This window comes from Larus michahellis, chromosome 1 (genome assembly GCF_964199755.1).
Source record: "Larus michahellis chromosome 1, bLarMic1.1, whole genome shotgun sequence".
NCBI classification, from domain to species: Eukaryota; Metazoa; Chordata; class Aves; order Charadriiformes; family Laridae; genus Larus; species Larus michahellis.
In genome coordinates this window covers 106,074,973-106,182,165 of record NC_133896.1, presented here as the reverse complement: position 1 = coordinate 106,182,165, position 107,193 = coordinate 106,074,973, and the positions used below count along the sequence as shown (strand labels likewise).

Genomic DNA, 107,193 nt, shown 5'->3' with positions numbered 1-107,193 from the left:
AGAGGAAAAAACTTCTCAGTAAAAGCTGTGCATGTTGTTTCCCAAAGGGGTAAGACTTTCCCCAAGAAACCCCCTTTCCTATTAGGCACTGCCACCTCTGGAATAAACAAACACTAAGTATTAAACCTCTGCCTCCCCCAGCGCCAATTTAAATGTGAAGGTAGCCCAAACCTGCAGCTGGATTCTGGATCTTCCATGCTCACTTGAGTGGGTTCTGAGGGGAGTAGTGCTGGTATTTTAATACTTGAACACCGATGTTTAATATGCAAACTAATGTAACAGCACAGGCAGGTATTCAGTGTAGTTATCCCTTTTTTGTTGATTTGAAAGGAAATATTTTACAGGAATTCACTTGACATCTGCTAAAAACTATTGTTGTAGTTCGTTTGTTTAAAAAGAAACCACCAAGCAAGAAGCTCCTCCTAAAAAAAGTTTTATACAATTAAAATACACATGCTTAGCATTTTACATTCAAGATCTCTTAAGTACAAAAGCCTGCTTGACTTTCCTATGTAACACTGCCATACCAAATACGATTTCGTCACTCTCGGTTTAAAAGACTGGAGCTTTTTACACAGGCTTTAAAAATTCCATATGGAAAGCAAGTCACATGTAGAATGCCTGATCTGCTGACTTATGTAAGAAAACCTCAACAAGTGCTTTAGTTGGAAAAATATATACAAACGTTTGAAAATCTGTTACTTAAACAGCAGATTAATGATAAATTTAGAATGTAAAATAGCAAGTGCAAGTAGATAAGCTTGTTTTTTTTAAATAGTACTATATAGAACTCCATTTCATACAAAAATAGACATCCATATTTTTTATTTCTGTGGCAAACTTACTTACGGTTCTGTGTTTTCATTTGTTTGGGGATGAATCCTGGTTGTATGCGCAACTGGAATAATTACAGCTTTTGGAAACTAAAACATCTGTCTTTAGCTAAACTAAACTCTTTAAATAGTTATAGAAATACATACCCTGAATATACAAATAAGCAAAAAAAAATAATTACATTTTCAATGATGCAGATTAATTTAGTGAGGCTGAAAAAAATCAAACGAAGTTACCAGTGATCTAAAGGACTTCTCTTCCACATCAGGTGTTCGCAGCCCTATAACTGTCTGCAGTTCCTTCTCTGCGTGTCGGTGTTGAGCGAGGAACGTGCTTTTCAGGCCTGCAGCAACTTGGCTGGTATTTGGCCCTGTCTGTCTGAAGCGATGGCTGGTTGGCTGGTTTGCATAGTGCTGAATTTGAGGCAGCCACCGGCACGCCACGGTCTGGACCATTAGTCTAAGTCCTCATCCTTTGGGGCAAGATGTACACGTTGCTGATGAGCCACAGTTAAGAAGAGCGCAGTTACACTCTTCTTTTAACATTGAGCAAGCGTTGAAATGCAGGCCGCTAGCACCTTTGAAAATACATACTGTGGTGAATTATTTTCTGAAGGAAGACATGGTTTCAAAACCAAATTACATTGTATTAAATTAACCTATATACATCAAATAAAATACAGCTAGAGTTAAAATCATTACTGCTCTAAACGCAGATAGCCCTTGTAAAAGTCTAGCCTGACCCAGGACTCTGTTTTCTTTTGATACATGTACATATGGCTCCACCTTAAAGGCGACCTTCAGTCACAACTCACAATTTCATGGGTTGGAACCCATGGCCATGGGTCAGCAAAACCAGCTCCTGAATCTGGAAATTTGGTATTGTTAAAACAAGTGACAACAAAGGCCTACCAGGAACGTTAGTGGGGCGAGAGTCAGGTGTTCTCTACTGCCCCATTTCACATGCTGAGCTGGTAATTCCAGTTCAAAGTTGATTTTATGAACAAAATAAATTGCATTTTAGCAAGAGATAGGATCTGAGCTTCAGGATGACTTGGAGCATACCCAGTTTGACTTGGGACATGAAAGTCCAACTCAACCTCTTTCAAGCTTGTTAGTGCATTCATTCTTCAGTGAGCTTCCATCAGTTTGAAAGGATGGGAATAGACAATGTTTCTAAAGAGCCTTTCCCATATTAGCTCCTGCAGGTCATATCCCACAAAATTTATGTCTGGTCTTTTGCATTTACTTTTAATACTTCAGATGAAAAGTAACAGCAACTTTCATAGGAGTGGCCTCTAAAGAATCAGCTTCCCTGCAGAAAGACATGAGATCGACTTCCCAGATTTGTGCATTCCCTTGGTATGAAGGGAAGTAGAGAGGAGTTGCTGCTTAAGGTTCCAGTGGTGCATGACTTCAGTAGTTGGCTTTTTTTCCCCTCTGCAGGCGTTAATAACCCACACAAGGTCCATCTGCGTGCTGGGTTTTCCTCACAAGATTTCAATATCCCATTTTTGTGAATGCTTGTCATCTATCGGCTGACTCATAATGATGTGATTCTTGTCATAATAATTTCCTCCTTTAAAAACAAAACAAAATCACGAAGGAAAAATTTTAAAAAGAAATGCTCAGAAAAGTCTATACACAATCTTTAAAAAGTGTGATTAAGTAGGAAAATTAATGGAAAAATAGAAATCCCACCAGGTAGGGGGCTGGTGTCTGCCCCTCTGCCTCTGCATGTCTGTCTCCTTCAAAAGGTCATTTGCCAGATCAGGCCCTGAGGAGGTCCATTAGTCAGGAAGCAGGGTACACCACGAGCGGAGTCCCCAGCTGTACCGCTGTGCACAGAAACAGCACCTCTAAAGAGCTTTTGCCTTTGGCAGATCCTGGGCTCCCGCTGTCTGCCTGGATTTTTCAGGCGCATATTGCTATAGTAGAAATACGCAGATTCACAGACCCACGTGAGATTATTTGGTGTAGCGCATCCATTTCAACCACAATCTTAGGAAGTCCTTAAAATAAAATTTCTCTCCTTTGAATACACGTAGCATAGAATGACAGTGCATTTTTTATCACTATACTACAAATAAAAATCCACTACAAGAAAGACATGTTCTAAAGATCTCTCAAGTGGTATCGCCACCCCAGCCTTCCGCACTATCTTTTGCAGTAACCTAGCACGGCTTTCTGATGCTGTAAGAGTTGCCCTCAGTATCACCAGTTGCATTTCATGGCTTTGTGGTAACTATTTATCAATTAGTAATGGTGGTTAAACTCCTTAGTTCTGGAAGCCAGGAATGCTCTACTAGTTGAGCATCACGGGGCTGAGAATCATTATGAGCAAGTGTGAGCTGCAGAGGTCGGATGTGTAAGGGCCAGCAGGACATTGAAAAGGCTGATGACTTCACCTGTGGGATGCGCAGTTACCCTGGTCTGGCTATCAATTAATTTACTTAGCCCTTTCATTTGAGAAGACAGCACCACAGAGCCCCCAGCCTCATAGCCAGCCACTGCAGTCACTGCCCCACTGCATTCCCCTAGGGATAAAACCCTAGCGCCAGCAGCAGGGCTTGAACGAATTTTGAGTGAGAAGGGACATCTTCCAGTGAGGTAGTTCTACCGTGATGGGTAATTAGCAGGACTAGGACTTGAGCAATGACAATTTTCACCACTGTGAAAACACTAGGAGTGAGCACTTCTCTCTTTTTGAGCCACACTTATTCTGTGGTTGCTTTTCCTTTACCATTTTGTCTTCTGTAACTTCCATTTCTTGCCATCGGTACTACTGAACTCCCTCAAGTAGAATAGTTGATCTGATCCAAATAAAGCTTTGGGATCAAAAGAGTAAGGTTCTCCCCTGCCCTGTTGTTTCTCATCCTACTGTCAAGCAACATAAACCTACCGGAAAAGACAGGATTCAGTATTTAACCTTAAATACGGAAAGAGCTAGAATACAGCAATTAGCCTCAATCAAAAAATGCACTTAGAACATGTGAGGGTTAGTTGTTTCTGCTTTGTTTTGTGTTGTGGTTTTTTTTTTTTTAAATACCTTTAATATCAAGCACCAGTTGGTCACTGAGGTATGAACTGATGGTTCCATCCTCATTGAGTCTCCACTTTTGCCTGTCCTTCCCATGTTCTGCCCAGAGCGCAACTTTGGCCCCAGGCACATCTCTGCCACCAATGACATCCAGGCAGGCGTTGTTAGCCTAAGGAACAAGAGGAAAAGTGAGATCCAGGCCACAGAGCCTCCGTTCTGTGTCCGCCTTGTTTCCATCCCAAGCACCAAGCATATTACAGTCATGGCGCTAGAGCCGGTAAGGCCTGGCAAGCAGGCTGGGAACAGATTATTCAGCAATTGACCAGCTGCTTGCTCAAAGGTGGTGGTCTTTGTTACTTCAGGTGTTTCTGATATTAAATACAAAAAGCTGTTTATATTTAATAACAGCCTGTCAACGGCAGCATTAATACAAAATCACTTACAGCCTTTCTTCACGTGTTACTTTTCAGAGAAATTCTTAACTCTTTAGAGGTAATAAACTTGTGACTTTAGACAAAACCAGGCTCCTACTTCGGGGAACATCAGTCCCATTAGGCAGATGTGAAAAGCAGCCCAACCTGCCAAAGCAGACAGATCAAATCTGTCCTTACGTAGTCGGAGGAGGTAGGTTATGAGTTTTGGTTTAAGACGCATGGGAGAGGCCAAAAGCCATCCTGGCGTTAATGCTAGCCAACAGGAAAAGCAAGAAGTGAAGGTCAAAGGCCAGCAGGTGACACAACCCACCCACTTCCAGCATCTGGAAACTCACCTTGGATTTGAAGAGTCCACGACAGTAGTGCCAGATCTGGGTATTCTTGCCATTGTAGGGGGACGCGCACACCGATGTTGCTCTTATATCTGCCAGGCTTCCAGCCACTGTCAAATATTTACCCTGGGCTCGGTTCTTGACTCGGAGGTACACTGCTGGCTGAAATAGTGTGAAGGAAGATGGGTGTAACACAAAGATTGAGGAAGTTGACATGAGAATGCCTCCCCTCCATCTTTCATCAGTTTTCTAAAGTACACGTTCCATTTCCAGTGTCAGATGGGGCTGTTCAATAGTATTTTTCTTGGAAACAAATACGCGTGTAAAGCAGCAGTAAGTGTTTTTCACGTGCAGACAGACAGCTGTAAACAGCAACGGCAGATAGTTTTTTAAAAAACCCCTGTATTTATGTCTATAGAACTAATTCCTGTGATATGCAAATATCTGTAGTTCAGCACATTTCACTCGCTCCATGGCCAGTAAATGGGCTGTACTCCACAGGCTTTTTATTCTCAGGACGCAAAACTTACCGAGTCACGTATCCAGCAACTTCAGCCCCCATTAACTGGAATATACGGCAGAGAGTTACACCATTGCTTTTGAACTTATGCGGAAAACAAGGTACTGGTTTGGCATCTCTGTTTACTCAGAAAATAAGGAGATTTTGTAGGGCTACTACAGGGGTCAAGCTTTTGCTCTGTTATTCACCGATTTTGGTGCAAATAAAGAGCAGTGAGTTATAAAGGGCAGCTCTGCTGGAACGCCAACTCAAGCAGTGGTTTTCTTCTGGGAGCTTTGAATCTCCTTTTTTCATATTAAAGCAAACCCTAAGGTACAGGCAATAAAGCCTGTGTCCCACCAAGCATCCATAAACTAATGTGCATTAATATAGTGAACAGCTGGAAGGGTTCATACCATGGAAGTCATTAAGCAAAATTTTTGGGTCTCATTTTGCATGAGTTTCACATGTTTCACTTTTTCTTGCACTACCTTTTACGCTGGCAGCCTTCTCTGTTTTTGTAATTTTTAATGGAGCCAGAAGGAACAAATACGAAGTGCAGGTTTGTCGAATTACTCCAGTCTCAAAAAAAAGAAACAAAAAGACCCTATACCCACAGAAACGTCAAGCACAGGTAGGCGACTGCACAAACACAAGGAAGCCCTCAGTTTGCAGGATTTAAAACAAAACAAAACCAAAACCATCACACAAACCCCAAATGCCAAAATCCCAGCAAAGTAGCTGAAGTAGGCCGTATGACACTGCTCACTGTTGAGGTGTAAAAAAGGATGCTACCAAATACAAAAGCTCTTCAGATTGCTGGCTGAAGAGAGAATTCTGGTTTTAAGATCAGCCCAGGTAATTTTCATTATTATTTGCAGAAACAGAGCCAAAAAGGGATCCTTTGGTAGTTGCCACTTCCAAAGAAGTCCATGGAGCTGTCAACATCTTAGACTATCAAATCATTGTGAGGAAAGCAAAAAAATAAATGCTTTATTTTTTGGGGGTGGACACATGGGGCCGAGGACAGATGACACCAATAACGCATAACTAATGCTAAAGATGGTTATTTTTGTTCCCTGCAACAGTTCTGCAGTTGAATCTAGTATTTAAAAACAAATCAGCATTTGTCAGTAGGGGAAACAAGTAATTCTGTGAGAAGCAGAGCTAACAAAACCTCATTTCCAGTGGGGTTACTGCTCACATTCCCTGCCACTCTCCCCTCTCCCTTTTCCTGTCTGCCCAGACGCTGCCCTGCCGCAGCTGCAACACGTGCTTTGACTCCTTTGGAGCTTACCGTGTGCCACTGAGTACACCTGATGTGGCTTGGAAAGGCAGAGAAGCAGAATTGTACCTGCTTTTCCTCGACCGAGGGGCATTTATCTCAGTCTTGCTTCTCTATTTACTTTTCACGGAGCTCCTAAGAACTCTGTGGTTTTGAGAGGAATCTTGGGAGTGAGATTGAAATTGGCATTACTCGGGGTGAGGCAGAGAGGGAAAACCTGGTGGGACTCTATAAACTTGGCTTCTTTTGGAAATCCAGGCTACAGCACAATAAAATTTGTTCTTGTTTCCATTTATGTTAATTATGAAACAAGCCAATGTAGAATTGGTTTTCTCATTATTATCGTTAGATGGCAAAAATTTAAAAATAGAACATCTACAGAACATGCTAATGAGCCATTCAGAAAAACCAAACTTGGCTCTGAGAAACTAGGAATTACTTCCCTTTAGGAGCCTAATATAGATCTCAGTAACTGCCACTGGAGGAATTTTCTGCTTCACTAATCTTCCAGTAGGTCCTTCTGGCTGTCATCATTTGGCCTGATTTAAGGAGTACAATGCACGCCATTATACTTAGTGGTACAGCTGATACTTGTGCACTAATCCCTGTCCGAAATAAAAAAGAAAAATGTCCTCATACACTGTTACTCTACCTGCTTCACAGGACGAAGGGAGCCAATTACTTTCCAGCCAGTGTGTTCGTTCCAGTTTGAAATCTCACTGGGCTCCAGCAGAATCTGCTTTCCTAAAAAATTACATCCCTCGTATGCAATCCACCTGGATACAGAAAACAGAACATGAAAAGACTACACATTAACCACAGCAGAACAAAACTACAAGACTACAGGCTTGTGCTCAGGACTGTGCTCCTGAAAGCCCCCAAACCTCTGCACAGTAGTGCTAATATCAAGCCTCTATTGCCACGCCGCAAAATGCCAGCCATTTCAGTGGTTTAACTGTTTTCTGTCTAAACTAAGACGTGTTTTCTGTTTGTCTGTCTGAAACTTGTAAATTCCACAACCCCCACAACTCTCTTCTCCCCGCCCCCTCCCATTTTCTCCCACAAATAGGAGAGCCTCTGCATGAACCCAGATGGGAATAATGCAGGTTTCAGTGAGCATGCATTAGGAAACTACAAAGCCACGCACCAGACTGCACTACTTGCAGCTTCGCCTGGTTGTACGTATTAATTACGAGAGGATATTGTCCAATGTTTTCTTTTGTTACAGTGAATGCTTTTTATAGTTATTCCACTTCTCTGAAAACACATACACAACATTTAATCCAAAACCTATACATTGCTGTGACAGACTTTCCTGTAGTGAATCCATGTGAGCCATGGCCATGGGTGAATCCTTTAACACCGAGTTAAAACGCTGGCACATACAGATCCCTTGTTATCTAGGCAACTGTGTTGCTGCTTACAAAGGCAGCCTCAGGATCACAGATCAGTTTTGTTTATATCAATAGGACATTGTTGTGCAGACACTGAAGCCCAAACGCTTGACTCATTAACCCATCTGAACACAAAGCAAATACTGGTTGCCCCACATTACCTGTTTTACAGGTCAGCTGCCAAGAACATGAGGGATGGCTGCACTCTAAATCAGCGAGAAAACAGCCACAAAGAGTGCTCACAGCACCTGTAATTTCCCCATCGCACCTAATTTGGAGAAACTGACAGCCAGCCTTGCTCAGGACTCCATGGAGGCTAAAGAGTGCCAACTGTGAACTACCTTGTAATGAGGCTGTATCACTGTTTCTTCAAATTAAGTCCCATACCTCCTGACTAACAGGTATGCAGAGCAGCCTGGCCACTGCTGTGTGTTCCTTACACTTCTGACACACTCCTGACTTTTCACTGAGAATTAACCGTTAATGTTTTTCTCGGAGCATCAAACGCTCTCATTTGAAATGCAGTTTCAAAGCAGACATTTATAGGAAACAGAGAGGTGAAAGACTGTTACAGTAATAACCCCGTGAAGCCAGGTTGGGCTTCTGGCACCCAGCGACACTTTCAGCTCTCAGGCAGACCAGCAGCCTCCGCTGTACCAACGTTCCCACACCTTGGAGTGCCCCAGCCCCCTTTGCCAAGCCACAGTCTGGGCTGGTGCCATTTCTGACTGAGGTGGTCAGTTGGCTCAGGAAGGATCCTTGTACCTAAGCCTGGCAGCAAGATACCATTGGTATGTTTACATAAATCTTTGTCATTTGTCTAAAGCTGACAGCAGGTTTTGGGGCAAGGAGCCAAAAAACCTCTGAATTGACCTTCCTGAAACTTTTGATCACAGATGAGTCAAACAAATCCTGTAGGACAACCCACAGACTTATCATCACCTGCCACTCTCAGCGTTTAGCCTACCATCTGCAGTGTGGGATGGGGACAGGCTGTGGAAGTCCGTTTCATAGGGAGCATCACAAGGAGCTCAGAGAAAGACCAGCCGTTCTGCCCCAACCCTTCCCAGAGACGGGGAACCAGCTAACCTGGCTGGGGTACTCGGAAATGAACAGGAAGACGGGGAAGGGGCTGGACTGTTGCATTCGCTCTCCCGTGCTTTTCTACTGTATGCTCCCAAAAGCATCACCCTTCCTTTACAGCCAACTGTAAAGGCTTTTTCATGGGCAAAGTGATCTGATTTCCAGTTTCACGCCCTGATGAGAGGGCAGAAAGCTCATAAAGAGATGTTCCCCAACAGGACACACTTTAGACTGTAACACCTCCACAGAGGTAGGAAGATTTACACACTCCCACCATAAATAAGTCAGATGTTCCTCCCAGAAAAGGCCTTTCCTTCTCCGAACTAGCACAGATCACGGGCAATGAACATACGCTGTTCTCAGCCTCAAACGGCAGCTGCTTGCCACTCTCACCCGGGGCTCCTCAAGACAACAGGAGCAGATGATCGCTCGCTCTGTATCTTTTCAGCAAAAAGTGGCACAGACGCTGGGGACTAGAATTTATAGTGAATAGGCAAAGCTCCGTGAGGAAGCTTACATTCGCTATGGGCCCACAGCTAAAGTCAGTCGCCACTGACTGCTCTTAAAGAAAGGGAGGTTCAATCCTTAACCAGCCTCTCAAGAAAACGCTTGTGTAACATTCCTGAAAGAAAACAGTCCACAGTACTCTGGAGCATTAGCTACGTTAGGCTTTGCCTTTGTACCAACCTCAAGGAATCAGAGGAGTGCCCAGCAGCTTTATCACAGACATGCATAGAAGGGTTTTAACTTGTAGGTGGTAACAGATTAGATGCGTTTGAAAAATTAATTGTAAACACAACAGAGATATACCTAAGCCGTGAACAGTCTACACTAACTCCTCATCCAATTAGTTCAAATCTTGTGTGGATTTGCGCCATCCCATAAGATCTCTCAAGAAAATTACAGCCTTGTCTAAGTGAAAAAGGTATGGAAAAAGTTAAAAATAAACACAGGAAATTGTGTGTCGCATTAGAAGAACAGCAGTTTCCAGTCAGTCTCACTTGCAGGATGAGACTCTGCAAGTTATTTGTTGCTGCTGTGGACGTGGAGGCTGAAAACCTGGCCCAGACAGAATACTTGGGAGCTTCTCCAAAAGGTGAAAGGGGAAGACACAGAAGAGGTTAGAAGGTCACTTCTGCAGAGGTAAAACGGTTTTCACAGAAGACCTTGGGTGTGTATTCACATTCACGGAGGAGGGTTAAACTAATAACAGAAGCAAATTACTGTTCCAGCTGTCAGATCCGCCCTGAGCTTCCCTCAGAAGTTGCTGCCTCTTTGGCAGCCAATCAGCACATCAAGCTTCACTGAACCACTGCAGTGGTTTCTGTTAAATCACTGCACTTTATAGCTGGTATTTTACAGCCAGTTATTAAAGGCAGTCCGAGTTTACTCTACCTGTCTTTGTAAGTCAGCAGTCAAGACTTATTTACTTTTGGTTCCTGGCTTGAACAACAGGCTCTATTGTTCATTACTGTATAGGAATAAAAGGATGATTCTTACAGGGGAAATACAACCTCTGCCCAGAACTTTTGTTCATTTTGGGTCCTGATTCAAAAAGTAGGTCTACCATTCAACCACGTTTTTGTACTTTATATTGTCTCAAAATAAAAGTTAGAATGTAAAACTCATCCTATGAAAAAAGCAGTTATTGGGAGAAAATGTGCTCAGTATTAGCTCCTATAATGCAGAACTGAGAGGAATATTTCTTCCATACTTACAATCCACTTCTCACCCATACAGACTGAGTGTAAAAATGAAGGTCCTCATTCAAAACAGAATTGACGGGTTCAGTGAAGTGCAACTCTCTGCCCTTGCAGCATTCCAGAGCAAACAGACTGATGGAGGGCTCAGCAAAAACCTGGGTGGGGGGAGGGGAGGAAAAAAAAGCAAAGTTTTACTAGCAATAGTCTAGCTTCAGTTGTTAGACATGATGCACACATTTACCCACTTCAGTTTAATTTCCACATGCTTTTACGTTAGATCATGCTCCGTCAGCAAATGTAACAGCAAGGGAAAAAAAAATATGTACATCCACCAAAGCAGCACACAGAGCAGAAACATACTGGATTTATCAGTGGCTTTGTCATCAGAGTATAGTGCCCCACTGACACAGTGAGTCGTTTCGAGATGCAGAAGGGCCTGTGTTTGCATTTGAAAAATCTCTTTTTGATCTGATTTGTATCATCAGGGCCTTAATTCCTTTTCATAAATCCAGTTTATTAATGGAACAAGTTACAGCAGTAGTTTTCAGATCCACAGCTTGCATCTAAAGTAGTGAGTCAAACCACAAGTCTGTTGTCCATAGACTTCAGTTAGCAGTGGTTCGCTGGAAAAGTCCTAGGGATGTACAAGTTGGAAAAGCTTAAAACCATCAGAACTAAAAAGTTCTCAATGTTTTCAACAGACATTCCTATTTTTTTTTCTGACAATGTTGAAGAAATAGTGTAATTAGTAACACCCTCAATCTCATGTAGCATTGAAATATTTTTCACTTAATGTCCTTTTCTACAGTTGAGAGATTGCCTATGAAAGCAAATAAAAAGATCAGTTTACATGAAAATGTGGTACAGCTGTGAGATCAGCAGAAAAGCATAAAGGAAACAGATTTCAGTACAGAAAGTCTGTGCCTTTGTACAAGGAACACTTGTACAGCTTTTCAGTATTTTTAACCTAAAACCATGAGGGAAGTATCGTAACCAAAATCATAAGCACTTGTAATTTATATCTTGATGCAGCTGGTAAAGGAAGGGGGAATAGGTCTGAATAACTGCTTCAATTAGCAGCCTCTCCAGGGAAGTTAACTTGTTCTTAGGAGATGCTACCCTGAGATAGCTGGCCCAGGCAAAAGGTAGGATTTCTTTTGCAGCAAAGACATGGCCTCAGGTGGAATGAATGAAACAAAATTTTTAATTAAAGTTGACACAGGTACTGAGTAATTAAGAGAACTTAACTTTCATGTTTGAAGAGGCACATGTATTGTAGTGAAGTGTCTCTGAAGAGCTCAGTGGTGATTCAGAACTTACAAATGTACCGGCACTGACTCAGCGCACTCGGTATGTAGCTGGTTGTTCAAATCCTGCCTCAGAGAAATTGCTTTCCTCTGCTGACCAGTGCAGGGACAATGTAAGTCACGCAACATGGCATGGACAGGGAATTTGCTGGGACATTTTGCCTGGGATCATCCACATGGAGAGATTTTTAAAGCCCACTCACTTCTCAAAAACTATAATGTTAAAAACCAGAAAAAAATTACAACCCATACTGTTTTTATTTTGGATTGGCAGCTCTTCCCACCCACCTTCTGCTGGATAAGATGGGTCAAATTGACAGCCTGCATTTAAAGGCTTAGTTTGAAAACTAGATCAGCAGACCTAGTGCAGGCAGCTGCTTCTCGGGTTGCTTTGCTCAGCAACGCTGTATCATCACACTCCAGTTTGCAAGAGCCTACTCCCTTGGCACTGGCTTTCACCTGAGCGGAGACCAGAAGCCATATCCAGAACAGGTCCAACAGGGAAAATTTTCACAAGTGCATCAGTAAGCATGGGAAACACCATTTGGCATCCTTGTTGCTAGACATTGTTACCAAAGCCTAGAATTTATCCTCCTGTTGCAATATTCACTATGTTAAGAGACACAGATGCTGTACTAGATGGACAAGTCACCTGATCCAGCATATCCATTTATACACCAAGAATCAGAACAGCAAATTGGTGGAGTCAATTAAAATTACTCTAGCTCTCATGTGGTTGAGACTGTTTGACCTTAATGGGCCTGAGAAAGCCCCGGATGATTGCCCAGAGCCCCAGCCTGTCAGCACACAGCAGACGTTTCATCTACGACACACAAACACAATCAATCACAAGGACCGATATCACCTCTCCAGTGAGACCTCAGCAGGACCCCACTGATCTTGGCACAGATGTAAAGCACAGAAAAATAAAACATGCTGCTGCCTCAAGCACTGAAGCTCTCATATTTCCATAACCATATATAGAGCAATGAGCTGATTACTCACTTTACATATACCATTTTAAACCAACAGCTGGCAGCAGTGACTTGGCCTGGCTTTTTTCTCTGATTTTGTTTTAATAGCTCCATGGAAACTACCAAAAGTAAAAAACAAGGTTTTGAGGCTGTGCTGTTACACTTAGTACAGAGGCATCTTGCTCCCACCCTTCCTCGCACTTTCACTCATTTTCAGGCTGAAGAGTCATCACTGATAGAGAAGTGTGAGACTGACAGGGTCAGCTTTCTTCACCAAGGCCCAATCCTGACAGGCCAGGGAGGAACGGGGCTCTCTGAGAGCCAGAGGAAGTGCAACCCGGCAGAGATTACAAGAGGGGACAACCTCAAATCGTGGGGTTGCTTTAGGTGGACCCCAGCCCTGATTTGAAAAGGTAAGCTGAAGACATCTTCATTTACCCACGATTGGCAAGTCATTGCCATATCTAGGTCAGGATTACCTTAGCTTCCTTTCAGAGTTATTTCAAGGAAAATACCTGAAATGCCATCCTTAGGGGAAAGTTTGCCAATTGCAAGAATGACAAAGCACTAAAGAATTACTCGGCCTGATCTTTGTGCGCTAAGGAACTAATTGCCTTGCTTAAACCAGCACCGATAAAAGTTTCAAGAGGTTTTGCTTGTCCTGTTTTTTAATGCCAGTGTCCAGGGAGAAACGTGAAGAGACTGAATACATTCAAGAGCCTGGTGATTAAGGAAGGCTATATTTACATAACATTTCAAGATATAAGCAGCCTTGTGAACTGTTAAATATAGTGATACTCTTTACTTAACAGGTGTGGTAGTCTATGCCTAATGCAGCACCTGATGCCATGAAAATGACATCAGCCTTTTTCCCTCCCCTCGGTGTGATTTCAGAGGCTGAAAGGTAAACCATAGAAATCAACATACTAAAAACCTTTTGCACAGTTCAACTTGGCTCAGACGTTCCCCTCAAACACCTTCAACCTTTTTTTAAGGGCAAGAAGCTGTGCACAACAAATCTTTCACAATTCAGAACAGAATTTTATACTTCACCAATTCAGAAAAAAATGCAGTGCTAGCCTGATGTGTTTGATATTAAACAAAGACCAGTGCAAGATGTGCTTCCTTTCAAACGCCTTTTGTTTGCAGTGCAAGGCTTAGGTGCTTGACCCACTGAAAAGCAATAGCTTGCAGACACAAAGCAGCTAACCAAAAGGTGCTACAACTGAAAACCAAATATACAAGTGAACTTGCACACATGCTTGTAACAAAAACAAGTATAATTTTAGCTGTAACACACAGATAATTTTTCATTATGAATTTTGTTAAAATTGTACTAATAAAGCCCTTTTGAGAAGGGCTCACCCCAAAACACCCTTCCTCACACCTTTTTTTGCAAACTTAGATTTTGCAAACTTTGATGGGAAAGCTTAATAAAGCCAAAGAAAGAAATCCACCGGGCCAGATTAAAGTATGACTGTAACCCACTCATGGCAAGGGTTGGTACACTTCCCCACTTTGTGTCCCTGCTGACCTGTTGCTATGCAAACAGCATTTGCCAGAGCCTTAACTGGAGGAGCCTCCACAGCTGTATTACAACATCCTTGGAAAGATCTTTACTCTTCAGTCTTGGCTAACTCATCATTTACAACTTTCTGTCTTTACTATAGCTGCGCTTGCCTGGCTACTCCCTTCAGTGTGGGAAGGATGCCTAGCTGAGGGAGAGGAACACAGTGCTGGACAACATTAACACCCACGGTCCAGTCCCAGCTACACAAAATGACTCATTGCCCAGCTCTGGGAAACACCGATTCATTTTTGTGCCTGATTTCATTATTTGCCTCACAGGAATTCTGGGGAGATCGGGTAACACCTGTATTTAACATAGAAAAGATAACCAATATAGAAATACAGGAACTATCATGATTGATCAGAGGAAGAGTAAGGACTGCCTCAAAAGAAAAGAAAAAAAAAAAAGGTGAAAAAGTGTTGCCCAACCTACAACCCAGATCTCATTTTTGTTTTCAGAAATTATGAGACTGGTTTAACTTTAGCGCTGAAGTTAACATTTTAGAAGGAAAACCAACTGCTCACTGCAACAATCCTGAATACTCTTGTCCATGTAAGTCACACCAAATACTACAGGAGTTTGACAAAACAACGTGCCTAAGAAAAAGCAGCACTGGAGCTGAACTCCCCTTTGTAAGAACATCTTGTAAGGGTTTCTATCCCTGAAGATTAACCTCTTCAAGCAACAAACATTGGGCAAAAGTCCCAATAAGCAACCATGGCACTATAAATGGCCCAGCTGACTTCACCTGCTCTCTTGCCACCAGGCGAGCAGCCCATGCTTCCCTTTTCATGAATTCATGGCACTGCAAAAGGCAAGTCCTTGCTGATGCAGGCATGGAAACCTGCACCTCTGTAGCAAATGCAACAGCCCTTAACCTGTGCTATACTCTTACCTGCCTGCAGACTGGCTATTACCAACAATACCAACAAACTCCCATCAATGAGCATTTCTTAAAGAGGGGTTTGGGATTTTAAGATCAAAGGAGGCAATGAGAGGCAAGTTAACATTAGTTCCAGTGTTCCTACCGCTACTAAATAGCTGCATACCCTTCTAATGTTAAATGGGCTTCCAAAGTGTGTAACTGCCTGTTCGCTTAAAGAAATACATTCCTGTGAGCATATTTTCCCCACCTATAACATGAAAAAGTCTCATTGGTCTTTCAGAAGCATTCCCCATCTCGGAAGGGAAGAGGCCATGTAACACATGGCTATTCAATATGCAATCTAGATTAATACATGGGTATTGCAATACTATTTTTCTTCCCAGAATACCGAAAACAAAGGACGTCATCTCATTATCAAGGTGCTTTGTTCCTTCTTTGTATCCTTTCATGAAACCATAGCTTTTTCTAAACGCTTCCAGAAGGACAAAATAGTCCAGTCTGAATTTGAGCAAAAGGGAACAGCAGGGGAAAAAATACAGGTCTCCTAAAGATTTAGCTTGAGTATTATATGCCTCGGAGAATAAGCCAAGATGGGAAAGAGATTCCTGGAAAAAAGGCAGCACCTTCCCCACTCTCCTTATGAACATACCTAACTTTTGATTTGCGACTTTCCAAACAGTAGAGGAAACTGGTTACAAAGATCTGGTTAATTCCTCTATGACAGCAATGTATATTAAATGGGGAAATAACCAAAGTGGAACCATGTTAATTCGAATTTCTAGAGAAATGGGGGAGTGTGTGCAGAGGGGGTGGAAATAGCATGCCATACTTACATGATGACAAGTTCACTTTTCAGCAAAGAACCCATAAAACATGCTTCCAAGAGTTAAAGGTTAGAACAAAAGCTAGCCAATGTAAAATACTGTCATCACAGTGAAGAAATCAGACCACTGCTAGTCTAAGCCTGTTTTCTTATCCAAATTAATTTTTTGTTGCTCTGAAAGTTTTGAGGTTTTTTTCTATTTAAATTGGGCCAACGCAGTTGTTTAGAATGAGATTTTTTTATTTTGTTATGTAATTAAGCTCTTAAACAAGCAAACTGTATTTCTGGCAATTTTCAAACTAAAACCTCAAAAGTTTACTTTCCTAAAAAAAAATTCCTTATTTTTTTCTTTAAAAACATTTGCTACATTCGCTTGCATCAAAGCTGAATTTTCCAGAGAACAAACTATTCCCTCAAAGCCTTTCATTATCTTCAACTGGTTGATCTATTAAAAAACCAAAAAAAACCAAAATCACAAAAAACCCAAACAGTCGAGGCTTTGCAGAAGTTCTTAGCCATTTCATATAGATTAAAGCGTTACTACTGTTACCTCTCTCAGTCACAAAAATCCCACTGCCACCTTGCAGTGTTGTTCCACCAGGTCACAAAAGCACACCCATGCCGTGAAAGAGTACTACAAGTACCTAACTTCAGTCCTCAAATTCTCCTTCCAAAATGGAGAGCCAGAAATCTTGTGGCAGCTAATAACACCCAAAGAGCCCCTCAAAACTGTTACAGATTTTAAGTGAAAACTCAAAGTTACACTGAAGGTACTGCTCCATGCAATAGCAAAAACACTGCTAGATGCTTCTTTCAGTTACCAAACAGATAGGAGCAGAAAGGGCAACTTGATTCAGGGTCAGACGCAGAAATCCATGTGGATGCCCAGCCAAGCTGCACACCCTACAGGTCACCGGCCTGTGCTGACTGCTGTGTTTCACAGCTACTTTGGAGTTAGCCCCACACAAAGAAATCTATATTCTTACACACATCCTACAGATAAAGGCCCAGAGTTGGGACTTCACTCAGCTGTACAGTATCAAGGTAACATATAGTTAATAATCATTACAATCTTGCATACACCGAATCTTGAATACCCAGATCCCGTGTCCCCGTTTCCTCCAGCAGATTTGTTCTCCTACCTCAAAGGACTGGCTGAAACAATCTACTTCTAAAATACACAGCTGGACCACACCTACACAAGTCAATGAACTTGGACTGTTTTCAAAGGCTGATAATGAGCTAGTTCTTTGTACTACTAAAAGCATTTTTTTTTTCCCCTCTGCCAGTGCCACACACGGGCCTCTACTTCTAGTCAACATCTGTGATGCAGAAACCTCACACAGTGAAGCAATACATGGCTCCCCCGGCGTGAGAGTCCTTCCAACAGTTACACTTGCAGAAAATACATCTCACTTACAGGAGAACTGGAAACAATGCACGTTTGGGGCTTGGTGTCGGGGTTAAACATTCTCCCTCTTACATGTGAGCTATCAAGATACCTTAGGTCTGAAATTGGGCTGGTATTTAAAGCTGAACAATGGAAGGGGTTCCCAATGTCACAACTGAATTGAGTAAAGCTCTACAACAATTCCACTTGGGAATACGCTTGCTGGTCTCTTGAATGAGCTAACAGAAATATCTTGTAATAAAAAGGGCTCTGTTCCAACAACAGAGCATTGCGGACAATGCACAGAATTAACTACGGCTGTTTTCTGACCACTGACCAAACTTACTGCTGCGTGCTTAACATCACATCTGTACTACACAATGCCTCTGAGCACTGTCCTGTGCAACTAGCGTACACAATGTGTTAGGGGCTGATGAGGGCATTTCTATTTGTAAAACAGGTGTGGTTCAATAGCATTTTATGCTGTTTATTGCCTCGATTTTGTGAAATACAAGGGCTCCTATTTGCAAGGGAGGAACTGAACTAAGAGGTGCAAGCCACTTACAAAGTACAGGAAGACGTGCGTAAGCTTCCCACACACAGCCTGCTAAACACACTTCTCCCAGGGCTTGGCCCTCAGTAATCAAGGGCTGCCAGTATCTTCCTACTATGCCAAACTGCATAGTTACTTCCCTATGAGAGTACAGCTGGGGGGATTTGGATGAGACCTACCATTTCATGTCAAAACTCCACTCTGATTTAGCAGAGCAAAGTCCAAAAGCCTAACGCAAAAAGAGATCTTTAAACTGAAAACCAGGCGGGAAGCTACAGCTCCACTCAAGTCACTGCATCTATGTAACATGGTGAAGAGGCCAGCTCAAACGCAAGTTGTACATCCTTCCCAGCATGCCCATGGCTTTGGGCGTTTGGGTTTTTTTGTTGTTTGTTTTTAAATATCTGTTCAGAAATAGCAAAAATAGCAAAAAGGACTTTAATACTTGACAAGTGAATTGAGTAATCTTTAAAGTCTGGTTTCCCAAGAGTTACATTGAAGGGCACACACCACATAGACTGAGTTTGTGTTCTGTGATCAGGGAAGGAGGAAGAGTTTTGGAGAAGTTGGTCAGTGCTAGAGAGGAGTGGGCAGAGCAGCCACTTGCTTCTCTTTTACTGACAGCGTTACAGCCAGCTAATCTTTTATATTCTCACCCTGGAGCATACTGAGATTCAGAACAAAGGCCCAGACAGGACAGCGAGACTCTAGAGGCATATGTCCTCTGTGCAGGATTACAAGAGGATCCAAAAAGCTGTATCTACCTTGTATGGGATATTAGAACGCATTCCTGTCCAATCTCCTGACCATCGAGGACCTCGTTATCTCACCTTACTGCTACAATAGGCCACCTGACTGCCAGTTGTGTGCTTGGGTAGTACAACCAACATGACCTGAAAGTCACACGAAGACTATACGCATGTGCAATAAGTGCTTGTCCTGCATCTCAGAAGTCACCAAGAGAGAGGATGGCCACATGAGCTTTGGACTGGACTATCTCACGTGTCATACACACAGGCCACATGCATGGTATATTATACCACTTTATTGACCCATGATTTGAGATGCCATTAGGAGGTGAAAGTCGTTTTTATATTTCTGTAAAACAGTTCATAAATTAAACAGATAATGGCAGGTATATGCTACCTTGTAAGTTCAGTTTTCATGTCTTCTGTGTGTACTTTGCTTTAAGACTGAACCTTGGCTGTAAGCCTAATAAAAGAAGTCTTACGCTTGACAAAATCAATGTCTCACTGTGTACTACGCTTGCTGAGCTGTACTGTAAAGACCAGTCAGAAAAATGCCAATCAATGCAACTTGTACAGAAGAGAGCAACTTTGAGCCCAGAACACCCAAGAGCATGTGCCTACAAGTGACCACATGCATGCATGCAGCCAGGCTTGCTCCTAACCCAAAAAATCCCATAAGCCAAGAAAACAAACTTCACTGTTTTCCCCGAGTGGGAGTTTGTTTAGTGCAAGCACTTGCTTCAGACATCTGACTAGGAAAAGAGTTCCAAAACGTTATTTTTTTTAATAAACTCCTTACATATTGAATAGGCTTGAGGGATTTGATTGTAGCAGTCGGGCAGCCACAGGAACTGAGGTCAACGTAGAGGCCTTCTTCCAGCACACAGTGGTTGTCAGTGATTTCCCCTTGGTAATACAGGAGCCAACTGCAAGAATAACATAACAAAAAAGATTAGCTGCTCTAGCTGCTTATTAACAGTAAGGTTTTTCTCAAGATTTAATATTTGCTAAGGAAGTAAGGAATAAAAAAATCTGTTTGTTCTTGTTAAGCTTAAAAGTAAGGTGACTTGAAAGACTACACCACAAAGCAACCAAAGCAGCAAAAATCAAATCTTGTGGTACAGAAGTCTCAGTTCCAGAGTCAAATGACACAAGTGGAATGCAGACACTTCTACTGTACCAATTTCTCAAAATCTGGAATAAATTCTAACTGGAGTTAAAAAAAGAATCACAGTAACTGTGCAAATTTCCCACAGGGAAAGCAAAATGCACAGTACCCAAACCAATGACAGGACAAGTTACTGAGATGCATTGCAAAACAAAGGGTCTAAGATATGATGGAATATGATGGGCATGTGTTATGCAATTTCATCTGTGTGAAATTTAGTAGCGTTTAAAAAAATTTTCATATTACTTAAAATGGTGGCATGTAAAACAACAGACTTACCATCCCCGAAGAACCTTAAAAGAACATGGTATGAATGATGTAAAATCAGAAACTTCTGCTGTGAAATCTATACATGCTCCTTGGAAATGTGTATTACTGAAAGCTTTGAGCTACAAGAACAAAACAAAACACAACCAATGACTAGGAGGAAAATGAACGCATTATCATTAATGTAAACAGAGATAGCTGTGCTCTTAGAGAAGTACCCATTCAATTCACAAAGATACAATAAAAAGAATGAATTCTCATTTAAGGAATCTTTTACATTTCTACAACTGCTATATTTTTAGAAAGATCAAGTGTTTTATTGTCTCTGGGTCTCGTACAGGATGCTTCCCAGTGATGCTAAGACAGTGGTATCAAGCATAAGTTTAACTGCAGCAGCAGAGGGCACAGAGAAAAAGAGATGGCTAGGACTGAGGATGTTATCTTCCACCCAAAGTACTCTTGAACTGCAGCCAACTCTTGCTACAGCTCAGCAATCCAGCGTTCAAAACAGGACGGGGAAGCGTTGGTCAAAAAATACTGTTGACAAAGTGCCTGGGAATCCTCTGTGACCACAGTGATTGCAGGTAGTTTCTCATCTAAGAACTAGCAGGAAAATATCTGAGGAAACTGTGTACAGCCAGGTGGATGGCATCATGAACTTCTGAAGTTCAGCTAAGCTTTTTTTACATGTCGTGGTGAAGAACTTTGAGCCACCACATTGAACCACACCCTACCAGTAAGATGTGATCAATTCGCCCTGAAAAAACAATAAGGTTGAAAATGTTGTAGTAAAAGAAAAAAAATAAGAAAGTAAGGGAAAAAATAGTATGATATAGCCTATGATCTATAGCAAAGTCGCCCAGAATTCTGTACCCTTGGGCTGCCACTGTGTAACTGAGGTAAATTTCACTTTAAGGCCTGAAAGAAAGACTGGAAAAGAATGAAAAGTTTAACTGTATCAAGAGAACAGCTCATATTCTGTAATGGAAGAAAAACATGATGGCTGTTGCAAGAGCTACCTCCCCCTTCATGCCCCCAAATTGGCCTAGCTTCCTGCCAAAGAAAAGAAATCAAATGCTTTTGCCAGTACAGAACAAGAAGGCCAAACACAAGTATCAGCAAATGATTTTATGGAAAACTCAGACTATGTTTTTAAAAGAAATTAATATGTTTCCTGTTAGAAAGAACAAGGAAGGCTTAACCTAGCCTTGCACACTGTAACTGCAAATTGAAGAACACAAATCAGCTACAATGTAATAATAAAGTATAACTGATTTTTCTGTAAATATAATTGCACTGCTATTTCACAAAGCATCTATTTAAGTTACAATTACATAGTGTTTTCTACCCACTTATCTCAAAGTTCTTTACAAAGGAACATATATATACACTCTTTCCCTCATAGGCCAGCTGCTACTCAAGGCTTTCAGAAAAGATCTGTAACTCATTTTCATACAGAATTTATCTAATAATGAATTAAGGTTTTAATTTGACAAAAGCTGGGGTGAAATACTGAGTCCTCAGTGAAAACATTGCATATCTGCAATTAGTCTCACACTGCAGCTATCTCTACTTTGTCAGGGCTTGACGTTACTATATGAGGTTTCACTTCCTAATAAGTGAACAAACAGCATGTTAAAATACAAGTTATCACAGCAATCATCTCTGCTTCCTAAATCATCTGTACAAGTCAGCTGCTATTGAAAGAGACTTTGTTCTTGCTGGACAAAACCAAGTTTTATTTTTTTAATGAATAAAGTGAATGGCTTTTTAGAGTTGGTGATTTCAGGCATTCTTACATTATATGTACTTTGTTTATTAGGGAACCTGGCAGGAGGAAAAGGTCAGAGGAGTTACTGAGAGATTTAAGAAAATTTAGTTGCTTTTCAATTTCCGATGAGCAACTAAAAACAGAAATGAAAAAAAAACAATCTTGCAGACAGTGAAAATAGTTCCCTTAGCTCAGACATATGTTTATTAAAGGTGGGAGAATGTATAATAATTCAAAATAACTGGTGTATGGCTTATACAAGGGCCAAACATTAAGCTGCTTAAGGATTTTCCAGCTCATACGCACCATGCTTTGAAGTTCCAGACTAAGAGACTGTTCCAACTAAGAGATTGTTCCATACATGGAAACTTTTATTTTACTCTGAATGGGAAATTCTTCATAGCTACTCAAAAGACCGTCGTTTACTTATCCTAAGCGATTAAATGTTTTCCCATAAAAATTTACTCAAAATATTTCCCCCCCCTAAAAGAGCTGTAGCAATATGAACGAAGTTCTTCCTTCCGTAGCTTTACGGCAGAATCCTATGAAAACCAGGACTGTGATAAATCAGGACAGTATTTTTCAAAAACAGTGTTAAGGCTGCTATTGGAGAACAAAAAAAGGCAAAATGCAGTCTAGTAGATGTCCGTATTTATATACGTGTGTGCATATATACACAGACAGGTGGGTTTTTTTTCCATGTGTTACTGGAAATAAAAAGATTGTAAAGCACAATTTATTGAAATTTCAAAGGTTTGAATTGATCTTAAAGGTCTGCAAAACTGGATTAAAGCACTCAAAAAATATTTTTGGGGAGATCCTGAAAATACAGAAGAGTTGAAGATGGAAAGAAAATGATCTTAGCTGTTTGGATCCCACCAGTTTCCTCAGAGTTGATTATTTTATCCGGTATCATTTACCAAGGCCTTACTGTGAACGTACTCACAAGGCTTTGGATTTGGCCGCAAACTGCCATGTGAATAGGTCTGGCAGGAAATCAGTGTTTAAGACTAAAATAATACACCAATTATGTCTTCAGACAGGAAACATTTCCTGTAGTCCTGGGTTAATCATAAAATTGTAGAACTAAAATACTTGGAGAAAAAGAAGGGTGTGGTCAACCTGCTAAGTAACACAATGTGTTTATTTCCCACGCACTTATGGCTACTATACCTATCCAAGCAAGAAAGTGCACAATTGTGTCCAGATGACAAAATACTTAAGTTTTCTGAAACAGAACCATTGAGCTCTAAAGTCTCTTCTGTCTGAAAAAATGTCACGTTTCTTGAAATAAAGTTTTCCAAATTTGCTTAATTAAAAGCATGTCAGAGAGAGCGCAATCTAACCACTTACAGCATCACCCATGCTAGCAGCACACTCCAGGACAGAAAAAGAGAAATCAAACAACTAACGCAGGAATGGAGGAGAGCCCTGTTGGGACAGAATGTTGCAGCAGGAGACACAGACCGTGCTTGGTGAGGAGCACAAACACTTAGAGCAGGTTTTTGTTTTAGAAAGATATCACAAAGGTACAGTAATCGAACATAACCTTGTAAGGTAAGAACCAAAAGTGTAAAGAGCCCAAACTAACATGTTCTTGAGACCAGAAGTGAATTATAGGGACCGCTTTCTCTTTTAAAGTTGTCACCAAGTTAGACACAACTTTCAAGGAAATTGTCAGCATGTATCGTAGAAGAGATTTATCATAGATTTATTATAATCAGGATGTGTTCGGTTAAGCTCATGTGTTACTATGAGGAAAAGAGAAGCACAGAGCAAGTGGTGCCTACTCCTTAAGGAGTGGCTATACGTGCTTGGGAGACTATGAAAAGCAGACTGCAAAGACTAAAGCCTAGACTAAAAGCCCAACTTCCTCTGTTGATGCATGTGTAGGCTTGAAGAGTGTAGTTCAATCTTCTGCAGTCTACATTTTATTCTTCACCTCATACGTGAACAAGACAGTGACAAACCAGATAAAATGCAAAATAATGGAAAGAAAAATATGCCACAAAGAGAAGGCTGAATGCACATGACAGCGAGTTTCCAGAAACGGGAGAGAAGGAAGAGGAAAATAAACAGCTATAGATACTCAAAGTCACTCAAAACCTAATGAACTGATTGCATTTTTGAGGACAGAATACTCAAGGGTATGACCTGGAATAAAGCTAGGAGAAGCATTAGCAAACTTAACCTTTATACATCTACCCGTTTCCTCCATCAATGATCTGCTGTATGGAGATGATAATACTGAGGTATCATCTGAAGTAACAAAACATGACATTCAAGATTACCTGTATTTAATTATTAAATATAGTTTAGAACTAGAGACTATTATATAATGTCAACATACCAAATGTGGAGGCTCATTCGTTCCAAGCGGTTCCTGCAATAATAAATATATATACATGCATATAAAGAAATAAAATTAATTACAATTCATTTCCTAGAGGACAAGTTCCTGAAGTTTGTTAATTATGAACTCAAGAGCAGAGAAAAATACACTTCCCAGGCTCTTGGCCTCTACGCTCACAACTACCTGCCTGACTGTTCAGTGCCTTTCCACACAGAGAACTTGCACAAGCATTAATTAGTTCATGTAACATGGATTAGAGTCTATGTGTTATTTTTGACTCTATTTCTTGAAAAAAGAATTAAAAACAACACAAGGCTCTGATGCCTCTTTCAACACATGCTCTTCACGATAAGGTTAAATGTTCCTTTCCTATTTTCAGTGCAGTAGTATCATTTATTATATACTTATTACTGAGGACTGTCTTTGTTTTGCATTAGGGTTTTGACATTTCGGCACTAATCTGTTTGGCCAAGTTGCACTACCTTGGATTTAATAACAGATTAAAAATATTTCCTGTCTTCATTCAGTATACATATTATAAATATTTAGCATAAATGTAACAAAAGAAAATAATACCTCAATTATACAAAAACAATATAGGCCAGATAAATTCTCAAGTATTTTTATATCCATTATTAATTAGGCATTATAAATGTATAAGTTTTAATGGAAATTAATCTTTCCACGCAAGGTTATTCTTTCCATTAATGCAGTGTGCTAAAGGGAAGTTCTTCTTATGAGGTTTCCCTGACAATCTTCTGAACTGACTGAAAGATCCAGAGTATCTATTTCAGTCTCCATCCTGAACAGACTCATTATGTCATTCACAGGGGTCTTTAAATTGTTTCCAAGTAAATAGACACAGCCTGCATTATAACATTATTGTACGCTCTCAACTCCAAAGCTCACATTCCTTTTTAAGTTTTCTCCTTAACAAGTTCTGGTAACTCACCAACTTAATAGGTCGAATTGACATGATGATTTTACTAGATCCTCCCCAGTCAAAGAAACACTTATATTTTCCTTTCTCCAATACATATTGTTCTCCGCAGAAATATTTCTGCTGATATGCGACCCACCTGGAGAATGACACAAAAATTAAACTGAAAACATCACATTTTTCTGTGTAGTTTGATGAAAATATGAATGAGAACCATTTTCACTAGAGTTTTGATAAGTCCATCTGACAGATAGTGTAACATTGAACCTAATGAGAGGCACATGCATGATTTGTCACATACTTGATTTTCTGCTTTTACTTTGCAAACACTGCTTTGATAAACATACAACTTTGGGTCTCTGCCTTTCTGTCAAATATACATTCAGCATGAGATGATGCCTTGCTTTGAAGCTCAGAGAAAAGACACACAATTGGAAAGTTTTTGAATCTCTCTCAGTGGAATCTTGACCTGTTCAGCATACCCCCATCATACAGGTCTTTCTTCCAACTTTTCCAGTTGGATTTAAGAAAAAAGGTGTAAGAAGAAAGAGAAGTAAATAAGGAAGCCTTGATAAGATAAAGAAAAACTTGCAATGATTCGCCATTCAAGCTTCTCTCACCCTGCTTTCCCTGTTGCAATTTAAGAAGAAAGAAACCCCTAACTCCATGAGACCAAGGGTGCCTCTAGCCCTGTACATGCTATTTGGCAGTGGCAGAAGTAGATGGAAGCTAGTTAGAGAGACATCACTAACTTAGCCACTTCCGGTGGTGTGTTCCTTAGTCGCCCAGCATCCGGGACTGTTATATTAGGGATATTAGAAGGCGTCTCCTTTCCTAGCCCTTTTAGCACCCATTTATGAATCTGTTTGTCACTAATTTGTCTAAAGCTTTTTTAAACCTCCTAGTGCTATCTGCGACCACAGCCTCCTTCAGCCGAGAGTTCCAGAAATTCACTGCCTCCGGTGTAAGAAAGGCTTTTTGCTCCCCACCTCTAAACCTGTTTTAAAGCAATCTTCAGCTAGTTCTGTAAAGCATCCCCCAATTGTTGTCATGCAGGATTCTGAACACTGCTGCATTAAGCTTGTCAACCACATTCATGATTTTGCAGATCCCATTTGTGTCCCTCCTCGGCCACGTCTTCTGCAAATCGAGCCTCCCAGCCTTTCATCCTTGCATCTCATCCTCATGAGATGTTAATATCTAGTCTCTACGGGAGCAGTTTAAATCCCCCACTATGTCCTAAGTTTGAAGCTTTTTTAGTCTCACTTAACTGTTGCTGACCCATATCACCATTAGGGTAGGTATGACAATATTAATACTGCACTTTTAAAATTGCTATTAAAGGCTGGAATTTCCACCCACATGATCCCATAGCACTCTCTTCCCATAATGTATTTTATGTTTTAGCACTTGGTATCATTCTTCATGTACCACACCCTTGCCTATAATAGCCTACTGTATCATTCCTATAGAGCTGCTAGTTCGTCTGCTTATCCTTCCTGTGAATCTCTGCAGTTTCTGCTGTATCAGAGCTGTTATTTCACGCCAAGTGTTCTAGTTCCCTCATACTACTTTTTAGCCTTCTAGCACTTTTAAGTTTTGTCCTTGCTCCACCAGTTAATATTGCACATGTCCATCAACAGACATTGCAGGCAGTCTAATTTACCTTCCTTCTTCATTGCAATTGTGCCGTTTATTTTCCTCCTGGACTTCATAATAAGCACACTGAAAGTTAGCCAAGTCCACCCTGTAGGCTGTATCAGCTTGAACCGGGTACTCTTCCACACCTGTTGGGTTAACTCTCTACTTTTAGTTCTCTAAAACATATTTTAATTTTCAGTGCCAGCAGCCTGACTTTATTACAAATAAGGCACACCTCAGCCTTTCTGTACAGGCTTCACCTGTCTCAAAACATCTTAACATCCTTAAATCCCTCTTCTGTACTACTGCCAAAGCTCCCCTATCATGAAACTACAGTCTGTGTGACCTCTGGAGGAATTTCACAAGCTTTTCTCTAGTAACAAGAATGCCCAGCTCCAAATCAAGGTGTAGGCATGAGATTTAGAGAAAACTAAGATTTATTTTTTTTTTCTTTCATTTACCAAGGAAACGGAAAAAAACATTGTTCTCCCCCAATTGTTTACCACCTGTAGCATGTGAAATATATTGTGTCAAAAGATGTACCCAAACCCAACTGTGCACAAAAATACTTCCATCCATATATTTCAGTAGACTTACACTCCACTTCTCACAAGAATCGACCTTGTCTCTGGGCCAAATCCAGCCTGCTCCAAATCAGGGATTTCTTCATTGATGATGTCTAATGCTTTCCCATCTTCATCATCAGACTGAAAAAGTGCCACTGATGACTCTATGAAATCCTAAGAGGGAGCACAGGAGTTAGAAGACAGGCTGTCACAGCTCAGTGACACTAAACAACATAAAACATTTTGCAAAAGAGATGTAGCCTGAAAGACAGCGTTCTATAAAACAGTGAAGGGACTTGGGTCCCTTGTGTGGATCTTTACAGGATATTTTGGCATTGACTAGTGTGGCATTGACTAGTGTGGCATTGACCACTGCCTAGCTGGAAGCCTGGCAAACTGACATGGCCTTCAATGGTTTCCACTGAAGAGGGGAAGAACCTGCTGCCCCTGAGCACCATCCTTTCCCTCTACTGAATGAGAGGATGACTGAGAGTGCAAAGACGCTTGTGTGGGAAAGAGAAGGGTTGGGGATTTAGCACTGATCTTCCAACAGCTCCAAAAATGACTACACAAAGCATTACCATGACTATAGTTTTTAACTTCAAGTTCTCCTTCCTCATCCCTTCCCAGTGACAAGGCAATAATGGAGGGGAAAAGACTGGGCAAGATCACCTTTCCAGCAGAAGGGGTTTGTAGATTTTGGATATATCCATTGTATGATTAATCACTATAGCTATAAAATCAATCCCACACAACACTGTCATGTTTTCTCTTAAACAGCTGTTTGACATTGCTTTATGCTTTCAGCTAGCATAGTTGCTTGACCAGATTACTTGCACAGCTTCAGATCATTTGAATTTGGTTTCAAATCTCCAAGTTTTTAACCACTTATCAATTTCAAGCACACAGTTCAGCCACTGCTTGGGAAAACAAAAAACAACAATCTATTCACTTTATTCCTTTAACTTTTAATGAAAAGCATGAACTCAATTCAATTTCAGTGTTTCTGAAGCATTCAGCAATGTTATAGTAAGTTGAAAATAAGCAAATCTTGCAAAAAAGAGAAAAGGTTATCAGGCCTTTGGCAAAATCATCATTAACAACTGCAGCTTCAGACTACTTTTGAGGGGGGAAAAAAAAAAACTAGTACAGTTCTAGTGCAAATAAAAACCAGCTTAACAGTCCCAAATCGAGGACTTTCTCAGAGTTACCAAAAAGCCATTCAGATCACAGCTGCACATGGTTTCTTTGAATAAATTTAAAATACTGAAGTATATCCACAACTGTAATCACATTTAAAACCGGTTTCAAATTCAGCCATTATTTTTACCTCCCTAAATTTTCACTACAGCTTTTCTTACAATAAGCAACAGGAGAAATACTTAAAAACGGACTTCAGACCAAGGCAAATCATTTTAGACTTGAAAACATTCGCAGGAAAGCTCCAAAAGCAACACACTCTGCTCCACTGAAAAAGTCTCCGAAGCTTTGCTCCTTCCCTCATCACGAGAGCCATGGGCAAACCCCAGCTTCACAAATCCTCTCATTTGACAGTGCAGAAAAGAAGCAGACGCAACTGTCCCCCAAACCAGCACACAGTACAAACTGCTGTGTGTCCTCAGCAGCAAGCCCTGTATTTGACTCCAAATGTGTCTAGTATAAATGCCGGTAACAGAGCTGGCAGTATGCTGGAAAATAAAATTCTACAGGTCCTTTCTGTTGCTGCTTTCAGAATACTCCCTGAATCCCCACATTAGAGCTTGTGACTGTTCACAGCAGAAATATTTAAGACAGACAAAACCCAAAAGCTTTTGCATGTACATCTTCTGCGGTGGGTGGGGAGGGGTGACTTGCAACAATCCCTCTTTTGTGTGTGATGTCTAACCTTTCTGATTTGTCAGGAAATTAAATTCATGCCTCAGCTCAACTGCAGTCACTGGTATCCGTACAGAAACACAGGCTGGATTTTCCTAGCGTTAATAAGCCCTGGTGGAACCTGTCATGTTGAGCGTTGTGGCACAGGAACATCTAAATAGTTTTGCATAGTACTAAGCCACATCGGCAGAGCCAGTACTGACACAGGCTAATGAGGCACACTATACCCAGCCTGGCTCTCTACAGAGCCATTTACGTGCTTCTGCACCATGCTCCCTGCTTTGGGTGCACGGCACAAAGACATTTGATCCGACTCTGCCTGGAGCTGACTCAGGTACACAGGGATCGTTAGCTTCAGCTTCATGCCATGTGAGCTAGGCTAAATTGTTTTCAGGTCCAGGCTGGCCTTTAAGCCAACATGGTCAAGGTCACCTGGTGTTATGCCCGAGCCAAAAAAAAAAAAAAAGTCTAGCTGGATTGGCCCCTATTTGAGACCACACTGGTGAGTACGTATAAAGAGCAAGGTCAATGCCCAGCTCCACTCCCTACCTAAGGTGACCATGAATAATGCAACTTGGCTACATTTCACAAAGTCCTTAATCTTCTACAGAGACTCTTGAATTCATCTGACTAAAACAGAATTTCTAGGGAAGAGCAATAAAGACCTGATATCCAGGAACACCTCCGCAGAGTCCAAGACCATCACAAGCTTCACCACACTTCTGACAGAATTTCTGAGATTATGGAGAAGAGCTAGTACCCCCCTGTGCAGCGAGGGGCCTTAAGCACACAGAATTAGTTTTGGATTTTTGGTCAGGTCCCCTCGAAACAAGAGTTTGGCACTAAATCCTGACTTTAAGTATCATATGCAAAGTCATGAAGGGAGCATATGGCAAGCCTAAACACTGACCTATGCATTGCACATCAGAGAGAGGCAGGCAATCTGTTGGTCAAGCAGAACAACAAAATGCCAGTGGCGTTAGTCATTTTATTGGCAACTAGCTCACTGCCTTTAGTTATGCTACAATTTGAGGAAAGGTATTACTTACACTTTTATTATCAATGCATACATATTGATACGTATTTATATGCCAATTTGAATGCTATATGTTGATATATGAGTGCAAATTATATATACTTTTAAAATGGTAATGACTTGAGCATCCTGACTGTTCTAGGTGTGAGTCAAATACATGCATACACAGCGAAGGTCATCCCTGCTAGGCACGTGCTCAATTTTAAGCTTGTAATTATGTCCTTTGCCAGAGTTACTCAAGTATCCTATGTACAGCTTGAAAAGAATGAAAAACTAAAATTAGTCAGTAACTGAATAGGATTCTGGATATTGAAAATGAGGAGTTAAAAGAAAATTCCTGCCTGTTTTTCTCAGAAACCTGAAAATAAATTATTCAGTGAAGGACATTTTTCTTCAATTCAGTTTATTCTCCTATCTTTATTTTAAGTTATATGATAGATACTGATTATAAATATAGTTTTTCCTAGGTGCCTTTCATAAAACGAAAACCGCAAATTGTGAATTTAAGCATGGCCTTTTTGATTTTGCATTAATATTTTTATTTTTTAAAAAAAAAATGACTGTTGAGACAATGAGTTTGCTTGAAATGCCTATGTTTACACTTCACAACATTCCTGGCTATGGAATATCACATCTCCTCAGATGAGGAGATGAGTAATCTGAGTATACAAGACTGAGTAATCTCAGAGTGAACAATCTAATTGTCAAAGGGAGCCACTCTTTGCAGCTGTATTTAGAGCTAACAAAGTTCCTATTATAATAAAAATCCTCAAACCCCCTAACAAGCAAAAAAAAAAATCCAAACCAAAGAAAATTATAAAGAAGTTCAAATCCCACGTTTCCCCATCACTGAAAAGTCTAACTTTGCTTCCAATACTGGACTCTGATATAGTTTTTATTATTATTTCATCTTTGTCCCCACTAAACACATTTTAGTAGCAGGGATTTTTTCACCATGATTAATTTTACTGCCAAAATTTTCTGGCACAAAAATCACAGAGACAGAGGGTAATGCTGTTCTAAGGCTTGCAACAGCTGCTGTGTTGAAAAGCTATTTTTATTTTAATAAAGAACTACACTGTACACTTATGCATGTTAAGCTTTTAAGAAAATTCTGTTCTAGAGGTTCAAACAGCTTGAAGTGCTGAAGTGAGATACTTGGAAAATCTGGCAGGTAGACAAGGAATTCTGCATGATATGTTCTTTGTATGAACTTTACAAAGGCTATTTAGAACCTGCTTCTCCTTTACAATGTATACAGTGCAGTCTAAATTTCAGCAAGTAGGAAAAGAATGAGAATGAACTTGGGCAAAAATGGAATGACTAAACCCAAGACAGCTGTACCACATACGAAGAATAACCTTGTTCTTTAGGTATTGAACTGTGCATAATTTGTGTGAAATTCATAAGAGTACTTACAGCCTGAAGGAACCGGAAAGACAGGAGGACACTGTCAGTTCCCCCCCATGAGTGTCTGTCTTCATAATCTCCCTCCTCCAGCAAGTACTGACGGCCTTTGTAGCGTTCCTTATCATAGGCAACCCATCTACAGCAGCCACACAACAAAAGAAAGAGAAATAACTAAAAGCAGAACAACTGCACATGTGATTTTTCCATAACAAATAAAAGGGGAAGAGAACATCCTAAAAACACTAAGATGAGTATCACGGACTCAGCTAACAAACAAAGCAATGCTTGTTTGAAATCACGACAGACACCCATCAAGTGTTCTTTGTGGATCAAAATCCTACCATGTGATTCTTTCTCCAACAACAGTTGATTTGTGTAATGCTTCTCCATGTACCTCCTCTCAGTCAGCCATATTCCCAATACCAATATTTGGTACTATAGAAGGCAGTACACATCTAGTGGCCAAAACACTGTAAACCACCAATTGTCAATGAGAAAAACCAGTGTATTAGTGTATTAATCAGTGTATTAATAACAGATGAGATGCCACCCTCGCTGAAGCTGGTGACAAAATTAATGGGTTTCAGCAGAACAAAATTTCATCTGCTTATATTGTTTCCTGCTCTAATCTACAAACATAGATATGAATAGACATATGAGCTGAATATATACAATATCTTGTACGTGGAATATATTTTAGCATTAAGGGAAAAAAATTTGAAAGTATTTTGAACAAATAGATAAGACTCAATTAAAAGAAGGCATTTCCACATCAACTTTGAAAGTTCTGGTGTATTCTAATTTGAAAAAGTTCTTCCCCCTCCTTTCTTTCTTGTAAACATTTCTTTCATTAAAACTCCCTTGTAAGTATTAGAACTGCTGTACAAATTCTGTCAGCATTGAAATTTGGCAGGCAGGAAGAGCTTTACTTTTAATATCATTTGGTTTACATTAATTCAGCTGGGTAAGTTACCACAGTGTTAAAAATAAAAGCCACCACAAGAGAAGAAAGGATGATTTTTAGTAATTTGAGGCTTCCCATATAGCTTAATACATAATGTATTTATGAATAGATTATTTGAGTATTCAATTACTTTTATTTTGAATTTAGTGCTTGCAGGATTCTGACAACAGCCTGAAAGGAGGCATATTATTGAATTTTTATACTGAAGTATTAACAGTGAAATCCCCTAAGAAAAAAATTAACGTTTCTGAAAACTATTTTATTGCTAAGCATTTTGGCAGAAGCAACCATCCTGCATGCTTTCAAACAGTCCTACCCTGCTGGGCCTTGGGAGAGGCTGAAAGAACAATGCATGAGTTCGATAGCTCTCTACAATAGCTGGAGCTGAGCCTACGTTGTGAGCAGTCCACCCAAGGACTATGCCACACAGCCCCTTTTGTGCGTGTGTGTGTATGACAGAGGGATAGGGCAACAGAAAATCAATCTGAGGCCTCAAGAAAGGAAAATAAGGGTGGATTCTTAATTCTAGATAACATGCAACAGGTGGCAAAGGAAAACCATTAAGACAATAAAACAGTTTACAGATTTCAGAGGCATTTAAAATGTCAACTTGAAGACTGACCACACCTACCCTAAAGTCATTTCAGTGAATTAAGTAGAGACAATCAGAAGTATAAAGCAATATAAATTAAAGCTCTGTATGAATGCTGTCATTAAGGAACAAAGTGGCCTAGTTTATTGGCATCCAAAAGGCAAATACTGACTTCACATCTCCCTCACACTTAGTTTTACCCTCCTATATTCCCTTAGATAAATAAGCCATATGGAGAGGTTATTTTATCCAAGACATAATTGACAAGAGAAATACATATTCCTTTATTTTCAAAATATTTTACAGTGAGATATTCTAAACACCCCTTAGTCAGCACTTCTTAGCATTTAGTTATGATTTACTATTTTAAAGTAAATAAATTCAAAAGTGAAATATACTTACACTCCACCAATTACACGTATTGATCCAATTTCCTGAAACTCCTCTTCACTACTGAACAGAGCTGGCACAGAACCGATGTTTTCTGAAAACTCTCTGGACCACCCTCCAAAGTGAGTTTTCTCATATATTATTATCTAGAAAACATGTTGAACAATGCCTTGAGTATGCCCTGAATATGAGTATGCCAGACTTGAAAGTCTGGGGGTGTATATTGCTACAGTATGTGAAAGACACCTTCCTCTCCCTCCCACGCCCAAACAAGCCACCGCTATGAAGAAAATTCAGGGTTGCATTCCCCAGCCCTTCTGATTCTTGAGTACCCTAGAAGCTGAAGACACCCTATTTGGATTTAGATAGGCTTCTCAGGCTACTTGCAGACATTTCCACAGAAGGATACTTATTCACACAATTCTATATACATAAATGTACTCTGGAGCTATGTGACTGTGATTTATCCTGTAATCCTATGCATGGGCAGTGTATATTAGCCTGCAGTGAATCCTACCTGGTCACAGCTAGACACATTGAGCTTGACCCCTCAAAAAGTAGACAAGAGGTCTTTCTCTGTACTTTGCTTAAGTTATTTCAGTTACTGCAGTTAACACACCCCCTGGATTCCTCATCTACAAAACCACACAGATCTGCTATTAATAGTATTAATATTTATTGCAATATTTATTAGAAAAATTCCTGAGTCTTGCATGCATTTGTATAATTAAGTTACCTAAAGCATTAGCATTTTTATGGAGAAATAGAAAAAGGAGAGAAAAAGGAGCAATAACTGGATTAGCTTTCTGCTCTTAAGTCACAGAAGGGTCACGGTCTCACTCATGGCTCTTGTATTGGGACCAGGTATAGGAAGGAAGGGTTCTATTTCTGCCCCCTTCTTTCCCCTCCCCATTCACTCCTCCCCCCCCCCCCTTTTTTTTTTTTTACACTTTATACATTAAATGGAAAAATCTCTCCTGACCCCTTTCCATTACAGTGACTGATACGTCAGTCAGAAAAACTCACTTTATGTTGTAAAAGCTTTACAATTTTTCTATAGCAAACTCCCATTCTCCTAATACATAAAAATCAAACTACTACTACTTTTAATCTCATGGAACACTAGCAAGAAAGTGGACTTGACAGTATTAGTGCATTTTCCTTCAGCAGCAAACATTGAATACTTAATCAAACATCACGTGCCCAACAAAAAGAGAACAGTCTAAACAAAGGTTTTGTATTTCCAGTGTGCTCATATTTTATTGTCAGTGTCCTCAGTGCTTACCTTGACATTCATTGGCATTTGTACCTTTAGTCCACCCTAGGGGAAAGGAAAAAAAAAAAAAAAAAAAGGCAATTATGTAAAACTTAGTGATGTTTTGACTTGTATTTTACAGTACTATCAGATCACAAAGCCTTTGTAATTATATTCACCATCTTCAGTGTTGGCCAAATCAAAAACTAGTTTAAATACTCTGATAATTCATAAAAGCCAGGGACACCATAAACCTGACCTACAAATAAAATCAGTGCATTGAGAAGCCTGTAGGGGTGTAAGCAATTTTAAATTATTCCTTTGTTGTCTATTAGCACTCTAAAGCAAATATTTACTTTGTGGTTTTTTAATTCATTTACATTGACCAATTTTTAAAATATAACTTTTAAAGCTGTGTGGCATATATTTCAAGTTTCTTAAGCGCAAGTGATGAAACTCTACGGAACTATAGGAGAGAAAGAAAATATAGGCTGACATATTCACGTCTACGGTCAAAGAGCAAATACAATAAATGCATTTTCTCTGGAAATGTTAGTGAATGATGTTCTGTGGGGAATAAGACACCTACCTCCCATGAGCAACTAACAAGACAGCTGCTAGATCTTATTCCTTTGTGGCTCTTAAATTTTCTTTCTGTAGACTTGCTATGTATACAGAAGAATTATGTGTTATACCCTTCCACATCTCTTTCATATTTAGATCTACGTGCTGTCTATTGTAACAAAAATTAGCTGCACCTCCCAAGATTTTTCTGCAATGTGTGGTCACAGGAATGCTACTATTTTTCAGTAATGCACTCCTGACCTGGTCTTTCATCCCCAGCAGACTCTAGCTGTACCATTAAGAAAGAAAACCAACAACTTCTGAAAAGTCTTTTTAGTTAATGAATTGGTGTTGATTGCAAGACAATTACGAGTCTTCCAGTTATATCTTATTTGGTCTCCCCTCAACAACAGCAGTTCCCCAGGAAAGCGTCCTAGGGAATTAGGCGCTCCCTCTGACTACGTGTTCTTACTTCGGCAGATGCAGGAGCCCAGCAAGCCCTAGAACAAGCGAATGCTGTACCATTACAACACTGCAAACGCACTGTGGTGTGAGAGGAGTCTTACGTGTTTAAGGATTAACTCTGAAAGGATGTTGGAACCTAAGTTATATTTAGATCAAAACCTTTGGTGGGAAAAAACAACGGTAGAAAAAGGCAGTCACACAACCTATTAGAGAATTGTGAAGTCCTCACCATTTTTAAGGGACGCAAAGACTTGACATCTGCTGAAGGAATTTCAGATGGTGAATCGCATTCTTCCAAAACCTTCATCTCTCCCTTGTAATTAAAGTCTGAATAAGCAAGCCATCTAGAACAATAAGGATAAAGGATTTATTATTATTATCAGATACTTTACAAACACAATGATCTTACTAAAATTACTTTTCTTTTTGTACTCATCAGAGCTAGACAATGTGTTTTAATACTGCCAGTACATCAAAACCATGCTCTATTTAAATACACTGGCAACATCAATACTAAGATGATCTCAGAGACTTTTTCTCAATCCAAGCTAAACATGAATGAAAGAGCAGAAAATTACCAATTTGTTTGTTTACCTTAAGAGGCCAGTTTGTTACACTGTAGTATACAAAACCAATGCCAGTAATGAGGATGAGACACTTGCAGGAAGTTTTACCTAGGATGCCACCTTAGTAATTAAGAGGCTTCTAACATCAATCCCACTCAGTTTTTTCAGTGGAAATTATTAAAATACGATTATTTACAGCAATCCGTTGGAAAGCAGGCTATCATAATTTTAACATGAAGATTAAAAATACTGAGACTCCTTCAGACTGTTTTAAATCAAAAAGTAAGCTGAATGCAAAAGCTGGACACAGGGTAAGTAGACCAAATAAGGAATGGAGGAAGAGGCATTGAGCCATACAGAAAATTAGTTTCTTAAAACTACAAACAGAGACTACAAGCAGTTAAAAGCCAGACAAAGTTCTATCAAAACTAAGACAAAACTTCATTTTAAATTCCTTCACCACCTCAATCTTCATACGCATATTGTGAGATCACAGGAAGGAAGGCTTGCCTCACATAAAAAGGCAAACTCAAGACTCTTTTCAACAGAATAGCTAATGTCATTCTGGAATTATTTATAAAAGGCACAGAATTCCCAAACTTCAGGAACTGTGAAGTGCTGGCCATTTACCCAGGAAACAGACTACTCCGCTGAATACAGGAAAATTCTAGGCTACCGAGGGGCCTGTATCATATTGCATCACCTCTCTCCAGAAAGCCAGGATATGGCTGCAGCTTGAGGAATGCTCGCATGATGTAATATTAATTTTTTGGAATTCAGCCATTGTGTTATAGATATAACAGGGTGGGTGACTAGGGAAACATTATCTATTCTCCAATGAACTAAAAGCTAATGATAGCTGAACTGTTTGTTCTATTTATAAAGCTACTCAAAGATGGAATTATAGAAGACTTCTGCCAGCAACTACAGGAAACATGCCTTCAAAAATTTGGTTCCACTGCTAGGAGGCCACATAGCACAATGCTGAAGTGTAGAGATGGGAATATCTACTATATGTTAACTGATTTGTAGCCACAAAAACCCAAATACTGTTCCTATTGCTGACTTGACTTTCACCCCATGATGTTACGCCTCTACCTGCTGGCAAAATGCTATTAAAAGTGTTCAGTACTCACGTTCCTGATTTGATACTTATATAAGGGTTTTTCTCAACATCCAGTTCTTCTAAATTGGCAACTGCACTCTGTATGCAGATAGGAAGTCCCTCTGTAGCACCAGCTGCCAGGCAGAACTCTACCTCTGGAACGTCACAGTCCTGTGGAAACAAGTCAAAAGGTAAGGCTTACCCACACTTGCAGAGTCTGCCCCATTGCAGTGGGGAAAGGACCAGTAATGTCTCCTTCTTTTCCCCCCTGTCTTCTCACCCTTCTAATCTAACTCCTGGTTTCATACGATGGAAGGTTTTTAAATGAATACTGGGATTTTTAGAAAAGCTAAGGGAAGTAAAGTCCCACTGACTTTCAAACAGAACTATGCATATATGCCTATTAGGCTACCTTCAGAAAGCTGTTTAAAGGCTCTCCAAGTAAATGATCCAACATTATTTACTGATAGAGAAACTATGCACATAATACTGCCGACTTTTTTTTTTTTTTTTTAAAGACAGTGCTTCCACAACACACATATAGATAGATATGACACACGGATAATTAGAACTTTATAGAAATGTCTAGTACTTCATTCCCACTTCCCCCCCTTGGTGATAATTAGGTTCTGTAATGCATCTGTCTATGGTTTCAAGTCATATCGAGTTCAATTTTCTGTCATGCTAAATAAATCTACAGCATTCTGGACAAAGAAAGAAAAGGAACAGTACTGGAAAATATTTGCTTTGTTAAGTAAACACGTTAGCTGTTTTTCTGTTACTAAGGAGCAACAACCTCTGTTACCTTACTGAAGGTTTTCTATTGATAGAGACTATGCTGAAGAACAACTTATTGAACACATGATCTTCTCTAGAATTTGCAGGGATTTTAGTGAACCACATTAATAATATTTATATAAAATGCATTGCCAATATTTTTCAGCAGTCAAACACGTCAAGAATCAATGAAGATCTTCTGTAAGGCCCTGCTTCAGCAGCGCATTACAGAACAGTCTTCCTGTTACAGTGAAAGGCAGCTCTCTCACGTGCTTACAGAGTTTGCTCAGCTGTAGCTGGAAACCTTCAGTGATAACTTCACACCACCCCTTCCCTTATCCTCCTGACTCATGGGCCCATTTGCATTAGGCTAGAGGGCTTGGACAGCACGAAGAGACCCAGGAAGTCCTAAATGTGGCTGGAGGAAGATGCTCCTTAAATATGCACTGGAGAAGAGGGACAAGAAGCTGCCCCTGAGGGTGCCCTCACGGGAGCACCTGGTTACTGGACTTGCTGAGGACCCCGGCAGGGTCACATCATGACAGAGATCCCACATGGCCTGTGGCTTCTACCAGACTCGAAAGTCAAAACACAAGAGCTTGCAGAGGAACCCAGCATCAGGGCACAAAAGCTCTTAAAGCTACAGCACTTCATCTCATAACACCACCTGCTTGTCCTCCTTTTTCACATAAGTTTTGAGTGGAGCTTTCAAACGATGGAGTAACATCCCACACCTAGAAACACACCTCTTTTTGGTTAGCAAACTTCTTTCAGTAGTTATTTAACTGTCAGCAATAAACATGGCAATTGTAATAGATGGGCTTCAGGATATTATTTCACTTTCCTCATGAGACCTGAAGTAAAACAGTATACTGTGTGTTGGCAACTCATATTTCCTCTGTATTGTGCCTTGCAAACAATGCATGTTATTTCTTTTCAGAACAAAAACTGCAATACCAGAATTTTTATTTTCAGATGAGCAAAACCAGAAAAACTAGGAAAAAAAGACTTTTAGTACAATGCTACTTTATGGCAAAGTGCTAAGGAACATCGTTCCTCAATTCTAAGTGTATTGCTAGACAGATTTTTTTAAAAAAAGAAGTCTCTTCATAGTTTTCACATATATATGTACCTTATTAATTCATGGTTAAGAATTATTTGATGTTCAGGGTTTGTTTTTTTTTTTCTAATAATACGTGATACATGAGAAGGCTGAAATCTGTGAAGCCAACAAGGAAGACTGATATGGAAAACCAGAAGTTGCACCTATAAGTATTCCACAAATAATGATGCTAGACTCATAATGGTTTCAGATAAATTCTGAAACGAAGTATTTACAAGACTAGACAAGTGGCAAAATAAAGTACGCTTGCCTGCGGGCTCAGACAGAATATGAGACAGAGTATTTTTAATTTTAATTCAGTAGGAGGTTATGTTTTTTTTCCCCATTTGAAGATTGGAAAAAGCCAGTCTGTATTCTCCTTTCAAGTTTGCTTTCCTGACTCTGAAGCTTACGAGGCAGGTTCCACCCTCAACAGATGAAGAATGTAGCAGTTCTCCAAAGGGCAGGTAAAGCACAAGCACTCACAATAAAATCTCTCCTACTTATCACCATCTCCCTCCAGCCAGATTTTGACAGTCATAAAAAAACCTCTTCTCATTGCAATGGCATTTTTGTCATTGTTAGAGTAAGTCCACAAAGTCCTTTCATAAAGCGTCCCATAGTAAACTGAGGTCTCCGTCAAAAGCAATTCAAATACCTATTTTTAAAGGTAATAACATGTTTGAGCAAGAATTGTATTTTCTAAGCACTTTTATTTATAATCCCAAATGTACATTTTGACTTAAATAATGAGTCTGCAGACTGCAGAAAATGAAAAAATTTAGTATTATTGTATGAGGTGAACACTATGTATTTGCAGATGTACACTCAGATACTATGCCATTAATTTATATAATTTAAGCATGTAAACTTTAGCTTGGTAAATATTTGCCCTAGCATGTTCATATTTGCCTGTGCATATTTAATAGGCATCATTACTTTCAGAGGCTTCTCTAACATTCCTAATAAAGCCACCACCTTTAGAAACAAAATGAAAACCACACGAATATGATAGCATTCAGGTTTAGAACTAGGTCCTTCAGTCCGAAGCCCTTTCATTTGCAAGGCGTCAAGATTTTCAAATAAGATACCCACATGCAAATCTATTACCATGCAAAGCTATTATCACAGCATTTCAGGACAGATCCAGAACGGGAAGGTTTCCTCCATACACCCCCCCGCCCCCAGCCCTGCCACCCCATCACAATCAGTCCAAACTCATGCCATATTCATTATCCTACTGACACGTCAGGCAAAAACAGAATAAAAAGCACAGCAAACATCATAGGTAGTTATGTTCATTTCCAATGATAATACACAACCAGCAATGCTTAGGTAGGTCATAGCCTCCGGGCATCCCACTCCGTCTTCCTTTACTCTGCAGTACTCTTCTCCTGCCTCCAGAGTTATTCTGGAGGGCCTGTGCTTCCCTCGTCGTCTTTTGGGAGCAGAGATGTTTTCAAAAGCACTGGGAATACTCTCGCTAGCTCGCACAGAAGACAATTCCAAAACAGCGACACACCCCTCAGCAGAAAGGTTAAGGCTTCTTCTGAAGAGGGTCAAGATGACCCTCAAGACCTTAGCATTAAATATTACTCTTCGGTGGCTTCTGACATTTTTCTAGTCTGACCAAGAGCTCCAACCAGAGCCTTCAACCCCCTCAAGGTGGTCTTAGCTGTTTACCCTTCTTCTGATCTAGGGTTATAGCCCTAACACCACCAGCAGGGCTAAGTAATTTCAGCACTCCTCGATCTTCTCCTTGGAGCTGTAAGCTGTTGACTGAAGTGATCAAAATAGCCTATTTAAATGAGGTAGCCCTTTATGTCAAAAACAGGACAAAGAATTACTTAAGTCTGACTTCTTAAGCTAAAGCCAAAATAATGATGAGAGAAGAGCCTGTTGAAAACCAGGCCTAATTAGTTCTGGTATTCACACGATTGCTAATACAGTCTAGACATGCATCTTACTTTCAATATACAATTTATCGTTGGGACGTGTCAGCTTCTGCAACATTTTTTTTTTTTTTTAAATCTACTCTCTGTTGATACTCCAGCCTTTTTTATCCATTCATAGTTTTCTCCCAGTTCTCGTGCTCTGTACCACTTTTGCTCCTACCTATCACCACCAAACCAAACTACAGAACTCAACAGGGCTGGTAGTAAAGTAAAGTAATATTAAGGAAATTAATTACTACTGCCCTGAAAATACCAACTAGCCAATGATACAATCTGAAGCTACTAGGTGTCTTCCCATGGCATCTGACAAAGTAGCCACTGCTTGAATTAATAACTTCTTTTCACCTAGCAAACCACACCAAAAAAAAGAAACACACCCTCCGTGTAATACTGTGAACATTCCCATTACAAAAAGCTTTGCTTAAGGAGAGTCCACAAGGAATCCTGTTATTCCCTGCCTAACTGTCTTGCAGACAGAGATTATAAACTGCTGTTTCAGATCTCATCACCTTGCAAAACAGTGGTTTACAAGATTACTCGAGAATGGAAACATCATCAACTCTTCTCAGCTCTTGTTTTCAGGAAAGAAACATTTAGCATGCTTTCTGGGCTCCCAGAAACAGATAGAAAAAGCCCTCCAAGTCCATAAGATTGATGTATGCCTCTGCAGTAGACCAGAGAACTGACCTGGCTAAAGAGATTGTGCTGCAGGAGCTGCATTGAACCTGTGTGCGCAGGCAGATTTTGCTAGCTTAGGCCCATGTTGACTTGCCTTAGTGGAGTTCAGACTCCTCATTACTTCAAATAGGTCTTCGTTTTACTAGTTGCACGATCTGTTCCTTTGGGATCTTTCCCCCTTCCTCCTAAGTTCCTTCAAATTAAACACACATGGATACATCTAATGTGTATCCACAGTAAGTCAAGCCACAGGTTAACCACAAAGCTAATAGAACCTTTGCTTTTTGTGGAGGCTTGAAGCCAAATCAGGACGAAGCTACTGGCAGACTGTTTCTCAGCAAACTAACATCTGCCAGTAAAAAATAAAAATAATATTAAATGTACCTCCTACCGTTTCTTTAGTAAACATCTGTTTTTTTCTTCTTGGCAAGCCATTTTCTTCTCAAATATTTAGCCAATTTTCAAATCTGCTAACTCAAGACATCTGAGCAGTTGTTAAACAAGCACCATAAAAAGCCAATAAAGAATTAGAAGGCAAGCCAGACAGCCTGGACTCACAGCCAGTATGACCAAACTAGGCAGGAGAAAAGCCACTGAGCTACCCAGCCTATGAAAAAGAGAATGACAGTAAAACATGTGATCCTGCAGATCACACACACACAAGCTGCCTGAAAAAGAAACAGCTATTTGTCAATTAAAAACAATGTCTGTATTTTTCACCAAAAAAAAAAAAAAAGAAAGAAAGAAAAGTAGCACTTTGGCAAACTACATTCTAAAAGTAGTTCCACAGCAGCTGTAGTACAACCTAAAAAAGAGGGATACTTTCACAAATCAAGGTTTAGAGGACAAAACCCAGACTAGTGAGTTCCACACCCACACTAGCTCCAACCAGCCCTATGGACTAGCAGCAAAAGTCCTCCCAACCAACCATACCCGCTAGAGGTTTAAGTTACACAAGAAACAGTGTTGATTCCCGAACTAGTATACTGTAAACAAAACTTTCCATCTGTCTTCCACACAAATGAACCACATACTGGAAGAACAATGCTTGAACCTATTTAGCTGTATTACAAAGATTTTTATCAAGCAACGATGAAGCTAACCACGCTGCCTTTCCTATTGAAGGGTTTTCTTTGATACCCAAGACACACCCAGCTTCCCTTGGCTTCAGACCAGAATTCCACATGTGACTGTGGTACTACTTTAATTATTTAGCCGCCTTCCACATTACTGATCAATATTCATACTCCATATTGGTCAAATGCTTTTAATTTGTTTAGCTCAAATAAATGTTAACCTCATTATTCATGCCCTCAGCCAGCCTCTTTTGAGTTTATTTATTTATTGTTAAGTCTTAACAAGAGAATGAAGAATTTCTAATTGTTATGACATTATGGCCCTGTACTGACGACAAAAAGGTGATCAGTTTTAAAATGGTGATCAGTTTTAAAATGACCTCCATACCAGTAAAGAACAAAGAAACACCACTATTTCTGAAAAACTTTCACATTGCGATACTGCTAGAGAATTAACACTTGTAAAGGGCTATTACCCTGTGAATAACTGGAATGTTGTGCTAAACAACAAGAGCACTAAGTCTTCTTAAATCACACGATCTGGTAAATATATTTCCCATTCACTGCATAACAATGGATGCATTATATTTAGTTTTAGACACTTGATTCCTATCTTTTCAACAAAACGCCTTTTAAACTTCTGGCTGTACACAGAGCCAGATGCTGAGGTGCACCACTTGTCCACATAGAACCCCTACAGATAGCACAAAACTGTAGAGGGAGCGACAGTAATTTTTGGAGACCACGCCATACAAATGGGATTGGAAAGCCAACTACTAATTTCTGAAACAGAATCCATACAGACACAGTAGACAGTTTAAGCTTAAGATAAACATTTGGAAAATATGAAGTGACTCCATTTAATTTCAATTAACTGGACAGGAAAACATCTAAAAGGAAGGGAGTCACTGTGTCAGGTAAAGATGGTGGCAAAGTAAGATAGTCCATCTGCTCATAACCTTCATGAAGAAAGGGAAATTTAGTGCAAGAAAAGCCTATCTTGAAGGAAAATTTATCTTGAAGGTGAAAAAACGTGATTCATAGCAAACTTGAATAAAATTGGAAACACAGCATACACACATTGTCCACTGCTAGTAATACACCACGACTGCCAACAGAAATTAATTATGTGTGCGAGTATATTATCAACAAAGTCTATACCTTTGTTACATGTCTGATTGATCCAACTGTGAGGTTTCTTCGACGATGTTTCACACCTGGGAGATCCCAAAGATGATCCAGCACAGTCTCTCCTTCTTCTAGAACGTATTTCCGACCCTGGAACTTTGGTTTCTCATAAAAAATCCAACTGTAATAATAATATCATGAACTGAGTTGCTGCTGTTAGGTAAGACTGTCCTTACACAGCACATTTGTTAGAAAGCTCAGTAATGAGCTCTTTTTATCAAGCCAACTATCAGACCTTTCTTGTGCTGTCCCTCAGTAGTCACATTCACTTTAGATAAATACAGGGCTTGTACTTCTGTGCTTTAAAAATAAAATACACAATTCTCCTCCAGGATGTAGCCTAGCATAAATTAAAATATTAACTGTGTAAAAATACAGCTAAAACACAATGTAAATAAAAAGCCTTATTTTACCAGAACAAATATATTAATTAACACATCAAAACATGTCCTGTTCAGGCAGATACTACACAAGGCATCAAATACATACATACTAATAATGGCATTCAGTATTTCTTACGGCATGAAATAAATGTATGCAAAACCAAACAAAGCTGCTTCGAAACTACATAAATGTGACATGCATTGTTACTACGGCTGACAGTCAGAAACATTCACTGTAAGCGCTACCAACTAAATTCCAGTGCAACAACTGACATGGTCTCAGCCCCAGCTTCCCAAAGCAAACCAAGAAACACTTGCAAAATCTACCTTAAAGGCACTTGTATTTCCTTCTGCATACACATTCCTCTAAATGCTACATTGCAAACAGCAGCTGAGATTGTTCTTTTTATGGTACTTTTGCAACAGCTACTGTATAATGAAACTGAACTGTAAAAAAAAAAAAAACCATTTTCTTTGGCATACACATGCTTCTAGCGATGATTATGGCTGTACTGTCTCAGCACTTCAGGCAAGAAGTCTAAACTTACTTGTGGTTCTATTAGAAACTTTCTGTTTGAAGCTAGTTCCCCGGAGAAACAATATATTTTTTTTTTGTACTGCAGCATTTGAAGCCTTGTTTCAAGCTTTTTTCATTGGTATCAGTCTAATTATAAAGAAAGAAAAAGACACTCTTGCAGATCAGAAGTGTGTCATAAATAAAAGAAATGAAAATACAAGAGAAAAACATATACAGTCTTTTGGAAAGACTTTATTTAAATATGACCTGGATTTCTTACCATCCTCTAATTATCCTAAGTAATGCTCCAATGGGAAAGATCCAGGACGTGGTATCTAGCACATCAGAATTAACTTCTTGTTTACTTTTGCTGCCATAAATATCATAAATAATAATCTGAAACAACATACAATGCATACGAATGAGGGCCCATTTCAACATACAGTGCAGACAGTTATTTTTTGCTTGGAATAAAACCTGTTTCACTTTGTGCCCACTTGACTGATACGCTACACATTTTCTTCTTTTATGAAACACTCTACTGAACTAAACCAGCAGCTGCTGACAGAAATATAATAAATTTACTAGTGGCAGGATTTTTAATAATATAATCTCATTATTAGCATGTGCAAGCATATGCACCACTGAAATATAGAAAACTAGGCTAACAACTTCAGATGCTTTCCTTTCAAAAATTTTGGTATAACAAATTATTCCATGTATCATATTGATCTGCACGACACAAATTCAGCTTACCTTTCCTGGTCTTGGATTGTATTTGAGACATGCCCTGTCAACGAGGTTCTGAAATTAAAAGGACATGGAAAACAACTATTAACATCTACAACAGTAGCATAAAGCATAGACAGATTATTCTGGTTCCACTATTCCTTACACGTATGCAACTGTCACTAGCAGAAACAATCAAGATTTGTTTCACTATCATTCAGAGTTGGTGTAAATAGTTGAACAGAATCAAACAATCAGCAGACAGCAGCAGGTGGTAGAAAGGAAGAACTATTATGAAAGTTACAAATTTTGGAGATATACTACCCTTTCCCAGCAAACAATAAACTGCATGTTTTAACAGTGGCAAAACCAAAGCAGGCCTCTACCACAGACTGAAATATTCCCAACATCATGGAAAGATGTTATTCTTCAGTTACGCATTTGGTCAGTGCGGCCTTTTCAATTTCTAGATATTAGAAGAACTGTTTCCATACCCTCATCTGCCATTGCTTTAAATAAATTAAAGAAGAAATGCTAATCTGTGGAAGCAGCTATATTACTTGCTAACTGAGCTACAATTTGTAGAAGACTCTGCAATGAAACAATCGAACAGACCAGTAAAAGCAAGTATTTATACTTTTTGGACAATGCAGCTCTACTAATCTCAGAAGTAGAAGAAATCAAAGAACAAATTTCATACAGAAGGCAGTTCATTCATCTTAAAGTTTAAATGTCCTTAACATCGACAAGTCTGTGTTTTGCTACTATACAGACTTGCTATTATGCATATTTTCCTACTGTACTTTCTGTTCACATCTTCTGTTTTACAATTAAGTCACTTTCAGCTGTGCGCTGAACCAAGAATAGTACATTTTAAAAATTATTTTATAAGACGACTTTATATTTATAAACTATTATAACAAATGACAGTAATTACGCTGGTTAAGATCAAAGAATTAATGTTAAAAAGGGAGCAAGGAGAACAGGGAGACAGCAATTTTGAATCTGGGCTAATCACTGTGATTACTAATATGATGTGACACAACGTCTTACCACTGACAGTTCTCCCAGTTTTGGCATGGTGTTGTCTTGAGACCAATGAATCTTTGGCTGCAACATATCCTGGAGAATGCTTCCAAACCTGGTCCCCTTCTCAGAGGGGCAATTGCTGGCAGATTTCAAATACTGGTAGTACACACTTGTAGGAGGATGCCTGAGAGTGGCATCAGCTTTCTGTGAAACTGGCTTACAAGGTGTTTGACTGGGAGAAGCCACATCTGGAAACAGTTCTGGTTGCTCCTTAGAGTCAAGTTGTTCCTGTGAAAGAAGTAGTGATTGTTCAGGAAACAAAGATCTAGTTTGGTCATTTGACTGAAGGGTTGGTTTTGAATTCCCTCTCCACTGACTGGAAAGACATTCTCCTTCTCTCTCAACATCAAGCACATTTTCTTCATATGGTGATTCTTCCTCCTCCTCGTCCTCCACTCCCTCTTCCTCGTCCTCTTTACTGAACTGAGTAGTAAACTGTAAGCGCTCAGAAACCAACTGGAGAAGGGACAGCACAGAAGCGTCGTCAGTATTATCTTTAGATATTCCACTAGGACGGCCTTCTGGTGACATGTCTGTGGAAAGTAAGTCTTCTTGGGAGCTGTCGTCTTCATATATTGGAGACAAAGAGAAAGGATATATTCTACAGCGCTTAGCCTCCACGCTCAGAAATGACTCCGAGCTACAGCTATCTGTCGCTTCATTCAACTTCTTATCCTTCCCATCCTTCCCATAAAGACAGGCTGGCTCGTGTTTACTCTTTGCTCTTTCGCGCATTAGATGATCTATATTATCCAAAGGCAGAACAGAAGAAGAAAGCGAACCAGTTTGCGTATCGTCAGTTGAGACAGCTTTGTTCTCAGTTTGAAGGGCACCTTCATAAATGATAGTGAAAGAACTGTTTTCCCACTGTTCAATTAGTGGAGAAATGGCCAAAAGATCCAATGGTTCCTTCATGTCATCACTACAGTCCAGACCATTTTCTTCAAGCTGATCATCTCTCTTCATGTCATGATCCTTCACTTGCTTCAGATTCTCGTTATTTTGCGCAAAAAGTGTGTTGAAGCAGTTTTTCCCTTCACTGCCCTCTCCAATAACAGACAATTCCGGTACAGTGAACTGTGTATTTAATCCAGTATTAACCTCTGCTATCTCAACTGCCCCTTCTGCTAGTTCCTCTTTACTCTCCACCACCTTTAGATCTTCTAAGGTTGCTTTTATTTGTGCAGGTACTTCTTCTGCAGCTTCTCTTCCGCAGTGTTCATACGGACTGTCCTCTGCATTCCTTTCCAGAGAACCCTGAGGACTGCTTTTGTCTTTGGATTCACTCTGCACGCTGATACATTCTTCATCAGACATAAAAGAGGACAAATTAACATTTACAGTTGGCAGCAACGTGCACTCTGGCATATTTGTATTATTGCATGAATCTTTTAACTGCAGTGACAGAAGCATCTCTTCAGTCACACTAGCATCTCTATGTATTAAATGTGAAGATCCATCAGATTTTCTACTAGTTGCTGATACTCCAGCTTTGCCACACAACTCTGCTGCAGCCAGATGTTCACACACCTTTCTATTTTGTCTCTCTTTGGCTGGTGTCATCAGATCCGATTCTGGCCTTGCTGAACTACCAGTGGGTAGGAATCCATTTGTTTGACACGTAAATGCATTATTTGGTATCTTTTCACCGCTTTGGGGCCAATCTATGCCATTTTCCATACTATTTGGAAGTAAAGAAAGAACTGAGCAATCTGCCTTTTCACAGTTTACAGCTACACTCTGAGTTTCTGTGTTCTCTGTCGGTTTCTGTGTTTTGGCAGGTAACTTCATATCCAGGTTTAAAATTTTTGGGGTTTCAGCCTTAGGTTCAGGCTCAACCTTTTCAGAAGGCCTTTTATTCTCACTGCCTTGCCACTGATTGGATGCCAGTTTTTGTTTGGCTGAGTTAATGACTTCATCAATTATTTCTTTTGCTTTTAGTGCTAGTGCACTATGTAGGTCAATTTTATCAGGGATGTAAGATAGTATCTTTTCATCTTGATTATTTGTATCCACTGTTTCATTTCCTGTAAATGAAGATGAGCCTCCTCTGCTGCTCTCATTAAAATGTTTTAATGACTGCACAGCTGACTGGATTTCTTCTGCTTTCAGCTGTACAGTTCCAGCTTTCTGATCATTTAGAATATCCGTGTTCATTAAACCATCCTTGCTTCCACAACGCTGGCAGACACCAATGGCTTGTTTTGCTATTATTTCTTCTATAGCCAAGTGTAAAACTGAGTCCACTATTTCCTCAGCTTTCTTAAACAAAACAGCAGCATCTTGGAATCTAGCATGTTCTAGTCCCTTCACATCAGTATCTTCCTGTAGTTCCTCAGAACAGAGCTCATTTGACTCTGCAGGTGCAGCAGCTGTTTGATCATCCATCAGAGACGGGGCTTCTGAGATAGGAGAAGCATGGTTACCAAGATTCACCTGTCCCACAGCATTTCTGCACACGCTCTCAGTACAGGCTGACTCAGATGCCACTTCTGAAGATTCCAAAGGACAGATGGGTGATGGCATTATCTCTGCCAAGAGACTGCCATCAGCCTGTTGTGTGGATGAGGCATCTTCTGCCCCATCATCAGCTCTGTGGCTGGAGGAGTAACCGTTCCCCTGAGCAATGCTCGATGTTTCCAAGGCAGAAATGGAAAGGTTGGAGGCTTCTCCGGATCCCAGAGTAGGTGAAGAGGACCTGGGGATGCAAACACTCCCGCCATGTACTCCAGCAGCAGAGCAATCAAGTATCGCTGGAGTAAGCTCACGTTCCAGAGAATCAGCCAGGCATGAAGCTTTCAGGTCTTCTGAGCAAAGTGGTGCCTTGATCATTCTGTCCTCAGGGATTATTCTCCGAAAACCAGCAGCTGGAAATATTAAGCTGTCCTGTTCAGAATCTGTAGACCATCTAGCAATCTGGCCATTTTCAGAGTTAGTGCCAGGAGGAGGCATTTTTCCTTGGTTGTCAGATGAAGAATCAAGTACTGTAGGTGATATCCTAGGCTTATTACTGTTTTCCTTCTTGGAAGAAAAATTAATACACTTATTTTCAGAAACAGGTGGAGATTCAGAAATTACGTCAACATCAACATTTTCACAGATGAAAGCAGAATGGTTGGCAAAAGTTCTTTCTCCGTCTCTCAAGGCAGAAAAAGAAGCCTCCAGAATGTTTTCTTGTGACTTAGAAATATGAGAGGAAAGTTCAGAGATGCAATCCTTACACTTAGAGGGAACAAAAGCAACCTCAGTCATACCAGTCTTGTTGATTTCAGAAGCAGCAGGAGTAGGATCATCTGTCCTGTCAATACTGGTTGCTGTATTATCTTCTGTGAGCATAACTAATGCCTTGGCAGGAATGTCTTGAACAGTTTCAAGGGAAACAGGACCACAGTTGTGGACAGGAACTGAGCTCTCCAAGAGGCTTATGTCTACAGGCTCAGAGGATTTGTTCTTTTCACATTCAACATCAGGACAAGAAACAGTCTCTCGCACTTCTTTTAAACTGACTTCTCTTTTCCCTACAGTTTTATTTTCAGTCTTGCAACTAGGATGAAGAGAAGCTGCGCAACAGCCTCCAGTTTCAAAAGAAGGCTCATCAGTAACAGAGAGAGGTGCTGTCAGCTCATCGAAGTTAGATTTCATACTCTCACACACAGCTATGCATGATGATACATTGGCAAGGTTTTCCACTGCAACTTCAGATAAAACCTTTGTTGTTTTCAGACCCTCAGTTTCCAGACAAAGTAAACCAGTCTGCAGTGTGGCAGTATCCTTAGAATTCTCCAAAAGGATTAACTGGTGATCACTTTGTATGTGCACTGGCTTCCCTAACTCACTCAATTCTTCATTACAAGTCTCCCTGCCCATGACTGTATCTTCATCATTTTTAATAGATGACACTGAAGCAATTAGATTACCTCCAGCTATGCATTTTTCTCCTCTGGACTCCACTCTAAGTGAAGTGAGTATTTCTTCATTAAAAGGTAAAAGAGCAGTAACAAGAAAGTTCTGTGGATTTTGCTCTCTTTCTACATCTGCCACAGTTTTCTGTGTATCGCTTTTTCTTGGATCATTGTCTTTATCTGCACTACCTGTGTGCTGATCAGCTTGCTGCTGAAATGTAGCGGTTCTGGAATGAAGCATCTGGTCATCCGGTGTTAGCTCCGACTGACTATCCATTTGATGATTATAGCCATGTTCTCCCTTACTCGCCTGTAGTTCTTCAGTAACTGTCTTATTTTTTGATTTGTGTGAATGTAAACAATCATCCTGCATTTCTTTTGTGCACTCCTTATTAGCTGCTTTACAACAATGATTTTCTTTATCAAAGTTAGAAGTGGCATTTTTGTCTGCCTGAAACTGAGCTTCTGCTTCTCCCAGCAGTCCAACTTCTTTTCCAACCAAATCACTTGCAGAACTCATGTTAAGGGAACTGGTAATCTGGGAAGCGGAATTGGTTAGGATCTCATTGTTTCTACTACTAGATGACATTAATGAATCTAGTGAACATGTCCTTTCAATTTTTGTTGCAGCTAAAGCAGGTGTATGTTTTAAGTCTATCTCATGAGATGGTTCGGTAAATGAAGTTGTGGTCTTTGCAGTTATTTCATGTTTATTGCTACCCAAACAATGCTGAACTTTAACAGACTTTTTCATTCCCATTTTAACTGCAGAAGAATTTACTATGATGTCATCTTCATGATCTTTACTCTCATCTTCTCCATTTTCTTTTATTAAGTGTGCTGATTTCGGAGAGACAGTTGTTTGGATTTGTCCATTTTCTTTGATCATTGAACCATTTCTGTTCTCAGTACTTTCTTCTCCTTTTTCAGCCGTTTCTGATTGATTCTTCAGTATCTGCCTAATCCTTGCAGAACCTCGATATGTTGCATAAGTGACTGCGGGTGCTTCTGGCTTCCGTTGCATCTGCCTGTAACAAGGATCATCATTATCAGCACAAAAAAGACCATCTAAATAGCTAGCGTGATAATAAAGGTTAACACAAACTGTAGATGATGTACAGTACTGTCCTCCTCCATGGGTCAGCACAAACTGCAGATTGCACACAACACTATTTTCCTCCTTTTTCTGCTCTGTCTAAGCATGGCTTTGCATGACAAACGATACATCAACTACCTTTTACTGAAAAAGTCAACTTAAACTATAAGCAAAAAGTAGATGTTTCTATAAACAACTATCATCTGATTTCTACTAGAAAATGGAATTACTATTTACAAACGCCACTGCAAATCAACACCTGCAGTGACAGAAATAAGCATACTTTTGTGAAGATGTTATACCCTACTAAAGCATGTCTATACTTTAAAACTGAAAAACAATTACTGTACTAATGTTCATTAAAATATTGAATTTAAATTTAAATTTTTACCCAAGCTCTCAAGACATTGTTAAGGAACAGGATTAGGAGAAGGAAAACATGTGGAGAAAAGAAAGCATACAACAGGAAATGCTTTCTGAACCACAGGGCAGTAAGGAAACAGAGCGAATGGAGATCAGGTAAGAATGAAGACTGCTTGAATGCTGGAAGAAATACCAAAAGGAGAAGCCTAGAAACGTGACAAGGACTTGGTAGGTCTGGCCATTCATCAGTCTCAAAATTATTAGCAAAAAAAGTGAATGCAAAAACTAACAAACAAAAGAATCACCATGGAAAAACTGTGATCCTCATCCTTCACCGCTCTTTCTGATATACTAAGGACAAATTCAGAGCCTGTCATTTTCAATTTTCTGAAAAGGCAGGTTTTCTTCTTCAAACTAACAGATATCACAGATACGTTCTCTCTAACGCTTCTGTCCTTTCCCCCTATTTTTCTGTCGGTTAAAGAATTCTCACAAAAATCGGGCAGTGACAATATGAATGTGACTGTCCGCTTTTCCGTTCTTCACCTTAGGACAAAGCAGATGCTCAGACTGCGCTTAAACTCCATTCTGCATCAGCTCCCACCTAAACTAAGAACAAACCCTTTTAAACTCTTACCCAGCCTGACCCTATGTCTGTTAACCCGGTGGCTGGAAGTGGCCATTCACCTGTCTGGGAAATTGCCATACTCCTTTCAGAAGAGTCTCTTGGGGGGTGGATGAGTTAGCTAAGATTTTGCTTTCTAATATAAAAGCAATGCAATAAGTAAAAAAATCTTTAAAGCATTTTAAAAAGCTCTGCAGCTTACCATTAGTTCACATTTACTAAGAAGTTATTACAGTTCTAGAGTTGAGAACAAATAATTTAAGTGAGAAATAGAAAATAAATTTACTAAGAAAAACTGAACAGCAAAATAAATAATTTTGTTTGAGTATCATTGAGTAACTACAACTTCAAATATTGTCTGTATGGATTTTGAGTACGTATTCTTTCAATAGGTACAGAAAAATATAAAATGGAGTGGATTTACCAGGCTAAAATAGAATCTATTTTCTGTCAAGTTTTGAGAGGACCAGATTCTTATTTCAATAATAATTTTATTTTGAAGAAGGAACTTACTACTATTTAAAATCACCAGTAATCTCCCTCCTTGTGCAGTATTTGGACATGTATATTAGACTAATGCCAAAATATCTGAATATGGGAACTCAGACATTATTAAAACTTGAAAATTAGGTTTGTATTGGGGTTGAATTCATTGTACTACCTGATGAAAGTTACAGCAGAATCCCAGTATAGGTTTTATTAGCCAGGTATACTAAGTTATAGAGGAAACAGGAAGGTCATGTATAAACACCATGTCTCCTAAGCTTTTACAGTGTTAGATGTTTACATTTAATCTTCTATAGCACTAGTTTGTTTTCCAGTGGTAGCAGTGGTAGCTGCTAAATACACACACATGTTGTTGTCTTCAGCACTCACAGCTCTTCAAAGAAACACACACATTTCTGAGTGAAAGAAAACAAAACACAGCTGGAGAAAGGGCAGTAGAGAAGAAGAAAAGAAGGAAATTTTTTTTGTTTTCCTTAAAAAATAAAAATGATGTTGTTTTCCACTTCCTCACAGAAAACTTCCTTCTACATTAGAAGATATTTTCCAAAGCTCCAGAGATCCTAAAAATCTTAGGGGAAGGATTTGCTGAGTTCTATAGTACGCTATATTCACTCATCATCAAACAGCCACAGCCATAATAAATGTAAGTCTTAAGAATGTAAGAGCTGATCATGCTCCCATTCAGAATTAACCTTACTGAGTAACCTCTCCTATGTCCGTTAAATCAGAATAGGATCAAAATGTTTTAAATAGTCACTATTAAGCTTTTACAAAATCCATCAGCTCTCCCATACTTTGACCAACCTCAAAAATAAAAGTCAGTCTACAGCCATCCTCAATCCGGATAAAGTTTCTTTCAAGAAAATAAACAGAACACAGGTTGACACCAATCCTCTAAAAAAGGTTTATGGATTCTTGAAAATGAAAACTGTAATGATGTGTGTTTAAAGTGAGCACAGTAATGGTACTGCAAGGTACCAAACATTCATTTCCACCACAATCAAGATATTATTTTGAATAAATGGCCTGATGACAATTAACTTTTACTGAGCACCTTTCATTCTGCTGTTGATATTTTGTCTGATATGCAGTGGGAAGAATTCAGAATTTATCTATAAAAATGTGGCAAGAACTAGTGCTTGACACAAACCTGGAAAATGTCCTTCCGTTTGTCTCCCACACCCAACTTTGCCTTCAGATTTCTTCCAGGAACTCAGCAATTCTTAAATCCAAAGCATCCAGAAGTGGGATGAATAAGGTAATTTTACAGAATACTGCCTACACAGGGATGACAAGGAGAACCCAGCATGATAGGATCCTATATTCATATTGATTTGAGCCACAGATACCAACAAAAAATTATACCATTTATAACAAATGGTCAGGGGCAAAACAAACATACTCAGAAATCTCGCTTTGCCTATGTGGTGCCTTTTATCATTTCTCCCAATTCTTTTTGCTTTCCGTTTGTCTTCTGAGGGAATTTTATGCTCTGACTGATCAATTTGAAGTCTGAGCAAGACTCAAAGCAATATGCCCTACGGAGCTCTGAACACAAACTCAATCCTGACTACCTGAAGCGACGCTTCACCTACAGAGCCTCATACAGTAGTTGGCCTCCCCCACTGTCTCCCAACACACAGCTCTGCTTTCCCGCAGACTTGCCTCTACCAAGAGTTTCTGCAGTGCATGCTATTTTAAGAGCAAACCAACCTCTCCTCCAGACATGGCAACTTCAGGATCTCTGACCTTTGATAAAGAATTTGCTGCTCAGCATATTACAAAAAATTTGACAACAGACCTTTTAGTCCTAATGCATTTACTTTTAGAGCACACAGAAGTGTGTTCAATCTGAAAGCTCACATGCAACAGCAAGACATTTAAAAAATGAAAACCCACGTTCCTATGCGGCAGTAGCTATTCAGCTGTAAGTCTTATGAAACACATTTAGAAGCAGGCTGTGTCACAGAAAATCTTTTGAAAGTGTCACTAGAGACTTGTTTCATAGACGTTTAAAGTAACAATTCATTTCTGATCACCAAAAGAATAAGTCAGTTCAGAACTTACCTTAAAACCTCTTTGCAATTTTTTTTTTAAACTCATATGAGGATACAGATGAAAGCCTGATTATATACAGAACCCAGTGTGCATTCTGTCATACATTTCAAATACTGGGAGATTCCTTGTCTCCCTTCTTCACAGGAAGCTATTCAATTCCCTATAAAGCCTTAATTCAGTTTCACTAAAGACTATTTGACAGCAACAAGAAAGGATGTCAACATGAGTTACGTTAAATTTGTCAAAAGTAGGTGCTTGTAGAGATTTCTTCAATTCTGAAAGAGAAATAAAAAGTTCAAGGGGGGCTAACTCAAGGAGGAGAGATGAACATCTTCTGACATCCCATATGACAGACATCTTGGGTAACTTGCCCAAAAAGTGGCAATAGTTATAAAACAATCGTGTTGGTTTTGAAGCCCTGAAGCAGTAGTAAACCTACTACCTTGAATGTCTCATCTCAGTGCATCCGTAAAGATTACATTGTTTGTAGTGTATGTCATCAGGATGGTGACCCCTCCAATCTTCATATTTGTACCATACAATAATGTAGAAAGCAGACAACCCAAGACTATTTTAAAAAAGATGGAGGAAGATCACACAGCATGATACAGCACTACAAGAGTACAGCACCGCAGATCCCCAGGCAGCACAGATTCACATTCACAGCATGACATCCATGCTAGAAAGCCCTTACCACCAGCTTCCCTGCTTAGCTCCAGGCTCACTAGCTCAGACTCAGCAGTGCTGAAGCACAAGCATACCGCTGGCAGGCCTGTTTCTGCAGCATGCAACACTTGGCTCTCCCCAGACGTGCAATGGCCATTTTCTTCCTCACACCTCATTCGTCCATATATTTTCTCCCCAGCCCACCAGTCTTCTGCTTTTTCACGCATATGTGTGCATGTTTCCCCTAATCTCCCCTCATAGACACTTTAGAAGTAGCTCCCAGAGCAGAGAGATCTGCAGGCTACAGGCTGAAAACCGCTGATCTAAAACAGTATGTCTCTTGTGGTTCCTGTCTACCCCTCCCTGACTATTTTAAAATTATGCTATTGTTTGTTTTAATTTTTTCCACTTAGCTTTTTCCTACCACATATTTAACTCCAAATTTTTTTTTTTAATTATGTTAAGGTCCTTCGTCTGGAAACAACTGCCTTAAAGTCACTTTGAAAAACTTTCTGGTGGAATCCAACTCACTCAGCCAGCTGGTTTCTACACTCATGTCAGATCTTCATAAATGGAAAAAATAAAAGCCTGACTTAAAAAAAGACATTATGCGCTAACTGAAAAGTTGCTCTATACAACTTAAATGAAAGAAAATTATTTTTTAGCCAGAGGGGATAGCATCATTATTTAAACCTGAAGTTTGAAATATCTAGCATCCTGAGACGTCACAATGTGTATTTCAAAAGGTCAAAAGTCTGGCTGAACAAAGTGATTTGCACACAGTTGATTCTGCAGGAAATTTCAAAGCTAATGTCCATAAGGACAATTAAGAGTCAATGACAATTTTAATAAAACCAAATGTAGTCCCTGTGACCTTGGAAGGAATGCTTTTCCTTCCCCTTGCCCTTCATGGTACTACTTCTTGATTATCTTCCACATCTGGGAAAGCAATCCTACTCTTTGAGTCTGAAGGAAGAAAGTACATATCGAGGCTGACCCAAAACACTGGCAGCTGCAAGACTAAGACCAAGACCAGCATGAAGGGCTTGGGATAGCTCTCAGGCTGACCGTTCTGCCCCGTACTTGTGGGAAGTATCCGTGAACACCTACCTGCCACCCTTGCCCCCCACACCCCACATAGTTCAGCCAGCTCCCCCTCCCTTCCCCTCTGTCACACACCGACATATTCAGGTGCCCAAAAGCCTTGACCTGCCTCTTCCAGGGAGCACAGACAAGCACGGCCTGTGCTGCCTCTGCAGCAGTTTACCACGTGCTGCCTCAGGCTGGCACGCAAGGAGGGGTTACAAGATGCTGCAAATACCAATAAAAAGCAAATCACATTCAGAAGCTGGATGGCACAAAGTCACCTTGTGAGAGATGGCCTCACCTTCAGGCACAGAGCTGCAATACGGGCTGGAAAAGACCCTGGGAGATCATCCAGTTCAGCCCCTGCTCCAAGCTGGGCCAACTACGATCGGAGTGCTCGGGGCCTTGTCCTACAACTTCCGAGCACCTCTGAGGAGGGGCCTTCGGGACTGGAGCCCTGTGCACATGCCCCAGGGTCTGACTACCCTCATGGTGAAAACACATTTCCCAATATCCCACGTTCCTGGTACCTCTCATCCCAACAGCGCATGTCTCTGAGAGGAGTCTGCCTCCACCTCCTCTAAGGCCTCCATGAGTGAGCTGAGGAAAGCAGTAAGGTCTCCCCTTAGCCTTCTTAAGGCTGAAGAAAGCTGCTCCTCTTGGCCCCTCCTCATATGTAATGAAGAATTAAAGCTAGGACATTCCTCTACTCTCAAGTAAGAGCATAACTTCAGATGCGCTAAGGAAACCAAAGGGTTTGACATCAGGATGCCAGCAACAAGATTATTCTTCCCTTTCATGTATACCGATGCCAGGGGGAGTTAGCAGATGTATCAGCAGGAGATTAGACTGGGACCTGCCTATGAGTATTATACAGATGCTGCGTGCGCTCTGAAGAGGCAACCAAAGGTGACTACGTGGTATTCTAGCCGACCACCTGCCTACTTAAAGCAGGAACCCAGTGATGCCCTCTCTCTGATGCTACTTGCCACCCCAACAACAGTAAGGATGAAGGTGTGAGTATTAAGCCTTTATTGACAAGTGAAGGCCTAGGAGGCCTGAACAATTACATTGCAGGTAGCTCCTTAACTTCAAAATCACACTGTAAAATGCTGTTTCTAACAAAACAGCTGAAAAAAACTTGTTAAAAAAGTTCAGTGGAAAAAACAACACGCTCAATTAATTTTCAGCTTAATTAATTTAACTCAATTTTGCTTCATGCATCTGTTATGAATTACTCTTAAACTACGAAGCTCTCATCCTTCAGAAACACAGAAATCTTTGCATTGGTGCCAACAAGAACCTTTTCTTTGGCCCATGTCCCAGCTCTGGGCAGGTACCCTTCTCTGGCAGGCAGGCAGGCCTGGACCTGCATTTCTCCTACGGCAGAGCCCTGAAATTCACCCACCCCCCTGTTGGAATGGGTAGCTTAATCTCAGCACAGCACCTATCTTGACAAGGTCTCAGCCGACCCACATAGGCTCGGGCTCTCATCAGAATTTGAAGTCTGTGAGTACTGTTAAAGGGTAGCTTGTTCAAATTAAGGTATGCATAGAGATGTGTCTGGAAGAAAAGATTTAAGAATAATGAAGGCCTTTTCTTAACTTAGCTAACACTAAATCCTTCCATGGGAGATTGGATATACCCCTGCAATGACTGCTGGAGGCCTCTGTCCACAGTTCATCAAGAAAATTAGGGACAGGATGATCCCGATCCTTCCCCAGGACAGCCTTCTACATCAATTTTGGGACATATTTGGCTATCCTAGAAGGGTCAAGCTATCCACATAGTTTATACCCCTCTCAAGCCATAGCAGGTCACTCTTAGTGATTACTCCCTGTCCATCTGACCACCTGCAACTGAACAACACTGCACTTCCACGGTTGGTTTCTGAAGGCAGAAGCCAAAAAGCCACCAGAAGAAGAGTTACTACATCCCTCTCCTCCCTTCCCATTTCTCCACACCAAGATGCATACCTCTGCCCCTCGCTCCCCCTTGTGCTGCTTCAAGTGTCTGTGTAGCAAAGTGCATCAGGGGATTAAAATAAAAAGTAACTGATCTAGGTCAAAACAGCAGTGCTTGCACGCATGCAAGGCACATGCTGACAGGATCACCAGGGGTCCACAGCTGTCCTGGTGTTCCCCAGAGCCACCACCAAGGCAACCTCTTACTACAAAGGGAAACAGCTGTCTCTCCTGTCTCTGACAGGCTGTATTTTACTATACAACAACACGTATTTGTCTGTACAGTCGGAATCTTTATAGTATTCCTCAGGAATTACCTAGCGAGACCATCGCTTGGCATTAAGTGATTTATTTTCCATTCATTGAGTCGACTGTCTGCCAAAGGCATCTATAGCGAAAGAAGAATGCTGCTGCTACTGACTGAATCAAAACCACAATATACAATCCATCAGCCAAATGAAGTGCTATGTTTCTGTATCACCACAAGCCTGCATCCGAACAGTAACACAAAGGTGAATGACAAGCTCTGAAACAGACACACTACCCAGAATTATGTAGGCCTGAAGGAATTTATCAGATGTATTTCTAACAGAGCAAAATAAAAGGACAGGATTTTTGACAGTTCTAAGGTGGGAAATACTAATGCAATTGAATGTATAGCAACAGGTTTACTAGACTTTAAAATAAAATAAATAAAAACCCTAAACCCTCACAGAACCCGACAATGCATAACATAGAACTGTAAACAGTCTGAAATTTGTCTCTCCTCAAGGCTACCTCCCTTTCTGAATGAAATAGCTTGCAATGCTCTCGCTAAACTATTATGAGGACTTGGCTCCTGGCAGGGTGCAAAGTGTAAAAGCATACTGTTTCAAGTATTTGCTTTTGAAATCACCCCCTCTCCTACCTACAATTAGAAAATCCTTGTAATTGTGGTGTTGGGAGCTCTTTCTCACTTCCCAGTCCACAAGGTTCGTAACAGCAGGGACAAGTCAGGATCTTAAATATTTTCCTGAACTGGGGTATTAGAATGTGGTTAGGATTTTATAATCAAAACATTTAGAGTGGGTGCAACTTTGATTTTCATCTCATCAACCGTGTTCAGCAATGCAATAAGGCATCTTGCTGATCTCCAGAACAAGCCATGCAGTCTCACAGGTACGACTGTTTTGCACGTCACTGTACCCAACATCCATTTATTGTTACTGGATGTTACAAAAATAAAAATACTAGAAGATAGGCAAATGGCAAGCAGTCAACAGAACAGATCTGGGTCATTACTCAATTATTTTTTTTTTTCTTAGTAGCAAATACCTTACTTTGCATTTTTCTTTTCGACTTATAGATGAATAAGCATTACTTTAAAATTGTATTTTATATTTTACCAACCTCACCCCTTTATCATTAACCTTTTATACAACACTGCAAGCCCAATTGCTTGCTTCATTTCTCAATGCAAAGGAAATCTTCAACCATCCCAGAGACAAACAGAAGATAAAGGGATGCAATAACTGGAGACTTAGTCAACCCAACTCACCTCACCCATCTTCAATGCTGCAATTATTATGTTACTGTCCACAGTAATTGTTGTCTAGAGACTTTACCAAATTTATCACGGTTTTGTCCTCTGTGCTCCTCCTTTACCACTTGCCACTGTCTGGATTAAAGGAGCAGAAGTCTTTAGGGTACAATTGCCTCTGCACTAACCAGCCAGCATGATGGAGGAATAATGTGACCAACACATTTTGCCCCTCACAAACTCCACAGACTGAGCTCATCAATTCCACTTTCCTTGGCTCAAGGCCTGGAAACTTGAGTCTTTCCCAAGTGCCAGGCCTCCCACTGAGGGCAAAATTAACATCAGTCTACAGGTCAGAGCAGTCTGATTTCCTTGTATTTTACAAAACATTGCTTTAAGGATATGAGGTTAATGAAGTTGTCTCGGTAGAGGCACCTGAGACCATTTCGTAGGTATTTTAGTTTGAAAAGGTTGGTTTGGGGTTTTTTTTGTTGGGGTATTTTTTGGTGGGTTTTTTTTTAAAAACAACTCTAATGCGTGTTAAGCAATCTAACAACTGTCCCTCTTTCACTTACCATTGCAACCTCCTCCCTAACCATAGATAAATTCAATATTTAACAGTAGTTTAGAATTAACAAATTCATTTAAATGTTCCTCATGACAAAGGAAACAGTGTGGTCTTATGGATTTGTAAAGATCTCAGCTTCGATTTGCCTCTACATTAAATGCTAAAATTGCCGTTTAAGATAATCAATGGAATTGATAGTACCTTTGAATTTATATGGATGACTAGCATGTCTCATCTGTCTTTTGGGACCCAGTCTTCAAGAGATTAGCAAAAGACCACATTCACACCATCCCTTCCCTTCATGGTATCCATGGACCTTCCAGTTCCTTTGTGCTACATCTTCACCATCCCTCCATTATTATTCATGTGCTTTTACCACCCACTTCCAACTACTTCTTAGTACTTTCTACAAAACTATCCAGCCAATCCTCAGCAATCAAGAGCACTTTCACAATTTAACTAAGCTAAACGAATACCAGTTAGTCTATTTAGTAAAGAAGCTAGCTAGTACTGAAGAGAAAAAAAAACAAAAAAAAAAACGGCTCTATATCCTTTAAACTTTTATAAACCAGAAGAGAATAAACCTGGCATAATCACTTCCAGAAGAAGAGGCATCCTTGATTCAAATTTTTAAAAAGGTAAACAGTGCAAAACTCTGCTTCCACAATGTCATTTCAATTTCTCTTTACTAATTGCTTCAGAAACACAGTTCACATTGGGTAGTCAGGCATAGAAAAATATACACAAAAGTTACAGAGACTGTCTAACTTGTTTGTATCCTGAGCCAAAAAGGGCAGAATGTACACTGTACTTCTGAGTACGAGTTTAAAAGGAAAATGACTGGTTTAATGTTTGCCTGATTTTACAGCAGCTACAACAAAAAACCTGTTAGTTTTCTTCCATTTAAAAAAGTCATTTTCCATGGAAAAACTTAATTCTGTACATAGATCTACTCACCCCTACCTCCAAACTAGCAACACACATTTTTATATGCTTGCCTAACCATGAGAAGTATCTACACCGATTTGAATATGTTATCTAATATTATAGAACAATGTCAAAATATTGTCAATTGAAAATGCCAACTGCAACTTTGATTTCAAGAAAACCAAAACAACCTAAAAATATTTGCACAGAGCAAGGAGGTCACTTCAGTAAGTTAATACCCTCACATTCCGAACTCTGTAAGCTTTTATTAATGCCTTAATAAAAATCAATGCAAGAAGCAAATGAATACTATCAGACCCTCTAAACTGTGCATACAGACTGCCCACATCTTATAAGTTCACTGCTCAAGATCTACTCAATTGCATTAATGTAATATGAACAGAGCAGAAAAAAAAAAAACGCCAAGACATTCTGTCACTTCCACTGCTCCTGCTCACAGGCCTGTAGGTATCAATAAAATGGTGAAGTCAAACAAAGCTCATGCGTACACTTTGAAAAGCCAGCAGCAGTCAGAGGTTTCTAACTGAAAGGAAAGATGTGCACCAGCTCCTTATTGCATCAGCCAGGCAAATGGTGGAGAAAAAAAAAAAAAAAAAAAAGAGACTGACTGTGTAAGGGCTGACCATGGCTGCCCCTCATCCACTTACTGCAGGGTCTGATTGCCATGTTTTGTTCACCACATGCTGGGCCTTCAGTTGAGTCTCCAAGATTCATATTCATCTGAACAGACAGGAGAGACTCAAGGTAGGTTAGAGGTGCAAAGCATATAAGAGGACTGACTTTGTTGGGGAAGAGGTTAAGAAAAAAAAACCTGTATAAATGACAAACTACCACTGCAAACTGAATAATACAATCAGTAGCTGTGGATGGAGAGAAGGAGAAAAAGAGCAAACACTGAAGAAAGTACAGCAGAAAATATGCTGAGAAACAACACAGAAGAAACTATGTGTAATGAAGCAAAAAATGAAAAAGATCTATTAACACCTACTTTTTGACTAAGCTCTCTTTGAGGCAAGGAGTGACTTTTCTTGTATCTCTGGATGGCCCCTGGCACAATGGCAGGCGACTTATCTGCTGGTTTGCAGAGTATACTACAGAAACAGCAAATTGCAGCAAGAGACTGATGCAGCAAGCCAGCCTGTCCAACAGGTTTTAAGAAATACAGTTTGTTCAGGAACTAGACTGAGTAACATAACGCTCCTAGGCCTCTCCAGATAACAACAGCTAAGGGGAGGAGAAATTTTCTTCTATATTGTGGTGAATGAAGTGGTGGTGCTGGGCTGCAACGTGCAGTTTGGAAAAAGGTCAGTCAGATGTGTGTTACTATGATAAGAATCTGTAATAAAAACCAGTTGACCATGTCACACACCAAACCAGAGTACTCACGAGAACAAAACCATTATTATTAACTACAAACAGTACTCTATTTTGGTGGTGGAAATACAGTCTTAAGTTCACCTGAATAGGTATCCTATCACTTAGTCACCTATTTATAATACAAAGGTGAATGACAGACACCGCAAATCATTAGTCTACTGAATAATAAATAAGGACAGAGTCCTGGAGACATCCCCAATATGGAAGTGAAATTAATTAAGTGGCTACTTTGGGAATCTCTGACCTCCTGTATGGAGGTGAAACACTTCACATACCACAGATTTATATACTGAGCATAACTCAAATTAGTTTTAAAACTGTCACGGGAAAAAAAAAAAAAAAAAAAAAAGGTGTTTCTTCTCAGTACATTGCCCCATTCTGCACATAAGCAGGAGCACTGTGATATAATTATTGGTTACTCCAAATCATTACTTTCAGCTTCAAATTGAGAGTCTGAGTAAACATTACAGATTCATTGCCTGGGGACAAGTCCGTATTCTACACACCTATCAAAAACTGGACAGATATCACACTCATACATACACACCTAACTCCAAACCTATGCTGTACTGGCCCATACATAGTCAACTATTCAACATAACAGCTACAAATGTTTTTGGAATACTATTATTTATGTTTATGCCATGGTAAGAAAGATTTTGTAATATACGGTGTGGACCACAGCCAATGTTTTCGCTTTTCTACTCTCAAACACACATTGATGCCCTTGGCACCATTTTTTTGGAAATCTTATTTGGAAACATTACAGGACTGTTAAGGATGTTCCGTATTGAGGCTAATTGAGTATTTTATACTTTACATTACAGGAAAACCCCAAAGAACAAGGGAAAACATAAGCTAAAATCACCAAGTCAAATAAACCAGGAAAGATAATTTAAAAATGAGGAAACCTTACTTGCAGAAGTAAAACCACTGAACTAGTGAGATATAAAAAGGACAAACATTCAAACCTTTATTTAGCCCACAATATGGATGGAAATAAGCTCTTTACACTTTTTTTTTTTTTAAAGCATATCTACAATACTAAGTGTATTTCTAAATGCTACAACTTTAATCTCTCTTAACACTTAGACGGATCTACACTGGATCTATCCATAGTCAGGAGACTTCTAGAAAACCTTCTTTAAAGTTGTACTTTGTTGCAGCTGACTTCTCATTTATTTAAGATAGTTGCTACTACAGTTTTGCACAAAGTCGAGTCAGGGACACTCCAATCATCCTTAGAAATGACAGTCATTTGTCAGCAGAACTTGTTCAAAATAGTTCTGTGCGCACACACACACACACAAACATCAAGATATTTAATACTAAATTATAAAACTTACTTTTGTGCATCTGCAGATCGCTTCCAGCCTCCTTGCAGATCCTGTGAGATATCTTTCCCAATATTATTTAAGATGGCATCATCTTTATTTACAGAATCCTCTTTTATTTTAGCTGTAGAACAGATAGGCTCTTCAATTCTCGGACGCTTTGGCTGTGTCCCCTCCGGAAGGGTATTTGTGTTCTGTAAATCCTTTTCACATCTGTTGGGTTCATTTTGGAAGGTGGGGGGTTTAGATTCTACCAAAGAAGATTTTGTTGCAATATTAAATAAGCTTCCAAGAAAATGAAAAAAACCTTCTCGGGGTTGCTTGTCTTTATCTGCTGTTTTGATTCCAGGAGTCAAACTAGGAAGGCTATTAGCCTTTTTCAGCTCATCCTGGATTTCAGACTTGCTAAGTTCTTCTGTGGAATGGTTCTTCTCTTCATTTTGACAAACCTAAGACAAATACAAGAAGCACATAAAGAAGATACTTCCTGTCATTTTCATACATTCCCAAATTCATTAATTTTAACTTGCTCCTATGCATTGTATTTCTTTCAGGATATCTGTTGTTTAAAGGTTCATTTTAACATCAGTGTCCTGTGCTCTCTTCTTCTCTTTTTGTACTAAAAAAGGTCCCTAGTCTACAAAAAGCCCAAAAGACTACACGGGCTAGAAGATGCACAAAGTAGCTGCTGTGGAAGTAAAGTACAGAAGAACAGATGGCGAACAATTGCTTCAACTTGCAGGAAAAAAAAAAAAAAAAGGAAGAAGCAAGGAACAATTTTTCACACTTCAGACTCTAATCTGCTCAAGAAGCACAGCTTCACAAACAAATCTATACGCACTTGTGAGATGAACAGTCTTCAGCTTGCAAATATACTCAAGAACACCATAGCAAAACACAACATACTGTAACTTTAAACTGAAGGTAACCTGCACTTGTAAAAAACCCAGGAGAATCAAGAACAGAATCTGGATAAAAGGAACTCAACTCACATGCCAGAGATTAATCCTATCCCCTATCTTTAGCGACACCATGTTGCACCCTCTGGCCAGCTTTCCTTCAACTCCACATGCAATTAACTGCACAGCTGTACTTCCAAATCTCTTTGTAGTCTCACACGGCTTCAGAGTCTACAATGCTTGAACTGCACAGTCTTCCATACTGCCAGAGTCCTACACACCACTACCCCTGCACACCCACGACCTTGTGAACTGCTGGCCAGCTCTGACTGTGAGCTGGAATTATTTTCTAACTGAAAATAATTAGTACTAAGGCAGGGCTTCACCTCATTTAAACCACCAGTTCATTTCTTCCTTCCACTCAGCTGAGCATCTGCCTCCAGGGGCAAGACACGCTCTGTTCCTCACCAGTTTATGCCCTTCAGTTTCCTTGGTGTTAGCTTCTCTTGGAGATCCAAGAGCCACTGCCCAAGCCCATGCTACTTCTGCCAAGACCATCTGCCCAAAAACATGATGCATCTTCACTGGTAGGCTTCCCAAACACCACGTTTTCAGCTTCACAATCTGCAAATGTTTTTTTCCTGGACTAAAATTTTCTGGGGAGCACCTCCCCTTCATCCTCACCTTTCATAGCAGGTGCTATATGCTATTGCTGCTGTATTTTTACAGTACAATCCTTGTAATTTCAATCCCTGTTTCAACACAGTTTATTAAAACAGAATAAAGTTACCCCAGGTTTTCTTAGATGAAATCTATTCTGCTCAACAGGAGCAGAAAAGGAGAACATGAACAAAAAAGTCCTATGCAATTTTTAATTGTGTCAACAATACCTTTGGGTAAGAGTAATTGTTTCAAATTGGATAACATCTACCCATCCAATCTCAGCAGAAAGCTACTACTTTCATACATCACTAATCCTATTACAACATGAGGATGTATTTGTTTCAGGTAACCTAAAATAAACAAGTAGGCTTATTTGTCAATAGCCCATCTAGGATCGTATTGATAATGAAAAAGTGTGTTTTAATGAACACAGTTTAATCCTTGGGGAACAGCAATTTCTTAAAAGCTTGCAAGTTATCGTTAGTGATATTGGAGCAGTGGTCTTTAATCTTCAAGAAATATTTTTTCACCTTTTTCATACAAAGAGTAGATACAATTGCTTAATATTAAGTGATCTTATGCATGTATTGAAAATGGAATTATGTGAGGATAGAAACTGAATGGCACTGGTTTGTGCTTGAGAAATCCATACAACCTCTATTTTCTACATACAAGCAAGACAGTTAAACAACCACATTAAACTTATAAGTAAACTTTCAAAAGTGGGCTAAGTCAAACTAGCCTTTCTTCATCCCACCCGTGACAAATCCCACCTGCTTCCCCACATACTGCACTAATCAATAGCTGATGTGTCACAAAGGGATGTAGTCATCCCTGTGCTATTCAGGGATTTACTACTTTACAAGTCAACTCGACCCAAACCCACTCCTGGAAATGAAGACAAACAGTAGTGCAGCTTACAGATGTACTACAGTCCTGGCTGCTATCTTCAGTCCTAGGCAAACTATGCAAGTAACATGCAAAACTGGGATGCATCTCTTGAATAAATAACTTTATCTCATAGAAACTAAGTACTTTGCATAAGGAAACAGAAAACAGAAATAAGGAAAAAATTAGTTTCCAAAATTTGGTAATACATGAATGATGCACCATAGTCAACTTCAAAGTTCTACTGTCATTAGATTGGATATTAGGAAACATTTTTTCACTGAAAGGGTTATTAAACACTGGAATAGGCTGCCCAGGGAGGTGGTGGATTCACCATCCCTGGAGGTGTTTAAAAAAAGGGTAGATGGGGCACTGAGGGACATGGTTTAGAAGTGGCTTTTGTCAGGGTAGGTTAAAGGTTGGACTTGATGATCTTAAAGGTCCCTTCCAACTTCAGCAATTCTATGATTCTATGACTCTACTGTCATAGTTTCTTCCTTCCCTTTGATTAATATCTCAGTATTCTTCAATACCAGTTTTTCATTTAAGTGAGGGAAGGCATTTCTCCCTTGTTCTGTGATTAGTATCATTCACACAAATTTGTCAGATTTAAAAGAGTATCTCGGTGCAGGAAGTGCACATGAATCCTATTATTTTCTCTGCAGATATAACCATTATAGGCTACAAAATTAATATTAATTACTACAATATCTATTAAGTTAACAGCTCAATGCATTAACTATAAAAGAAAATACTACATTCAAAACTTGTCAACAGTTTAGTATTACGGTTTTTTGTTGGTTTGTTGTTGTTGGTTGGTTGGTTTTTGGCTGCCCTTTTTTTTTTTTTTTAAAGTAATTTGTATTCAGGAACTAGTGGGGTTTTTTTCCTATTAGGAACTGAGATTTCAAATATGGCTAAATCTCTACATGTGAAATTCTTCCCCTAGCAGCTCTGAGACAGAACGCTTGTAAAGACTGTGCTGCTTCTTTGTAAGCATAATTCATGCCGTGCATGAAAAGCTGTTTTGTAGTCTCTGTTTCCAGAAACAGTAATCTATTTAGACTTTTCCTTCCTCTTTAATCTTACTTAACTTTTGGTAAATCAAAAGAACAGGAAGTTTTAATATGAAAGGGTCCTTCCATACCTTTAACCTTAAGGTTAATAGTGTGTTCCATAAAAAAAAAAAAATGCCCAGGAGAGCATTTACACTGTGCTTACTTGAAGATATACATGGATATTAAGTCCCAGCACAGAAACTATGCAAATCCTTCTTTCCTCCCTTCAATATAATCAATCCTACTCTCCATATATTATCCCTCCTGCTCCTCTTTGCTATAAAAGACAGCATGAGCTATTGGTGTTTTATCATTTGCCCATAAAAATCTCAATTCAAAGTTTAAGCCACTGTTTAGGCATTACACAAACACAACTGTTCCTGCTACAGATTTTGAAGTTTGTATTTTAAATTAGTGGCATATGCAAATTACAGAGACAAACGCATATGATCTGTAAAGCCAGTAAGCCTTTAACACAGCAGGAGCCTTCCTTCAGGCACAAGCGCCCAATGAACACAGCAGTATGATGGCAATTCCACGAGGCAACATCATGATAACTTTCACTTATTATTTCCCATGCCTTTCTCTGAGCTCATCTCTGACAGAGGCCCCCAGCAAATGCTCAGGAAAAAAAGGCAAGGGCATAGGGTATAATCAAAGTAACCCTTTCCCTGGTATATCCCACCAGTTTTCAACAGTCGGGGCCTTTAGTTGACCTTGACAGAGCAGTTGCATCTGCGCTGCAATTAGGCTTCAGCAGTTTGATATTTGCAACACTGGAAGAATACCAGTGACTCTCATATTAGTTACACCTCATGTCATCAGTTAAAAAAGAAAAATAAAAAATCCTCTTCCAGTGTCACAGCAGTCTGAACAGCTTATCAGGCTAACACTGCAAAGAATAGTTTTTGGATGAAAACCTACCTGCCAGATGCCCTTTGAGATGCTTGCTGATGCAAGCAAAAAAGTTTTCCTGCCACAGTGTTTCTTTCTGCTCCTTTTGTATACGGACTGTCATCAATTTTCCCCTTGCCTCCCCTTTCCCACTCTCCGTGAGCTTTCCTGCTTGTGACATGCTTCATAAAGCTTTAATTAGCTTTTATTCCTTTAGCAACTCATTACTCAAAGTTTCACCAGGCAAGCCCCGGGTAACCTGGTCTGACCTTATAGCTGAGCCTGCTTTAAGCAGGAGGTTGGGCTAAATGACATCCTGGGGTCCCTTCAACCTGAATTATCCTATGGTCCTGTGACCTCACACGCAATGAGGCTGTTGCAGAGGGGAAGCTCAACAGAGCGTGAAACAAGATTATGACTTAAATCAGGTGACTGAAGAGACTGCAGCGATAGCTGAAGCTGTCTCTACTGTGCAGTCAGGTAGTGCAGTCTCACCTTGCTGGAGCAACCGCTGCAGAGAAGTCTGGCAGCCAGGACTCAAAAGACAAGCCCAAGATGTCATGTCTCAAGCGTGATTCTTATCTGAGCTAATTTATTCAATGGTAGACTAGGTATGTTTTGCAGGCTGTAATCCATTCCTGACTGTAGCACAGACATACGCCCAAAGCCTAATTGCACCTACGCAGTCAGGCTCAGGGTTTGCTACCGGTGTGAACAGCCGCCCCAAAGTGCAGCTGCAGTGGTGCAACAGCACCCTGAAAAGGGATTGCTTTGGCAGATTTGCCTTGTACCAGCTGAGAACACCCGCCCTGGTAGCCACTGTCTCTCAGCAGTTCAGTGGCAAAAGTTCAAATTGCCAGAGGTTCTCATTCGGCAGGGGTTACGTCCATCTGCCAAGAATACAATCTCTTTTATTGCCCTAACAAGTGAATGAAATGAAAACATTAACAGCATTAAAACACAGATCTGATCTCCATGAATAAAGAAATTAGCTTCCAGCCACAACAGCCAGACATTTCAGATTGCACCCCCTCATGAACAAATGCTCATTACGAAGCAGAAACTCCAGCCAGCCACATGGAGACCTCTCACAGACTGTCTGTCCTGCTGCACTGGCAGCTGCTGATGGAGGACATTCTGCATATTGCACAGATACGCTTGTGCACTTTAACCACCCCATCTCCCTGCAGTTGTGAGAGAAGACGGCCAGACATCAGGATTTTAGAATTATCGCTGATTCAACCCAGGGACCTTCAAGACGCCATTTGACCCCAACATCTCAATTTACTCATCAAAGAAATGGTCATAGCACTACTCCAGAATTTGTTTGCTAACATGTAGAAATAGTTTAAGAGTTGCAGATTAAAGTGTTGGGTGCTCTAATACTGGAAAATTAAACACGTTCCTAGCCTTAACTTTGACCTTTCACCATAGCTAAAATGGCTACATTTCATTTAACAATTATGAGCATCTCATTCAATTTGAACAGTAATATGCTAAACAAAATCCACAGTGAAATAGCTTGAGTTGCTGCCAGACTAGTACATCCCCACAATGAGTAACTACTGCATGTTTTTCAGCAGACTCGTTTGCAATGAGGAGGACACACTGAGGTACAATAAATCCACACATGAAATAAGCTTTAGTTTTTTCAACTACTGTGAGGAAAAGAAGTTACGTACTCTCAAGCAATGGGAGGCAATACATACAGAAACCTAATGAAAAAGAACCAGACATAGCAAGACATAGATTAGGAACAAGACCTAAGAAAACTGGCATAGTATTAAGAAAAAAATCAAGAAAAGGTACTATCAGACAGTAAAATACACAATAAGCTGAGAACTCCTAAAAGTCCACTGTTGATAGCGTTCACGAGAAAAATGGATTTAAAAAACATGCAGTCAAAGTGGGGTTTCCTTATTTATGCCAGTAATTAGAATGGTGATGGAGATGATGCAAAGGAGTTCCACCATTGTCAAAAACTATTTAGTCTTAACTAAGTAACACCTTTTAAATACTTGTAAAAAGCAAAAAAACCCAAAAGATTAACAAAGACAGCCTCAGGGTTTTGTGGGGATTTAAGTTAAAGGTGAGTTCTGTATCTCTACAAATAACTGATGCTTTGAACCTTTGAATATTTTGGCTTTTTTATACCGCAAAGTTTTCCTTCCACATCTTCCTTTCTCTGCTTGTTTTGACATGAAAAAATCAGGTCATGACAACCCTGGAAGAAAAGAGTAACTAATTAAATCATGGCATCTTCACAATCACGAGTAAAAGTTAAACAACAGGAAGGGACTTTTAGTTAAACTGTATCGGTTTTGCATTTTTAAAAATAAACCTATTTAAATTAAATGACTATTTAAAATTTGGAAAGACAACTGCCTCTGTTGAAAGTTCAGCACTGGGGCTTTAAAAATTTGTTTATACATTTGAATTCTTGAAACACCAAGGAGTCCTTAATGCAGATTTAATTTGTTAGATGAGGAAAGAGAAGAGGAAACATTCTCTGAAACTCTAGTGTTCTCCTAAAATCTGAGGAAGTATCCAGACTCACCTTCCCTGACAAGAGAACAAAAACCAAGGTGGTAAGGGTGAACACTTCAAATGAAAAGGTAGAGAAAAAGGAGGTACAATTAGAAATAAAGTTTCTGCCGGGTCACCTTTACAGGGAATGGTAAACTCAGTCAAAGCCCCCAGAATGACAAAGTGAACGTTATAATTTTAAAAAATTCTGTTTACACCACTTGCAAAGTTACATCAAAATTTCTCCTGTCTGAATTTTGTGCCGAAATTATTGTAAAGCTCTGATTAAAGATTAAGAATTGTTACTCACTTCTCAGTACGTAACTATCGCCTTACTACTACAAGGTCTAGTATAGAGACAGAGAGAACAGAATTAAATTGTCTGACTTATTCTGTTCTGTCCTCTAAATCTCCCAGTATTACACTTCCATTGCCTTTTAGCGTAAATGTTTTCATAAATGTGAAATGATTTTTATTCTCTTATACTTGACAATTCCCCGAGTTTGAAAATAAAATAAAAAAAGGTGAAATTCACTTTTTCAATGCAGAAGGTGTACACAAGCAGGCAGTGCACTGGGAATGGGGTGAGACAGTGCAATTTCCACCCATACTCATATTCTGTTGGCAGGCTATAGCATCTGGCACCACACTTCTGCTTCTCACTTGTTTCCTCGGTAGTTTTCTGTGCCAAAATGAGCAAGGTTTAAGACCCCCCCCCCCTTTTTTTTTTCCACCCATCCTGAAACAAAGTTCCCTGCTCAAGATCCCTTCTTTGAAGAAGTGAAGTAGTAGAGAGGGAAGCATATTTCACGATTATCCTTTCTAAAAATCGGTATGGCAAAGGAATTTACCAGGACTTTAGATAGGATGATCTTGAAATGTCTTCATGAACACATACAGCTGTTAACATCATTAATCTAACAAAGCGTCCTGGGAAACCAGAAGGTACTCTGTACTTGTCTATAAAATTCCATTTCAACAAAAGTCTACATCATTGCCAAAGAGAAAGAGGTCTGCTTTCAGGTTCCACAAGAGAAATCTTGATTATGCAAACTGCAAAAAACATTTTGGTTTTGTCTTGCATTTGTTGTTGTGGGCAGCAACAGCAACAGTTTTTCTAAGTACCTCTCAGGTTTTTAAGAAATTCATGGTTGGCAGTAATAGTCCACCTCTCTCAACTCCCAAAAGACCAAGAATCCCTCTCTGATTTCTAATTACTAGGTCTAAGACACAGGTATTCAACAGGCATTCACTCACAGGCTGAGTAGACATTACTTAGATAACATACGTATGAAAAAAAGACAATATAAAATAAAACCATGACAATCTTATAAAAAACACATGCTATATGGAAAAGTATGTAGTTAACTGGGCTTAATTTTGATTTCTAACTTTTTGTAGAACTTGGAAAAACTAATTATAAAGTCAGAATTATGGACATTCAGTAAGAACAGCTACGTATACTCTGCAAGTTCGTGCAACTTTTTGTAAAGCTTATGTGAATTCACACATCAGATGGAAATGATGTGACAGAGAATTACAGAACAAATTAGGCTGAAGGAATGTGGCTAAGGAGGTCACATAATCTAAGCTCCTGGTCAAAGCAGCTCCAGTTAGAGCAGGGCTTCATCCAGCTGCTTTTTGAGTATTTCCCAGGATAAAGATTCTGCAACTTCCTTGGGCAACCTGTTCCAGTATCTGACCACCCTTACGTTAAAGGGGGGAAAAAAGAAGAAAAAAAAAAAAAAAAAGAAGAAAAAATTCTTATAGGTGACTGGAATTTCCCATGTTCCAACTTGCACCTGTTGCCTTTTGTCCTATTTATTGCACTCCAAAAAGAATCTGGCTCCATCTTATCACATAATTGCAGTCCTTGCCATCAAATTTTAATACTATGTCTACCGCTTAAATACAGCCATCTTTATGTTACCTTGAAATGAAATTCATGTGAGAAAGCAGGTCTACAGAATAATCTCTTCTCCATGTTCACAGTATACAGGAGTACTTTTCAGAGGACAATTAGCACCAGGTTTAATTTGTAGCAAGAAAGATTTAGATAGGATGTTAAGAAAATTACTTCCTAATTACAAGGTTTATAAAATTGGTAGAACAGTTGTCTGGTGAAGTTGCAGAGATCTTAGAGATCTCCATCCCTGGAGGTCTTTGAGAACAAGTTAGACAAACTTCTACCAGGTATGACACAGATACAGAGATCTCACCTTGGGGCAGAGGAGTGGACTAGATAATCTTTGCAGTACTTTCTGCCCTTGTGTTTTCTATGAAGACTGAGACACCTCTGGTTAATCCAGGCAACTAGCACCCAGGCTTGAGCCTGTGGGCCAAATTATAAAGTATTTAAAGCTACTGAAATACTGAGGTCTAAATTATACATTTGGTATATTGTATTTGTACCTACTTTTTGAAACTTTTGCATTTGCCTGACAGAGCTCACATGCTTAAGAATTCCTTCCTAATCAGTTATGGGAAAATGGAGTTCAAGATCCTTAGGGCAGCGAGGAAGGTGCTCAGCAAGCTCACTACCCTGGACTTCAGGAGAGCAGATATTGGCCTCTTCAGGGATCTTCTTGGTAGAGTACCATGGCATAAAGCCCTGGAGGGAAGAGGGGCCCAAGAAAGCTGGCTAATATTCAAGGATCACCTCCCCCAAGCTCGGAAGCAACGCATCCCAACAAAGAGGAAGTCAGGCAATAACACCAGGAGCCCTGCATGGATGAACAAGGGGCTCCTGGACAATCTCAAATGGAAAATGAAGCCTACAGAGGGTAGGAGTAAGGACAGGTAGCCTAGGAGGAACACAGAGAAATTGTCTGAGCAGCCGGGGATCAGGTTAAGAAAGCTAAAACCCCAATAGAATTAAATCTGAACAGGGATATCAAGGGCAACAAGAATGGCTTCTACGGGTATATAAGCGATAAAAGGAAGACTAGGGAAAATGTGGGCCCTCTCTGGAAGGAAACAGTAGGCCTGTTTACCCAGGATATCGAGAAGGCTGAGGTACTCAATGACCTCTTTGCCGCAGTCTTCAATGGCATGTGCTCTAGCCACACTGCCCAAATTGCAGAAGGCAAAGGCAGGGTCTGGGAGAATGAGAAGTCACCTATAGTAGGAGAAGATCAGGTCTGAGACCATCTAAGGAACCTCAAGGTGCACAAATCCATGGGACCTGATGAGATGCATCAGCGGGTCCTGATGGAACTGGCAGATGAATTTGCTAAGCCACTATCCATCATATTTGAAAAGTTGTGATAGTCCAGTCAAGCTCCTGCTGACTGGAAAAAGGGGAAACATAACCCCCATTTTTAAAAAGGGAAAAAAGGAAGATGTGGGGAACTACAGGCCAGTCAGTCTCACTTCCGTGCCTGGCAAGATCATGGAGCAGATCCTCCTGGAAACTACGTTAAGGCACATGGAAAACAAGGACGTGATCAGTGACTGCCAACATGGCTTCATTAAAAACAAATTGTGCCTGGCATATTTGGTGGCCGCCTCCAACAGGGTTACAACATTGGTGGATAAGGGAAGAGCAACTGACTATCTGGACTTGTGCAAAGCATTTGACACTGTCCCACATAACCTCCTTGTCTCTACATTGGAGAGACATGGATTTGACAGATGAACCACTCAGTGGGTATGGAATGGGCTGGATGGTCACAGTCAAAGAGTTGTGGTCAATGGCTTGATGTCCAAGTGGCAACCAGTGACAAGTGGCATTCCTCAGGGATCATATTAGGCCCAGTGCTGTTTAACATCTTCGTTGGCAAGAGGGACAACACAGTTGATTCAGCGCACCCTCAGCAAGTTCGCTGACAACACCAAGCTGTGTGGTACAGTCAACATGCTGGAGGGAAGAGATGCCATCCAGAGGGACCTGGACAGGCTTGAGAGGTGGGCCTGTGCAAATCTGAGGACGTTCAACAAGGGCTAGTGCAAGGTCCTGCACATGGGTTGGGTCAATCCCAAGTGCAAATACAGGCTGGGTGGAGAATGGATTGAGAAACACCGAGGAGGAGGACTCGGGGGTTTTGGTTGATGAGAAGCTCAACATGAGCTGGCAATGTACACTCGCAGCCCAGAAAGCCAACTGCATCCTGAGGTGCATCAAAAGAAGCATGGACAGCAGGTTGAGAGAGGTGATTTTGCCCCTCTACTCTGCTCTCACGAGAGCCCACCTGGAGTTTGTGAGAACACACCTCGAGTACTGAATCCAGCTCTGGGGCCCTCAACACAAGAACGACATGGATCTGTTGAAGGAAGGACTGCAAAGATGATCAGAGGGCTGGAGCACCTCTCCTATGTAGACAGGCTGAAGAAGCTGGGGTTGTTCAGCCTGGAGAAGAGAAGGCTCCAGGGAGACCTCATAGCAGCCTTCCAGTACCAAAAGGGGGACTACAGGAGAGATGGGGAGGGACTCTTTATCAGGGAGCGTTGCAATAGGACAAGGGGAAATGGTTTTAAACTGAAAGAGGGGAGATTTAGATTAGATATTAGGAAGAAATTCATTACTGTGAGGGTGGTGAGACACTGGAACAGGTTGCCCAGAGAAGTTGTGGATGCCCCATCCCTGGAAGTGTTCAAGGCCAGGCTGGATGGGGCTCTGAGCAAGCTGGTCTATTGGGAGGTGTCGCTGCCCATGGCAGGGGGGTTGGAACTAGATGATCTTCAAGGTTCCTTCCAACCCAAACCTTTCTGTGATATGATTCTACCCTTCTATGATAATATGCTATTTCCTCCATGCACCGCTACAGGAATGATATCTGGGGACGATTGGTAGGCAAGTGAATTTGCCTACACTGTAACAGCAAAGCCTTCAGTTGGATGAGAACCTTAGACAGGGCAAGCCTTTGATCTAAGCCATTCACTACTACTGAAACTACCCCAAGCATCTATCACCGCTGCTACTAATACAGTATGGTAATACAGGTAGGAGCCAGGTTAGGCTTGTGGTACAAGCACGTCCAACAAAAGCATTGTGTGTTTTCTTCAAAACTATACTAACATGACTTTATCCAGCACGTGGCTCGTTACAGTAGCGGTGTTAGTTTATTTGGTGGCTGTTCCACACAAACCAGCTAATACCTATGTCCCAGTTGTAAACCTCTGTTTTAAAGGGCATTACCAAAAGCAAAAGTATGTGAAACATACTTTTGCAGGAAGCACTGTTGCAATATTCCTTTTAAAAACAAAGTCTCTGTAGCGCTAAAAGTGAGGTTAATGATATACTAACGTACTGGACACTATGTAATGCAGACACTTAGAACATTAAACATGAAGTTCAAGAACGGTTTATATCTACACAACCATCTTTTCAGCAATCACATCCCTGAAATTGAGCATTTACTCAGAATCTGAGTACCGTTTAGAGCTCTAATTCAAAGAAACAGAAGCAAAGCAAAATCTGTAAATAAATAGTGGTGGGTTGTGCTGTACATTCTGCCAATGAATTGATAGGCATGGCAAATATTTTTCAGTAATATATTTTCTCAAAAGTGGTCAAATGATGATTGATAAAGTCACCTTGGCACAGAAAGATCAGGCTTCCTATTTTCATAAGGTGAGTATAATGATATTTTTTCCTCCCTCTATGAGATAAATCTTTCATCACAGGGGAAAAAATAGCAGGGGTAAAGTACAGAACTGGTAACGAAAGTGCTCAGAAGAGCCAAATTGCTGTGGTTGCTCAGCAAGTTTCCCAGCTCCACTCACCCAGTCAGCTATAATTTAGATGTCCAACCTTTGCTGCTAAATCAGAGACTTACAGTTCCCCCGCTATTTTGCCCCTGGGCTCCTGCTGAGACAGCCAATGAATATACAAAATCACAGCATGTAAGTCTACACGTAAGTCTATCAGAAACATGATAGCCCATTAACGTGGTGACAGACGGACACAACATGGTTTCAACTTTTAGTCACCATCCACCTGAAATAACTAGGTAGAAGCATGGTTCAGAGACATGGCCATGTATGGACACCTGCCAAAACCCAATCCATGTAGGTATATAGATTTAGACATTCCTCACAAAGTATACTTTCCATAACAACAAAACATATTTTTTTTTCTAGCCCATAGTAACCTTGATGACTCAATGATACAACCAGACCATCTTTCAATACCATACATTATCCCTTTTAAATGAGACAATCTCCATTCTCTCCAACCATTCAGTTGCATTCTCTTGATCTTTGCACAAGACAGCTTATTTTGGACGATGTCAGGCACTGGACAGTGTGGTGTTATCAAAATGCAAGTGTGTGCTTGAGGGAGCAGTGGTAGGAGAAAAAAAAAAAGAAAAATATTTTCTTCACAGAAAAAAAAAAGGGGGGGGCAACTTTCTCCACCTCCTCTGAATCAGTTTTTACTATCTAGTTGTAATTTCAGTGCACACAAGATATAAAATTACAGTGATGAAAGTACTCATTACTATGCATATGAAACTGTTCAAGTGTATCATAAGATTTTTGATTAGCTTAAGAAAGAGGGAAGTAAGTTAGACAGGAAGCTCTCGGTATAGTTGAACAGCCAGCACATTCTAGTGATATGAAAGCCATACCTTTCTTATAAAGCCTATGCAAACATCAGGTATTGTTTCAAAGATAATGTAATGCACACTGTAACACTTTACACTTCTAAACATTGGTCAAAGACAATATAATTAAATAAAAAAGTTATTGCAAGACAAAGAAAATACTTGGAACAATATTTGGAACAAAACGCTACAGCATTAATATTGGCACCAACATTTAGTACAGTATTACAAAAACACAAGTCTGAGTAGCAGACTTTCCTGCCACAAATTTAGATTCAGCAGGAAGGATTCTGAATTTGCGCTTTTTTAAATTAAAAAATAAATAAGATTTAGTTTTTGGAAAGAAAGAAAGAAACACTCTTGGGTAATTATAATCTGCTATGCTCCCTTTGCCCCATCTACACATCCTGCTTGTTCCTTGAGACCTAGCCCTCTTCATATTTCCTTTTATGCAATTCCTGATGTTGAAGTCCTGTGCACATATGCTAAATGACTCCCCTTCCTCAGTCAAAACCTTCTTCAAAAGGAAAATCTCTTTTAGAATTTTTCACTGATCTAACATAGAAAAATAAGGTAATTTTTTTTTTAAATGCAGAAAATTGGCTTTTATTATAGTAGAGTCTCCTCTACTATAGTTTATCACAATCTTTTCTACCTGCATTTCAAGGCATAAAAATCATTAGTCCACGATTTATGGTAACAGGATGCCATTCAGTGGCATTTTCAAGGAGCTCAGAATTGACAAAGTTGGCTTGAATCCACGGGGCTTCTGAACAAACGTCACTGCATTGTTTCCCACCCTGATGTACATAAACTACATTCTTTCTTGTTCTTGAGCTAATAACCCTGTTGGACTGAACCGGGTCTTTATGGAGGCAACTGCAACATCTCTTGATCTTTGGCAAAGCCCAAACAAATGGTCCCTAGGTACCAAAGATGCAACTACACAGAGACTGTAGGCCATACAGGAAGACCATTTCCTTCTGCATGTAGTGTTAGTACTCAAATAAATGCAACACAGGATAGAAATCTCAGATTTAGTGTGCTAAGAAGCCTGGTGCATCCCCAAATAAATCTGGAAGACCAGTCGAAGCCCTTTTGGGGAAGTAGCTACACTATTATCTGCATTAAACTAAAACAACTAGGAAAAGGAACAGAAAACAAAGCAAAAGTGCTTAGTGAACAAATCACTAAAATGGCTCTGTGCAAGGCATGATGTGACAGCAGCAAAGACGGCTGTTATCACCAGGCCCTGTCCTGTACATAATTATTTATGACATTTGATTAAATCTAAACATAACTTTAGAGGCAACCACCACTTTCTGTCAAGTGACACAGGAGAAACTTTTTTTTTTTGCAGTAAAACACTTACAGGACAAGAAGGTATGATTAACATGGATAACATTGGTGAAGAATGGCCAACATGCATATGAATTTCAGCAGAAAGATGTTATAGTGCTTTGGTTGGCAACCAGCAGACCTTCAGGCATGCAACACTTGCTGGTTAGGTATTCATAAGTTACAAATAAATGGTGCTTTAGGGGAATACCTGAAACCATGGTTTGATAATACTACTAGATTCCTTCTTCACTGACTAACTGCATGTAGAATTAGCACTAGACTCCCACTTCTTTAAGGAAAGACTCTTTAATGTAAGCAAAAACGTGAATTTTGTTTTAAGAATCTGAAGCAGCCAGTTTTTCTGTCTTCTGCATGCGTATTACTACCCTAGCATAACAGACCCTAACCAAGGATACGGCAACCAGGTGCTACATTGTAGTGCACCAATACATCCAACATAAGAACACTAGCAAGTAGTGCTAGAGGTGGCAGGCTTTAGCTCAATTAAATACTAGTAAATAAAAATACTAGTAAATAAAAATCATACCTTCAAAAGTGCAGGCAGAGTTGTGCTTTCCTTTTGGTTGCTCTTTAAATTTATGGCTTCACTCCCTTTGTTTTCAGAACTGAAAAACAAAGATATTTTGTAACACTGAGAACTTGCATTATTCAAGTCTACCTGAGAGCCAACACAGTATCATTCAATTCAAACATGAGCGCATCATCTTAAAAGGGCAGAAGAACATATGTTCCAAAGCATAGCCCATATTCTCCACGTATTGCAAATGAAAAAGCCATGCCCAAAAAAGCTGAAGATGGAAGCAAAACGCCTGTTTCACCCCATAGAGACGTTTTCCAACTCAAGTACTAAGAAATGGCACACAGCACTTCAGCTCCCCCAGATGAAAAAAATCCCAAACTTTCTGTGCTGTGTATTATTCTCTGCTGGAAAATGATACTGTAGTTATCAATTATCTACTACAGCAGCATTCATTGCCATAGCACTATCTGGCACACCTGGCAGATAGAAGGTAGCCCCAGTCCTTATATTGACGACTGTGACCAAGTGGAACATACTTGGGGCAGATGGAATCATCAAAAATCATGGCTACCACGTTTAACAGATCTTAACTGAACATACCTAACGGGAGTTTGCAGGCAAATTCAGAAGAAATTTTAGACAGGGGTCAAGAAGCATGTTGTTATTACCAAGGCAACACCCACTGTCCACTTTAAAAGTCAGAAGTCCAAAGTTGCATATGTCCTTATTGCCAATTTACCTTGGTCAAAATTTTCTTCAGAGCCCATCTTTGGAATCCACCCTGTCCCCCAATTCTTATAATAATCCTTAAACACAATCCAGTAGAGAACATTTTAATCAAAGCCTTTATGCTACATGCAGCTTAAAAGCAAAAACTTATCAAGAAAAACATTAGAGGATGTTAATGACAGACATCACTTCCTGCATTGTATATCAAAAGCTGAAGAAAAATAACTTTGTACAAATATATCATGTGAGAAATGCTCAGTATTGCAATGAAGTCATAATCACTTCAAAACCCCTTCATCAATTTTAGAAATTTAGCTTTGCTATTGACAAATGCACAAGCCCTTATTTCTGAATTTGTATGAAGAGATGAACTGAAAGCTGTTTAAATAGAAATACAAAATAATTATTTGCATTTTGGTGAAATTCTGCCAAGATTTGGAGAAAGGATTTAGACGTAGTGGTACTCCTACAGCTACTGACTGTTAACCACAGGTAAGCACGTCTCAGAAAGACTTCTGAAAAGAAAGGTTTTCTTCCTATTGTGGATTAGGCATCTGAGTTATAGATAAAATACAAAAGCCAGTCTGACTAAATGTTAGCTTCCCTCTCAGCTGCTCAGAGACAACATTCCCTGAACAAAAATGAGAACAGAACTCTCCCGCAATTAAGTTTTTCCAAGATCTTTCAGGTCTTTTCAGATACATCAAAAGAAAAGCTCCTTCCTCTCTTTTACAGATCCTCTTCGAGTTGAAAACCACGTACTTTCAGATCACCTCAGGTAATCTTTCATAATGCATACATAAACACAAAGATGCTTTTTCAGTGAGAGATTCAGACAGAAATTCTTGGCTGTTCTTTGCCTTCCTGTAAGACAGAGCAGGTGAATTAATATTCTATCCTATGAGTTTCTTCTGCTGTTAATGTGTTTCATGAAGGAGATGTCACAATCACTTCTGGGCAATCTGGCACACTAATAAAAGCGCTTCTCAGTATGTAACCTATTTTCTCCCTCCTTCTCAGATCTGCATAGCTTTTCCTGATGCTGATACACTTGACATGAACAGGAATTCCCTGTACTTAAAAGCAGAATAATGATGCTGATCTTCACCAGACGTTCTTCCTGGCTTCAGGATATCACTCTTTATGGAACTGGTGTGCGGGCCACAAATGAGATCCTTGCTTTCGTTAAGTATTGCCAGCACAGATCACCAGCGTCCTATTCTTTTACCACTTTGTTTTGCTGATAATCTTCCCTTCAACGTCATTCCTACTTCTTGTTTGTATTTGAAATATATGCCTGTATTACTTCTAGCTAGCCAGGCTTAGACGGATCGCTATTAAATTCCACAATGTACATACCAAAACCCAAAGAATGCAGCTCAGTAGATAAGCATCTTAAAATCAACAAGAAAAAAACCCCACAACTTTATCAAAACTGTACTTTCCAGCATAAAATAAACCTAAACCTGGAAGCAATTCTAGTGTTTCTACATTCCTAAACCTTTTGCTTTAGGGTGTAGTTCCTCAACATGCTGACTTTGTCAGCAGAACCAGCTTTAGAAATTTCCACACCTTCCTCCTCAACCTCAGCTATCTCTTCCCACCCTTAACTCAGCTGAGCAGGGCTCTGAGTAGGGCCATGGATAAAATCAAGGAGGGAACAGAAGTTTCCATTAGGAACAATTCAGCCCATGATCCAGTTTACAGCATGGTGATTTGTACCAGCACAAACGAAGGGGCAATTAATGCCGCTCAAGAGGCAGGAAGAAGTAAGCATGCACCCCTGCAGCTCACTTCACCACTGAAGCTGCTTTTTGTGAACCTCTTCTACCCCTTACCCAGTTTTAAATGCATCTTTGACTGAAACCAAATGACTCAGGCTGAATGAATTAAGTTTACAGCACAAAAGCTCGCTTTGCTGGAAAAACGCCTCTTGGATTGTTTAGGATAGAATTGTTTTGTTTCTCCCAAAGAGTCAAGATTACCTTCTACACCAGCCTAAACACCACAGACCAGTAGCTGATGCCATGCTCGGGACTGAAGAACTGGCTGGTTACACCTCATTGGGCTCAAATGATGCAGCTTATCACTTCCCACTACCAACCCCCTACAATTTTTAGAGCTTCCCCCTCTCTAATTATGCATCAATCACATAACAGTAACTAATCACAAATTTTGAAACACTACATGGTATTTTCTCCACAAATCCTCTGAAGAGGCAACTAAAATAACAAAGTTCATAGGCCTACACACAACCCTATGCTCCCTGTTAAAAAAAACAAAACAAACATGGTGAAGTTAATGTAATTATGCCACATGTATTCTTATGTTGCAGTGTAAGCCCATGTTGTCCATATGAGTCTATATTCAGAGATGCAGTAAACACAATTATTAAGCTATGGCATTCACAATTAAAATTAATTCTTGGGAAATACACAAGACATTTAGTATTTATGCTAAAAATTACCCATTCTTAAAACTTTTATACGCCCATGCTATCCTATCAGTAGTGGCTAGATGTTACACTTCCAAGTACTGTATTCTAAGGGGGTTTATAGTTTGTTTTTTTTCTACAGAACAACTTTTGCAATAAACATCTATAAATGTTGACCTGGTAGTGACATGGTATTACACCACCAAATTCTTATGCTTTCACTAAGAACTGAAAACAACAGACTGCTAGTGTATACAGGCTCACCAAGAAATAGGGATTGCCTCCCTCCCACTCCATTTGAGCTACATCCGTCATATTAAAGTTTGGCTCCGCAGAGTTTCAGCCTTGCCTTAAGCTGTTCTGGAGCGGTGCATTTTTGGAGTACTTTGCCACGGCAGGTAGTGAGCATGCTATCCCCAGTTCAGCACATCTACGGCAGTTAGGCTTGTGCTTAACCACCCACACGCTTTGCTAGATCAGCCAGCTCTCAGAGAGCATTTCAGCACTTGCACTTGCTAGATTAGGAAGATGAATCTCCTGAGTCTTCAACTCTATGCTTCACAAACATAGGACTCCACTAACCCAAGTTTTGAATCTACTTTGTACTTGCTTTTAAGAAGCAAAAGAGCAAAGCATGGATTCCATGGACTTCTTAACTATACAGGTGGTCATTTACAAATTGTCACAACCACTTGTTTACATATTTAGACAGATATTACTTTCATTTTATAGATTTGGGTTTTTTTTAAAAAGCATGGAAATAGTAAATAATGCTCTGAGTAATAAAGATACTGTCAAAATTAATACTAGAAACCAAGCCTCTCACTACTTTTCAAATACATCATCTACTGCCTTCCTGCTGCTATTTCTGCCAGACATTCCCTTTTCTCTTACGTATTAGTGCATCCAACATGGACGGGTTAATCTTCAGCGAAGGTAGAGGGATCTCTTCTCCTTGACTGTCTTACTGCTCTTCCCTACTGTCTTGCCAGCCTGCCCAACCTGATCAGCATCACTCCTATTCTTTAAATAATCAAGATTAAACTCAAGCTGCAAAAGATCCCATTCTGTATGTTCTGCACAAACCTTTCTTTCTGTAATTTTCCAACACTTTCTGTTCCTCTGCTGCTGAAAATCTGTTTTGACCTTTCTGTAATACTTGGACAGGTGGTGTCTGAATCAGCAGCAGATTATTATGGGGGAGACAAATGTTCATGTTCTGCATTGTTGCTCCCACAAAAAGTAGATGCATATAAGCAGAAGTACTCAAACTCAGGCTGGTTAATATACGTGAGAGTTTACAGTCAAGAAAAAAAAAAATCAACTTAATTGAGCAAATTTAAGTACACTTTGCTAGATCTTTTCCAACTGCCTCTAAAACCAGAGCAAAATAAACAATCACATCTTCAAAAGGCCCTCACAGCATCTCCGTATGGTGCGAGAAGTCTGCTTCCTCCATCGTCATCCTTCATAACAATCCCTCGGAACTTGCATATTAAAAGCCCATCCCCTTCTTCCTTTATTAATCTACCCCACCCATGTTATGCACACAGCAGACTGCAAATGTGTTGTGTGTCAGATAAAAAAAAAAAGCTACAGGCAGCGTGTAAGTGCAATAAAGCACAAACCTGCAAGTTTTGATGAGACTGACCAGACACAGAGCTCACCAAACTGAGAGCAACCACTGGGACATTATAGGTTCTTTCTACAAGCAGAAGGTATGGGCTGCTGATTGCTGTTTGGGAAGGGGGAAATTAATGGTCATTCTCTTAAGGAAATAGGGACAGCTGGCTAAAGCTCAACTTGGACAGCACTGCGACAGCACTTCCAGATGTCGACCCTTCCTCCTTCTCCCACTGCTTAGAAGCAAAGTCTCTTCCAATGCAGCAGCTCCAGCATTTACTCCTCATGCAGTCCAGATGTTACCAGATAGACGAGTGCACTATCATTTTGCCATCCCTCCTTCTCTCTCTCCAGGGACAGATGACTCCCTGAATAGTCAAACCCTCTTTGCTACCGCATTAGGCTAGCATTATTTGGTTTTAACTGGTCTTCTCTTCAGATTAACTCAGAAACCATTTAGCGTGATGACTTTTAATGCTAAGAGAATAAGCAATGCCTAACCTAAAAGAGGCCCCACGGTGCCAGGAGGCAAAAAGCTTCTACATCTGGCTTTAGTGACAGAACACTAATAAACTACACCTGACCTATACAAACATCTATCTGCCCAGGTTTCATGACATCACTTGTGACATCTCCTTCCCAATATTTTCTAAACAGTTTTCCTCAAGACAACGTGTTTTTTGCAATTGTTAATGCAATTCACTGCCCACTAGAGTTCTCATTTCGGCTAACGTCATTTTTAAGTTTCCTTTCTTGATCGTTTCTTTATTTTAGCATTCTGGGCTGTAACAGCAGCTCCTGACCCCTGCCTTTTATTTCTCTCTGAACAAAACTAATGCTCCTCTCTCGGAAGTAACACCTCATTTGGTTTTGGTGTCACGACTTCTTTTCAGTTTTACTTAGTGCCAACACAGTGGTGTCACTTAATGCCAACACTCAGGATATTTCAACAGAGGAACAGAGAGACTGCTAACAAGGATCTCATCACCTAGTACTTCAAAATCCATCTATGTGAGAGCCTCCCTAAAGAATGTGAATGAGTGGAAAACCATGAGTCTAATAATACAAGACCAAAATCTCCATGAAGTTTCAGCACATTACAGGGATTCTCAAACCACATCCACAGACCACAGCAGTTATGAAACTTTTATTATACATCTGCAAAGAGACATAGATTAGCTAGTTTTGGTTTATTCTCTGTTTTGTCTTCCAAGTGGTAATTAAAAAGATGACTGCTAAAAATTCAGACCTTTTGAGTAATATTTTTCTATATATACACCAATTGCCCTACTTGCCATACAGACCCTTGTGATTACTGAAGCTGGCCTCCTGCATACTTTAGATTACAAAATTTCACCAAGGGAGACCTGTGTCAAGTCTTTAACACCTGACCAAAAGATACGAGTTTTGATTAAAAACCATCAAGCAATGGTAAATCTACTGCATTGGTAAATAAGACTTTTCCATGTAAACTACTACTGAATTCACTACTTAAAATTATGCTTACTAGTCCGATTTGTCAAGCTTCATCTCTCAGCTACAGGATCAACCTACATCTATGTGGGACCGATTACAAAGGCCTCAGGTTCAAATATCGCCTTCAAGTCACAGGTATCCTATGATATGAAGCACTTAAATCTTATACACCTTGAGGCACAGTCATTCCTCAAACTGTAACCCTGTCATTTCAAAACCTTCTCTTAGATGAAATAAATGCTATTGAGCTGCTTCATTTTATTCTGTAAGGGAGGTTTTCCAGACATCAAATTGTGCTGGAGCTCTTCTCAGAGCCCTTTTAACTTTGTCAGCATCTTTTTCATGATAAATTGTGGACACCGCAACTAGACTGAGTACTCTAGTAACCAAAGTTCATCCACAGAATACATGTACTTTGCAATTTATACATCCGAGAACCACGTTTTCTCTCTGAGCCACCACTTTGTTTTGGCTGCTCACATTCAGCTGATTGTCAACCGTGGCAACTCAGTCTGCTTTTAATATTGTCATCTACGTGGTGATTCCCATACTTCTCGCTCTAGTCGTCTGCAAACTTCACATGCTACGGTTTTGTCCTCTTTCAAATTATTTGTGAAGATACTAAATAAATTGATTCAAAAATATGTCCTTTTAATTTTCTTCAAGTAGATCAAGTAGAAAATTATTTTTCACATTCAGACTTTTTATATCCCTCCGTATGTTGATTCTCAGCCCACTGCCATTACACTTGCAAATATTTTAATTGGAGCATCAACACCAAGTCAGATGCCTTAAAGAGTCTAAGGATACTATTTCAGCAGTTTGTTAACTGAAGCTGTCATCTCATAAACAAAACTGAGTTTGACATTTCCCATCCTCCAGAGATGACAGGATCAACATCATGTTTATTAACTTCCCAGGTCACCCAGAAGGCTTGGTATATCAACTTTTCAAACCTTCTCCTATAATTCAACCAAATACAGTAGACTTAAAAGTGAAATGCCAACACCTTACTCTAGATACTAATGTCACACTTGTGAAACCATTCATGTGCTGTGCAGCTAGAACTATCAGAACCTGATCTACGAAGAGAAGTCAGTCAATTTTTTAAGAGTCAAACTTTTGGCATGTATATCGAATGACATGAGCAAGGGTACACTAAACATTTGCTAAATGAACTGAAAGGAAAATGTTACTGTAAAGCCCAGTGGCAACAAGATGCACCTTAAATTGGTGAGGAAATCAATGAAGATTCCTAAAATCTGCCTTCTGCATCAAATGACAGTTAAAATACTTTAATATTTTAACAGAAAATAAAGATGCTAGCATTTTAGCAGAAAGTAGTAACAAATAAAGAGCTCTTTCCTCTGTTTCCCTCCTACCCAAAATAGAATATTGCTCCTTTTTGAAAAGCTTCAAAATGAAAAATTTTACCCAACTTCTCAGAAAGATTCCCGAGGCAAACCCTGTTCCTGGGAAACCAAATGGTAGTAGCAGTGACAAAGTCTTCCCCTAGTCTCTGGCAAGGCTGTTGGGGCTTATCATAAAGAGAGAGGGAGTGTTTGCACAGAAATTTGGATGTGGAGTTTCTGGCTCCTACTTCCATGCTTAAGCTTAGGCCACACACATAGGGGAGGAGCAGTAAAGACATTAATATAAATGGAAATTATAAAAACGAGTTAGAGAGTTTGAAATTAGAGGGTCAAAGGAAAGCAAAGCTGCTATTTCATTTTTAACAAATAAGAAGGGAAGCAGAGAAAGGTAAGGAAGGAGAAAATGGAGCCAGGAGGAGGCAAGAACTTAGGCAAGACAAGTGTTAGAACCAGCTGATTAATTTGAGTGCTGAAATAGCACAAAATGTATTATATTCAGTAAACTATTCCACTTCAAAACTGGTTTCATTACAGACAGCATTAAGCAATTTAGGTTGTTTTAACTGAAACAATTTTTCCTCTCAGACCTGTTTATGCTGCTTATTTACATACTGTTCTTTGCTTCTGCGGCAAAGCTAGGTCAGCTTCATGTTTTGCATTAGCAGTGCTGTGTCACATACACTATGTGAGCTACACGCAGTTAGCATAAGCGAAGATTTTTTTCAATCCTCTTTCAAAATGCAGTTCAATATATTATGGAAAATAAAGATGCTACAAAATCACAGCTATGCCAGATTTTACAATGAAAATTTACATGAAAAATGCAAGAACCAAACCATGACTTTACATTGAACATGTACCTTTACGTTTAAACGCTAGAACTAAGTCAAATAAGTATGATGGCCTACGATCAACCTTGCTGAATAACAATCTTTTTTACACGTGAGGGAATTGAACAGCCTACAAAGGCTAGAAAAAAGAAATACAAATGCTTCTGAGTAGAGCCTACTTCAATATTGGGCAGTAGGATTATACCAGATTACATGAAGGTTTTTCTTCTGGCATCTGTCAAGCGTAGTAACCAACATTAATGTAGAATCTGCTCCACATTTGCCAGTCTGACTGCTTACAGTTTCCAATATTCTTATGAAATAAATGTTACTGGCCACTAGCACATAAACTTGGTATAATATCAGAAACAGACTTACAAACTTTTATGTTTATTAAGGTTAAAATTATTGAATTAATAGAGAATAGAGTAGGCAGCCCATTACACAACTGTTTTCAAATGGTACGTTCACAGGATTGGGGATCAACGATGTTACTTACAAATGGCATGAAAATATGAGATATTAAAAAAATTAATCCAGGAAAGCTTTAAAGCAGCAACTGCTGTCCTCCTGATAAACAGAGCATTACAGAATTTTTAAAAGATGTCATTAAGAAAAAGCACCCAGGAAAAAACAAGCAAGAGAGACCGGTATCATAAGCAAAATGCAGCGAGCTCTTCTACTCAGGCTGGAGCAGAAAACTCTTGGTAAAGGCACACAAGGCTACGAGTCCAACACAAGAATATACTTTTCCAGTTCTCACATGTTTTACTCACAGAATATACATTGGGAAGTATCCTACACTTTCCGGTCATTATCAAGGTTCCCTCTTTCACGTTGAAAGCATGCATTTTCCATTCAACCAAAATAAATTTGATGTCTAAATTTGGAGCATTTAACTGATGATTAAAAAAAAAGTCTGTTGTCACTGGAATCCTTTCTGCATTTGCTCTTTGTGTGCTCACAAGAAACACTTCCTCCTACATTTTTCCCTACACATCACTGTCCACAGGTGAACTGCAGATCCATGCACTTCACATGTTCATACACTTAGGCTCTAAGACCTCCAAACTGCTTAAGCAGACATACTGCCTTCAGTAAAAAACTTTAGCAATTTAAGAAACACCAGAACACTCAGAAAAACAAGACTCCATTTCAAAATGAGGCACATCGTGAAATCACATTAACACAACAAAATTAGAGACTACATTTCATGTTGCAAAATTGACATGAGAAAGTCAAATGACTAAGGAAATCCACGTTTCTGATCTTAAGAGTCTTCAAAAGTGATGCTGTAAAGTCAGTTAGAATTTATAAAAATTATTTTAGAAATTAGAATACCAGATAGATAGATATATTAATAAGCCCTGGAAAGCCTAAGCAACATAGTGCTGTGCTACTGTTTGGAAATATAATAGTATGTGCTAACTGAATTATACAAAATCCAAAACCAATCAGAAAATAAAAGCAGTAGTTGGGTTTTCATCCTTTTAAGAAGTTTCAGTAATCAGAAATACAATCCCCACGGTAACATGTTTCTGAATTTGGGTGGGTTTTTTTTCACCTGTGAGTCTTTCGTTCACCAGAGGAGACGACCAGGAAGTTTTCATCTTTGCAAAACAGTTGCTTAAAACCAGCTGGTTTAGAAATATTTTTGTATTAACTCTAGCACTTATGCCAATAATTGGAAAGGAGACAATGCTGCTAACATTTAAAATAAGGGGAAAATAATATGTTGCTTTGTTTCTTCCAAGAAGCACTGCTATTACATTTAATACTCTGGTAACATTTCCTTTACAAAATGTCTCACACATACATGGCCAGCTGGTGGGCTTGCTCCTTTGGGTCTCAGAACGTTTACATGAGATGTCTAGGTATGCGCCTAACTCTAATCAAACAAGTAGTCCCACTACAGCGCACAGAACTATTTACCTATTTAATTATAGGCAACCACTTTGGTACCCTGCTGCATGAGGGCCTTTGCTACTATTTTGAATTATCCTGCAATAAAAGTCATAATAGAAAAATCTAGGAAGCACAAAGAAACAAAAAAAAGCCACCCCAAATTCACAAGTGTACAGAATATTTTCATAATGCATCTTGCTTAGGTAAGTCTAATTTGAATTTTTCTACATGGCTGGAGTATTCCCCTTGCTGATTCTACAAAACATCATCCGTGACACACACTCACAAATGAGTTAAATTTTAACAACAAAAAAAATTATGTTCGGCCATTTAAAGGAAAAAGTTTCTTTATTAGAAAGCAGAGATTGATTTTTCCAGCAAACAATGGATTTCTTCATAGATGTTAATAGCACCTGAATCAAAACCAGCCAGGAGGTAGTAACTTCAGAGGAAGTAAGTTTAAAACGTATTACTCCCCTTTCAATCAATTCCCAGCAGTCCCCAAAACCACAGTTTTTACAACTACAAAAATACATGTTCTTTGTAAACAGGAACAATGACTGGCAGTCCCAAAGGAAGAAAGAGACTCTCTAATCTCTCCTCAGGCAGAATAAACAAAGTTCTTCCATCTCTGAAAGCTTGTAGTTAGAAACTAATGGATGAACAGAACAATAATCTCAGCCTGAAAAAATAATTCAAAAAAAAAAAAAGCAAAGCCCTCTAAAACCAAATAAAAGGTTGTTCTTCCCTGTTTGATGTCTCTGGTACACTTCAGCAATGCAGAAGAAATATCTGGACAAACACAACAAAGGCCCACTAGCACTGGTAGTTATTTGACTGACCAACCAACCAACAGTACTTGGAGGGAAAAAGATAAACCTGAAATAAACCTGCTAAACAATATCCAGAATAATGAATAGTTTAAATGAGATTTTGGGGTTAGCTCTGGGTTAAAGTGATCAGTGAAAAGTGTCACACCTCTTTGGCAGCTTCTAATGTGACCTGAAAGGTCACGTTTATTTGCAACACAACAATTGCTCAGTCACGGAGGCTGCTTATTTCTGAAACAATCTGCAGTGGATTGACTTAACACTGTAAAAGCTGTATCTTCATTCAGATGGACTAAAGAAACAGGTATTAAAAAAAGTAAATGAATAAAAATATCAGACTCCCATTAGAATAGTAAAAATTCAACGGAATTTTTTCACCTTGGGGATTTAGACTGCTCCAGGACAAACACTGCGGTAACAAATAATCAATTTTGTATTACTGAAAGTAGAAATAGCTGAGTAGAGCATAATGACAATGGCTGCCTTCGATAGAAATTAATGATAAAGAACTAGGACGAAAAGCCCCAAAGCCCTTGTTCAAAGCAGCCCCAACTCCGAAGAACACATGCCAGAAAGTGCTCGGTGGGAGATACCTCACGTTTGTCTACATCTTACATCAAAGTCAAGGAAGCCCTTAACACATGTGCTGCGCTTTTTGCCACCACAAAACTTGCAACTAATCTGCATAGGTTATTTTTTCCCCAAGCAGGCCAGCCTCCAGCAATTCTCATGTTCCCCAGACCTACAAATTGCCGTAAGGGCAAGTTATTAACATAAGCTCTTTGTCAAATGAGGTTCTCAGAAGAGTCTAAGACACTGATTAACAAACAATGTAATTCCCCCCCTCCCCTTCCTCCTATTTTAAACCAAGGCCATAGTAGGTTTGGGTTTTGTTTTTTTAAAGCTAAGTCTGAACATGGTGCCTGCAGCAAGAGAGGACAAGAGCTCCATACCCTGCAGAGCTGAGGGGCAGCTGTGGGAAGGAAAGCTGGGGGCTTGTATCCAGCCGCTGTTGCCTAACTTGTGGGAGCAGATGGAGAATGACTTTTGGACACACGCAGGCCCATTTCTGCACGTTTTTTAAATTTAGGAAACCGTCGTGTTCTGCAGAGGCATTACGCATGATGCATGTTTCCAGAGGTCAACGCAGGTACACCAGGGGTGTATTTGCCCCTGTATAACATATTGCTCCCTCTCCTGCCCCTTTATGTAAGTGTTCTGCTTTTTTGAAAGGCAACGCTAGGTAAAATATCTCCATACAAAAGTTTCTATATATTTCGAATTTGATCTGGTTCCAATATATATCATACTGATAACGTGAACAGGAAATTAACCATCCTGGTGTATACATTTCTCATAACACTTCACAAAAGACGTATTCCCCAAAGTCACCTCACACACTCCATCCACACCTTAACAATAAACATACAAAGTAGCATTGGTTCCCCTTCCCCACACACACGCTTTGTTCGGCAATCCATTTTTCTACACAGCCAAGCTCACTAAATAAACATGACGAGCAAACCTGCGGCACTCATCCCAACCTAGCGCTGCTTAATGTATGCAATTACGCTAATCTGCGAAGAAGGCTACCAGTGGAAATCAAATACGAGAACATCAGCATTCCTGACTAACACGCCACGCCGCAACCCAGCGCAACAAAAAAAGCTCCTTAACATACCAAATTGGACTCCTCAGAGTGGGAGGGTTTTTTTGCTTACTTCCACTCCAGAGAGGAGTCACGGCCACCAGGTAACCGTGAGGAGTTAAAGAACAAAGCCAAGAAGCCCGAGCCTTTTCATATCTATGTGGACAATCCCAGCTTCCTAATAAAGGAAAGGCTCTTGGCTGCAGGAAATGAAACTGTGATTTAGATAAAGATAATAAGACTCCAGACCCAAATTAAATGGAGCAGGTCTACCACCAGTGCTACCTGCAGACAGGCTGTTTAGCACGCAAACCACTGAACTGGCATCACCCTCCTCCTTACCAACGTGACCGCTATGCTTTTTTGTTTATTCCGAACCACAGCTGTAGGAAGCCAGCAAGGAGTTGTCCGATGAAACCTCTCCTATTGCCTCTCCAGGTCCTTGGCCAAATCCAAGCCTTTTCCTTCTCCCATATCTCAACCACCCCTGCCAGATCCAACAGCCACGCTACTCCTGCAACCATAAAGATGCCCTTGATTTGGCAGCCTTGCTCCTCGTTTGTTTTTTTTTTCCCCCCTAGGAAATAAAAAGCAATGTTTCGTGCTCATGGATCCTTGGCCTCAAATGCTTACAAGTAAAACAAACCCTCAAATTTAAAAATCCTCATGGTGTATATATGAGACCACTTAAGATGGCCAGTACAAGACAGCAATACACTCTGCTATTTTTCATGATTGCTGAGAATATGCAAGCAAGATCCTAAAGTTCTTCCACTGCAAGAACTACTGTGATACCCACTATCTATCTGATTAAACTGTACTTACTTGTCTGCTGGTTTAAACACAAACCTATGCAGTATCAAGAATGATTCAAAGATTAAAACCAACATGTTAAAAGCAAAAAATAAGTACTACACCTGAGGAAATAAGGCCTAGCCAGCTGGCACCTTTTCACCACTAAAATATAGTAATTAACTGGGGCCAACAATAAGACTGCATGAGAAGCAGATGAAAACTTCATCTGTGCTTCTTTCCTAGGTAAACGCAGAAATCAGGAAAAAAAAAAAAAAAAGGAAAAAAGGAAGAGGAACAAATACACAAGAAGTTTCCAAAACTTTTCATCTTGTAAAGTCTCCCTGCGCTAAAAAATAATTATTAATAACCAGGTTTCCATCAACCACAAGTTTTGCACTGAGACTTACACACATCAGTAATATTTATGTTGCATTAACATCTGATTTACACTAGTCCAAACCAAAACTGTAAGTGTGAAAAGTGAAAAGAAGAAGGAAGAAAAACCACAAAACAAAACCAACCCAAACAAACAAAACAAGCCCAAACCCCTCACAGCCCACCCGCGCCCTGCCCCGCTTTCGGTTTCCGAGGAAGGGGGTTGCAGCACCTGCGGAACAAGCCGGGGGGGCGGCCCGGCCCGGCGCACCGCCGACGCCCACGCCGAACCCCCACAGCCCGGGACGGAGCAGTCGCCCGTGCGCGGCAAGCGGCCGCTGCCCGCGGGACTCCCGTCGCTCGGCCGGGGGAAGGCGGGCGACCGGGCCGCCGGCGCTCACCCAACGGTCAGGCCAACCGCCGACAGGACCCCTCAACCGTCCCCCCGCGCGAACGACGGGCCCGCCGGGGGGACCCGCCTCACAGTTACGGCGAATTAAAAAAAAAAAAAAAAGAAACGCCACCGCCGAAGACAAGGAGCTCGGAGGATGTCGACGTTCAGCTCCCCCTCGCCGCCCCCGGTTTCAAACTCCCTGTGACAAGCCGCCGCCCCGGCCGGGGCCGCCGCTCTCACAGGAGCCGGCCCCCGCCCGCCCCCCCACCGGCTGTGGCGCCTTGCGGCACCTCAGCAGCGGGACACCCGGGCAGCCCCCCCCCGCGCAGTGAACACACCCGCTGCTTCTCCCTCCCTCGCCCGCTGGTGTTGCAACATCTACCGGGGCGGCCGGCACGGTCCCTCGTCCCCCACCCCGGGGGCTGACGGCGCAGGTAGGACGGGGCAGAGCACGGCAGCGGGCGCCCCACTGCACCGGTCCGGTCCGGTCCCCGACATACCTGTTTGCGCTCGCCGGCCGCCCCGCCGCCCCCTCCCCAGGGGGGCTCCTGCCGAAGAAGCGGGAGAAGGTGCTATGCCAGGAGGGGCCGGCCCGCCGCCGGCTGCCCCCGCCGGACATCGCCGCCGCCGCCGTCCGGGACGGGACGGGACGGGACGGGACGGGACGGGACGCGGACGGGACGGGAGGCGCCACCAACAGCCGCCCGGCACCGAATCCCCACAGTGGCGGGAGGCAGCGGCGGCAAACACCTCCCTCCTCCCCCTGCGGGGGCGGCCGCCGACCGCCCCCGGGGCGGAGCCGCTGTTCCACCGCCTCCCGCCCCTTCCCGCCGGCGGCGCGGGAGGCCGGCCCGCGTGCGAGGAGCGGGAAGGACGAGAGCTGCCGCCCGGGGAGGCGGGAGAGCGGCTCCGACGCGGCGCGGCTGCAGAGAGGGAGAGGCTGGGACAGGAGAAGGCGTTTCACCGCGATCCCTGCTCCGGCAGCGTCCTTCCCTTCGGCAGGCGCAGCAAGGACCGGCTCTGCCGTCCCCAGACGCCCGGCGAGGGAGTTTCTGCCCCGGAGAGAGCGCAGAGAGGCGGGGGGAGAGGGATGGCAGCAGAGGGGGAAGTACCACTGCGGGCAGCCCTGCTGCCTCCTCCCGAGGAGGGGTGTTGGGTTGGGTTTTTTGTGTTGGGTTTTGGTTTTGGTTTTTTTTTTTAAGTTAATGTGGCATAATTAGCTTGAACAAAGAGAAAAGATCAGAAGCGAAAATTATAAGGACAGATAGCCTTGAGAATTTACACTCCTCCTGACTGCCTGCAAACCCCAACACTAACCTACGTTTTTTAACTTGTGCCAACTTCGAGATACCACACGTGTTTGTCAAGGCAAAGCCAGTAACCAGCTTCACACTGTCTGTCTGCCACGTAACGTATCTGCCTGTTATGCCAGCACGGTAAAACATTTGCATCACATGAAGGTACACAGCAGCAGTAGCGTGGCTGTTTCTCCAGTCACCTCCATCACTTCAAGATGAGTTCAGGCCATCCTTGCTGACAACAAGTGACTTGGAGGAAGGGGGTTCTCCTGCCTTTTCAAAAGATTTCTAACTAGAAAGGAAGGGGGTTGGGTTTGGGTTTTTTTGAGGGGTGGGGGTCAGTCTTTGGGGTTTTTTAAATACTGAAACCTTCATTTTTCTCCCTCTGAGGACTGGTCTCCCGTGAGTTAACCTCAAACTATCTCTACCATCAGAGACAACCTTGCCATTGCAACAACCCGGTGACAAATATTATCCTGGTTTTATAGGTAGAAGTGATGCGCAAAACCTTCATGATTCACTGAGTGTGAATTACTAGTAAAATAGACTAACCTTGATGCCAGGATTTTAACTACAGAACCACACTTTCTTCTTTCTTATCTTGATGAGCATCTCTGCTGTTGTTTGTGACTGCCTACACCTCACACCTTTTTATCAGCTCCTTTTTGCCTCCTCCCATCTCACAGAATCACAGAGTGGCTGAGGTTGTACTGGACGTTGGAAGGTCACCTGGTCCAACCCCTCTGCTCCAGCAGGGCCTTCTGGAGCAGGTTGCCCAGGGCCGTGTCTTTTGAATATCTCCAAGGATGGAGACTCCATGGTCTCTCCGGGCAACCTGTGCCACTGCTCGCTTCTTCTCTGTAAGATCCCTCTCCGTTTGTTCACTTCGATTCACCCCCTCTATATCCAATGCCTCTTTGTCTTGATACTGCCGTGCCATAGTATCACCCTGCCGTGGCTGCAACTTGGGGTGGATATGAAGCTGGTACTCAAGGCTCATCTGCAAAGCAGCGATAAAACAGCCTGGAAATAAACTACTGTCAACTTTTCTGTCTATTTTCCACTGCCTCAGCTATGAGCAAAATCTTTTCAGAAGTGCGCAGGCAGCTCCCCCTCATATTGTTCAGGTCTCATATAGCTTCTATGTGGATTTTCAAAATAGAGACACGGGTGGATACTGGACATGTACTTAAAATCTCTACCAGTCATTCTGAGTTGGGACTAGCTGGTTGTTTCACAGGTTACAAAAAGTAGCTTTCGCCTGGTGTAAGTACTAGTCACAAACCGTATTCAGCGGACAAGCGCTTACTACACAATAAGGTCCGGCCTAGTTTTTAGTGTCCAGACAAGAAACAGACAATACTCTCAGTGATACGGAGGCCACAAGCCTGGCACAAAAATATGAAGTGTTTCATTCCAGAACAGTACAGAGGAAAAAGAAACCACATTTTGAGGGTACCTACACGCAGTTGCCCATTCTCAGGGAATGGCAATCAGGGTTAAAACTATAAAAATGTAACAGCAGCCTCTAAGGAACATTACAGAGGAGACGTTCCCTCTGACATTCCAAATAAAAGTAATTAAAGCTCCAAAACCAAATTAGAAGAGTGGCAATTTATTAAAAGCAATTAAATGGGACTGCACAAACAGGCTGCAGGGAGGCTTAGGCTCTCTGTGACTGTTTATTACTTTTAATTCTTCTCTGCCACCTACATTTCACAGCTTCCCTACCTATTGCTTAAGTAAGATCTAATCCCTAAACTGTAGCAAACCTGAATATAATAATTAGCATTTATAAAGCATCCGGTATCTTCAAAGGATTTAAGAATTAATTAATCCTCATAACCACCTCAGGATGTAGTTAAGTATAATACGGTGAGTGGTTTGCACACAGAGACAGAGGCAGTCAAAACACCTAGCTGCATCCAAAATCTGTCCACGCTCTACCAGCGAGGCGCCCGGAGGGGCACCACAGTGCAGCATGAAGCATTACCAGGGCTGTGCTCATCCAAGAACAAAGAGCCAACCTAATCAGAAATGCTAATCCCAAACAGTAACATTTCGTGCTCAAATCTGTTGCTGCTTTCTTCACTGCATCTAAAAGCAGAAAATACGGGAATGTAGCAAATGGCAGTTCTGCCTTCCATGAAGGCACATAAGTAAGTTCTAATCAAAGTAGCAAAACTATATCAATATAAAAGATGAACGTGGCCCAGGTTAGATAATCCCTTTCTTTTTGCATACCCTGGAGTAACTGAGCACCACATGACTTGAGAGTAAATAACTTTGACACTGTTGAAATAATGAAGTGGGAACTGCCAGCAGAGTTGCCAAGAGGAACCCAGTTTTAGCCATCTACACCTTCCACAAAGGGAGAAAAGTTAGGCTTTTACCCAAAGATGCAGTATCTACCACGTGGCAGGTGGCCTCGCATATTAACACAGCTGTCAGCGTTAAGAGCAACACCAACACATGCAGCCAAAACAGATGGGGGAAACAGGTTCCTTTCTGTCTCAGATTAGAGTACTCACATGTGGCCCATACAAGGTAGTATTGCATCACCCAAGGCAGTGAGAAACCATTAAAACACAGTTGCAGGGGGAAACAATGGCACAGAAGAGGAAAACGTCAAGCTGAGGCTCTCAATACGTTTTTTTCGTAGTTCATCCTGCCCAGAGTTCCACTTAAATCAGTATCTCAAATACGAGAGGGGAGGGTGCTGTGCCTGTTCCATATCCACTAGTTTTCTACTGCAATTCAGATTATAATGGTTGTGCGCAAGGGAAACCTCCCCCTTTCTCCTTACTGCTTTAGAGTGAGCAGATGGTGAAATTGTGCTTTCTGAATTTCCTCCCTTTTATGGGCCTTTAAAATCTTGAGTCAAATCTTTTGTTTTGTTTGCATACCAAAAAGGAAAGCAAGTTTCCATCATACTGGTTTATGAAGAACCCTCCTCTTACACCCAGTTTTAGAGCTTTCCTGATACATTAAAGTCATAACTAGGGAAAAAACATAGTCTTAAAACCACGAAACTAAACGTTTTCCCTGCAAGCACATTTTAGCACTATTAAATGAAAAAAACAATTCTCAAACTGCTTGCAATGTTGGACCACTACAATAAGAAATGGTCTTATGTTTTGAGGCACAGCCCTGCTAAACAAAAGCATAGTTCAGTTTTGTTTTTCATACATGTCTAATAAATTTATCTATAAAAATATTTTGCCTGTCTTGGCTACTTTTTCTTGTTAATAGGCAATCCCATTTTCCAGGCTCTTACAGAACACATGTACAGGTACACGTGGCACAAATAGCAACAGTATTTTAACAATGGATGGTCCCTTACCTATCTTTTTCCTTTGCAGTATCTAATATATCACGGCAAGGTTTCTAACAGGTTGCATGAAACCATGAATTAATAAATACACATAATGGAGTCATCACATGTAATATTTCCTACCATTTTTGACAGCGTTAGTTGTCCAGATGTTGAAACAAATACTGATGACTTTAAAATCCCTAATCCATGCTTATTCCAAAATGAAGGCGAACAACAGAATTGAAGATTTGGGTCTTGGATATGTTATTACACAGACGAAGTGCATTAGCAAGGATTTCTAGGAGACATTTTCTATCTAGCTATGACCTTCTGCTGTAAAGCACTGCCCTGCGCAGCTTCCAGCAATCCTCATCCTTGAACTGTGAACAAACAGTTCCTCCATTTGATTTACTGAAAATGGTTTAAAAGAGCACCACATGGTCAGCTGCTATTGTTCAAATGCCGTCGTGTCTGGAGAAGACAGCTGGAAATGACTCATGGTGTTAACAGCAGTTACTGAGAGCTGTTACTGTGTTCTTTATGATTTTGGATAAGATTTATACGTTCTGCCACCTATGGCCAACATTCAGTGTAGTAATTAAAATCTTTAAATCAGTTTTTCTGAAGTCCTCTTCTATTTGTTTTCCACACTATAATTTGTAACGTTTACATTTACCCAGTAGTAGAAGTGCTAAAATGGAAAACTGATTGTAAAAGAACAAAACAAAACGTGACCAACACATCTACAGAACCTCTTTAAAAACAGACTTTCACTGCACCTGGGCATGGAGCAAAAAGCACTCAGAAACCTTATACTACGGTGGTCAGTATGCACCTAACTACTGTAGATGAGGACCAAAATCCTTTTCTGTTGATTCCAACAGAACTGATAACTTTCAGCTGGTTAGCACCGCTTATCTGGCAAGGTTTCAAGATATTTTTGATAGCGCCTCATATCAATTACACTTGTGTGAATACAAAGATGAAACTCACTTGTGCTGTCACCAATGATAATCATTGCAAAACACCCTACTCTAACCAGAGCTCAAGAAAATCTGCATTTCGTATACTGAGGTCTCTGTAAAACCATCTTTTTCTGGGTTATGCTTCCTCGCGAAGCCAATCTGTCTATTCACCGCCACCCTTACTGGAAAAATGATGGTTAAACAAAGTGCTTCAGTAAGCTAATTTCACCCAACTTCTAACATATATTGTACGTACGGTAAAAAGCAGCACAAATAATTTAGTGTCCAGAAGAATGCAAGAGCTTTCATAAAGAGGTGTCTTACATGTAAATAGAGGAAATCCACGAACTACATAACCAACAACTTGTACATTGTAATTCATTTAACACTTTTCCAGCTAGAATGTCTTTTGAATATCAGACTTGGAGTTAAAAAAGGAATATGCACACTTTCATATAAAAAAAAAATCAAATTACTAATATTCTAAAGGCCTACCCTATTTCCATGCATGTACGTAAAAGTACATTTTTCAGTTTGCAGATTAGTAAGCAGCTTTGAATTGTGGTACAGCCTAGGTACAGTAAACTTAAGCCTCTGGACAGCAGACTTGCCTTTTTTAGTTACCTTTCAAAGATTTCTTAAAACTAGTCGCTGGACTACAAGGCTTCCTAGACCACTGACTGCAAAACACTGTCAGAGATGCACCAATTCCACCCCAAGTGCCCCAAATCCGCCTGCGGGATTTTACAACGCAATACTTTTTAACTCAACGATCTAAGCCCTTTATAAAACATTATTCAAAGTGTTTGAAAATTTGAATAGATATATAAAAAAAGTAAACCCTTACCACATTCATAGTAAGCACATGTATTAGTATATTCCAAAAAGAAGAACCATCTTTAGTGTCGGGAGAAATGCACTGCAAAATACTCTGTATGTAAAAACGACTGTAAGTACACCAGTCTCTAACAAGCATAATTCTTACAGATTTGAGCCAAACAGAATCATAAAAGCTTTTGGCTGCAAATGTTGCAGAATCCCATCTGGTTTCGTGGAACAACTTATTTTCCTCTCCACTTAAGCTTCCAGGCTTCCAGAAAGAAATTTAAAAATAGACCAAAACCAAAAAGAAACCTTTTCTTATGTATATGAATTATATCCATAAGTTATTCCAAACAAGCAGAAAATACCGCAATCTTATTACAGAACAAACAGAAAAACAGAGTCTAATTCTTGGCATACAAGTTTCACATAACAGTAAACAGTATGTATAGCATACAGAAAAAGGGTGAGAAGGAAATATTACCCAAGTTTGTAAGAATGCAAATGACTGTTAATCAGACTATGCCTAGTTAGCTGGTTAAGTAACAGCATAACTGACACCCTTCCCCCCATGCGCCCTCCCATTTTTTTTAAGCCAAACACAACAGAGCCTTTAATAGGTGAAAGAAGATTTCTCTTAATAGCCAACAACAAAACCCCAAAAATTCTGAATAATCCATATGTTTCCTCAATCAGGCATTCATTGTTATTCAAGTCAGAGAAGAAGAGTTTTTTCAGCGAAGTAAACACCATCATAAGGAAATGTGTGGCTAACGGGGATATTAGCTTGGAACTCAGTCTTTTTATCTGATATTGTTCTTTAGAAGTATTTTCTGCATGTAATATACAGCTTTAGTCCAATAAAATATGAGTAACAAGACTAAACTGAACTGCGTTCAGTTTTGGGCACCTCGCTACAAGAGGCACATTGAGGTGTTGGAGCGTGTCCAGAGAAGGGCTACAAAGCTGGTGAGGGGTCTGGAGGATAAACCTTATGAAGAATGACTGAGGGAGCTGGGGTTGTTTAGCCTGGAGAAGAGGAGGCTGAGGGGAGACCTTATCACCCTCTACAACTACCTGAAAGGAGGTTGTAGAGAGATGGGGCCTGACCTCTTCTCCCTGGTGACAAGTGATAGGACGAGAGGAAACGGGTTCAAGTTACATCAGGGGAGGTTTAGATTAGATATTAGGAAACATTTCTTCACTGAAAGGGTTATTAAACATTGGAATAGGCTGCCCAGGGAGGTGGTGGATTCACCATCCCTGGAGGTGTTTAAAAAAAGGGTAGATGGGGCACTTAGGGACATGGTTTAGAAGTGGCTCTTGTCAGGGTAGGCTAAAGGTTGGACTTGATGATCTTAAAGGTCCCTTCCAACCTCAACAATTCTATGATTCTAAGATAGCATTTTATAGGATGAACTTACTGTAGCTCATAAATATTAGATGTACAGCAGTTTTTCCAAATTTTGTTCCGGGTGCGTTGAACTGCTGCTGAAAAGAAAGGTTTACATTGTCTCTTCGTTAAATCAACTCCCTGAATAAAGCTGTAAACTTTTCTTTATATTAGGAACTGACTGAAGCGCTCCTATTTAGTATGATGCCCAAATCAGATCAACTGTTGTTCACTTAACTTAGGCATTGCTACAGCCTTGAAGAAAGCACATAGATATTTTATACCCTGCATAAATCAAGGACTTATTTATTAAAATGACATGACATGATGACAGAACAGACACCTCAAAGCAAGTATGGCACTTATTACCCACATAAGTTTGGGTTTTTTTATCCTTTTTTGAACCACTGCTTGACACGTCAGGGTAGACAGAGAACTAAGTAGTACTCCAGCAGTTATGAAATGGGTGAAAAGGAAATTTGGTACTCAAAAATATTTCTACAACCTAAACTAATTGATTTTGGATATGTGCCTCTAATTTCCAGAAACTGTAATGCTACAACACGAAAGGTCCGTACATATGCTAATATTGATAAGTCAACACTGAAGTGGCTATTCTGCAATTGTTTTCTAAGATAAAATTTATTGTTCTTATTTTATAATGGTGCCAATTAAAGAAATAGTAAGGCTCCAAACTTAATTGCAATACACAGCAATACTTTCTAACCACTAGATTGGATTAGTTTATAGATCAATTCAGCCTGCTTTGAAATTGCTGCCAAAATTTTTTTAGGGCATTAACTTGCTCTTAATTTAAACCTCAGCAAAGGACTTAAAAAACGCAGACAATTATCCATGGGTTCTAGGCATCTCAAAACAGTGTAAGACACTCTCTTTGAAAACTACCTTAAGAATGTAAAAGATCCCTTAATAAAAAGGATGGAGGGGGAAATATTACAAGACAAAAGCATCACCTTTCCCAGCAGAAACACGCTACCCTTGGAAGAAACCCTTCATTCATCCTTAATCCTCTAAAGCATGAATGCAACTACTGCAACAAAAAAAATCACTTGTCACAGACAAAGATGTTAAATTGGGACCAAGTCGCTTCCACGTAATCCATTGAATTATAATAAATGATAACAAAATTCTTGGAATATTGCTGTAATTGAAAACAACATGCACTTCCTGGTTCATCAAATCCATTTGTTACTTGTTACATCCACTTTTAGACACTTTTTTTTCCTGTTCAGTTTATGCTAATAAATGGTGGTGGATAAGATTAAAACATACAGAGATTTACTTGCAGAGTGAGATTTTAAGTGAAAAAAATACAGACAATGAATACATCATAGAGACAATACCAGGAACAGCAACTATGCCTGACAGCCAGTAATAACTTTTTACTCATGACTGCCTATTTTTCACAACTCCCATTATGCCATGTCCTCTAAATTGGAAGTGTTACCACCTAATCCCTGTCTAATGTTATATCCTTTATTAGTGGAATAAACTTTCCCGCTTCCGACTGGACCATACTACAAACTTGTATTTTCACTAGTTATTTCAATGGAATTATTCCTGGGGAACCTTGGCATCTGGAGACCTCATGCCAAGTTCTGCTATTCTTTCACATGGTTTCAACTCCATGGTTTTAAAACTTTGGGATTGTTTCCCTCTTAAGTTTGTACCCACATACCTACACTAGAGTGTTAGTTCAGATCATGAGTGTACTTTAAAGATCATCCTCACTAACAGTAATTTTGTTTACATTGCAAAGTAGGCTGGGAGTACACAAATTGAATTCTTTTTGGATGAAACTACACTGGAAAGCTCAGAGTGCGCTCAACGTACTCCAGCAAGGAAGAGGCACTCAGTCTGGAGGGCCAGAAAGGAGCCAGGCTGCAGGAAACTCAGAAACACACACTGGGGACATCGAGTACTCAGCACCAACTATGTTGCTCTACAAAAGGAGTTTGATGGGGCTGCTCCCCTCACTAGGGAGCCTGCATTGCCAAGCATCCACTTCAGCTGTTTATCATGATTACTTCATTGAGTCTCAAGAGGCTTGGGTTTCTTTAATATTTGTTAGCATTAGCATGACTCTACTTCAGCCCAAACAAACTTCTTCCATGCATCCCAGTTTCCTTGATTTCTTCCATCCTTTCTTTTCTTCCCTGTACTGAGAACCGTTAGGCAACTCTTCAGCAAACTAAATTTGGTCCAATAACTATCTTGCTAGGCCTACAACCTACTTACTGATCTCCAAAGACAAAATTGTTTTCGAAATGACTGACTAACATGAAGTTCCTAAATTTACACTTCGTTTACTAAGCAAGTTAATCTGATCTTCAAAGGTGCCCCCTGAATCACAGGGAGATTGCTTACACTCTCGTTAGTTGTTGCCTGAGTAATATGATTGTGAAACACAGAATCATTTAACAGTAGACAAGAGACATTAGCAGCCTAGCTTTCATTTTAAGAATTGATTTTGAAAAAGGGTAGCGGGAATGGGTTTCTTGCTATCATTAGAAAAGTGGAAAAAGTAAACATGGCTGATTGGAACAGCAAGATCCTGATATCCACTGAAAGAGAACAGTACGTTTACAGATACGCACTGTACTTCTGAGAACAAGAACTTCATATGGCTAGAAGTATTCAGCCAATTAAATAGCAATCCAACTGACTGAACACTGGTAAATTAATTATAAAGTACTGGTTCACACCAACACAGATGCTTTCATGATGTAACTTACTGTGACAGGAGCTACAGAGCCTCAGAACTGAAGTATGATTACAGAATATTACTAAAAACACTTGGCATTTGTTATGAGACAGCATTGTAAGTCCTGAATTCTGATTAGCTAGTACACATAATATTACTTTTGCATAGTCACAGTGCATTTTACAATTTAAGCAGTCAAGTATGGGCTGTGCAATAATAAAAAAAGATCAGGGCATATTAAGTTAACCTTTCAGAAAGGTCAGGAAAGTTTGCTTTCAAAGAGGAGTGCTGAAGCCTTTTCTCAGTAGTCCCTTTTTTTATTCCAGTCTTCTGTGACCTTCTCTCATTACCTATTTTGTTTCTCAAAAGAAACAACAGGGAAGGGAGCTTCAAAGTTTCACTAGCAGAGTACTCATCAAAAGTTAAAAGGAGCAGACCAGAAAGTTTAGGAGCGAGATTTGTAAGGATTTCTGTGAAGCAGAAATAGGGCAGGCCAGAAAGAATAAAGAAATGGATGACAAATTAATCATAAGGAGAGTAATTTCCCACACAAGTAAAACTTAAAAAAAAAAAACCAAAAAAAACCCAAACAAAAAACCCACCCCAAAACCTTTTAAGATTAAACTGTATTTCTTGGCATAAGAAGTGTTTGCTTTTAAGGACAAGTATTTTGAATCAACGTTAATTTTATTTCTTATTACTGCCAAAACGTTATTTCCTAGTTAGAGCTTCTAAGGGACAAGGGGCTCTCTGAGACAGAGGGTTGCACAGCTGTTTTAAGGAAGCACTGAAATGCAACATTACCGTTCTACATATTACCACATCAGAATGCTTTCCTGTAGACAACTAAGCAGTGCAGCTGAGCTGTTACGTCTAGCCTTTCACAGCAGCTTATCTTTCTTATTAGTAAATAAAAAACCCCAAGCATATTATAGTTAGAGGGCTGAGATTAAAAGAAGGATCCATTACATTTACATTCTAACACTTAGAAATGCACTTGCTTAACAGAAAATTGCCCAGGAGTCTTCAGGCCACACAGACTGTCAGCATATCTGCAAATAGCTACAGGTTAAACACATAAAGTTCCCATGGTCTCGTGTCCTGAGTACCAGAGAGGCAAGGCTAGCAAGAATGAGGATTCACACATTTACCTGATAGCCCTGACTTCTAAAGAAGGGATCTAAAAGGGAGTACTTTGTACGTGAGAACGGTTGCCTGGTATTTCAGCTGAAAATGCTAGTCTTACACATTACTGGGTGTATTTTAAGGAAATTCATAAATAACGTAGGAGGGCAGTGTGCTTAGTGCACAGACGCAACAGCACTTAGCATTGTGTGGGGTGGCAAGACCAAACTCTCTCAGAGTCACCCTGTTAAGTTCCCACTTAACACATTCACTATAGTAACATGGAGAAAAAAAGAGGAATATTCTGCAAGTGTCACTTAAACGTCCAAAGGAACTTGTCTGCAATGAACTCATACATGCAAACTGTCTTGGAGCGTCCAGGTAGAACTCATTACTCTAACTATTTTAACATCCTAAACGTAATGGGAGAACAGCATTGAAGACCAACAGCCACCGGGCCCTTAGAAAACAACTCCAAAGAAGCCTTTTTGC

The 107,193-nt window shown here is 40.2% G+C and overlaps 1 protein-coding gene across 1 annotated transcript; it reads right to left on the bottom strand.

Moving 5' to 3' along the window:
- Positions 1–417: 417 nt before the first annotated feature.
- Positions 418–95,831, bottom strand: CRYBG3 (crystallin beta-gamma domain containing 3). Its single transcript, XM_074597959.1, has 22 exons — positions 95,558–95,831; positions 80,652–80,730; positions 65,303–65,739; positions 47,242–52,207; positions 46,216–46,263; positions 45,740–45,855; positions 44,533–44,680; positions 37,815–37,954; positions 36,342–36,456; positions 35,114–35,149; positions 33,841–33,974; positions 31,892–32,018; positions 27,593–27,735; positions 25,367–25,493; positions 24,412–24,444; positions 20,303–20,412; positions 19,655–19,781; positions 10,619–10,758; positions 7,076–7,199; positions 4,643–4,801; positions 3,883–4,042; positions 418–2,412 (listed from the first exon to the last, which is right to left on the bottom strand). Exons 1-22 carry the CDS (start codon positions 95,674–95,676, stop codon positions 2,324–2,326), a joined length of 7,677 nt encoding a protein of 2,558 aa, XP_074454060.1. The 5' UTR covers positions 95,677–95,831; the 3' UTR covers positions 418–2,323.
- Between the last annotated feature and the right edge of the window lie 11,362 nt (positions 95,832–107,193).

What these genes read in the sequence shown, in the direction of transcription:
- CRYBG3 (XM_074597959.1), bottom strand. Translation starts at nt 95,676, where the DNA reads ATGTCCGGCGGGGGCAGCCGGCGGCGGGCCGGCCCCTCCTGGCATAGC. An exon ending in CTTTGCGTCCCTTAAAAATG is followed by an intron (nt 35,150 to 36,341) that starts GTGAGGACTTCA and finishes CCTTTCCCCTAG; the next exon opens with GGTGGACTAAAGGTACAAAT. An exon ending in AAATGCCAATGAATGTCAAG is followed by an intron (nt 33,975 to 35,113) that starts GTAAGCACTGAG and finishes CATGTTTTCTAG; the next exon opens with ATAATAATATATGAGAAAAC.